Below are 121,896 nucleotides of genomic sequence, written 5' to 3'. Positions count from 1 at the left end.
CTCTGATCGTCGCACGGTGAGCTGTAACTCCCCCCCTCCCCCCCTCCACAGAGCAATTCGGAAGGTGGAGAGGGTGAGGTGGGAGTTTCCTGGGTAACCGAGCGCTCACCCGCGCCCACACGGACAGGAAAAGCTTCGCTGTCTACCCAGGTGTGTCCTGAGCACCTGCGCACCTGTTGCGTGGTTCCCCACAGGTCGGCCTTGTCTCGTGCACTGGCCTGGAGACACCTGGGAGTAGGTGATTCCCCTGAGATCCGCGCCTGTCGCTGTGAGGCGAGAGCGGGTGACCAGGCGGGGCTGCGGCGGCCGCAGCGGGAGGGCGGGGTGGTTCCGAGCTCGGAGCCCTTTCCCGACTCCCGCTCGGCTCAGCCGTCCACGCGTCCGGGACGGGGCAGCGCAGTCGTACGGCTGGAGACCCTGTGGGACGCGCCGCAGAAGCCCCCAGGGACCCAGCCCGCTCGCTTAGGGGACCGGAGACCCCGCGCGGCCCCTCCGCGCCTTCCCGCCGGGCGCCTGCACCTGCTCCCCGGGTCTCCGGCCCCGGGCTGGAGCGAGGCGAGAGGCGGGCGGCCCGTATGCAAATATCCGGCGGGGCCGGGGCCGCCCCCGCGCCTGGGATAAAAAGCGGGGCGGGGCGCGGGGCAGCGAAGCCGCTGCCTCCCGGGAGCCGGCAGTGCGCTGCGGCCTCGCACCTGCCGCCGGTCGCCTGCAGCCCCTACCGCGCGGTCCGCGCCCCTCCTGCTCCCGGTAAGGACGCACCGCAGAGCTGGGACCCGAGGCGGGGGCGGTGTGGGGACACAGGCACGGGGTCCGGCTGCGCCACGGCCTGCGCTTTCCCATTGGGAACGTGGGCAGCGGGCACCTCCCCGCGCTCCCCCGCGGCCGGGTAGGTGGCATCTCCGCAGATGCTGCGGGGGGCCAGTTCGTCCCCAGGCCATGGGCAGTCAAGGCGGAAAGGAGCTGGGTTGGGTCTGCGCGGGGTTAGGAGAGGACAAAACGCCCTCGGATTGGAGCGGGACCGGGAGTCCGAAAGGAAGAGGTTCCACCAGGTGTCTCTGGCTCCTCGGAGCTTATCCTGCTTTCCCCCAGCCGTCCGGAGACGCGGCGGAGAGGCAGCGGAAAGGGGGAACCCGGCTGAGGGGGAAAGGTGCGGGTGTGGACACCTGTGAAGGAGCAGCACGAATCGAATCAACCGTAGAGGCCGCAGACGCGGCCGCAAAACCACCCGCCAGGCCGGACAAGGGATCCAGCTCTGCTGAGCGGGCACCTCGCCTAGTGGAAAAAAGACTTTAGTAGTTCCCCTCACCCACTACTATTTTTTTTTCTTATATATATGTATATATTTTTAAAAAAATCCTTCTGAAGTCTATTTTTAAAGCTAATAGCAATCACAAGGTTGGCCAGTTTGACCTGCGGTTTGACCTCGTAGCCTGTTGTGAAAATCCCTCCCTCATCCCACGCCTTCCTCCACCCCATCCTGCATCCCAGAAGATGCGGTATGGAAGGAAGACAAATATTCCCCCAGAAGGTGTCCGCCTCCAGCTTACTGTCCTCCCGTTTTATGATGCCTGATAGGGGTTGTTCACCCAGGTGGAGAGAAAGAAAGGAACCTCTCCCTCCTCCTCTGCTCCTGAAAACCAGCCAGAACCACTGCAGGGACCAAGGAGCTCTGGAGTTTCTTGAACACCTGAGGGCTGCCTAGGTGGAGATAAGCGCTTTGCTTTTGCAAATGGATATTCTTGGAGCTCACAGATCCTAGAAAGGATGAATTGGAGGGTAGGGAGTGGTGAGGCAGGGATATCTGACACATCTCTCCTCCTGTTTCTGTTTGTGTATGTTTGTGCTGGTTCTAGGCAGTCACTGGGTAAGAGAAGACTGGAAGCATGTCGGAGTTTTGGTTAATTTCCGCCCCTGGAGATAAGGAAAATGTGCAAGCTCTGGAGAGGATGAATACTGTAACCTCCAAGTCCAACCTGTCTTATAATACCAAATTCACTATTCCTGACTTCAAGGTAAAATTCCTGGGGAGGAGTGAAAAGAGGATGGATTGGTCAGGGGGAGAGGGGAGAGGGAGACAGAGGTTGCTACTTCAGGAACCCAAGGAGAAAGTATCAAGGCAAATGCGGGGGCTGAGGACAAGCTGAGGTTTGAGGATGGACAGGGAAGTGATGGGCTAGGTGGGATATCGTGCCATAGTCCCAAATTAATTGTGTTACCTATGTAGGTGCAGCCACAGGAAGGAATGAACAGGGGGACAAGGTTGTGGGTAGCAGTGTCTAATGCTTCAAAAAGTGGGAAGTGTGTTAAATGCACACTCAAGTCCTCTCGGGTGTTCCTCTGGCTCCTCCTGGTTTGTCTGCAACATCTCAGAAGACAACCATATAGTTTAGATGAGCAGGCTTGGGGGGGCTTCAGCCTTGATTGTACTTGACCTGGGGGCAGGGGAGGAAATCTAGGATCCCTTTGGTCCTGCAGGAGGGGAAGAGAGGGGATTTGGTGGCAGAAGGGAGTTTGGGTCGTGCCCAGGCATCTAACGGCTCTTGGAGTGGAGGGCAAGGTTCAAAACTAACATTAAAGAAGAATGAGACATGTGCAATTTTTTTTTTTTTTGGAGATAGAGTTCACTCTTATCACCCAGGGTGGAGTGCAGTGGCATGATCTCGGCTCACTGCAACCTCCGCCTCCCGAGTTCAAGTGATTCTCCTGCCTCAGCCTCCTGAGTAGCTAGGATTATAGGTGCATGCCACCATGCCCAGCTAATTTTTGTATTATTAGTAGCGATGAGGTTTTGCCGTGTTGGGCAGGCTAGTCTTGAACTCCTGACCTCGGGTGAGGCCACCCGCCTTGGCCTCCCAAAGTGCTGGGATTATAGGTGTGAGCCACTGTGCCCAGCCGAAATGCACAATTCTTTTTTTTTTCTTTCTTTTTTTCTTTTCTTTTTTTTTTTATTTGAGACAGAGTTTTGCTCTTATTGCATAGGCTGGAGTGCAATGGCACAATCTTGGCTCACTGCAACCTCTGCCTTCCAGGTTCAAGCAATTCTCCTGCCTCAGCCTCCCAAGTAGCTGGGATTACAGACACCTGCCACCATGCCCAGCTAATTTTTGTGTTTTTAGTAGAGATGGTGGTTTCACCATGTTGGTCAGGCCGGTCTTGAACTCCTGACCTCGTGATCTGCCTGCCCCAGCCTCCCAAAGTGCTGTAGGTTTCCACAGGGAAGACACTACAACTTTCTCCCAGACCACATGGCACATGTGCTGATGAGATGGCGCTGATGACACAGGTGCTGGTGAGATGGCACTGACTGCCCAGCATCTGCTTTTGTAGAAAACTGCCACATAGTCCCCTTTCAAACCTCACTTTGCCCCTCTGCCAAAACAGCTGCACCATCAGCTCCCAGGGTTGTGATGCCACCCCATTTGTTAACATTTGCTGAGCAAGGTGCTGATGGCTAGGTACTTTAAATGCATCACCGGGAAGCTTTTCCTCCTCCCTCTTTACAAGTCAGCTTGTCCCCGCTGACTCTCGGGACAGGCTGGGAGAGGCTAAGTGATTACGAGGATTGTCAGGATGGTAAGTGGCAGCAGTGGGTTCTGAACCCACGTCTTGCTACCTTTTCAAGCCTTCCCCTGCTTGTCCAGCAACGGACACTGTACGGGTTAGTAAATTCTGCATCCACTCATCGATACTGTGTGTGAGGCACTGTGCTGGACTCTGGAAGGTAAAAAGATTAAAAAAAAAAAAAAAGAAGAAGACACAGCCCCTGCAGAAGTTGCTTAAAATTAAGTTGCTTGAAAAGAAGCGACTTGACTTGGTAGAGATACTCAGGTTTCATCATTTCCTAATTACCTTTTTTTTGAATGGAGTCTCGCTCTGTCACCCAGGCTGGAATGCAGTGGTGCAATCTAGGCTCACTGCAACCTCCGCCTCCTGGGTTCAAGTGATTCTCCTGCCTCAGCCTCCCCAGTAGCTGTGATTATAGGCACATGACCATGCCTGGCTAGTTTTTGTATTTTTAGTAGAGACAGTGTGTCACCAGGTTGACCAGTCTGGTCTCAAACTCTCAGCCTCCCAAAGTGTTGAGATTACAGGTGTGAGCCACTGTGCCCGGCCTCCTAATTACTTTTCTTATTTTTTTTTCTTGAAATTCTGCCAAGTCTCAGAACCTAATTACTTTTTAACATCTAGTTGGTGGTACTACATGATAGCAACCCTTTTCTTTCTAATTCTGTGAAAAGACCTTTAAATACAATTTTGGACATTGTAGTAATTTCTACACTAAGAAATAGATCATGGTCAGGCACTATGGCTTACTCCTTGGCCAAAATCCCAGCATTTTGGGAGGTCGAGGCAGGAGGATCACTTGAGGTCAGGAGTTCGAGACCAGCCTGGACAACATGACCAAACCCCATCCCTACTAAAAATACAAAAAACATTAGCCACGCATGGGGCACATGCCTGTAATACCAGCTATCCGGGAGGCTGAGGCAGAAGAATCACTTGAACCTGGGAGGCAGAGATTGCAGTGAGCCGAGATCTCAAAAAACAACAACAACAACAACAACAACAAAAACCAGATCATAAGTACTCTGAAAAGAAAAGGACCTAGGTGAATGATGAAGTGGGAGGAAAAGCTGCCTCCTTCCCCAGCAAGATTTTTTTTTTTTTTTTTTTTTTTTTTTTTTTTGAGATGCAGTCTCACTCTGTTGCCCAGGCTGGAGTGCAGTGGTGCAATCTCAGCTGACTGCAACCTCCACCTCCCGGGTTCAAGTGATTTTCCTGCCTCAGACTCTCAAGTAGCTGGGATTACGGGTGCATGCCACCATGCCCGGCTAATTTTTGTATTTTTAGTAGAGGCAGGGTTTTGCCATATTGGCCAGGCTGGTCTCAAACTCCTGACCTCAGGTGATCTGCCCACCTCGGCCTCAAGATCATGGTTAATAACAGCAAAGAACAGAGAAAAAGACTGGTGGGGCTGGACACAGTGGCCCGTGCCTGCAATTCCAGCACTTTGGGAGGCCAAGGCAGGTGGATCACCTGAAGTCGGGAGTTCAAGACCAGCCTGACCAACATGGAGAAACCCCATCTCTACTAAATATAAAAAATTAGCCGGGCATGGTGGTGCATGCCTGTAATCCCAGCTACCCAGGAAGGCTGAGGCAGGAGAATTGCTTGAATCCAGGAGGCAGAGGTTGAGGTGAGCTGAGATCGCGCCATTTCACTACAGCCTGGGCAACAGGAGCGAAACTCTGTCTCAAAAAATAAATGAATGAATGAATGAATGAATGAATGAATGAATAAATAAATAAATAAATACTGGTGGGACTGTCTTGGAGCAGAAAAGCTTTTAAGAATGGGAACTTCTTTAACTTGCTTTCTGGTGTATCTCTTCCTTAGCTATGGGGATTAACAACATGACTGACTAGCAAGCTGCCATTCTAAGAGGAAAATGAGTTAAGATCAGATGGTAACATCATAGTCACTCCTTCCTATGGCAGGCACATGACAGTTTATCCTGTTGGTCAAAAATAAGTAAATGAAGACACCCCCAAATCCACTGGTTTCTATTAAGAGTTCTTTCTACTTTCTACTTTGGCCATTGACCAAAGGTGACAAATTCAAGATGAAGTGACAGAGTCCCGGCCCTGTTGTTGAGATGGCATCATGCTTGGCCAGAAACCTGTGAGCCTCTGACGTTTTTATGATCTGTCTAGGTGGGGACCTTGGATTCCCTGGTTGGCCTCTCTGATGAGTTGGGGAAACTCGACACCTTTGCTGAAAGGTAAAATATTCCTTATTTACTACATACAAGTGAGAATTTGACATTGTTATCAGAGGACACAGTGTTCTTGCTCTGGCTGAACCGGAGTATGGATTTGTCTAGACCTGGTTCCAGAAGCCAGCAGAGAAAACCGATCAGTTCCCCTGCAGGTGCTGGGTCTGCAGGAGCCTGCCTGGCCCCTCCCGGTGTTGTGTCTGCTGGAGGCAGCACTTGTTAAGGGATTGCCTCCGACCTGAAGATCATGCATAGCTGCCGAGACACTTAGAAAACTCACTGGTGTAGTTTCCCACCAAACCTTTTTAAGTTTGTTTATTTTTTAGTAATAAATGCTCATAGTACAAAATTTCAAGTACAAAAAAAGTCCTGGTGCAGTGGCTCATGCCTGTAATCCTAGCTACTCCAGAGGTTAAGTCAGGAGACTCACTTGAGCCCAGGAGTTCAACACCAGCCTGGACAATATAGAGAGCCTGCCTGCCTGCCTGCCTGCCTGCCTGCCTGCCTGCCTGCCTTCCTTCCTTCCTTCCTTCCTTCCTTCCTTCCTTCCTTCCTTCCTTCCTTCCTTCCTTCCTCCCTTCCTCCCTTCCTCCCTTCCTCCCTTCCTCTTCCTTCCTCCCTTCCTTCCTCCCTTCCTTCTTCCCTCCCTCCTTCCCTCTCCTCCTCCCCCTTCTCCTTCCTTCCTTCCTTCCTTCCTTCCTTCCTTCCTTCCTTCCTTCCTTCCTTCCTTCCTTCCTTCCTTCCTTCCTTCCCTCCCTCCCTCCCTCCCTCCCTCCTCCCTCCCTCCCTCCCTCCCTCCCTCCTCTCTCTCTCTCTCTCTCTCTCTCTCTCTCTCTCTCTCTCTCTCTCTTTCTTTTGACAGTCTCACTCTGTCACCCAGGCTGGAATACAATGGTCCAATCATGGCTCACCGCAACCTCCACCTCCCAGGTTCAAGTGATTCTCCTGCCTCAGCATCCTGAGTAGCTGGGACTACAGGCACCTGCCACCACGCCCAGCTAATTTTTGTATTTTTAGTAGAGACAGGGTGTCACCATGTGGTCCAGGCTAGTCTTGAACTCCTGACCTCAGGTAATCCACCCGCCTCGACCTCCCAAAGTGTTGGGATTACCGACATGAGCCACTGTGCCCGGCTGAGAGACCTCTTTCTTTTCTTTTTCTTTCTTTTCTTTCTTTTCTTTCTTTTCTTTCTTTTCTTTCTTTTCTTTTTTTTCTTTCTTTTCTTTCTTTTCTTTCTTTTCTTTCTTTTCTTTCTTTCTTTCTTTCTTTCTTTCTTTCTTTCTTTCTTTCTTTCTTTCTTTCTTTCTTCTCTCTCTCTCTCTTTCTTTCTGAGATGGAATCTCGCTCTGTCACCCAGGCTGGAGTGCAGTGGCGCCATCTCAGCTCACTGCAAGCTCTGCCTCCCAGGTACACGCCATTCTCTCACCTCAGCCTCCCGAGTAGCTGGGACTACAGTGTCCCATGCCTGGCTAATTTTTTGTATTTTTAGTAGAGACGAGGTTTCACCATATTGGCCAGGCTGGTCTTGAACTCCTGAGCTCGTGATCCACCCGCCTCAGCCTCCCAAAGTGCTGGGATTACAGACGTGAGCCACCGCACCTGACCGAGAGACACTGTTTCCAAGAAAGAAAAACAAAAAGCTAGATGTGGTGATGGTGCCTGTAGTCCTAGCTACTGGGGAGGCTGTGGTGAGAAGAATGCTTGAACCCAGGAGCTTGAGGCTGCAGTGAGCTGTGGTTGTGCTACTGCACTCCAGTCTGGACAACAGAGTGAGACCCCATCTCAAGCAAACAAATAAACAAAAACCCAAAGTACTAAAAGGATATATATAGTGAAAGTTAAGGTTTCTGGCCAAGAGTGGTGGCTCACGCCTATAATCCCAGCATTTTGGGAGGCTGGGGTGGGTGGATCACCTTATGTCAGGAGTTCGAGACCAGCCTGGCCAACATGACGAAACCCCGTCTCTACTAAAAATACAAAAATCAGCTGGGTGTGATGGCGGGTGCCCATAATCCTAGCTACTTGGGAGGCTGAGGTGGGAGAATCGCTTGGGTGGGGGAGGCAGGGTGGAGGTTGCAGTGAGCCAAGATCGTGCCACTTCACTCCACCCTGGGTGACAGAGCGAGACTTCTGTCTCAAAAAGAAAAAGAAAATTAAGTTTTCCTCTCATCTGTTTTTCTCTTTCCTTTCCCCTAGTCCTCCATTGCCCCTCTTTCAAGGCAATTTTACTATAACTTTCTAGGTGAGCCTTCCAGAGATAGCCAATACATGCACAAATAAATATGTCTTAAAATTAATATTATTCATTCATGTATTTGTTTGCTTATTTGTGTTTTTTGCAGACAGGGTCTGGCTCTGTTGCCTAGGCTGGAGTGCAGTGGAAAAAATCATAGCTCAGTGCAGCCTTGAACTCCTGGGCTCAAGCGATCTTCCTACTTTAGCCTCCCAATTATCTGAGACTATAGTCACATGCCACCATGCCCAGCTAATTTTTGTATTTTTTGGTAAAGACAGGGTCTCACTATGTTGCCCAGGCTGGTCTTGAACTCCTGGCCTCAAGTGATCCTCTTGCCTCGGCCTCCCAAAGTGTTGGGATTACAGATGTGAGTCACCACATTCAGTCTTAAAATTAATTTTGTACAAATGATAGCATATATTCTGCATCTTGCAGTTTAGTTAAATAACATGTCTCAGAGATAGTTTCATATCGGTCCATAACTGCATGTTCGTTCTTTTAATGGCTGTGTTACTGTGAATAGATGTACCCTCATTTATTTGAATAGACTGGTGGATTGCTTGACTCCAGGAGTTCAAGACCAGCCTAGACAACATAGCAAAACCCCATCTCTATTGAAAATACAAAACATTAGCCGGGCATGGTGGTATGTGCCTGTAGTGCCAACTATGCAGGAGGCTGAGATGGAAGAATCACCTGAGCCTGGGAGTTTGAGGTTACAGTGAGCCGAGATCATGCCACGGCACTCCAGCCTGGGCAAAAGAGTGACACTCTGTCTAAAAAAAAAAAAAAAAAAAAAAAAAATTATATGAGGATGTTGTGGAGTCTTAAAATTATATATCTTTGTTTAAATTATTACAAATCTGGGCCAGGTGTGGTAGCTCACACCTGTAATCTCAGTACTTTGGGAGGCCGAGGTGGGCGGATCACGTGGTCAAGAGAGCGAGACCATCCTGGCCAACATGAAAATACAAAAAAAAAAAAAAAAAAAAGTTGGGCGTGGTGGCCGGTGCCTGTAATCCCAGCTACTCGGGAGGGTGAGGCACAAGAATTGCTTGAACTCGGCAGGCAGAGGTTGTAGTGAGCCGAGATCGCGCCACTGCACTCCAGCCTGGGACAGAGGAAGATTTTGTCTTAAAAAAAAAAAAAAATTATTACAAATCTGGTATATAATCATTGGAAAACTTTTTTTTTTTTTTTTTTTTTTTTTTTTTTTTTTTTTTTTTTTGAGATAGATTCTCACTCTGTCACCCAGGCTGGAGTGCAGTAGCACGATCTGGGCTCACTACAGCCTCTGCCTCCCAAGTTCAAGCAATCTCCTGCCTCAACCTCGCAAGTAGCTGGGATTACAGGTACATGCCAACAAGCCCAGCTAATTTTTGTGTTTTTAGTAGAGATGGTGTTTCACCATGTTGGCCAGGCTGGTCTCGAACTCTTGACCTCAAGTGATTCATTGGAAAGCATTTATAGACCATAGAATAGCATGAAAAAGAAAATATAAATCACCCATAATTATGCCATCCAAATATAACTATTATTATATTGTGCTTACAGTGTGTAGATCTAATTTTCTCAACACATAAATATAATTTCTGGATAATGTAGTAATAGCAGTAAGATCAGGCCAAGCGCAGTGGCTCACGCTTGTAATCCCAGCACTTTGGGAGGCCAAGGCAGGAGGAACACTTGAGCCCAAGAGTTTGAGAAGAACCTGGGCAACCTAGTGAGACCCTGTCTCTACAAAAAGTAAAAAATACTAGCTGGGTGTGGTGGTGCACCTGTAGTCCCAGCTACTTGGGAGGCTGAGGTGGGAGGATTGCTTGAGCCCAGGAGGTTGAGGCTGAACTGAGCTGTGATCGTGTCACTGCCCTCCAGCCTGGGTGACAGATTGAGACCCTGGCTGTCGGATAGATGAAGGCAGCATTCCCCAAGGGCTGGGTGGTGGCCTTCTGGGCTGCAGTGCTGGGACACAGCGCTCTGACTGCTTCCTTAAAGGGTTTCAGGGATTCCTTTTCTTTTTCTTCTAACCCTTAACATTTGTGAAACTTGCAGGTTTTTAGGGCCCATGGACTTGATCTTTTCTTCTTAGCGGAATGGTGAGATGGCTGCTACTGCCTTGTTTGATGAACTGTATGGAATTAGGAATTCTAGTGAACATACTTTGAGGATTTCTTTTCTTTTTTTTTTTTTTTTGAGACGGAGTCTTGCTCAGTCGCCCAGGCTGGAGTGCGGTGGCACGATCTCGGCTCACTGCAAGCTCCGCCTCCCGGGTTCTTGCCATTCTCCTGCCTCACCCTCCCAAGTAGCTGGGACTACAGGCACCCGCAACTACGCCCGGCTAGTTTTTTGCATTTTTAGTAGAGACGTGGTTTCACCGTGTTAGACAGGATGGTCTCGACCTCCTGACCTTGTGATCCGCCCGTCTCGGCCTCCCAAAGTGCTGGGATTACAGGCTTGAGCCACCGCGCCCGGCTGAGGATTTCTTTTTTCTTAAGATAGAGTCTCGCTCTGTCGCCCCAGCTGGAGTATAGTGGCACAATCTTAGCTCACTGCAACCTCTGATTCCTGGGCTCAAGCGATTCTCCTGCCTCAGCCTTCCAAGTAGCTGAGATTACAGGCGCGTGCCACCAGGCCTGGCTAATTTTTATATTTTTAGTAGAGGTGGAGTTTCACCATGCTGGGCAGGCTGGTCTCTTAACTCCTGACTTCAAGTGATCCTCCAGCCTCAGCCTCCCAAAGTTTTGGGATTACAGGCGTGAACCACTGTGCCCAGCCACTTTGAGGATTTCTAGTCTGCAGATTAGTGCCATGGGCCAAAAATTGGTTTCTCTGTGTTCTATTGCTCTTTGCCTTCTAATTGCCTAAGAATAATAGGATGCCTTTGTTAGTGACATTTTGCTTTGTATGGGATGTTGGACTAACTTACACACGGGTCACCAAGCAGTTTGCTGTTCACAGTGTTTTTTGTTCTTTTTTTTTTTGAAACAAGATAATACATAGGTGTAAACCTTCTTTTTTTCTTTTTTTGAGACGGAGTTTCGCTCATGTTGCCCAGGCTGGAGTGCAATGGCACGATCTCGGCTCACTGCAATCTCCGCCTCTTGAGTTAAAGCGATTCTCCTGCCTCAGCCTCCCGAGTAGCTGGGATTACAGGCATGCACCACCATGCCCGGCTAATTTTGTATTTTTTAGTAGAGACGGGATCTCTCCACATTGGTCAGGCTGGTCTCGAACTCCCGACCTCAGGTGGTCCGCCCACCTTGGCCTCCCAAAGTGCTAGGATTACAGGCGTGAGCCATTGCGCCCTGCCAACAATTTTTTTTTCATGAGACAGGATGTTGCTCTGTCACCCAGCCTGGAGTGCAATAGCACCATCAAGGTTCACTGCAGCCTCCACCTCTCGGGCTCAAGTGATCCTCCTGCCTCAGCCTCTCAAATAGCTGTGACCACAGGTGCACAACACCATGCCCAGCTAATTTTTAAATTTTTTGTAGAGACAAGGTCTCACTATATCTCCCAGGCTAGTCTCGAACTCCTGGGCTCCAGCAATCCTCCCACCTTGGCCTCCCAAAGTGCTGGAATTACAAGCATGAGTCACCACACCTAGCCACCATTCACAGTCTTTGAGAAAGAAAACCAACCTTTGGCTGTCTCATTCATAGAATCTGTCTGCTCTCAGACGAATGAAGGGAAGTAAAATCATGCTAAATCAAGTATTATCAAATCCCAGGGCCTGTCCGATAAAAGTTAATATTCCAGAAAAAGTGACTTGATCTGGAAATGTTGACTGCCTTGTTAGGCTTCTCTGTACCACAGGGAGGTATGACCGGTCTTGTACAACTTATGGCCTAGCTGAGAAGACACATATTAATAAAATAATCACATCACATAATCAAATAATGCTAAACCTAAGAAAGGCCTGTAACAGATGCCATCGAGAGCAGCCCGCTGCCCTAGGCTGGTGAATGTCTTAGGTTTTCTTGGGCAGCAGGGACAAACTACAGCAGGAGACTGGTCACATGCAGGAAGGTTGGCTTAAGAAGTGTGAATTGGGCCAGCCGCGGTAGCTCATGCCCATAATCCCAGCACTTTGGGAGGCTGAGATGGGTGGATCACTTGAGCCCAGGCGTTCAAGACCAGCCTGGGCAACATGGTGAAACTCCATCTCTACAAAAAATACAGAATTTAGCCAGGCGTGGTGATGCGTGCCTATAGCCCCTGCACTTGGGACGTTGAGGTGGGAGAATCGCTTGAGCCCAGGAGGTCGAGGCTGCAGTAAGCAGGGACCACACCACTGCACTCCAGCCTGGGCAACAGAGTGAGAACCTGTCTCCAGAAGAAAAGAAAAAAAAAAGTGTAACTAGTTCCCTGCCTGCTGCAGCAGTTCTAGAGCTGTCTTTGCTACCAATTTTCTGCCCTAGTGCGAGTCTTTTAACCTCTTATTCACTAAAACCCCTTTAGCTCTGAAATTCTGTGAGCCTGGATTGTGATTGTTTCCCTTTTAGTTTCTTGCTTTTTTGCTTTTTTTGCTTTCTTTCGCTTTCCCTCCCTCCCTCCTTCTCTCCCTCCTTTCCCCCTCCTTCTCTCCCTCTGTCCCTCTCTCCCTCTCTCTCTTTGTCTCTTTCTCTCTCTCTCTTTCTTTTTGACAGAGTCTCGCTCTATTGCCCAGGCTGGAGTGCAGTGGCGTGATCTTGGCTCACTGCAACCTCCGCCTCCTGGGTTCAAATGATTCTCCTGCCTCAGCCTCCCAAATAGCTGGGATTATAGGCACCCGCTACCAAGCCCAGATAATTTTTGTATTTTGTTAGTAGAGACAGGGTTTCGCCATGTTGGCCAGGCTGGTCTCTAACTTCTGACCTCAGGTGATCCGCCCGCCTTGGCCTCCCAAAGGGCTGGGATTACAGCCATGAGCCACCATGCCCAGCCCCACTTTAGTTTCTTTTTTGTCTGTTTGCTCTGTTTTCCCAGTAAGTATATTAGTGTTTTGTTCTGTACATACTTGTTGCACAAATTGCTTTTAATGGTAGTGTAGCATATGTTTAAGAAAAAGAAACGAAGGCTGGGCATGGTGGCTCACGCCTGTAATCCCAGCACTTTGGGAGGCCGAGGCTGGCGGATCACCTGAGGTCAAGAGTTCAAGACCATCCTGGTCAACATGGTGAAACCCCATCTCTACTAAAAATACAAAAATTAGCTGGGCCTGGTGGTGGGCGCCTGTAGTCCCAGCTACTTGGGAGGCTGAGGCAGGAGAATCGCTTGAACCCAGGAGGTGGAGGTTGCAGTGAGCCGAGATCGAGCCACTTCATTCCAGCCTGGGCGACAGAGCAAGACTGTCTCCAAAAAAAAAAAAAAAAAGAAAAGAAAAGACAAAAAGAAATGAAAATACGTAAACGGGCAAGACTGTGGCTATAATCGTGAAACAGATAGAACCTGTGCAAATTTAAGTGTTTTCCGAACAATAAGGACTAAGTGTGGCAAGAATGAAAAATCACTGTGCATTGTTTTAGTTTTCCTTGTGGGTATTCTTAAGAGCCTTCCTCTCAGGGGGAAGGAAAATTGTGTGGTCTGAGCACGTCAAAATTCGAATCTTAGCTTTTTTCTAGTCCGGGGGTCAGGGTGTCCTGTGTTGGGAGTTGGTACTAGAGCTTGGGGTAAAAAAAAAAAAAGGGATATATATACTAATAAATCTAGAGAAATGGCATCAGTTCTTTGAAATGTCCTCTCTGGTTCTTTGAAAAGTGTTATTGGGTAAATACACTTGTGCTAGCTGGGTCTGTAACCTCGGTAGCACAAACCTGTCAGCACTGCTTCTGCCCAGGAGAACAGAGAAGGCACGAGCGTTTTCAGGGTGTATTGTTTCCATATCCTTTTATTATTTATTTACTTAGGGCACTGGAGTGTTTTTCCATGTAGCTGGAAGGCAGCTTTTGCTTACGAGAGCTTTCTCTTTTTTTTTTTTTAAATTTATTCCCTCATACTGCCTTTGTTAATGTATTCTCTATCTGCCCTATCATTCATGAATATTTGAAAAACCAAATGCTATTATCTTTAAAAAAAACAAAAAACAAACCTGTCTTCCTGTTTTAAAAAAATGTTTGAGTGCTTCACAGTATCTGAGCCTGTTTTGCGGTGTTGATTGACAGAGTGCATTTCCCAGGCGCTGCGGTGGTCAGCGGGACCTCCTGGGTGCTGTGGTGCTTGGTGACCATCGCTTGCCCCCGAGTGCTTCCCCTGTCTATGGAATAGCTGCTGGCTTTTTCTTTACTCACGTGGTTCCATGGAGCTGACCGAGGGTTGGCTGATCAAAGATTGCATAGCTGAGTGTGGATGTCTGCTTAGTGATACGTGTGAGTCAGTTCTTGTAAGGGCATTCTAAAGAGAAGTAAACTAGAATTGTAAAAAGCATCTAGTCTTTTCTTCTCTGCTGGTGGAAGAATGTCAGATTGAAATGACCTACGTGGCATTTCGCGGGATTCAGTGAATAGACCATGGTTGCATGTCTCTGTATGCTGCGTGCATGGTGAGTTGCTCTAAGCTGCTGGGCAGCCCTACTGTGTGTGTCTGCTGGACTCCCACTTTCCATGGCGGCTGTTCCAAGCCTTTTCCACCCCCCCTCCTCCCATCTGCCCCTGCTGAGCCCTCTTCCTCCTCCCCAACTCCCAGAGACTCTCTTCCCCACCTCTTCCCACACCCTCTGTCATCATGCCCACAGAATTACCCTGTCCTAACACACCTGGTGCTCCCCTCCTTCATGGCACTTGCCACAGTGGATTTTGACGTCCTCTTGTGGGATTATTTGGTCATATTTTTCTTCCCTGTCTTTTGCTTATGATTAGATCCCTAGCACTTGTAACACGGAGGCCCTGGGGACTGACGGTGTGAATAGAGGGAAGCATCCTGGGTTGTAAGAGCTGGGCAGCCCATTAGAGATCTTATCTAACCTGTAGAGTTCCAAATGAGAAAACAGGCCCAGAGAGAAGCTCCTAGAAATACAAAGGTGGGCGGGGGTGGCAGAGGAGGGAATACACTCCAGATCCATCAACTTGCCATTATTGGTCTGCCTGTCTGGGCCTGTCTGCCCTGGGGGACTCTGTGCCCTGAGCTTTCCACAGTGCTTCCAGATGCTTCCAACTCGAGTCATTGGCAGAACTAACCAGAAAATGGCCTTTTTCTCTTCCATTCCACCCTCCTCCCAGATTGTAATATTAATCATTGTTACTTACGAAAACACTTAATAGTATTTATAAATCTAGACATTTAAAGATGGCTTACTGAGCCTGGGTAAAATAGCAAGACTTTGTCTCTACAAATAATAAAAAAAATTAGCCAGGTGTGGTGGGGTGCGACTGTACTCCCCGCTACTTAGGAGGCTGTGGTGGGAGGATACCCTGAGCCCAAGTGGTTGAGGCTGCAGTGAGCTGTGATCGAGCCATTGTACTCCAGCCTGGGCAACAGAGTGAGACCCTGTTTAAAAAAAAGAAAAAATATGTATTTTGACTTAAATAAAATCTCTTATTAAAGTTAATTTAACCTGTTTTTACTTTTGTAAATGTGGTGAGTAGACCTTTTTTTTTCTTTTTTTGAGACGGAGTCTCGGTCTGTCACTCAGGCTGGAGTGCAGTGGCTTGATCTCGGCTGACTGCTACCTTCACCTCCTGGGTTCAAACGAATCTCCTGCCTCAGCCTCCCAAGTAGCTGGGATGACAGGTGTGCGCCACCAGGCCCAGCTAATTTTTGTATTTTTAGTAGAGATGAGGTTTCACCATGTTGGCCAGGCTGGTCTTGAACCCCTGTCCTCATGTGATCTGCCCCCTTCGGCCTCCCCAAGTGCTGGGATTACAGGTGTGAACTGCTGCGCCCAGCCCTAGACATTTTTTAATTACCCATGTGGCTTGAATTATATTCCTATTGCACAGCTTTGGGCTAGAGCTCTAGAGAAGGATCATCAAATTTGGACAGATCTCCTGGTCTTTTTTGGTTTGGTTTTGGGTTTTTTTCTCTTTTTTTTTTGAGAAAGGATCTTGCTCTGTCACCCATGCTGGAGTCAGTGGCATGATCACAGCTCACTGCAGCCTTGAACTCCTGGGCTCAAGCCATCCTCCTGCCTCAGCCTCCCAAGTAGCTGAGACTACAGGAGTGTGCCACTATGCCTGTTTCTGGAAGGTTTAAAATATGTCGTTATCACATGTTTGGACCAGGTACGTTTTTAGGAGTAGTTCTTTAATAATATTCACAAAATTTTTCAGTACTATTGCTCTGTTGGTTTTCTCTTTGGAGGAGGAGTAAATTGGCAAATTGCATTTTGCTAGAAAATCATTAGTTTCATGAACTCTTTCAAGTTATTTGAATAGAGTCTACCTATATATATTGTATTTATGCATCCCCCATTTTTTAGTGTTTGCATTTTCTTTGATTAGGCTACCCAGTAGTTTACCTATTTTGCTTTTAAGAGAAACAACTTTTTAATACATTGATCAATTTTATAATTTTTCCGATTTCTGATAGTTTAACTTCTATATCTTATTTTCCCTCCTCTTACTTTATTTGGGTTTATTTTCTTGCCCTTTTCTGTAAAACATGCTTAGTTACTTGCTTAGTTCATTTATTTTTTTTTTGTTTAGTTCTGTAATGCTAACAGCAATGACGTTTTCTCTGAGTGTTTTATAATTTAAATTTTGATATGTCATGTTTTCATTATTTTTTTCCTAGATTTTGTGCTTTTTTAATTTTTATTTTTTATTATCATTTTTTCTTTTGACAAGCTCGAACTCCTGGGCTCAAGCCATCCTCCTGCCTCAACCTCCTGAGTAGCTGGGATTACAGGTGAACACTACCATGTACAACTAATATTTTATATTTTTTGTAGAGATGAGGGTTTCAGTATGTTGCCCAGACTAGTCTTGAACTACTGGGCTCAAGGAATCCTCCCACCTTGGCCTCCCAAAGTGCTGGGTTTACAGGCATGAACCACCATCCTCAGTCAATTCTGCAATTTTTAAATTCTTTTATTTGCTTTTGTTTTTCATTTCTAATTCTGTTGCCTTGTTAGAAAATGAATTAGGTTGGCCAGCCATGGTGGCTCATGCCTGTAATCCCAGCACTTTGGGAGGCCGAGGTGGGAGGATCACTTGAGGCCAGGAGTTCAAGACCAGCCTGGCCAACAGGGCAAAACCCCGTCTCTACTAAAATTACCAACAAAACAAAACAAAACAAAAAAATTAGCCAGGCGTGGTGGTGGGTGCCTGTAATCCCAGCTACTAGGGAGGCTGAGGCTGGAGCATCACTTGAACCTGGGAGGTGTAGTGAGCAGAGATTGTGCCACTGTACTCCAGCCTGGACAAGTGAGACTCTGTCTCAAAAAAAAAAAAAAAAAAAGAAAAAGAAAAAGAAAAGAAAGAAAATGAATTAGGTGCTATTTTGACCTTTGGGAATTTGCAATTTTCTTTGTGACCTAATCTATTGCCTATTTTTCTAAGTGTTTCATGGGTATCTGAAATGGGTGTGTTCTCTTGTTTTCATTGCACAGCATTGATAAATGTCTACTGGAGCAACACTATCAGTGAATGTCATATTTGCTATTTCATGTTTTTATACTTTAGGCGCTTTGCCGCCCTTACGGGATGCAGAAAGATCTACGACAGTTTCTTTGTTTGTTTTTGGAGACACAGTCTCACTCTGTCGCCCAGGCTGGAGTGAAGTGGCGCAATCTGTCTCGGCTCACTGCAACCTTTGCCTTCCGGGTTCAAGTGATTCTCCTGCCTCAGCCTCCTGAGTAGCTGGGACTACAGGCACCCGCCACCAGGCCCAGCTATTTTTTGTATTTTTAGTAGAGGTAGGGTTTTGCCACATTGGCCAGGCTGGTCTCGAACTCCTGACCTCAAGTGATCCTGCCTTGGCCTCCCAAAATGCCAAGATTACAGGCGTGGGCCCCCACGCCTTGCCATCTATGACAGTTACAACTCCTCGAAGGCTGCCCCTTTGTTCCTCTCTAGCGCATCTGTGTGCAGTATATTGTCTTGAATTCCATGCTGCCTGATGGTTTGTCACGTCTCTATTTTGGTAACTGCCATTGATTGATAAATGAGAATATTGTTGTTTGAAGAGTTAAGTCATTTGTGTTAGATCATGTAGCTGCCTAGTGTTGGGCCTTCGCCTGGTCATCCTGACTCCCTAGTCTGCCCTTGCTCTGTCATAGGCCCCTCACAGGTGGCAGGAGCTCTCCTTTGCCTCCCCCGCCTTGATTTTCAGTTTAGGCCCAGCTGGGATAGTCTCCAGTATCTGCCAGGCTTCCCCCAGCTCCCAGCAGCTCTTATCAAACCAGAAGTCCAGCCAGCAGGGGAGGAAGGAATGTTGGCTGGCCACTTTAGGTACAACATGTGGGAGTAAGGGTCAGCTCGAGGCAATGTTGTGAAATTCCGAAATCGTTCTTTGGAGGTTAAATTTAATGTAAGGCATTTCCATCTTGGACCCTGCCCCAGTCCTTCAGGGACCCATGGCTCCATTGTTCCCCAGATCTCAGCAAGGCTTTTTTCACTTAACACCGTGTTGGTGCTCATCACAGCCCCGGTAAATGGCAGCCATTTGGACGTTCCTTATTTTCATGAGCTTCAGGGGCAACCTTCCATGGTCCTTTTTGGATGTTCTTTTTCCATTAGCTTCATGTCCAAAGTTGGTAAAATTCTCAACAGACAGCTTCCATTTGTGCAGCCTTCTGCCTAGGGTTCGTTCCCATCTCAGTCAAAGGCTCCAGAAACTTAAGCTCCTGGTGCTCAAGCAGGCAGTCTGGGCACCACCTCCCTGTCCAACCCTCCACAGGAGACGCCAATAAGGACCGAGTCCTGTGGGCTCCACCTCCAAAATCTGTCCGGTATCCACCCACTTCTCAGCATGTCCATCGAAGCCACCTTCATTGCGTTCCTCTGCTTTTGCAACAGACTCAGTTGTCTCCTGGTTTCCCTTTCATTCATTCACCCCACAGCAACCAGAGTGATCTTTTTAAAAGTACCGTATCACAGATCACCTGAGGTTGGAAGTTGGAGACCAGCCTGACCAACATGGAGAAACCCCGTCTCTACTAAAAATAGAAAAAATTAGCCGGGTGTGATGGCACTTGCCTGTAATCCCAGCTACTCAGGAGGCTGAGGCAGGAGAATCGCTTGAACCTGGGAGACAGAGTTGCAGTGAGCTGAGATCGCGCCATGGCACTCTAGCCTGGGCAATAAGAGCAAAGCTCCGTCTCAAAAATAAATAAATAAATAAAGGCACTGTATCACATGGCTCTCCTGCATGAAACCCTCCGTGACTTTTCTGTGCCCTCAATGTAAAATTCTTACTTGCGACCCTTGCTTCCAGACCCCTAGCAGGTCAGGACTCCTCTCCAGCCACTCTGGCTCCATCCTGCCTTGGTCCTATGCCTGAAAGACCCCCCACCCACCACCCCAGCTTAGCAGGGCAGGCTTCTTCTTATTGACCCGATCCCAGAAGACTGCTCACCCAGAAGACTTCTCCAGACTGCCAGCCAGCCCAGTCCCTCTAGGTGACCCCGTTTTAATTCTCTGCATTCCACAGCCCACTATTAAAGCCCACTGTATAAGTTATCTTTGCCTTTTTGGGGTATTAATTTTGTAATTAATATCCTTGCATAACTCTTTGTGTAAATTTTTGATTATTTTAAAGTTGCATGAAGATGTTTAAATAAAACCTTACCAATGGCCGGGCACAGTGGCTCATACCTGTAATCCCAGCAGTTTAGGAGGCCGAGGCGGGCGGATCACTTGAGGTTAGGAGTTCAAGACCATCCTGGCCAACAGGGTGAAACCTCATCTGTGCTAAAAATACAAAAAATTAGCCAGGCGTGGTGGTAGGCACCTGTAATCGAAGCTACTTGGGAGGCTGAGGCAGGAGAATCACTTAAATCCAGGAGGCAGAGGCTGCAGTGAGCCGAGATCACACCTCTGCACTCTAGCCTGAGCGACAGAGCGAGACTCCATCTCAAAAAAAAAAAAAAAAAAAGTTGCATGCCCAAAAGTGGAATTACTGGTATAATGGACATAGGCATATTGAAAGCTGTTTGTACATACTACTAACTTGTTTTCCAATAAAGTTACAAGAAGTGCCCTTTTATCATACCCCATTTATTAAGTGCCCGGCAGGATGATGTGTGATTGTTTTAATGTGCATTTCTTGGATTTCCAGTGAGAGTAAACATATTTTCAAGAGCTCTAGCCATTGTACTCCTATTTGTGTGACTGGGCTGTTCCTGGCCTTGGCTCCTGCATCCTCTGGGCTGGGCTGCAGCTTGCACAACTCCAGGGGAAGCCCTTCACATTGTGTGTGCTGGAACTACGCTCCACCAGCACGGGACCTGCAATTGTTCTCAGTGACTGAGCAGCTTGGTGGATTGACTTTTTGGCATAGTCTCCAGAACTTCAATGTGTGATGTTTCTTTCTATCCCACATGCTTGGGGGATTGCCCAGTGATTCCTAAAAGACTGTAGGCCCCAGGGGATTTCAGCGACACTTCTCTGGGAGCTGAGTTTGGGTCCTCCTTGCCTGTTCCTTCCAATGGGAAAACTTTCTTTTTCATTTTTTGAGACCAAATCTCACTCTGTCGCCCAGGCTGGAGTGCAGTGGCGCTATGTCGGCTCACTGCAAACTCTGCCTCCCGGGTTCAAGTGATTCTACTGCCTCAGCCTCCCAAGTAGCTGGGATTATAGTATTGCGCCACCAGGCCCGGCTAATTTTTGTATTTTTAGTAGAGATGGGGTTTCACCATGTTGGCCAGGATGGTCTCGAACTCCCAACCTCAGGTGATCCGCCCGCCTCAGCCTCCCAAAGTGCTGGGATTACAGGCGTGAGCCGCCGCACCCAGCTGAAATTGGCTTTTTGAAGAGGGTAGAGCATTACTATCTGGGCCGCATGTGGGTGAATCACTCTATGATGCCAGCTTGGCCAACGAGAATTCTGTTCTTAGTGACAAAAGTAACGTTGCTGGGTGGCTCTACAAACTGTACGCGGAGGGGAGTCCTTCTAAAGAGCTAAAGATGGGCTCCTGATTTAAACCTCCAGTTTCTGTGAAGCCAGGTTGGAATTTAAAGCATGGTGTGTCTGTGGCCAGAGTCCCCAGGGGGAGCCTCCTAGTGAGCCTCACTGGACCTTTGTTTTTGTGAAAAGAAAATCACTTAATTGCTGTGGAGTCACATTTTCCTGGTGACTTTGCTGCAGGGCATGTCGATTTCATTGTCCCTTGGTGGAGGAGGAAGTAGAGAGACAAAGGATGGGGTGAGGTGCCCAGGGGCTCCTGAGTCACCAGGGTAGGCAGGGAACAGGCTCCCCCTGGAAGCTTCTGGGCCTCCCCTCTCAGGTGTGTGGGGCACCCCCTGTGTGGCTGCAGGGGAGAGGCCAGGGCAGGTGGCCCGTCTCATCAAGGTACCCTGACAGTGGCTGGGCACTGGCAGGCCTGGGGTTTTGGGTTATCCGGAGCGGGCATGCTAGTACCTGCTTTCACGGATGGAGACTGGCTTTAGGGGAAGGCTGGGGGTCAGGACCAGCTGACATTGTGGCCACCAGTGAAGTGATCTGGGGCAAGCTTCTGGGTCTCTGTGCACTCCATTTCCTCAGCTCTAGGGGCCTTGGCTTTGTGTGTGGAGCATTCAGATATAAATCCTTAGTGCTTTTCTGAGGGCAAAGAGAAGCTCCCAGATGCCCTCCCTCCGACCCTGCCCTGTAACCTGGTTGCACTCTTCCCGGGCATCTGTGTTCCTCCCTCCCTCCTTCCCTCCTTCCTTCCCTCTCTCCTTCCTTCCTTCTTTCCGTGGAGTCTCGCCCTGTGGCTTAGGCTGGAGTGAAGTGGCGCGTTCTCGGCTCACTGCAACCTCCGCCTCCCGGGCTCAAGTGGTTCTCCTGCCTCAGCCTCCCGAGTAGCTGGGATTACAGGCACACACCACCACACCCAGCTAATTTTTGTATTTTTAATAGAGACAGGGTTTGGCCATGTTGGCCAGTCTAGTCTCCAACTCCTGACCTCAGGTGATCAGCCCACCTCGGCCTCCCAAAGTGCTGGGATTACAGGCGTGAGCCACCACGCCAGCCTTTCTGGGTAATTTCTGACAACCAAACAACTCTATCCTGCGTTTGCCAGAATTATTCCAGAAAATCCAGGGAGGCAGAAAGCTTTCTCTTTGGTGTTGCATAGACTTGCCCTCAGGATCCTCAGAACCTGTATCCACTGCTCCTCAGCGGGAGAGCTGGAGGTGGGAGACCCAACCCTTCTTTCTACAAAGAAGGGAGCGGCCTGTGCAGTTTGCAGGGCAGAACCCCTGGAGACACTGTGTCTTAAGGCCACTTAAGAATCTCCTCTGCTGGGCCCTGTGATCTGTGGCCTCAAGTATTCACCCTGATTCCAGCCCTCCTGCTGGGGTGCAAGGCTTCTGGGCACCCGCCGGCTGCCCCTCTCCCCATACCCCCGGACTGGAAGAGTCCCGGGGGCCCTGCATGACAGGAATGTCCTGGCTGTGGGTGCAGAAGAAGAGGAGACAGATCTCAGGAGCCCCGCTCACCGTTGGGATCAAAGCCCTTCAGCCATCCTCTACCCCAGGACCATTCTACTGCCCCTGAACGCCTTGGGGCCCAGGGTTTAGAAATCAGCAGGGCTAAGAGGTGCCCCTGTAGTCTTTGTGGAAAGGAAGGAAAGGGCATGTTCAGTACAGACCTGCCACAGGCAGATTTGTGAAACTCCTGGGCGGCATCTTCTCACCTGATCCCCCACCACGGCTTGCCTGTGTCTGGAGACTGCCTGCCCAGCACCCAAAGGCCTACAGTCCCTACCTGCCCTGCCTCACACCTGGGCAATGCCCCCCACTCCTCCCACCCCCAGCTTACTCAATTTCTTCCCTTGGGGATTCCCCAGATGACTATCAAGGTAAGGGGCTGGGCCTGAGTAGCATGCCCTTGTCTTCCTTCTTTATTTACTCATTGCTTTTCTATTTGAATTACCATGATTGACTTTTTGTTTTTTGAAACAGGGTCTTGCTCTGTTGCCCAGACTGGAGTGCATTGATTCAATCACTCCTCACTGCAACCTGCCTCACCCTCCTGAGTTGCTGGGACTACAGGCACACCCCACTACCCATGGCTAATATTTATTTATTTATTTATTGTAGATACAGGGTCTCACTATGTTGCTTAAGCTGATCTCGAACTCCTGGGCTCAAGTGATCCTCCTGTCTTGGCCTCCCAAAGTGCTGAGATTACAGGTGTGAGCCACCACACCTGATTGCATTCTTTTTTAGAGACTTCTTGGTGGTTCATTATATCAGATGGGTCCCTTATTGATAAATATTGAAATGGCTTCCTGTCTTTTGTAATTACAAACCATTCTGCCACAAAATATGGTGTTTGTAGCACATGAGCCAGTATGGCAGAAGAATAAATTTCTAGAAGTTCAATGGCTCACACCTGTAATCCCAGCACTAGGGAGGCTGAGGCAGAAGGATGGCTTGAGCCCAGTAGTTGGAAACTAGCTTAGGCACCATAGGGATGCCCTGTCTGTACAAATAATAATAAATTAGGCCGGGCATGGTGGCTCATGCCTGTAATCCCAGCAGTTTGGGAGGCCGCGGCGGGTGGATCACTTGAGGTCGGGAGTTCAAGACCAGCCTGGCTAACATGGTGAAACCCCATCTCTACTAAAAATACAAAAATTAGCCAGGCATGATGGCAGGCACCTATCTCGGGAGGCTGAGGCCGGAGAATACCTGGAACCCAGGAGGTGGAGGTTGCAGTGAGCCAAGATTGCACCACTGCACCCTAGCCTGGGCAACAGAGCAAGATTCTGTCTCTAAATAAATAAATAAATAAATAAATAAAATTTAGCCAGGCATGGTGGTGTGTGCCTGTAGTCCCAGCTACCTGGGAGGCTAAGGTAGGAGGATCCCTCGAGCACAGGAATTTGAGGCTGCAGTGGGCCGTGTAACACCATTGCACTGCAGCCTGGGTGACAGTGCGACCCTGTCTTGAAGAAAAGAATACGGCTTTTTTAGAATTTGTCTAGGAGGTTTTCTGGTTTTCACCAGAACCAACCCTTGCCTCTAATGTTTGACAGATACTCTAAAATTACTCTCTAGTAGGGCGGTACCAATCAATACCTCATCTCAACAGTGCATTGATGCTCGTTTCCCCAAGGACTGCCAATGCTGTATTAGGAGTTTTCTTAATACACTGAACTAATTGGTGTAAATGATATTCCTGTGCAGTGAGGTTGAGCTTTCTTCCTCACGCTTGTGGGCTATTTGTTGATGCTCTTCTATGAACCTATAGGCAAGCATTTGGCCAGGCCTCCTCACCTTTAATGCTGCAGATGTTTAACTTGGGGAAATTCTAGTATCTGACACTTGAACTACATAAACGGGTCTCCCTGTTACAATAATTGTCACCATCCTTGATGGTTTTTTTTTTAGATGGAGTCTCTGTCTGTCGCCAGGCTGGAGCGCAGTGGCATGATCTCATCTCACTGCAACCTCCGCCTCCTGGGTTCAAGCGATTCTCCTGCCTCAGCCTCCAGAGTAGCTGGGACTACAGGTGTGCGCCACCATGCCCAGCTAATTTTTTTGTATTTTTAGTAGAGAGAGGGTTTCACCATGTTGGCCAGGATGGTCTCGATCTCTTGACCTCGTGATCTGCCCGCCTCAGCCTCCCAAAGTGCTGGGATTACAAGCATGAGCCATCGCACCTGGCCAATTTTTAAGAATATGGGTTTATTACTTTAAAATGTATTTTTATCATTTATTACCATTTGTTTATTTCTTTCTATTTTTTTTTTTCTGAGACAGAATTTCATTCTTGTTGCCCAGGCTAGAGTGCAATGGCACAATCTCAGTTCATTGCAACCTTGCCTCCCGGGTTCAAGCGATTCTCCTGCCTCAGCCTCCTGAGTATCTGGGTGCCTGCCACCACACCCAGCTAATTTTTTTTGTATTTTTAGGAGAGATGGGGTTTCACCATATTGGCCTGGCTGGTCTTGAACTCCTGACCTCAGGTGATCCACCCACCTCAACTTCCCAAAGTGCAGGGATTATAGGCATGAGCCACTGTGCCCAGCCTATTTGTTAGCTTTTTAATCTTTTTTTTTTCAGAGTCTCACTCTCACCCAGGCTGGAGTGCAGTGACACAATCTCAGCTCACTGCAACCTCCACCTCCCTGATTCAAGCAATTCTCCTGCCTCAGCCCCCCAAGTAGCTGGGGCTACAGGCTTGCACCACAACACCCTGGTAATTTTTGTATTTTAAGTAGAGATGGAGTTTCACCATGTTGGCCAGGCTGGTCTCGAACTCCTGACCTCAAGTGATCCACCTACCTCTGCCTCCCAAAGTGCTGGGATTACAGGCATGAGCCACCACACCCGGCCAACCATTTTTAAGTGTACAGTTCAGTGGCGTTAAGTACGTTCACACTGCTGTTACATCCGTCACCACCCTCCACTCGCAGGACTTTTTCCATCTTGAAAAACTGAAACTGTATTCATTAAACAGTGACTCCTCATTTCCTCCTCCACCAGGCCCTGGCATACTTTCCCTCTGTATGAATTAGACTATTTTAGGTACTGCCTATGAATGAAATCATATAATGTTTGCCTTTTTCTGGCTGGCTTATTTTACTCAGCATAATGTCTTCAATGTCTTACAACATGTGTCAGAATTCCCTTCCTTTTAAGGCTGGCCAGTGCCGCATTGTGTGGACACACCACATTCTCTGTATCCACTCAGCCATTGATGGATGCTTAGGTCGCTCCCACCTTTTAGCTATTATTTTTTTGTTTGTTTTTGAGATGGAGTTTGCGACCTCCCCGAGTAGCTGGAACGACAGGTGTGCGCCACCACACCTGGCTAATTTTTGTATTTTTAGTAGAGATGAGGTTTCACCATGTGGACCAGGCTGGTCTCAAACTCCTGACCTCAAGTGATCTGCTCACCTTGGCCTCCCAAAGTGCTGGGATTACAGGTGTGAGCCACTGAGCCCGGCCTTGACTATTGTTAATAATGCTGCTATGTTTATTTTTATTATTTATTGTTTATTTTGTTATCATTTACTATTTTATTTTCAGCTTCTCTTATTTCCTTTTTTTTTAAATTTGTTTTTGAGACAGTATCCCTCTGTCACCCATCCTGGAGTGCAGTGGTCCAATCTTAGTCCACTGTAACTTCCGCCTCCCGGGTTCAAGTGATTTTCGTGCCTCAGCCTCCCAAATACCTGGGATTACAGGTGCCCACTGGCACGCCAGGCTAGTTTTTGTATCTTTAGTGGAGATGGGGTTTCACCATGTTGGCCAGGCTGGATTGGAACTCCTGGACCTCAAGCGATCGCCCACCGTGGCTTTCCAAAGTGCTGGGGTTACAGATATGAGTGACTGCACCCAACCGTAGTTTCTTTTATTTTCTATTTGCAAAAGTAATATGTTTTTAACAAATTAAAACATAGCATTACATAAATTCATGGAAATTGCAGGTCTCCATTCTTGTATCCATGAAGATAATAGGCAGTGTTAACAGTTCGGTTTCTTTTCTTTTAGGATTCTTATTTAGGTATATGCTGACATAATTTTTTTTTTTTTTTTTTTTTTTGAGACGGAGTCTTGCTGTGTCGCCCAGGCTGGGGTGCAGTGGCGCGATCTCGGCTCACTGCAAGCTCCACCTCCTGGGTTCAGGCCATTCTCCTGCCTCAGCCTCCCGAGTAGCTGGGACTACAGGCACCCGCCACCACGCCCGGCTAGTTTTTTGTATTTTTAGTAGAGACGGGGTTTCACCATGTTAGCCAGGGATGGTCTCGATCTCCTGACCTCGTGATCCACCTGCCTCGGCCTCCCAAAGTGCTGGGATTACAGGCTTGAGCCACTGCACCCGGCCCTGACATAATTTTTTAAGTGGGGTTATATGCTTTACATGCTTAAATGCTTTATTTTGACCCAATTTCAAATTTCCAGAAAGTATGAAAGACAATAAAAAGAATTGTCAGCCAGGTGCGGTGGCTCACGCCTGTAATCCCAGCGCTTTGGGAGGCCAGGGCAGGCGGATCACCTGAGGTTGTGAGTTCCAGACCAGCCTGACCAACATGGAGAAACCCCATCTCTACTAAAAATACAAAATTAGCCGGGCATGGTGGTGCATGCCTGTAGTCGCAGCTACTCAGGAGACTGAGGCAGGAGAATTGCTTGAACCCAGGAGGTGGAGGTTGCGATGAGCCAAGATCACGCCATTGCACTCCAGCCTGGGCAACAAAAGTGAAATTCAGTCTCAAAAAAAAGAGAGAAAAGAAAAGAATTTTCGTATACTTTTACCACATCTGCTTTCTCTCTGTTTCTGTCTCTGCTTCTGTCTTTTCTCTCTCTCTTTCTGAACTCTGAACTCTTCAACAGTAAGTTGCAGACATGATGTTCATTTACCTCTAAAAACTTCAGGGTGTATTTCCTAAAAACAAGGACATCCTCTTATGTACCTTAGTATGATGATCAATATCAGGAATGCAGTACTGGTACTCGGTCTACAGATTTCACTTGGATATCACCGTTTGTCTTAACAGTGTGCTTTCGAAGCTGGGGACAGTGGCACATTTCTGTAGTCTCAGCTACTCAGAAGGAAGGTGGGAGGATCACTTGAGGCCAGGAGTTTGAGACCAGTCTGGACCACACAGCAAGACACCATCTGTTTAAAAAAGAAAAAAGCACACTTTCTACCAAAATAAAATGGCATATTTTCTCAGATAATAGTAAAAACTGAGATGACTTCCTGTCTTCTGTAATAAATTGTCATGTCTCTTTGGCCTTATTTAAACGGGAACACTTACACAGACTTTTTGACTTCCTTCCTTCCTTCCTTCCTTCCTTCCTTCCTTCCTTCCTTCCTTCCTTCCTTCCTTCCTTTCTTTCTTTCTTTTTTTTTTTTTTTTTTTGAGACAGGGTCTCGCTGTGTTACCCAGGCTGGAGTGCAGCGGCACAATCTCGGCTCACTGCAACCTCTGCCTCCCAGGCTCAAGCAATTGTCCTGCCTCAGCCTCAAACCTTTCCAGCCTAAACCTGGAAGGGTTTAGGGTTACAGTAGCTGGGATTACAGGCATGCACCACCACACCCGGCTAATTTTTGTGTCTTTAGTAGAGACGGGGTTTAGCCATGTTGGCCTGGGTGGTCTCGAACTCCTGACCTCGTGATCCACCTGCCTTGGCCTCCTGAAGTACTGGGATTACAGGCGTGAGCCACTGCGCCTGGCCTTTTTGACTTTGATGGCTCTGAGTTTAAGTGTTTAGGTCAGATATTTTGTAAAATGCTCCTTAATTTGAACTCGTGCTGCTTCCTCATGGCTAGACTGAGGTTATGCAGTTTTGGCAAAATGCTGCAGAGGTGATGTTTTCCTCAGTGCATCGCAGGAGGCACAGAGCATTGGTCTTTTCCATGTGTATGATGTTAACTTTGGTCACTTGACCAAGGCAGTATCTGCTTAAATTTTGTCTTTTTTTTTAATGAAGTAAAAGGTACGTACAGTGAAATGTACACATCTTAAGTGAACGGGCTGGAGAGTTTTGACAAATAAGTCCTATCCATCAGTGTAACCGACATCCCAATCGAGGTCTTTATCTATTGTTTACAGTGGCTTTTTTAATTAAAAATATGGTTTGTCCATCTTTTATGGGTTAATATAAATTTTTTTTCCTGGCATTTCACATAAAGCTGCCAGAGTTTACTTTAGACTAACATGGAAGAGCTAATTTCCATGGGCCTTGGAATAGTGTAGATTTATGATCAATTTGTGCTTCGACACTAGCTTACCGTGTAGGGTGACCTTTAGCTCTCTCAGTCTTAATTCTTTTTCATCTCTAAAATGGGGATGTCACTTAGCTCAAAACCTTATCTCAAGAATGGAATCTTCTGGCCGGATATGGTGGCTCACGCCTGTAATCCCAGTACTTTTGGAGGCCTAGGTGGGTGGATCGCCTGAGGTCAGGAGTTCGACACCATCCTGGCCAACATGGTGAAACCCCATCTCTACTAAAAATACAAAAAATTAGCTGAGCGTGTTGGCAGGCACCTGTAATCCCAGCTACCAGGGAGGCTGAGGCAGGAGAATCGCTTGAACCTGGGAGACGGAGGTTGCAGTGAGCCAAGATCGCGCCATTGTACTCCAGCCTGGACAATAAGAGTGAAACTCCGTCTCAAAAAAAAAAAAAAAAAAAAAAAAAAAAAAAAAAAAAAATGGAGTCTTCAAAACACCTAAAAAATCATATATATCAATAAATAAAAAAAATTTTTTTAAAGAGGCTGGGTATGGTGGCTCAGTGCCTGTAATCTCAGCACTTTGGGAAGCTGAGGTGGGAGAATCACTTGAGGCCAGGAGTTCAAGACCAGCCTGGGCAACATAGCAAGACCCTGGCCCTACCAAAACAAAACTTTTTTTAAATGAACAAGCCAGGAAAAAACCAGCAAAATATATGAATATGCTATTCACAGAAGAAGAAAATAGGCTTTTATAGACCCAAACATGAGAAAAGATGTTCCAGCCTCACTGATGATCAAAGAAATGCAAATAAAAGCAACAATGAGATATAATTTTTCAGATATCAGATTGGCAGAGATTACAAAGATTCATAATACCTATGTTGGCAAGGGTTTAGGGAAGCAGGCAGTCTCATACACTGGGGTGTGAGTGTACACTAGCTTTGTACATGTGTAGGGTAGTTCAGTCTTGCTTGTTAAAACTCTAAATGTTCATACTTTTAATTCCAGAAGTTCCTTTCTTAGCAACTTATTTTTTTCTTTTTAAATGCATTTTTTAAATGCATTTTTCTTTTTAAAAATACATTTATTTATTTTTTAACAAAGTTCAGCTTTCTGATCCGGACAACTTATTTTTTATATATACCTGCACAAGTGAGCAAAATGTATGTATTATTGTGATACCATATCAAAGTGGCTAACTCAAATGTCCAATCGTAGCGAATTTGTTATGATACAGCTGTGAAGTGAAATACAGTACAGTAAATGAAAGGAATGAGGAATCAGTCTTCTCCTGTGAAAAAGTGTTCACAACGAACTGTAGACTGAAAAAAAGTACATTTAACACAGAGTCTAGACTCTTAGTTCCCTTTCAATGAGAAAAATTTTCTGATTCAGTAATACTGCAATTCACTGATGACCATCGTTAATGATCACAGCTAAGTCAGGACTGTTTGTGGTATGTGGAACAAGGGTTTTTTCTAGCAGTAGAGCTTCATCAGACCATGTTATTCGGAGACGTTTCTGGTGTCATGTATATGGCTACGGGCCACACTTCTATGTAGTTAAAGACTTCACAGAAGGGCAGGTGTGGTAGCTCATGCCTGTAATCTCAGCACTTTGGGAGGCCGAGGCAGGTGGATTGCTTGAACTCAGGGGTTTGAGACCAGGCTGAGCAACATGGTGAAATCCCATCTCTACCAAAAATACAAAAATTAGCGGGGCTTGGTGACAGATGCCTGTAGTCCAGCTACTCAGGAGGCTGAGGCAGAAGGATCGCTTGAACCTGGAAGGTGGAGGTTGCAGGGAGCCGAGATAGCACCACTGCACTCCAGCCTGGGCGACAGGGTAAGACCCTGTCTCAAAAATGAAAAGCAAACAAAACAAAAGAAACAAAAACTTCATAGAGGCGAGGACAAGGAGCACTAAAGAGTCATTAGCAAAATGATGAGTGAGTTCTCAGGTCTGTTAGGACAGAAGAAAGTAGGGGTGCCAGAATTCATTGATTCATTCATCAAACGTTGCTGAGCAGCTGCTGTGAATCAGGCACTGTGGTAGGTGCTGGATGTATGTAAACGAATAACTACTCAAAATATTATAAGGGATGTGGTGATAGGAGACAGCAACTCCCACAGGCCGCCGTAAGGATAAAGGAGGAACCATTGGCAGCACTAAAATAGGAGCTCCAAAAGAGCAGGGACTTTGTTTTGTCCATGACATTTTAGAACAGTGCTTGGCACATAGTAGTTGTTTGATGTATGAAATTTGCTAAACAAATGAACGAATGAATTTATGGAGTCAGGGTCCCAACAGATAACAGAAGATCCACTTGCAAATTATGCCCGGGATAATTTGAGGAGGAGCTCCTTATAGGGAGACAGAGTTATGTGTGGGCTACAGGAGAATCACAGGAACCATGCAGGAACCCAGGCTGGTGGAGAGACATTGTCACAACCTCTAGGCTGGCAGGGACAAGAGGATTGAGGTCACTGGAACTGGGAGGGAACCAGACTCTCCCTCCCTCTGATCTCCTGCCAAATCTACCCAGGAATCATGGGGCAGAGAACCCAAAACAGTCCACCCAGGTTGCCTAGAGCATATCTTAGGGTGTCTCTCACAGACTCTGATACCTTACAATGGTATCGGGCACCAAACTCCATGAAGAATCCCATGAGATAAGGAGTGTCATCCCCATTTTACAGCTGAAAACTGTAAAAATGTGAAAACATTTTGCAGACGAAACTGAGATTAGTTAGGTAATCTACCCGAGGTTATAATCAGTAAGACGCTATTAGCTACTGTTCTAAGAAATGCCATCATACTGGTGGAGATTTAATCCCAGGATGGGACACAGTGACGGTAAAGATAGCAGTGTGGCCTGATGGCTGAGAGCCTCATTTTTGGAGTCCACATAATGACTGGATGGTTGGAAGGGATGGGGCAAACTACTTCTCTGGGTCTCAGTTTCTCCATCCGTAAAATGAGATGATACCCAACTTTTGGGAATTTTTGTGAGGATTAAATGAGGCAATGATTATAGAATGTCTGATACTTGGTCGACTCTACTAAATAATAGGTGATATCAGAAGATGACCTTAACTCTGTCTGGCTGGGCTCAGTGATTCATGCCTGTAATCTCAGCAATTTGGGAGGCTGAGGCCTGAGGATCACTTTAGTCCAGGAGTTTGAGACCAGCTTGGGCAATATAGTAAGACCTCGTCTATACAAAAAAATTTAAAAATTAGGTGGAGGATCACTTGAGTTTGGGAGGTCAAGGCTGCAATGAGTCGTGATCACACCACTGTATTCCCATCCTACCTGGGTGACAGAGCGACATCCTGCCTAAAAAAAAAAAAAAAGAAGCCGGGCGCAGTGGCTCACACCTGTAATCCTAGCCCTTTGGGAGCCCGAGGCGGGTGGATCACGAGGTCAGGAGATCGAGACCATCCTGGCTAACACGGTGAAACCCTGTCTCTACTAAAAATACAAAAAAATTGGCCAGGCGTGGTGGCGGGCGCCTGTAGTCCCAGCTACTCGGGAGGCTGAGGCAGGAGAATGGCATGAACCTGGGAGGCGGAGCTTGCAGTGAGCTGAGATCCGGCCACTGCACTCCAGCCTGGGTGACAGAGCGAGACTCGGTCTCAAAAAAAAAAAAAAGAAAAAAAAGACCTTAACTCACATAAACCATGCAAGTGTTAAGCCTTTGGAAATATGCCGGAATGTGAAATATGTTCCCTCTTGGGTGGGGGAGTATGGTTGTTCAATTTTTGTTAACTACTTTATACTTGTATTTTTCCATTTTTGACCATGAACACGTGACTTTGAGAGTCAGGAAAGCAAGGTGCTACCTCTCCTTCTTCCTTTCCTTTTATCAGGGCCTCCCATGTCCCTGCCTCTGTTTTCTGTGTTGGGCCCTAGGCCTCTGGGCTCCGGTCCGAGTGGCCAGGGTGGCCAGCGTCTGCAGCAGTGGAAGATCTTGTACTCCATGTAGGATTCAGTGACTTGAGTCCGCTCTTCCTGCAAACACCACCTCCCCCCTGAGGGCGGGGAGAATGTGGAGAGAGCCTGAGGCAACAATTTGGATCCTCATAACTTTCAGACTTTGCTCCTAGTTTGACTTGTTTTCCAACTGGAGTTCTAATGGCTCAGGCTCCTGGAGCAGACTCTCCTTGCTATGAGATGATTGGTTATGTCAATATTCATGATGATCCTGTAAAATGAGTATCATCCACATTTTATAGGTAAGAGAACCGAGGCTCAAAGTAATTACATCAGTTTGGCAGGGCGCGATGACTCACACCTGTAATCCCAGCACTTCGGGAGGCTGAGGCAGGTGGATCACTTGAGGTCAGGAGTTCGAGACCAACCTGGCCAACCTAGCAAAACCCCGTCTCTGCTAAAAACACAAAAATTAGCTGGGTGTGGTGGTGAGCCCCTGTAATCCCAGCTACATGGGAGGCTGAGGAAGGAGAATCACTTGAACCCGGGAGGCAGAGCTTGCAGTGTGTCGAGATTGTGCCAGCCTGGGCGACAGAGCAAGACTCTGTCTCCAAAAAAAAAAAAAAAAATTGGCTAAAATCCTACATTTGGTAATTGACAGAACTGTGGCCAATTTGAGTCCTTTTGCCTTCAAATGCTGTACTTTCTGAAGCCTTCAGTATGTTTTTCAGAGACAAAAAGTTTTAATGTTCTAATTATAAAAGCAATACCTGATTATAATTGGACAATATGTAAAGTAGGAAAATCACTTTCATGTCATCGTAGCCAGTGTCCCTACTGCCTGCAGGAGTTTGTATCTTGGTATTTTTCCAACATTATAATGCAAGCTTTGTTCCACAGTATCAGGAATTCTTTGAAGCTTTATATTCAATGGCTCCCTAATAATCCCTCAGCTAGATGTGCCATCATTTACTTAAACAATTCCCTATTGTAGGACCTTCCAGTTGTCTCCAATTCTTTACTGTCAGCAGCGTGCTGCAAAGAACATCGTTTTATTCAGAAAGCTTTTTCTGTTTGTCCCGTTTCCTTAAGATAGCTTCCCAGAAGTGGAATTACTGGTTCAAAGGTTATTAGCTTTTTTTTTTTTTTTTTTTTTTTTTTTGAGATGAAGTCTAGCTCTGTCACCTAGGCTGGAGTGCAATGGTGCGATCTCTGCTCACTGCAAGCTCCACCTCCCGGGTTCAAGCAATTCTCCTGCCTCAGCCTCCCGAGTAGCTGGGACTACAGGTGCCCGCCACCTTGCCCGGCTAGTTTTTGTATTTTTAGTAGAGACGGGGTTTCACCATGTTGGCCAAGATGGTCTCTATCTCTTGACCTAGTGATCTGCCTGCCTCGGCCTCCCAAAGTGCTGGGATTACAGGTGTGAGCCATGGTGCCTGGCCGCTATTGGCATTTTAACCCTCTTCATACATCTTGCCAAATTATTCCCCCAAAGGGTGTCACCGGCTACTTTTCCTGCCAGCAGCATGTGACAGTATTTTGAGGACAGCTTCCTACTCTGACCAGCTCTTTTTCTTCTCTCTCCAAAGCCTCATAAGAAGAATGGCTCAGAGCGTGGTGGAAGTCATGGAGGACTCAAAGGGGAAGGCCCAGGAGCACCTCCTGGCAAACGGAGGTAGGTGGGGCAGCCCTCTGACGTGGAGTGCAATCTCCCAGCTCCATCTAGACCAGAGTCGCCCTCGCTGTGGCCACACAGCAATCACCAAGACGGCCCAGGCCTCAGTGGACGCTCTGGATTGACAGGCTGGGCAGAGGCTCTGCACTCACTTTTATTTATTTATATCATTATTATTTTGAGACAGTCTCCCTCTGTTGCCCAGGCTAGAGTGTGGTGCAATCTTGGCTCACTGCAACCTCCGCCCCCCGGGTTCGAGCGATTCTCCTGTCAGCCTCTTGAGTAGCTGGGACTACAGGCACCCGCTGCCACGCCTGGCTAATTTTTGTATTTGTAGTAGAGACAGAGTTTCACCATGTTGGCCAGGCTGGTCTCAAATTCCCAACCTCAAGTGATCTGCCCACGTTGGCCTCCCAAAGTACTGTGATTACAGGCATGAACTACCATGCCCGGCCAATTTTTATTATGATTATTTTCTGAGACTTGGTCTTGCCCAGGCTGGAGTGCAGTGGTGTGATCATAGCTCAATGCAGCCTCAACCTCTCAGGCTCAAGGGGTCCTCCCACCTCAGCCTCTTGCTCACCACCACGCCTGGCTAATATATATATATATATATATATATATATATATATATATATTTTTTTTTTTTTTGAGATGGAGTTTCACTCTTGTTGCCCAGGCTGGAGTGCAATGGCATGATCTTGGCTCACAGCAGCCTCCGCCTCCCAGGTTCAAGCGATTCTCCCACGTTCAAGCAATTCTCCCACCTCAGCCTCCCGAGTAGCTGGGATTACAGGCATACGCCACCATGTCTGGCTAGTTTTGTATTTTTAGTAGAGACAGGTTTTCTCCATGTTGGTCAGGCTGGTCTCGAACTCCCGACCTGAGGTGATCTGCCTGCTCCAGTCTCCCAAAGTGCTGGGATGACAGGAGTGAGCCACCGTGCCCAGCCACGCCTGGCTAATATTTTTTATTTTTTGTAGAGATGGGGTCTCGCAATGTTGCCCACGCCAGTCTTAAACTCCTGGGCTCAAGCGATCCTCCTGCCTTGAGCCCAAAGTGCTGGGATTCCAGGTATGAGCCACTGTTCCTGGCTGGTGCACTGCTTTTAGCTCATCAGCACTGCTAGGTTTGGAAGTTATGCCCCTTCCTAAGTTCATGGCTCTGCAGTTCCGCCTCTACTCTCACCGGCTGGTTAACTCCTCAGAGTGTTGCAAATGAACACAGGGTCAGGGGGCTCAGCCCGGCTCCTACTGTTTGCCCCTCCACCCTCTCCAGAGCCACCAGTCTCCCCACCTGGGCAATTCAGCCCCCTTACCTCACCCTCACCGATTTATCCCTTTGCCCAAACCAGGTATGAAAAATGCCTTCCTGTGCTGAGGAAGGCCTCCAGCCAGTCTTCAATTGCCATCCAGTAAATAAGAACAGAGGCTGCGCCCTGAAGGCTCCCTGCAGTGTAGTCACGTTGGGAATGTCTGCCTCCCCTGTGCTGATAGGAGGAACCTTTAGATTCCAATGATATTTTGGTTCATTAACTATGTGCATGCTATTTCAGTGCATTTAAAGTGTGCAAGGCAAAACCTTTGAGACTTTGGAAACTTTAGAATTAAATATTTAAATATCTGTAGAAATGATTAAACTTACGTGATTCTATGCATGTATATTGAAGATGAGAGTAGAGAGAATACTGGGCCAGTGTGGTGGCTCACGCCTGTAATCCCAGCATTTCGGGAGACCGAGGCGGGTGGATCACCTGAGGTCAGGAGTTCAAAACCAGCCCAGCCAACATGGTGAAACCCCCATCTCTACTAAAATACAGAAAAAATTAGCTGGGCGTAGTGGTGCACACCTGTAATCCCAGCTACTTGAGAGGCTGGGAGAGGATAACTGCTTGAAGCAGGGAGGCAGAGATTGCTGTGAGCCAAGATCGCACCATTGCATTCCAGCCTGGGTAACAGAGTGAGACTCTGTCTCAAAACAAACAAACAAAAAATAACAGCAATAGATAATACTGTATGTTTACTGTACCCTTTCCATGTTTAGAAATATTTAGGTATACAAATGCCATGTGTTACAGTTGCCTGCAGTGTTCAGTACAGTCACATGCTCTACAGGTGTGTAGCCCAGGCGCAGTAGGTTCTGCGAGATAGCCTACGTGTGTCGCAGGCGATACCACCTCGGTTTTTGTAAGTGTCCTCTGTGATGTTCACACAATGACAAAAATCTCCTAATGACACATTTCTCAGAATGTATCCCTGTCATGAAGCAATGCATGACTGTATATACTATATGTTTATAATAAAATTTATATCCTTTGTTATAAATATAACATATATTCATACTTTTCCCTTCTGAAAACATGAGGAGACTTTTTTTTGAGACAGAGTCTCACACTATCACCCAGGCTGGAGTGCAGTGGTACGATCTCGGCTCACTGCAACCTCTGCCTCCTGGGTTCAAGCGATTCTCCTGCCTCAGCCTCCCGAGTAGCTGGGACTACAGGCGCCAGCCACCACGCATGGCTAATTTTTGTATTTTTAGTACAGACCAGGTTTCTCCATGTTGGCCAGGCTGGTCTTGAACTCTTGACCTCAGGTGATCTGCCAGTCTCGGCCTCCCAAATCCCAAAGGATTATGGGCGTGAGCCACCGCGCCTGGCCAGAGGAGACTTTATTTGGCTGTTTAAGTTGACAAATTGAAATGTTCCTACCCCACCTGTGATCTTGGCTTTGTGTGTCTATGTGGCTTAATAACTCCACCTTATTATATTGCAGGCTTGAAAGAAAAAATGAAATGTTTAAAGAGTAGGTTATGCATTGTTTGCTATGTCTGTGCTCGGCGTGATGCCCGCATGTCCCGGGAAGGTGGAATCTCGGTCTGGTTGTAGGGGTGCAGTGATCAAGTTACCACGATTTCTCAAGTAACAACCTTGTAACTTGGCCACAATATCCATATGACACAGATAACCACCGTCTCGTCCCCTCCTCTTTGTCCTATCACCCCTGCCTCTCCTGAGCAGCACTGCATGCCACTGGAAGCTGGGAACGCTTTGACCTTGTGGAGTTCAAGGTGAACTGTCTCTTTCTGCATGTGGTCTGCTGCTTGCTTTGATGCCGCGTGGTGTCCCAACTGCCTGCTCTTTGAGCCTGTCTGTTTTATGGCCACTGGAAGCTTCAACTCCAGGCTTCACTTTGGGTGGCCTTGATGGGGTTCAGACATACAAGGAGCCTCTGGGCAGTCCCGGTGCCCAAACAGGTCTTTCCTTGTGTGAATGTTAGAGGGAGTCATTTGCTTTGGATTTTCTCCAACCCGCTCAAACTGGTAGAATCAAAAATAGCAAATCATTTTAGGTTGAATACAAATCTTTAGAGATTGGCAGTTATCAAATGCCTTCCCAAATGCAGTCTGTTTGTTACACTGAAATTTTTTGCTGATGCTAAGAAAAAAATCACCTTGTCACGTTAACCAAACGGGTCTGATTTCCCAGAAGGTCACTCCTCGGGTCCAGGACTGCAAGGCTGACTTCAGGTAGAGAGCTACTTTTCTACATAAACAACGGAGGAACTTTAGCTTATATTAAAATAGCGATCAAAATGCTTATATTTTATGCAAAATTAATATAACCTTAAGTTAGATGTTACTATTATGCAGTATCCATCCCCAGTCCTGATGGTACCAGCAGTGGCCTCTCTTCTCAGGAGGAGAAAATTCAGCTTCGTTTGTTGAAAGGGCTTTATGACCTCTGTGCCTCCTGTGAGTCGGGTCTCAACTTCCCAAGACTAGAATTAGTGAAGCACATTCTGAAGCCTGGAGGCTGTAGGGAGGCTGAGGTGGGAGGATTGCCTGGGGCCGGGAATTCAAAGCTGTAGTGCACTGTGATTGTGCCTGTGAATAGCCACCACACTCCAGCCTGGACAACATAGCAAGACCTTGTCTCTTAAAAACAAACAAACCAACAAGCAAACAAACAAACAAAAAATACAGCATGTGCCATAAACCAGCCTAGAGAGACCTTTCTTTTCTTTTTCTTTTTGAGATAGAGTCTCGCTCTGTCGCCAAGCTGGAGTGCAGAGGTGTAATCTCTCACTGCAACCTCCGCCTCCTGGGTTCAAGCGATTCTCCTGCCTCAGCCTCCTGAGTAGCTGGGACGACAGGCGTGCACCACCATGCCCGGCTAATTTTTGTATTTTTAGTAGAGACAGGGTTTCACCATGTTGGCCAGGATGGTCTTGATTTCTTGACCTTGTGATTCACCTGCCTCAGCCTCCCAAAGTGCTGGGATTATAGGCGTGAGCCATCGCGCGAACCGAGGGGCCTTTTTAAACTTAGTTTGACTTGGGCTGTCCCAGTGTTACCTGAATGAGGAAATCTTTCTCTTCTGCAGGGCACCCATGAACTAGTGATTGACAGGATGAACCAGAGGCATGCATTGTTGCATTTTAATCCTATCTCCCCCGGGAACAATTAGGGCACCACAGCTCGCAGCCGGTCAGACCTGGTCCAAAAGTCACTTCTGGATTTTCCTTTTCTCACCTGTAAATGGACTGAATGGCTTCACAGGCTCTTGGCTTCACCAGGACCTGTTGTTTCTGCTTGTTCCTTGCCTCTAGTTGAGCCGGGAGCAGGGAAGGACACAGACAGCTTTGACTGCAGCCAGGGCTGGCAAACATACCTTGCCTGGCCTGGGCCCCGGAATGTCCACAGAAGACAGAAACCCTCGAGGCTTGTCTGGCTTGCTGGGCGATGGGCCACAGCCTGGTTGGTCACCATCCCTCATGCTGCTGCCTGCCGGGCAGGCCTTGGTTTGGTTCTCGGACAAGACCGTCATGGCTCAAGAGTTGCCAGCCTGTGCAGAGTGTGTTTTGATGAGGGGTGAGCCTGCCTCGGTCATGGTCTGACCTCATGGGCCCTCAGCCCAGGTCCGCGTTACCCCCTCTGAGGCCCAGGCTTTAGTGACTACAGCCCAGGCAGGGGAGGCAAGCCCTGTGTTCCAAGCTGCCGCGGGCAAGCTGTGGTACTGTGAGTAGAGAAGGCCAGAGGGGCTGGGCACAGTGGCTCACACCTGTAATCCCAGCACTAAATGGGTGTCTCAGCCTCATTCTGACGAGAAGTCTAAATCTGTCAACTAGAGACATTTAATCAAAGGAGACTCCTCTATTATCTCACAATAATTCTGGGTCACTTTGCTCAGAGAGGTCAAGGAGCTTATATCAGGTCACACAGCCAGTAAAAGTCAGAACTGGCATTTAAATGTTGGCCTTACTGGTTCGAAAGCCCTAGTTCCTACCACTGTTTTACTGGCTCCCAAATACCTCTCAGCAATTTTTCATTGGCTTGTGGTGAAATCAGAAAAATAAAGACAGGCATTATTTTTTCTTTTTGAAAAAAATACATAAATCTTATTTTAAAAAGCAAGATCTGGCTGGTCACGGCGGCTCATGCCTATAATCCAGCACTTTGGGAGGCCGAGGCAGGCAGTTCACCTGAGGTCAGGAGTTTGAAACCAGCCTGGCCAACGTGGTGAAACCCTGCCTCTACTAAAAATACAAAAATTGGCCGGGTGTGATGGTGTGTGCCTGTAATCCCAGCTACTTGGGAGGCCAAGGCAGGGGAATTGCTTGAACCCTGGAGGCAGAGGTTGCAGTGAGTCGAGATGGTGCCACTGCATTCCAGCCTGGGCGACAGAACGAGATCCATTTCAAAAAAAATACATAAAGACCAGAGGGATGGCAAAGGGCCATCCTCAGACAACATTCTTTCCAAAGGCAAGGTGCATGGACAGGGAAGGGCTTGGATGCCTGACCTGGGGCAAGGCTCAGTGTACACGGCTGGAGCTGGTGTTCAAGACATGTGAGAGATGAGGAGGAAGTCACAGTCACACACCCAGAAGCTTCTGGAGGCCCCTGCAGGGAGACATCATCTCAGACTTCCCTGGCATCTGTCAGTACCAAGCACATGCTGGGCACGCGGTGGCGATGCACGGCCTTCACCTTCTGGAAGCCACAGCCTTGCTGGGGACAGACTTTTAGTGCCACATGCGCCGTGATGGAAACAAAGACCAAGCTGCAAGAAGCGGGTTCAGTCTTGGAGGAGTTATAGGGCAGGGATGCTTCAGATGGAAAGGGAGACCTCAGCCCTTTGGTCTGAATGCCATGAAGGCCTTGGACTTGGTGCAAATGGCCAGAGACACAAGCTTGATCTGAAATGTATCTCTTCCAAGCCACGTAGACAGTGCAAGCTGATACCACAGTCATGGTTGCCAGGAGGAGTCTGTTAGTATTTTGAGCATGTTTATGGAGCACTTGCTCTGTGCAGGGCACTGTGACAGGCTCTGGGAACACACAGACCAGTGAGTCACAGTCACTGTCCTTGAGGAACCTGAGACAGCACAAGGAGTGGAGTTCAGGCCAGCAGGAGCAGGGACAGTTGGGCCACCCCTGGAAGGAGCTGGTCTTTCCCTGTCCTACATGTTGAAGGACAGAGGCAGCCATGAGAGGAGAGTGGGGAGTTGTGGGGACTTGCCTGGGGTGTCAGAGGGGATGAGGTAGGAGGTGGAGGGAAGAGATGGATGGGATGGCACACACTGCCTTGCCATCTCCCATCCTGGGCTGCCGCTTGGTGCCTTGAGACTGGTTCCTGGCTTGTGGGATGGCTCTGGGCCCATGGTGGGAGGTGAACTTGTCTGTGCTTGTGCAGTGGGGTCCTGGAGGTGAGTTTCGCTGCTGTTCCTGCCGCAGGAGTCCTCCTCCCAATCCTCCTGGTTACCCTCTGACCGCTCCCTGCTCTCACTTCCTCCCCAGCCTGCACCCTTGCTACAAGGTCATTCCCACTGTGTGTGGCAATACCAAAACCTGTATTAATACCCAAACTAATACCAATGTCTGAGTCAGCCTGGACTGCTGTCACAAAATACCACTGACTTGGCAGCTTAAACCACAGACTAAGATCAGACAGCCTGGTTTCTCCTGAGGGCTCTCTGCCTGGCTTGTAGATGGCCACCTTCTTGCTGTGTCGTCCCATGGCCTTTCCTTGGTGCCTGCATGAGGAGAGAGAGAGCACGGATCCAACTCTCTGCTGTCCCTTCTTATATGGCCTCGAATTCCATTGGATCAGGGCCCCACCCTTACTGCCTCAGAGGTACTCTTGTCAGCAGGCCAGGACTCGCCATGTTAACTCCAACACCAGCATCCTAAGTCTGTAAAACAAATTCTCCCAAGGACCTCCTTCGAGTCCCGGTGGTCTAGAAGCTGTCTGAGTGTGGTTCCTGGGCAGGTTCCACCTGCTGCATGGCTGTGTCCACTTAGTGGATGTGTCAGGGAAGGGAGCCGTGGCCCTGCCATGGGCCAAGCAGGGCATTAGGTGCTTCACGCATCGTCTCCCTTTATCCTGGAGTTTCCATAGCTTGCTCTGTGCTAGTTTCCTCATCTGTAAAATCGAGATCATTATAGGGTTTTAATAGGGTTGAAGAATAAATTAAATGGAATAATTCATGTGTCTTGGCCCAAGGTCAGCAGCAGTAAGTGCCAGCTGCTTTAATGGTCATTGTCACCATCGTCGTCCTGTTATCTTCAGACCTTTCCTATATCTCACATGCTGGCATTTCTTCCCCAGCCCAGTTTCCTCCTCCGTGTCCCATTTCATTCCCATCTGCTTCTTGGGGACCTATCCACCCACATGTCAAACTCAAGCTTGTCCCAGGCGGAACTTGCCTCCTCTCCTCCGTCCCCATCCCTCCCACCTCCATGGCTGCCCAGCTTAGTGTACTTCTTTCCCTCCACCCAGCCACCCAATGGGAAAGCTGGTGTCACCAGGCCTGTGTCATTGCCTTGCACCCTGTCCAGTCGGTCCTCCCCTGTCCTCCTCTCCCCTCCCAGGGCCCCTCCCACTCCTCTTGGCACCACCCTCTCCCTCCCACGTTCCTGCTGGCTTCTCGCCTGGAGCCTCCTCCACGCCAGCCTCAGAGGACTCCCCCAGAGTGTGTGAGTGTCCCCAGCCTGCTCCCCTTGGTCGGCTGGAGTCTTATTTGGTGACCCCACTGGCCGCCACTGTCGGGGTTGGAGGAATCTCAGTCCAATTCCTGTGCTAGGGGCTGAGTGGGTGGGATCTAGTGTTGTTTTTGGCACTTGGTGAAGTGCAGACATGACCCTTGGTGACCGATCCTACCCCTTTCTGTTCAGTGCCCGTCCACACTCCCTTTTCTCTGACTCACAGTGCCCTGAGCACATAACGCTGCCAGCCCTCCTTGCCTGACACCCAACGCCCTCCATCACCGGCCACATGGCCGCCTCCTCTTCCCCTTAGCCTCCGCGTGAATACCATGTCTGTGTCCCAGTGGAGGGTCTCCATCCTCCCTAGCGGGAGCCGGCGCCAGCTCTTCGTCCTCCCTTAGCACTCCAGGAGGTCATCGCCGGGCCCCCAGCTCTCTGTGGAGTGTCTGCCTAGGGGTGTCCCTGTGGACCTTGGGCAGGGCGTGGTGTCTAGTGTGTGTCCCCAGCAGGGTGATGGGTGTGGAGTGAGCATGACAGTCCCCTTTCATGCACCAGGATAGACTGGGAAGTGCCGGTGCACAGGGAGCCTGGTCTGGGACATCGGCCATAGGAAGGGCCCTCTGCCAGGGGCGCAGGAATTCCAGGGGCCACTGTGGCACTGCAGCTTCCGGGGAATTTCCCGCTTTCCCATAGACCGGCATATTAAAAGAGGTCAGGTCCTGGGGCGGCTGGCCCAGGTAGCTCTCTTTAAGCATGTGGCGAACTAATCTGAAGAGAGCAGGCAAGGTGCCACTCCGCTGTGTCTCAGGTAGGGAAATGGATTCTCTCCTAGCCTAAGGGTTGAGTCAGCTGACTTCAATTCCGGGGCTCGCTCCACCCCACACCTGGTTAGAATGAGCCAGAGACATTCTGAAGGCAGTGGGTTTGGTGGAATGAAAAGAAAAAAAGGAAATATGTGAAAACACTGGTGTGGTCTGTTCACCAGAGACTTTTCTCTAAATAGCATATACTGAAAAATGCACCTCCCTGCCGTTTAATATAAACCACAGTCACAAAGTCCAGTATTTTGCTAATGTGGAAAATGCCTTCTTTGAAATGGACAGTGAAGGTTGAAACTGTCTAGTGCTTGGGCTGACAGCTCCCACGGGCTGACAGCTCCCACGGGCTCACAGCTCCCACGGGCTCACAGCTCCCTGCTCCCACAGGGAACGTTTGCTTTGCCAGAGCCCTGTGCCTGCCCACCAGCGTTGCCCGTGATGGCTGCCTTCATGTCCACGGTGATGCTTGACTTGGGATTCCGAAGTCTCGCTCGTGGACGCAGAGCGCAGGCTCATGTGTTGAAATGTGTTTGTATTCTTCCAGTTGACTTAACATCCTTTGTGACCCACTTTGAATGGGACATGGCCAAATACCCTGCCAAGCAGCCGCTCGTGAGCGTGGTGGACACAATAGCCAAGGTGAGAAAAGGGACTGCTCTGGGGGACAGCTGACTGGTGGGTCAGGCGGGCAAGAGCCTGGGGTCTGAGCCTGGGTAGGGCCCCCCTGTCAACAGCCTCAGCCTGCCCTGACTGGGCCTCTGGGTTTCTGAGGTGTGGCCTCCTTCCATGCACTGGGCAGGTTTGGGGTTTTAGGGCAGCCCTGGACAGAGAAAGAGTCAGTCCCCTGGCCTCCCCTCGAGGGCCCAGCACCCATTCACTTGCTGCTCCACTTCTTTTTTCAAAAGTTACTGATGGTGGCCAGGCACGGTGGCTCATGCCTGTAATCCCAGCACTTTGGGAAGCCAAGGTGGGTGGATCACAAGGTCAGGAGTTCGAGACCAGTCTGTCCAATATGGTGAAACCCTGTCTATACTAAAAAATACAAAACTTAGCTGGGCGTGGTGGCACACACCTGTAGTCCCAGCTAGTCGGGAGGCTGAGGCAGGAGAATCGCTTGAATCCGGGAGGTGGAGGTTACACTGCTCTCCAGCTTGGGCAACAGAATGAGATTCCATCCCCCCACCAAAAAAAAAAAGTTACTAATGGTGAAGGCAGCTCCCCCATCATCTACTCCTACGAACCTGACACCTCTAGCCCCCAGGGGATTGTTCACCTGCAAAACTATTTGCTTTAAGTGGAGAGTTTGGCTTGGGAGCCCTAACCTCTTGAGATACTGCACCAGCTCTTCGCTCTCCACTTGTGACAATGGAGAGGCAGTAAGTGTCCCAACAGTCCTCTGTCCTGTTCAGCAATAGCCTCCACTCCACTTGATAAAATGAACACCCTGTGACTCGAGTCCCAGGGGATGCTGTGGGCACCTGGAGCCGGGTGACTTCTCTGTATCATCACTGAGGGCGAGAGTGACGAGGACTGTGAGACTGAGGCTGATGGTTTCTGAGGCCTGGCCCTCCCTTCTGCCACAAAACACTGAGCCCCTAATGTGTCCCGTCTCCTGCTGGCCCCCATGGCTGTGGGAGAGTCTCAGCCTGGGCCAGGAACAAAGGCGCCCGATTCTCTACTGTGACTGTGGCCAAGGGTCAGGGTGGAGCTGGGCCTCTGACCTGTCCTCTGGCAACTCCTGCAGGTCTCCTGGAAAGTAGGGTGGGGCCAGAAAGCTCGGGAATCTGGGTGGGGCACCTCGGGGGCTGCTAACATCAAAGGGGCCCAGGCCCCTGCTGGAACGATCAGGCAGTGATTCTGGAAGGCCCTTCAAGGAGGGGCTGCCCAGAGCACCTGTGCCAGGTGTTCCCTTCAGAGGGCGCCGTGCATGTCCACCAAGGAACTGGAAGCACACGGTGGCTGGTGGGGCTGGCCCTTCTCTGCCTCACCATGGGCCAGTTTGGGATTCTCTGAGTCCCAGGGATGCCAGACTCAGTGTGGAGGGCCCCTGGAGCACATGGAGGGGGCAGAGGGGCTGTAGGGAGACCTGGCTTCTCCCATCCAGAGCACCCTAAGAATGCCTTTGGCAGGAAGGAAGGAGGGCACTGGTTTGGTGGCATTCCAGATGTGCCTGAGACTGTGCTGGGCTCTCTTACTATCCACCTCATGCCATGGGGTGGACATCGCTTTCCTCTGAGTGCAGAAGAGGAAGCTGAGGTGTTGAGTGCGCGATCCAGGGCCTGCCACAGTTGGAGTATTATGCCGGGATGGGGATGCAGGTCTTGGGGACCAGAGCCTGCAGGTTGACTGTGTGCATGGTACCACTTCCCAAGGAAGCCCTGGACTGGCCCCAGCGCAGGGAAGCAGCTCCTGGCGGGAGCAGGGGCAGAGGCTCCGGGGTGTTGGCTCCCTCGGTCCTTCCTACACCAGGAACACAGGATGCCTCAGTCCTTCCTACACCAGGAACACAGTGTGACACCCCCCGCCTCAGCCTCGTTCTGCCAACGAGAGGTCTCAATCTGTCAACTAGAGACATTTAGTCAAAGGAGATTCCTCTATTATCTCACAGTAATTCTGGGTCACTTTGCTCAGAGAGGTCAAGGAGCTTATATCAGGTCACACAGCCAGTAAAAGTCAGAACTGGCATTTAAATGTGGGCCTCACTGGTTCCAAAACTCTAGTTCCCACCATTGTTTTACTGGCTCCCAAATACCTCTCAGCAATTTTTCATTGGCTTGTGATGAAATCAGAAAAATAAAGACAAGCAGTATTTTTTTTTTTTTGCTTTTTTTCCCCAAAAAATATACAAATCTAATTTTAAAAAGCAAGATCTGTGGGTTGTACCCATGTCAGTTTCCTGGTTATGATACAGAACTATGATGGTATGGTGCAGAATAGTATAGTATAGTATAGTTGTATAGGACAGTACAGTATAGTAATAGAGCTGTATAGTGCAGAATAGTAATCATATAGTTATATAGTTGCATAATGCTGTATACTATACAGTTGCACAGTATACTTCTATAGTGCAGAAGAGTTTAATATAGTTGTATAGTCGTACAATATAGTTGCACAGTACAGTATAGTATGCAGTTGTATAGTGCCGAATAGTATAGTTGTATGGTGAGGTGTGGGAAATCACTGTGGAAACTGCATGGAGAGTACTTAGGATCTCTATGTACTATTTTTGCAACATCCTGTGAATCTATAATCGTTTCAAACTTGAAAGTTTTAAAAAATTATTATAAAAAGATGAATTTTATAAAAAAACAAACATGGCAAAATGTAAAGAGAAAAACATTTAGTTTTTATCTTTAAAATCATCACTTTAAATCTTTTTCTTTAATTATCATTTTTATCATTTTATTATTATTATTTTTTTGAGACAGAGTCTCACTGTGTTGCCCAGGCTGGAGTGCAGTGGTGAGATCTCGGCTCACTGCAGCCTCCACCTCCCAGGTTCAAGCAATTCTCCTGCCTCAGCCTCCTGAGTAGGTAGGATTATAGGCACACGTCGCCATGCCCAGCTAACTTTTTGGTATTTTGAGTAGAGACAGGGTTTCACCATGTTGCCCAGGCTGGTCTCAAACTCCTGAGCTCAGGCAATCTGCCCACCTCGGCCTCCCAAAGTGCTAGGATTTCAGGCATGAGCCACCGTGCCTGGCCCATTTTATTATATATATTTTTTGAGACAAAGTCTCACTCTGTCACCCAACCTGGAGTACAGTGGTGTGATCTCAGCTCACTGCAACTTCCGCCTCCCGGGTTCAAGCAATTCTCCTGCCTGAGCCTCCTGAGTAGCTGGGATTACAGGCATCCACCACCATGCCCAGCCAATTTTTGTATTTTTAGTAGAGACAGGGTTTTACCATGTTGGCCAGGCTGGTCTCAAACTCCTTACCTCAGGTGATCCTCTCACCTTGGCCTCTCAAATTGCTGGGATTATAGGCATGAGCTACCTTGCCCAGCCTACCATTTGAATATAATCATTTAATTTAATCATTTTTATCATTTTAATTATATTTAATTATTTTATCTTTAAAATTATTTTATGATTTTATCTTTAAAATAATAAAATCATTCGAGCTGTGATCATCACCCCCATTCCCTTTATTCTCCCAAAAGGTAACCAATGTTTAAAAGTTTACAATGGATTCATCCATGTATAAAAATGTATATATTTAGACTAAAGCTGTTGGCATTCTGTGGAGCACCCATTTTCTTCATCTATTGACTCTTGAGATTCTCCCGTCAGCAGCCGTGTGCTGGCCTGTAGCATTTGTTGATGGCCGTGGTGTAAATGCTCCTGCCATGGCCGGTTGCCTAAGCTGGTGGGGTGTTACTGCATGAGGCTGCGAGGAGGGAATGGGAAGGAGCCTGGCACAGTCGGCTCTCAGCACTGGCATTATCCGCCCTCTGGAACAAATGGGGAACCTGAGCCAGTCGGCCAGAAAGCAGGAGGGCGTGGCTTGAGCCTGGGCCTGTCTTGTTTCTGTCCACTGCACTTCCTTGCCCCTGCCAACACATGCGAGGGATATTGGCACAGCCAAGCCAGGAGACGGGGCATTTGTGAGGGCCAGGCAATGTCGGGTCCTCCTGGAAGCAACAATTGGGGGTCAGCCTGAGCTGCCCTCCAGCAGAGCCCGAGAGGGTAGGTGTGGGTGTGGGATGTCCCAACTGTTCAGGATGGGCTTGAAATCAGGAAAGGTTGGGCTCATTGAGTCATCCTAGAAAAGCCATCATGGCTTGGCGCCTGGGTGCCACACAGGGGCTCCTTGGAAGGGCCAAATGCTGGTAAACGGAAGCCATCCTGGCAAATGGCCAGGGCAGTTCTTTTTCTTGAACGCACCATGAGCTTTTGTGGCCATTTCAAAGTGTTCAGCCAACTCCTTCAGTGCCCAAGGTCACCAGGAGCTTTTGCTTTCCCAAACAGCAACTGGCGCAGATCGAGATGGACCTGAAGTCCCGAACAGCCGCTTACAACACTCTGAAGACAAACCTGGAGAACCTGGAAAAGAAATCCATGTGTGTATTCACCAGCCTCCACATCTGGCGAGGGCGAGTCCTGGCGGGGGCGTAGCGTTTGCCTGTCCTGCCACTGGGCCACCTGGGAGTCTGTGCCCGTGCATGACAGACAGACAGACAGACAGGTGGAGGCACTCTCACCTCTCCAAGAGCCGCGTGCTGGGAGAGGAGGAAAGGGCCAGGCGAGGGTGATCACGCCCCGTGCATATGCCCAGGGAAGAGGATGCGGCCGTGCTGCTCCTCACCACTCGCTTCCGTCTCCCAGCTTCTCCAGGGCGCCTGGGTGCTGCACCCAGTCCTCCCCTGTGGAGGCTGCACAGAGGGCTCCCAGGGCTGACAGGAGGCCAGGATATCAGAGCACGGCCCGTTGCAAAGCGCAGCAGGGTAGTGGGCTCTGTGGACAAGAGCAGAGCAGCCTCAGGGACTCAGGTGCCTTCTCCATCCACCTGAAGAACCACTGTGTGGGAGAGGGAGCAGGCTCCGCTGGCAGAACAGTCACCACGATGGTAGAGATGCCAGAGAAAAGTGTTAACTCAGCAACGCAGTGGCAGGGACTGTCTTGTGAGGTAGTGAGTGTCCTGTTGTTGGAGGTGTGTAAGAGAAGCCATGTAGCCAGACATGGTGGCTCACACCTGTAATCCCAACACTTTAGGAGGCTGAGGCGGGTGGATCACGTGAGGCTAAGAGTTTGACCTGGCCAACATGGTGAAACCCCGTCTCTACTAAAAATACAAAAATTAGCTGGGCATGGTGGTGTGCACCTGTAATTCCAGCTACTTGGGAGGCTGAGGCACGAGGATCACTTGAACCTGGGAGACAGAGGTTGCAGTGAGCTGAGATCACCACTGCACTCCAGCCTGGGCATAGAGTGAGACTCTGTCTCAAAAAAAAAAAAAAAAAAAAAAAAAAAAAAAAGAGAGAGAGAAGCCAGGTGAGCTCCTGCTGGGGAGGCTGCTCCTGAACAGGGTGAGGTGGGGTTGGCTGGCATGGAGGAGCAGCCCAGTCCCCCCAGACTCTGGATCTGATGCTGTTGGTTGTTCTCCGAGAACCCTGGTCAGTTGTAGAGTTTTCAATATGATACCTACACTTGGCCCCTAACTCCAGAGAAGGGAAGTGACGCAGGGAGCCCTGAACCAACTGCCCTCCCCCTGATTGGCCCACTACTGTAAGCAGACAGAATGTTACCTGGGAGGTACCCCCACTTCTGCAGTCCACTTCTGAGGGTCACTGGGCCAGCTGTCTTCTTGTGAAAAAAGCAAATGGTACATTAGTGGAAAGAAAATTAAAAACCATAGATGGTTTTTAGGCCAGGCACAGTGGCTCATGCCTGTAGTCCCAGCACTTTGGGAGGCTGAGGCAGGTAGATCACCTGAGGCCAGGAGTTTGAGACCAGCCTGACCAACATGGAGGAACCTCGTCTCTACTAAAAATACAAAATTAGCTGGGCGTAGTGGTGCGCACCTGTAATCCCAGCTACTCAGGAGGCTGAGGCAGGAGAATTGCTTGAACCTGGGAGGAGGAGGTTGCAGTGAGCCGAGATCACGCCACTGCACTCCAGCCTGGGCAACAAGAGTGAAACTCTGTCTAAGAAAAAAAAAAAAAAAGCCCACTTCAACTGGAGACCCTTGCTGTTGGATGCCTGGCTTTGTGTCAAAAGTAAGTGGGCATGAGCTCTGGAGTATGGGACAGAGGCCAGGCGCCAGCACAGAGAGCCCTAAGTGGGGATGGGTCATCCGTCCATTCTAGCTTGGAGCCCGCATACCATGGGGCCATCCACTCACACAGCATCACCCTGTGATGGATTTCCTCAGGACTGGTTGGGACTTGAGCAAACACCTGGTCCAGCCTCTTCACTCAACTGGTGAGGTTCCATCATTCATTGATCATTCATTGATTTGCAGTGACTTTAATTGATTTACTGAGCACATACAGCAAGTATAAGAGGGCGGTGTACGAAGAGGGATGAACGTTTCTAACTCCCTCCTCTGCGCTCTCTTTTCTTCTTTTGTTGTACATGTACCAAGTATGCACTGTGCCCTCAGGCCTGACGCTAAACCCTAAGATATAAAGCAGAATACAATACAATTTTTGCACTTGCAGAGCTCGTAGTTATTCATTCGACAAACATGTGTGGAAAGCTGGCTTCGTGTTGGGGGTTCAGAGGTGAGCCAGGGAGAGAGGTGGGACAGTGTAAGGGTAATATGTTCAGTTCTAGGACAGGGAGGCTCATGCATGTGGTGCCCAGGGAGAAGGAACCTAAGGGCTTTATCCATGGCCATGCAGCTGGTCAGTGATGTTCAGGCAGGAGATGGCAAAGAAGCCACACAGGCTCCCTGAGAAGGGTGTTTCCCATTGCCTTTAAAGCTTTGGCCATGGCTGAGTGCTGGAGAGCGATTTCCCAGGAAGCACTGTGTGCCGACGTCACCGCCCCTGTGCTGGTCCCGCATACAGCCTGGGTAGTTTGATCTTGGCCCATTTGCTGATCTGACAGCCTTGATCCATGTGCCAATAATACCATACCCTCCACTCAGACCAGGTCCACTGGGCATGTAGAAAGCTATTTCAGGTGAGTGTCCCCTGGCTGCTGGGCTGGGAGGCCTGTAAAGTGACACGGAACTCTATCGAGGATGGCTCATGCAGCTCCAAGAGCTGGCCGTGGTGTTGACACTTGAGTAACGTCAGCTGCCTGCCACCCGAGGCCCCCCTCCTGTAGCAGCTGTGGCTGGCACCGCGCACCGGGGCAGTGCAGGTCACTGAGGTGTTGGATTCAGCAGCCCCTTGGGTGATGGGTGATAGTACCTGAGGCCCTGCCAGCCTCCCTGTCCCTAGAGGAGAGGAGGCAGCAGCTGTGACCCCAGCACAGAGCCTGGCCCTGCGGTTGGCGGGGAGCAATCATTGCTGAGAATTGCTGTGTTCTTCTAGGCTCCAGCATCCCTGGTGCCCACCCTGCCTTGAGAACTGCCCCTCAGCCCCAGTGCCTGGGCATGGGTTTGTGGGGTCACTGTGTCCCTTTCTGCTCACACCGTTCACACCCTTTGTTCCACCTGCCTTTTAGGGGGAACCTCTTCACCCGGACACTGAGTGATATTGTGAGCAAGGAGGACTTCGTGCTGGATTCTGAGTATCTCATCACACTTCTGGTCATCGTCCCCAAGTAAGTGCCGGGCAAGTGGGTGTCTCGGCCTGTGCTGGGCGATCACGAAGGCAACTGGCCCTGCCCAGCAGAGAGGAAGGTGGGCCCGTTGGTGACTTGGGCGGAGTGGATGAAGATGCTCCCTGCCCAGCCCCAGTTCCCGGGAAACAGTCATTCCTTCACGGGGCCCTGCCCGCGGCTGTGCCAGCAGGGACAGTTGTTAGGTGATGGAGGTTGTGGCCATGACAGAAGCAGCCATTTATTGAGCGCTTGCTATATACCCAACGCGTGGTCGACATTATTTTACTTCATCCTCACCAAAGGCCTGGGAAGTCTGGTGATTCCCATTGTCCTGAGGCTGGAGAGGCTGGTTAGCTTGCCCAAGGCCACAAGGGGCCCAGATTAGATGGTTGTTAGTGAGCCCCAAGTGCATCCATAGCTCTTCACAAAGGGACTTCTGTGGGTACCCTGGGGAGGCTGGGCAGGGGATTCCCTATGGGCACAGCCGGGCCTCAGGGGAGGTTAGGGCTCCCTCTGACCCCATCCCTGCTCACCTTCAGGCCCTCAGGAAAAGGGGTGTGCAGCTTCCTAAGCACTCAGGACACCCAAGAGCCTTTTCTGCAAAAAATTACAGAATGATTCTGTATTCTTGCAGATCAAACTATTCACAATGGCAAAAAACCTACGAATCTCTCTCAGATATGGTGGTCCCTCGATCAACCAAGTAAGTGAGACCCCAGCTTGCTCCCAGGGCCCCTGGGGTGCATGTGTGGGTACTTCAGGGCACCCAACCACCACACATGCCCTGAGGGTGTAAGGCCCCCCCGGCCCTCCACACCTGGGCCCTCTCCTGTCCCTTGGCCTGGAATTCTGTCAGCGTCGCACACCTTGTCACATGCCAGAGTGCCTTCCTCTTTCAAAACTTCACTTCCCTGCCCCTGCCCTGGGAAGGCTGCCCTGGTCCCACCTGGCCGAGCAGCCTCTCCATGCCATTGCCTCTGCTGCATTCTGGCTCTGCATTCTCGGCTCAGCATCAATTCTTCCCTGCCAGAGGGGGAAGCCAGCCCTGGCCTGAGCAGCTGCCCAGTGAACGGCCACAGCGGGAGCCGGGAGGGAAAGCAGCCTTGGCATGTGGCCTGCGGGGGCCAGAGCAGGAGTGGCCAGTGGACCCTGGCAGAGTGACAGGCGGAGGGCAGGTTACAAACTGTGTCCATCATGGGACACTGCGTGGCGGGGGAACCAAGGATGCCGGCCCCGTGTGTCAGGAGGGAAGAAGGGGAAAGGCTGCTGCAGAGGAGCAGAGGGTGTGAAATGGGTGTGAAATGGATGTGAAATGGATGTGAAATCGATGTGAAATGGATGTGAAATGGGTCTGAAATGGGTGTGAAATGGGTCTGAAATGGGTGTGAAATCGATGTGAAATGGATGTGAAATGGGTCTGAAATGGATGTGAAATGGGTCTGAAATGGATGTGAAATGGGTCTGAAATGGGTGTGAAATGGATGTGAAATGGGTGTGAAATGGATGTGAAATGGATGTGAAATCGGTGTGAAATCGATGTGAAATGGGTCTGAAATGGGTGTGAAATGGATGTGAAATGGGTGTGAAATGGATGTGAAATGGATGTGAAATGGGTCTGAAATGGGTGTGAAATGGATGTGAAATGGGTCTGAAATGGGTGTGAAATGGATGTGAAATGGGTCTGAAATGGGTGTGAAATGGATGTGAAATGGGTGTGAAATGGATGTGAAATGGGTGTGAAATGGATGTGAAATGGGTCTGAAATGGGTGTGAAATGGGTCTGAAATGGGTGTGAAATGGATGTGAAATGGGTGTGAAATGGATGTGAAATGGGTCTGAAATGGGTGTGAAATGGATGTGAAATGGGTGTGAAATGGATGTGAAATGGATGTGAAATGGATGTGAAATGGGTGTGAAATCGATGTGAAATGGATGTGAAATGGGTCTGAAATGGGTGTGAAATGGATGTGAAATGGGTGTGAAATGGATGTGAAATGGGTGTGAAATGGATGTGAAATGGATGTGAAATGGGTCTGAAATGGGTGTGAAATGGGTCTGAAATGGGTCTGAAATGGGTGTGAAATGGGTCTGAAATGGGTGTGAAATGGATGTGAAATGGGTGTGAAATGGATGTGAAATGGGTGTGAAATGGATGTGAAATGGGTCTGAAATGGGTGTGAAATGGATGTGAAATGGGTGTGAAATGGATGTGAAATGGGTGTGAAATCGATGTGAAATGGATGTGAAATGGGTCTGAAATGGGTGTGAAATGGATGTGAAATGGGTGTGAAATGGATGTGAAATGGGTGTGAAATGGGTGTGAAATGGATGTGAAATGGGTGTGACTCGGGCACACACAGGTGCACAGGGAATTGTGGGGATGGGTCACGGGGAGGAAGGCCACACTCAGGATGGTGGTGGCCCAGGATGGAGTGAGTGGCACATATGGGGTAGGAGCACGTGGGCTTTCACCGGCTGGAGCTTTGGTTTTGGGTGGCTGATCCAAAGCTGCGCGTTTTCCTTTTTTTTTTGAGACGGAGGCTCACTCTGTTGCCCAGGCTGGAGTGTAGTGGCACGAGCTCAGCTCACTGCAACCTCCGGCCTCCCGGGTTTAAGCAACTCTCCTACCTCAGCCTCTCAAGTAACTGGGATTATAGACGTGCACCAATACAGCCAGCTAATTTTTATATTTTTGGTAGAGGTGGGCTTTCACCATGTTGGTCAGGCTGGTCTCGAACTCCTGACCTCAGGTGATCCGCCTGCCTCAGCCTCCCAAAGTGCTGGGATTACAGGTGTGAGCCACCATGCCCAGCATGGTACTCATTTTCCTCTATGCCTTTTTGTATGGCTGAGATGGTTTGTAATTTGAAGAGGTTTTAGAATGCTCGTCAGGCAGCCAGCCTGTTCATCTGACTCCTCACATACAGAGCTCCTGGTGCGAGGCCTTTGCCCTGGGGCCCCTGCTGGGGGAAGGGGCTCTCCCAGGGCCAGGAGATGGCAATCATCGGGATCTAAATTGAAAGGTGCAAGGAACAGGACAATCACAGCCCGAGGTTACAGGGGAGGCAGGGAAGAGGAGTAAGGCTCTGGAGCAGAGGAGCTGGCCCTGGAAGCTGGTGTGCTGGCAGGAGCATTCACTGCTCTTAAATACCAAGCACCGGGGATCCGTGCCAGGATCGGCTGCCTTGGTAGGTGGCCTGGCCTCCCAGACCAGAGCCTCAGGCCCTTCATTGTCACCAGCCACCTGAAAGCCTGCACAGATGACTCTAGAAATACCTGGAGCCTGGGGGCAGCCCCTATGGGCAGGGGCTGTGAGAAACAGAAAGGGTGACCCTGCTAGCATGCTGTAAGATCGTGTCTGGCCCTGAGGGCTCCCACTTCCCGTCTTCTGGCCAATAGGACTCAGAGATGCTTAGACCGCTGGCCCCAAGAATTCCTGAGTTGCTGGAGACAGTGGCCCCAGTGGTCCTGGGTTGAGACGTGCTTGGGAGGCTGTGTTCCGTTAGGACTTTGTGACATTGCAAGTGAAATGGACCTTGTGAGATAGTTTCCACCACTCCGCTTCACTATCAGGCGGCACATCAGAGCCAGGGACACCCCGTGCCAGCTGAGGTGACGGCAGCCCAGGGGGGCTTGGTCTCTCAGGCATTTGATAAGCGGGCGCTGAAGCCCAGGCCCCTGCACTGCCTGCACCCCGAGCCCCGCTGAGGCCTTAGCCTGGAGGAGTGTGGAAGGGGCAGGAGGGAAGGGCAGGCAGCCAGGGGTTAGGAAATCTCAGGGAGTGTCCTTGGTTCCCCAGCCCTCGACTGCTGCCAAGGACCCCAAGTGCAGGCCACTAGGCCCCGGGGGCCTCTGAGCCCCAGTCCCACACAGGGCCTGGCAGTGAGTCCAGCCAACAGATGCTTCTCTCCAACAGACTCATTACTGAGGACAAGGAGGGGGGCCTTTTCACTGTGACTCTGTTTCGAAAAGTGATCGAAGACTTCAAAACCAAGGCCAAAGAAAACAAGTAAGTGTCCTCCGGGTTTCGTTCATCTCCTGCTGCGGGGCGTCTCTGCCCCTCTGGAAAGCTGCTGAGTGAAAGCCCATGGTTTGCTTGTTTTAAGGTTCACTGTTCGTGAATTTTACTATGATGAGAAAGAAATTAAAAGGGAAAGGGAGGAGATGGCCAGATTACTGTCCGATAAGAAGCAACAGTATGTGAGTATGTGATTGAGCAGCTCCTCCTGCCCCTACCCAGTGGCCTGGGGATAGAAGAGTCCTCCCAAGTCTCCAGCTCTCCCTCTCATTGTCCCCACCAGGCTCCTGGGCTCATACCATGGGGACCGTCTGTTCTCAGGGGATGTCTGAGCAGGGTCTGGGAGGGGGGACGGTGAGCACAAAGGAGCCCAGGCAGGGGAGCTGGGGGCGGGGGAGCTGGGGGCGGGAGCCAGGGGCGGGAGCCGGGGGTCCCCCCAGCCAGCGCTTTCCACACACATTCTCACAGTCCCCAGCACCGCCCTGCCAGGAAGGGGTTGCTAACTCCACAGTACGGATGAGAAACTGAGGCTCTGAGAGGCAAGCTGGCCGGATGACCCGCCAGGCCTTCCTGGAACTGAGCGAGGCACGTGGGCTCCAGGCGGGAGCATCTGTGTGCAGGGTGGGCAGTGCTGGGCCTTGGAGATCGCAGCCGTGAGGTTTCCAGGGCACCACTAGCCCCTGTATTGACCTCCCCTGTGTCCTTAGCACGGAGGGGTGCTTATCTGGAGACCTCCGACCACAGCCACTCAGAAACCCTTCATGTAGGAGGACAGCTTAGCTCCCCAGGGAGCAAAACTAGATGCTCGCATTTGAACTGTGGGCAGGAGAGCTGTGGCACTTCACCCCGCCGCTCCGTGAAGTGGGCATCTTCCATACTCAGTCCTCCCGCCGCGGTGCTGGGCTAGGCCGGGCCACTTGGAAGGAGCCTGTCTGGGTGAAGTGTTTTTGGGCCCCTTCTTCCCCGTGCCCACCACGGAGGGTTCTGTGGAGCACCTTCCAGTCCAGCCGCTAGTGACGGGGCGGGAGGAATGAGTAGAATATTCTTGAGGCCTTTGCGGGGAAGTCGCTGTGTGAACACAGCGCTGTGAGGACCTCCGTGGGGAGGAGTGCCATGGCCGCGGGCAGGCAGGGAGTGCTCCCGGTGTCCGTCCCTTCAAGTGTGTACTCCGGGCTCCTGGGGGCTTGGCCTCTCTGTCAGCGACCTAGCGACCTTTTCGCAGGGACTGGAGATGAGCAGCCCCCCCTCACGAGCAAACCGAGTCACGGAGCCCCCATAGTGGGGTTCTCGGAGCCCTTCTGGTCTGGTCTGTTTCCCTTTAGAAAGGAAACAAGAGCTGATAATATAAACGTTTGTATAGGGATTTTTCATCCTCTTTCCCCAAAACAGAAGCACAGGGCGCTCACACGTGTGTGTGTGCGTGTGTGTGTGTGGACATGTGTGTGCACAGCAAGTGAGACACGCCTCAGAGCCAGAGGCTGCTGGGCTCCAGCTGAACCTGTGGGGTGGGTGTCCCCTCCTGAGGACAAGGACCCAAGTTGGAGCTGGGGACCCCTGGCCCTTTGGGTGCTCCAGTCCTCAGAGCAGGGCCCACAGACCCAGATACCAGGCAGGAGAGATTGCCCCCAGTGAAAGCTGAGCTCCAAAGCATTTCCTTCCTTAGCCTCGGCTCACCTGAAACCCTCGTTACCTGGGCACACCCCGGCTGTTCTCTTTAGCCAGGCTTTTTCCCAGCTCGATTCAGTCCTGGTCCCGACCCCCTGCACAGTATCTCTGGATGGGGCTAGACCATGGCAGCCTCCACGTTGGGAGGCCCTGCTGGGGACAGGTGGCGAAGCAGGGCCTTTGGCACCCACCTGGGCACTGACCCGGGCCTGCCAGAGCCGCAGGGAACAGGGTGACACACAGGAGCCTGCCACCTGCCACATGTGGCTCAGGTTCCCAGCTGGCGTAGTTTACGCGGCATAGCCTTTGCCCACACTGCCCTGGGGGCCCTGCCAGGGTCTCTGTGGGCGGGAGGTGGAGGCACTCTCAGCTTAGGTCAGCCCCACTGGCCTCCTGAGAATCTGGTCCCTCTGGCCTATCTAGAAGTGCATGACCAAACGTCTTGCATCCTTTTTGTCACTCGTCAACCAGAGGGACAGGCCAGGCCCTGGGTTTGAGTGTACTTTGAGAGCAAAGTGGGATTTCCCTGTGTTTCCCACCTGTTTGCAGAGACAGAATGGGAAAGGGTGAGTGTCCTAAATGCATGCCCAACTCATCTCCTGCACTGTGCACGCTGAGGTGCCCCCTGAATGCCAGGAAGGCATCTGTGGCTGGGCGTGGTAGAGCCACCTTGACAGAGCGCAGACAGCCGTTTCCACTTATGCCTCCCGGTGCTGTCCTGGTCGGCCTGCGATGGGGGTCCTGGCCAAGCCCAAGCAAGGGGAGGGGGCTCAGGACTGACCCCTCTGCCAGAGATTGGCTCTGTGCTTGGAATATGGAACCCAAAGGCTTAACGCTGTCCCCCCTCTGCCTTCACCACTCCGGGAGCCCGGTGAGCGCCTACCACATCTCTAGTCTAGCCAGCACGCGAGTCTCGAGGGTGGGCCTGAATTCCTGAGCTTGCTCTCACGTGCCTTTCAGGCGATGAGAATGATTTATTTGTTTGTGATGCATGTTTGCTGAAAGATTAATAAATCATTTCTGTGCCTTTAGCAAACTTCCTGTGTTGCTCTTAAAAAGGGATCATCCACCTTCCCGGACCACAAGGTTAAGGTAACCCCGCTAGGTAACCCTGATAGGCCCGCTGCGGGGCAGACCGACAGAGAGAGAGAGAGTGAGGGCGAGGGTGAGGTAAGCAACGCCCCGGGAACCCCGGGGTCCCGGGCTCGCATCTCCTCGCCAGCTCAGGCGCCTTCTGGGAAAATGAATCCTTGCATTTTTCTGTTCTCTAACATGGCTTTTGAGGTCTTAAATTTGAGGAGCCAGAATCATGCCTTCCTCCTAATCTGCAGGGCCTCTTTGGAGCTGCCCCCGCCAGGAGTGAAGGGTGCTTATCGGCCAGGGCGCCTCTCCCCGGGCCCCTGGCTGGAGGTGGCTGGAGCTGGGACGGGCAGGGCCCTGGCTGGGGTGGTGGCCGGCAGCTCAGCTCTCCTCCCTTGGCTGCCCTTGCTGAACCCACCCCTGACCTTTGTGGGCAGTTGCAGTGTCGGGCGGGAGCTCGGAGCTCTTGCTCCCAGACTCTGAGCTCCCAGGAGGACCTGCCACACCAGTATCAGTGGCTGCTGCTGTGGCCACGTGAGGTGGGGCTGTGAGGGGAGGCGCTGCTGTGGTTGATGCCAGGACCCTGGGGGCAGAGCCTCTGAGAAGGTGGACTCCCTGGCTGTGCAGTGTCAGGCAGAAGCCCCTGGCTGCCCGCTGAAAGCCCTGAGGTCAGGGGCTGCCCAGCTCCCCGTGCTGCGGTCTGCGGTGGCCCCGTGCATGCACCGGGTGGCTGGCCCGCTGAGCTTCCCCGGCACCAGGCGCCCTGGACTTCGAGGTCCTGAGCCTGACCCAGGGCTGGTCCGACCAACTCTCTGCTTCTGGCTCCTGGGCACTTCTTCTCAGCTCAGGGCGTGCTCTGTCAAAACCCAAGTCCTTTCTTGGCTCTGTGTTGGGCGGGGTGGCCAGGAGGGGTCACCGGGCTCTTCTGTCCTTTCAGGGACCCCTGCTGCGCTGGCTCAAGGTGAACTTCAGCGAAGCCTTCATTGCCTGGATCCACGTGAAGGCCCTCAGAGTGTTTGTGGAGTCCGTGCTGAGGTGCGTGGCAGTGATGCCCCGGCTGAGGCTGTCTTGAGGATGGACAGGGTCTGCGGGAGCTATGGGGGCACCCCAGCTCCTGCCTTCTCTCCACCCTCCACCCGTCTCCTTTCTGTGACTGTGGCAGTTGGCAACATGCTCAGTTCCGAGTCAAATAATACACCCTCCCTCAGCCCTGCGTCCCCTGCTGTCTGCTCCCGCCACTCCTGCCACGCTTGGGGCAAGTGTCATCTGGGTTCTCCCCAGTGCCCTACCCGCATGCCCCTTGTGGACCTCTGGCTGGCTCCTGTTCCCACCCTCATGAAGCCTGCAGGGCCCCAGTGGCTCCCGAAAAGCGTTCTTGGGCTGCCTCCATCCTCGGCCTGGAAGCCCCACCCCTCAAGGCAGTCCAGAGAGAAAACCAAAACCACACCACCACCAACAGAGCTTATTTTGCCTTTTTTTTTTTTGAGATGGAGTTTCACTCTTGTTGCCCAGGCTAGAGTGCAATGGCACATTCCTGGCTCACTGCAACCTCCGCCTCTCGGGTTCAAGAGATTCTCCTGTCTCAGCCTCCCTAGTAGCTGGGATTACAGGAGCCCACCATCATGCCCAGCTACTTTTTTGTATTTTTAGTAGAGGCAGGGTTTTGCCATGTTGGCCAGGTTAGTCTCGAGCTCCTCCTAACCTCAGGTGATCTGCCCGCCCCAGCCTTCCAAAGTGCTGGGATTACAGGCGTGAGCCACCATGCCTGGCCTTTGCCTAATTTAAAAAAAAAAAAAAAGATAGGCCGTTGTCATGGACCGTGAGACCAGCCTGGCCAACATGGCGAAACCCCACCTCTACTAAAAATAAAAAATTAGCTGGGAGTGGTGGCGTGGGCCTGTAGTACTGGCTACTTGGGAGGCTGAGGTGGGAGGATCACTTGAGCCCGGGAGGCGGAGATGACAGTGAGCCCAGACCGCACCGCTGCACTCCAGCCTGGGCAACAAGAGAAACTCCAGCAAAAAAAAAACAAAAATTGCTTCACTGTGAGAAATCTGGCAACTCTAGGTAAGCAGAGTGAATAAAAATCTCCTGTAATTTTAACACCAGGAGAGAACACTGCCAGCATCCCCGTGGGTGCCCCTTTAGGCGTAGGGTTTGTTGGTTTTTTATGAATAGATACATGATTCTTACAGATTTTTATGAAAGTGGAATCAGAGAGGAAGCGCCTTTGAAGGCCACCTTCCTGCCCCGTGTGGCTGCGTCCCGCGTCACGGAGCGCTGTGCCCTGCCTGCTGCTCTGACTCGCAGCCTCCTGGACTCCTCCAGCCCCGGGACCCTCTGTGTGACTTGCGGACCCCTTCCCCGCCTGCATTGAAGAGCTCCTCATCCTTCCCTGCCGTCCCTCTGGCCGATGTCTCCTGCTTTCCCTCGTTTTCCTGCCCATGTTCCCTGGTCTCTAGGTCTTGCCATCCGCCTGCCGTAGGCTTTATCTGGGTATCTGTCTCATCTCCCCTCCCACACCCCTTCCTCTGCTTCCCTGTTTCTGCCAGTGGCCTCCTCATCCTTCCCCTCATCAGACCCCAAACTTCAGGGTCAGTTTGGACACCTGTGATAGGCCCGGTCCACTCTGCCTTTGTACTCTCGCTTCCACCGGTCTGGCCCCACTGGCCTGGCTGTTGCCATAAGCGTCCTCTTTGTTCTTGGCCTCCAATTCACCTTCCATGAGGCTGTCAGTGTGTGGTCTGCCCAGGTACAGATCTGACCCTGGTTCCTCGTTCTTCTGCCCTGCACATGCACCACACCCACACCTGCACCCATGCACACCTGTGCACGCCCATCTCAAAAGCCTATACCGACACAGATGGCAGCATTGGCTTGGAGGGTGTACCCAGCTCCTGGGAGTATTCTAGCCATCTCTACCATACACAGCCTCACATCAACCCTGCCCAGCTCAGAAGTCAGTTGCTCTCAGTCCTAACACAGTGAAGCCTGTCCATGCCTTTCAGGATGCACATTTGCCCAAGAGAGAGGTCGAGACCGACCTCCTTAATATAGTACTTAGGCTCAATAAAGCGAAGTATTATCCCTAAAAACAGATGCAAAACTAATTCTCAAGAAGTCAAGTTCAGAAGCAGGTACTGTGAGAAGTTCCTGAGTCTCACTGTCCAGAGATAATTGCGGCAAATGGCTTTGGGACACTTGCGACTCCCACAAAAGGGGATTCAATGTTCTGCACCTTGCTTATTCCATTTGCTTTGTGGGATCCTCGCAGATCAATATGAGTAGAGCTACTTGATCCTTTTTAATGGCTTCATCATATTCCATTGTATGGGGGTACCATAATCTAAGAAAACAGATATTGAGCTAACCAGTTCTTCAGAGTAAGCGCAGAGGCAAGAGGGAGGAGGCAAAGCGCACACGCCCCTGCTGCTTGGGCTGCTTTGGGCTCCTGTCGGTCTGCGCCCCGTTTGGCGCTTGCTGCTATCTTCCTGTCTCAGGAGCCGCTTTCCTTCTGTCCCTGTGCTGGGCACTGAGTCTGGCTTCTCTCTGTACCTCTGCCACCCAGCACAGAGTTGGACAAAGAGTAGACATGAAATGTTTGTTGACTGAATAAAACCAGTGTGACGCAGGCACAGTCCTTGGTTGAGGAGGTGGGGTTCATCCTCATGGATGACGAATCCCAGCTGCTTAAGTGACCCAAGACGAAAACAGGTGGGGGGTGGGGCAGCGGCGAGGCTGCTGAGCCCCGCCAGGTGGCTGGATCCTTGGGTCTGGTCGGGGGAGATGATAGGCAATCACCAGTAGCAGGTAAGTGGACGGATCATCCAGGGAGCGTGGCAGCGGGAAACAGTACCACAGGGACACCCAGCATTTAAGGAGCAAGAGGAGGTGCGAGAAGGAAAAGTGAAGGCTGTAGCTGTCCCTGGGATTTGGCTGGTAGGAGGGCATCGGTGTGAGACGCTGGCGGGCAGTGGTTAAAGGAGTGAGTGACAGGCATCAGACTTTCAGATCTGGCTCTCGGGAAGCCCGGCGGCATGAGAGCTGCGTGCAGTGGGCGTTCTTATGTTAGCCGGGTGGGGCGCTGATCAAGGGAAGCAACAGTAGAAGGGCCGAGCCCTACAGCGGAGGGTCGAGGGTGTCTTACCTACAGTCACTAAACATGAACGGCTCCCCACCAAGTGACTGCAGGGAACAGCAGGGGCAGGGCCTTGACCAGAGGAGGGCACAGCATGGGGCGGGGCCTTGGGGAGAATGAGGGGGATGGGCCAGTCGCTCCTGGGGTCCTTTTTTTTTGAAATGGACTCTTGCTGTCGCCCAGGCTGGAGTGCAGTGGCACAGTCTTGTCTCACTGCAACCTCCGCCTCCTGGGTCCAAGCAATTCTCCTGCCTCAGCCTTCCAAGTAGCTGGGATTATAGGCATGTAATTTTTGTAATTTTAGTAGCGATGGGGTTTCACCATGTTGGCCAGGCTGGTCTTGAACTCCTGATCTCAGGTGATCCAGCCTGCCTTGGTTCCCCAAAGTGCTGGGATTACAGGTGCGCGCCACTGCGCCTGGCATGGGGTCTTGTTCTGGGCAGAATGGAGAAGGCATTATTCGCAGGATGGGTGCCACAGAGACAGGACAGGGCCGGGAAGGGTCGGAAGAGCGCAGAGGCTGAGGAAAGGTTAAGGGCTGGAGTGCATGTCCATTAAGGATCTAGGGTGCCTACCACCTACCACAGCAAGCACAACAGACAGGCTTCTCCCTCAAGCCACGCTGCTGGGGGAGGAGTGCTTTCAGCTTTAAGGATGGGTCCTAGATGGATAAACAACCTCCAGGACAACTTGGTAATGACTATGGTGGAATTAGCCTGGTGTGGTGGTGGCGGGTGCCTGTAATCCCAGCTACTTGGGAGGCTGAGGCAGGAGAACAGGTTGAACCCGGGAAGCGGAGGTTGCAGTGAACCAAGATCGTGCCATTGCACTCCAGCCCGGGTGACAGAGCGAGACCCCGTCTCAAAAAAAAAAAAAAAAAAAGTAAAACCTTAGTAATATTAATAGGTCCTGCTCCCAGGACTGATGTATATGGCAGACCCCCCTCTAGATAAATCAGAGCAATAGGTGGGTGAAAGGGCCTGTAAAGATGGAGTTCACATCAAGGCCTAGGGATCCCGAGGGAACACAGGTGCTAACTACTGAACATCCAGTCCTTTGCTCCCTGAGAGTATAAAAATACTTCAACAATCACAAACTGTTTGCCATTTACAGCACTTGCTGTATTTTGTGTGGGCTAAAACCACAGGAACAGCTCACCCCAACAACTGGTTTTCATGGGCTCAGGTATCCAACTAGGTACATTAAAAATGTTTTCTATCTACCCAAGAACTCAGCGAAAATAATAACCACCTTGATAAACCAGATTTTTGCCTCTCCTTTAGTGGAGAAAAATGGCCAAGGTGGGTTTTAGACAAACGCCTTGAGTCCGAATGTTCAGTCCAACTACCCACATTCAGCTTGAGCACGCGCCATGAACTGTCACTCATGGCCAGAGGGATGCCTTCTTTGGCTCTACAGTTGAAAACTAGGTATCAGAAGGGGGTTAGCAAATTCTAGAGCTTTTTCTATCCAGAGATCACCGCTACCCTAAGCATTTTGCTCGAGTTTGACTTTACGAAGCTGTGTTGGTTGAAGCTTTTCATCTTTGGAATGTACTCGTGTCTTGTCAGATTCCTTCTATCCGTCTTTGCATTTCTAGTAGTAACATATTTTGTCTATCTGAAAAGGTATGGACTACCAGTGAACTTCCAGGCAGTGCTCCTGCAGCCGCTTAAGAAGTCATCCACCAAGCGTTTAAGAGAGGTTCTAAACTCTGTCTTCCGACATCTGGATGAAGTAGCCGCTACAAGTATACTGGATGTAGGTATCCAGAAACAGCAGTATTTCCACAGTAAGGTCAGCATCTTACCGTAGAATGGGAGATACTTTCAAAAAACTGGTATCTACCCGTAATCCCAACACTTTGGGAGGCAGGCGGATCACCTGAGGTCAAGGGTTATGGTAAGACCCTGTCTCTAGTAAAAAAAAAAAAAATTGGGCCGGGCACTGTAATCCCAGCACTTTGGGAGGTCGAGGCAGGTGGATCATGAAGTCAAGAGATCGAGACCAACCTGGCCAACATTGTGAAACCCCGTTTCTACTAAAAATACAAAAATTAGCTGGGTGTGGTGGTGTGTGCCTATAGTCCCAGCTACTTGGGAGGTTGAGGCAGGAGAATCGCTTGAACCTGGGAGGCGGAGGTTGAGTGAGCTGAGATCACGCCACTGTACTCCAGCTTAGCAACAGAGAAAGACTCTGTCTCAAAAAAAACAGCAGCAACAAAAAATTAGCCAGGAGTGGTGGTGCATGCCTGTAATCCCAGCTACTTGGGAGTCTGAGGCAGGAAAATTGCTTGAACCCAGGAGGCAGAGGTTGTAGTGAGCTGAGATCATGCCACTGCGCTACAGCCTGGGTGACAGAGACTGTCTCAAAAACAAAACAATTTGTTAGCCTGTTATGAAAATCTACATGTCATACACATTAAAGCACAGCAAGGAGAGGGCTGGAGTAGGTGGGCCACAGCTACGCAGAGCAGAATGTACGCTGGGTGCCTGGAGAGCTTCCTCAAAAATGAAAGTGTAAGACAGGAAACTAGTTTATGCACTTAGAGCATGACCATGTCTTCTTTTGTAGGCATCTGTGGAGATCCCGGGACTGCAACTCAATAACCAAGACTATTTTCCCTATGTCTACTTCCATATTGACCTTAGTCTTCTCGACTAGAAAGGCCAGCTGGCACCTGTCTCATGTTCGTGCAGACTATTTAGCCAGAGAATGGTTAAAATGTCTTACAGAACTAAGATATTTTTCAGAGAAATTGCTCACAAAAGTTAGTGACAGTTGTATTTATTTTTTTTAAGTTACAATAAAATGCTCTCAAGTCCTTTGAAGGTTCTAACAAATTCAAAACTTCATTTTTCTGAATGTTTTACATAAATGCGAACTATGTGTTCGCATTGGTAACCTGCTGCTGTATTTCATGTCTTAATGGCTATTCTGAGGTTCATAACAACATAGAAAGCCTTGCACTGTATAACCAGCTAGATTCCTTAATAATTAGTCACTAGAGACAGCCCAAAGACAAATATTGGGCGGGAAATCAGTGCTCACTGAGTCCGGTTTCCATGTAAAATCTCTGTTGTGGGGAGGCATTGATGGCACCATCTGAAGCAAAGAGATCTTGTTTTTTGTTTAAAAAAGTTTGTGGGGGAGGAAAGATATCTGTGTATCACTTCAAAATATTAATTTACTGCTAAACATCACTCTGAATTTATGATGTAGATACTAATTTCATACATTTATCGGCATTATCCAAAATATTTTATTCTTTAATGGAAAAAGCCATTAATATTCAAATGAAGGAATCACATTAAAAAACCCATACATAAGAAACAGCCTCCAAGAACATCCAAGCAGCAGTCAGAGAGAGGGAAAAACGTTTCGACAGCCGAGTTTTCTTCAAAATATTAATGTGACAGAATACGATACAATTCACCGGCTACAACAATTCATAGAATTTTTCAATGTTTTCTTGAGATGCAAAAGTTCACTGTTGCAGTGTTGTCAAATGACCAATCAAGTACTACTTCTTGGTTAAAAGGCCACTGGGAGAGTCATCTGATCGTAGACAATGTCCCTTCACTGCTGGAAAAATCCGCTGGCTCCCAAGAAAAGAAAATGGTCTGAAGCCTCTGTTGTGGCTCTCACAACTCATCTTTCCCCAAGTCATCAAGTTCCACATCACTGAGGTCAATGTCATCCTCCACGGGAAGCTGGGGGACAGAAAGCCACTGTGAGATCTGCAGAGGGGACGCCCTGGAAGGCCAACATCTCATTTCACAGAAGCGCAACTCTCCAGAGCTACCCCTGCTGACAACCCAGGTTCTCCTCAGTCTGACCCCTACCCGGACCTTCGCACCTACGATTATACGGAAGGAAAAGCTAAGAACTCTGGTGAAACATTTCGACATCACATCACTCACCACTTTAACAATGGAAGCCACCGAACATGTCCTTTTGAGGAGGGTGGGACACAACAGTGCAGAAGTAAGTGCTAATTTCAAAGCTATCATTTTCTGTTTTTCTAAGATAAAGTACATGAATTCCAGGTTAAATGTTCACTTTAAGGTAATAATCAGGAAAGCAACCTGACTACTGGAAAGTGTCTTGGCTGTCAAGAATATCAAATGGGCCGGGCGCGGTGGCTCAAGCCTGTAATCCCAGTACTTTGGGAGGCCGAGGCGGGTGGATCACGAAGTCAGGAGATCGAGACCATCCTGGCTAACATGGTGAAACCCCGTCTCTACTAAAAATACAAAAAAAAACTAGCCGGGCGTGGTGGCGGGCGCCTGTAGTCCCAGCTACTTGGAGGCTGAGGCAGGAGAATGGCGTAAACCCGGGAGGCGGAGCTTGCAGTGAGCCGAGATCGGGCCACTGCACTCCAGCCTGGGTGACACAGCAAGACTCCGTCTCAAAAAAAAAAAAAAAAAAAAAAAAATATCAACTGACATGCAGCACTTAAACTTGTGATAAGGAAGATGAAGGGTCTTCAGAGAAGAACCTCTTAAAAGGCCCACGGGTGCACCAGGGCTGAGGTCTGATGGAGAGGACCTGACTCCAGGTGCAGAGATGCACAGCCTCAAGACAGTAAACCAGGACTGCTGCCCGCACAGCCTCCCTCCCGGACACTCACCTCGCCATCCCTGCCGTCCCAAGGCTCTCTCTCAACGATGGTAGGGAAAGCCCCGCCTCCTACAGGTGCCGTGGAGCCACGCCCAAAAGAGAGCTCCCTTGGGGAAAAATGACCAAAACACACACACACATTTATTATGGACTGCTGGTGCAGAAGAATAAACAACTTTAAAAATAACAGTCTGCCTACTTTGTTTATGCCGAGACATTTCTTCTTTCTTGCTGCAGTACATTCCTGAGAAACACCTCGAGACCATTATCTTTTTAATCACGGACAACATTACAACCAGATTCAACATTCCCAACTAAGGCCCCTGCATCAGATACAGTCAGTTGCTATCAGTAAGTTTTTAAAAATAGCAGAGCATTTGCTGAAATACAAATTAAGTACATAAATAATTATCAAAGTTGATCCAGAACATGGGCTGCCTGTGAGTTTTGTAAGACTGCTGTGAACCTGTACAGAGGAAGCATGTCAGCAGTGACGCGACTGGTTCCAGTGGGATGGCAGAGAGCGGGGTGCATATGTGTAGAAACATCAGTACTTGAAACATACCAGACCTGGTGTAATCGGGCTGTTGGGAAAGCAGAGCTAGAAATACTGTGGGCACAAATATTTAGAGTTCAGCAAACAACTCCTAGAATAATGGAGCTAGACTAACAATCTATGGCACCAATGGGCTAGAATAAACCTATTATTAGAAAAAAAAATTACATGATATATTTATATTCACATTCTGACTTCATGATTTAATAAATACTACTCTATGACAATCACAAACTTACGCAGTCCACAAACTTCTTTTTCTTTGAGACCAAGTTACGCTCTGTGGCCCGTGCTGGAGAGCAGTGGCGCGATCTCAGCTCACTGCAACCTCCACCTCCTGGGTTCAAGTGATTCTTGTGCCTCAGCCTCCCGAGTAGCTGGGATTGCAGGCCCATGCCACCACACTCAGCTTATTTTTTGTAGTTTTAGTAGGGACGAGGTTTCACCATGGTGGCCAGGCTGGTTTCGAACTCCTGGCCTCAAGTGATCTGCTTGCCTCAGACTCCCAAAGTGCTGGAATTACAGGCGTGAGCCACCACGCCCGGCCCCATAAACTTCTTAATGAAAACGCCCCCTTGGCCAGGCGTGGTGGCTCACACCTGTAATCCCAGCACTTTGGGAGGCTGACGGGTGGATCACCTGAGGTCAGGAGTTCGAGACCCGCCTGGCCAACCTGGTGAAACCCCATCTCTACTTTACAAAAATTAGGTAGGTGTGGTGGCAGGCGCCTGTAATCCCAGCTACTCGGGAGTCTGAGGCAGCAGAATCACTTGAACCTGGGAGGTGGAGGGTGCAGTGAGCCAAGACTGTGCCACTGCTCTCCAGCCCGGGCAACAGAGCGAGACTGTCTCAGGAAAAAAAAAAATAATAATAAAATAAAATAAAATAAAATACCCATTAAGCATACTAACCAACTACGAGTGAGAGCTGGGAGGGAAGGAGCCACGGTCTACCCCTAGGCAGAGGCTGAAGCAGCTGATCTCACAGGGTTCCTCCATGCCTCCCACTTCACTACTCAAGGCAGAGCTGGGACTGAGGTGCCTGACTTTGGAGCTCCTACTCTCCACACAGCACACACACACACTTCTGTGTCAAGTAGGAAGACTGGCAGCAAGAGCACTGCAGGCTTTCACACGCTATTCTTCCTAGTCATTATTCATCACAAGCCTCTCAACTGCCTTTTGTGTGCTGAACATCTCTCACACAGCAGCTAAGAAATGAACACGGAAGAAAGCAAGAATGGAAAGCAAAACCTCTTTAGGTCAATGCCTTGTATTGCCTAAAAGATGATTAGGTGAGTTGAATAGCAGAGCAGGGTAGAGAGCTCTGTATATTTGTTTTAGAGTTTTGAGAACCTATCATGTTGTTTGCACATTGTTGGAGTCACTTAAGAACACCCATTTTCAAATAAATAACTACATTCCAAAGCCAAGTGCCCAGAAATGGAAACCACATTTACCAAGGTCAAGATTACAATGAGTATGAGGGTGAGGATGGACAGAGAGGGCTGCCTCTAGCCCATGAGGCTTTTTTTTGAGACGGAGTTTCACTCTTGTTGCCCAGGCTGGAGTGCAACGGTGTGATCTCAGCTCACTGCAACCTCCGCCTCCCGGGTTCAAGTGATTCACCTGCCTCAGCCTCCCAAGTAGCTGGGATTACAGGCATGTGCCACCATGCCCGGCTAATTTTGTGTTTTTAGTAGAGACAGGGTTTCTCCACGTTGGTCAGGCTGGTCTCGAACTCCTGTCCTCAGGTGATCCGCCTGCCTCAGCTTCCCAAAGTGCTGGGATTACAGGCGTGAGCCACCGTACCCGGCCCCATGAGGCTTTTATGAGAATTAGGAAGAGCCCAGGGCCAGATGCACAGAATGGCACACAGGGCGGCCTGAGGGCAGCAATGCAGTCTCCTCATCCAGCAAGCAGAGTATTCCAAGGAAAAAGGAACGAATAGGGAGACAATTTAAAAACTCTAAATTCTCTGGAATTAGTTTGCATTTTGAAATCCCATTTATTACCTGGCTTATATATACACCTAGTTTCAAATAAAAAACTACGACAGAACCAAACAAAGAGAAAAAACAATAAACAACCTAAGAAAACAAATTACCTGAGAAATTCGTTAATGCCTTGCTCACTGAAGGAGCCTTTCAGCAGAGCAAATTTCATCTTGCGTGCATTGATGGCGGCCATGGCGGGGTACCCAAACCCGCCAATCCCCAACGCGGTCTCAAGTTCAGACTGGGCTCCGGCTTCTGTCCACAGCCACCTAGAAAACCAGACTGGTTTATAGGGCAAATATGCCTTTTAAATTACTTACGCTCTAACTAGAAGATCTTAGAGAACAAAAGATCACGCTTCAGATATTTTGTGGAATGAGTGAGAAATAAATAAAAAACAAAAGATGAGTTTCTATATGGATTTTCCCTTTTACCTGAAATCCCACCAATATCATTTGGGTTATTAAGCTTGTTCTTGCATTCTGTAGGCATCTAATAAACATTTGCTGGACTAATGGAGAAGGAGCAAGGTCATCGAGAGAGGGACAGCAGGGGGCGCTAGGTACCCAGGGAAAGCTATGGATACTGAGGACGAAAAGCAAAAAGATATATAGGAAGGAGGCAGGGCACGGTGGCTCACCTGAGGTCAGGAGTTCGAGACCAGCTTGACCAATATGGTGAAACCCTGTCTCTACTACAATTACAAAAATTAGCTGGGCATGATGGTGTGCGCCTGTATTCCCAGCTACTCAGGAGGCTGAGGCAGGAGGATCGCTTGAACCCGGGAGACGGAGGTTGCAGTGAGCTGAGATTGCACCACTGCACTCCACCCTGGGAGAGAGAGTGAGACTCCATCTCAAAAATAGAAAAAAAGAGAAAATAGGAAGGAGATACACTGTTTTGAAAATGTGCCTAGATAAGAGGATAAGGAAACATAATTCTAGTTCCCCTTTCTCATCCATCCTTCAAGTTCATACTAGAATTCAGGTGCACTACTCATTCTGTGTCTGCTTGCTAACCCGGCACCCCAATCACCATTTAAAACATGATTCCTATGAGAAAAATGCATGCTGTGCTGACAGCCCTTCATTCCTTCTTTTCCTCCCAGTGATAAAATGTTCACATCCTGAATAAAAACATATAGCAGAGCAGGCCGGGTGTGGTGGCTCACACCTGTAATCCCAGGAGTCTGGGAGGCAGAGGCGGGTGGATCACTTGAGGTCAGGAGTTTGAGACCAGCCTAGCCAACATGGTGAAACCCCGACTCTACTAAAAATACAAAAATTAGCTGGGTGTGGTGGCACGCGCCTATAATCCCCGCTACTTGGGAGGCTAGGCAGGAGAGGAAAAAAAAAATTTTAGCAGAGCAAACACAGGAACACAGCTTACAAAAACACGGGGGACCCACTCTCAAGAAACCCTATAATCTCCTGTTCAGATGACACTGAGACAATAAGCTCAGTAACTTACCCCCACATTTTCTTTTTGTATTTGTCTGCCATCTTCAGAAGAACTTCCAGATAAGAATTTCGGCCTGCAGCTCCTGATTTAAACAGACAAACGTTTTTTAAAGGTAAAGGTAAAGGAGTCCGTAAAATTAATCCATTTAGGAAGTACTCTCAGAGCATCTAGCATAGAACAGCCAAGGGAAATTATTTGTCTGTCTTACCAGTATCAAGGATATGCGGTAGCACAGCCACAACACAGAGCTGGTGCTCCTCACACGTCCTCTTGGCAATGTCCTCGTTGATAATCTGTGGGACTCAGAAGACAAGGGATGATCAGGAGGCTGCATGATACAACACCCAAAGGTAAGCTGGCAAACAAGAACTTCCATTGAAAAGATTTCTCCCAGGACTACTTCCTTGTATGGAAACACCCAGAGGCATGTTCTCTAAGAGGAGATTTTTCTGCTACTGATTCTTAAGCCTGTGGAAGCTGTGGTGGTTGGGGGGGATTAGCACACATATACACGTCTCTGAAATCACAACGCCTGGACACAGCCTGGCTCTGCCACTTACTTGTTTAAATAGACTATACTTACACGTATTGTATGTTTATACAAACTTGAGGTTCTGTGCCTCAATTTCCTCATATATAAAATGGAGATAAAAACAGTTATCTACCTCAGTGTTCATGTGAGAATTAAATGAAACAAACAAACAAAAAAACTACATAAAGACACCAGAACAGTGCCTGTTACATGATTAGCTACTCAATAAATGTGCTATTACTTTGAAAATGATAAGCAAGAGTGATTAAATACACTCTATCCTTAAGAAGCTCGTATTTCTGTTCACAATGTAATTATTCTAATGCTAAAAGTTATGAAAAGCAACTTATCAGACATTCTTTTCCATTTCAAAGTATAAAAACCACTTTAAAGAGAGTATTTTTAACAAGAAGGGCATAACATGAACAGTGTGTCACGACTGCTTTAACGTTCCTCGCTGTCAGCTAAAAAAGCTTTCTGGACTATGAGCAATTTAAGTGGTCTACCTCAAGCAGCTCAGGAGGTGGGGCGTTATCAGAAAACAAATCAAGGGCCCGGGACACTATGTCGGATCTTGTCCGCCCACCGTCGTAATCCACAGGAGACTCGCCTTTCTGAAATATCTTGATTGTAGGAAATCCTCTAATCTATTAAAAAAGAGATCAGAGAATAAAATCCAATTCACACTTAACACAAAACACAATCTTTACGGTTTCTAAAACCACCTTATAGGTAATTTTTGTTTCTTTTTTAATTGAAGCAGTCTCACTGTTGCCCAGGCTGGAGAGCATAGGTGCAATCTCAGCTTACTGCAACCTCTGCTCCTGGGTTCAAGCGATTCTCCTACCTCAGCCGCCCGAGTAGCTGGGACTACAGGTGCACACCACCACACCCGGCTAATATTTGTATTTTTAGTAGAGATGGGGTTTCACCATGTTGGTCAGGCTGGCTTTGAATTCCCGGCCTCAAGCGATCTGCCCGCCTAGGCCTCCCAAAGTGCTGGGATTACAGGCGTGACCCACCACTCTGGCCTTATAAGTAATTTAATGTAACAAAACTATTCCCCAGACTGCCTGGATTTCAAAGGAATGACTCAAAGAGGTCAATGATCAATCAGGGAGTTTTAACAGTCTGTGAAGTTTAGCCCAATCATATTCAAGCCCTGGTATGTAATTAACACAAAGTATCTGCTCTAGAACAAAAGGACCAACTTACAATAGCCACATGAGCAACGTGAGTAAGTCTGGGCAAGCTGACACCTCACATTAAGTATACCACAGAAGCAGTGTGACATTAGGAGAAAAAAGGTGACAGTCCTGAGTGTCAGACTTGTTACTTATGACAGTAAAGTGACTTTATCTCTTCACTTACAAAATGGTTTAAACATCTCCTTTACTACCTCATAGGGAGGCCTGGAGTATTGGAAGAAGTAACGAAACACCATGTATTTCACAATGAAATGAGCCTTATGAGGATACTCACCCCGTAGCGGGAGGCTAGAACCTGATTGACGGTAGCATCCACAGCTGCCAGTTTCACTTTTCCTTTCGTCTGCTCTTTTACTTCTGAAGCTGCGGCAGCCCACTCTGGCTCTAGGCTATAGAAAAATATTCGTTTTGTGTTGTTTCTTTGAGACACGGTCTCTCTCTGTTACCCAGGCTGGAGCGCAGTGGTGCGATCATGGCTCCCTGCAGCCTCAACCTCCTGGGCTCAGGCGATCTTCTCATCTCAGCCTCCAACACAGCTGGGACTACAGGTGCGCGCCACCACCCACCGTTCATTTCTGTATTTTTAGTAGAGATGGGGTTTCCCCATGCTGCCCAGGCTGGTCTCGAACTCCTGGCCTCAAGTGATCCACCTCACCAGGCCAAATATTTGGATTTTAACTTGCAGCCCAAACATTTTTTTTTTTTTTAAAGACAGAGTCTCCTCCTGTCATACAGGATGGAGTACAGTGGTATGATCTTAGCTCAGTGCAGCCTCTGCCTCCCACAATCAACAGATTCTTGCGCCTCAACCTCCCAAGTAGCTGGGAGTACAGGCGCATGCCACCACATCCAGCCAATTTTTTTGTATTTTTAGTAGAAATGGGGCTTTGCTGTGTTGCCCAGACTGGTCTCAAACTCCTGGCCTCAAGTGATCTGCCTGCCTCGGCTTCCCAAAGTGCTAGGATTACAGGTGTGAGCCACCACACCCGGCCTATACTTTTCAACTGATCTGTGCATTTCTGCCCAATCCCCAGTTATGTCACACCTAGAAAACATTTTGTGTGTGGCTTTACTAAAGATACCATGCTACCCTTCACATGAGTTTCCCGTTCTACCACTGCCCCTAAATCCGGACATGAGCCAGTCCCTTGTTAATCTTCGGCAATATGAGAGAGGAAGCTCTTGGCACTAATGTCAATGTTTTTTTTGTTTTTTTTTGTGATGGAGTCTCGCTCTGTCGCCCAGGCTGGAGTGCAGTGGCCGGATCTCAGCTTACTGCAAGCTCCGCCTCCCGGGTTTACGCCATTCTCCTGCCTCAGCCTCCCGAGTAGCTGGGACTACAGGCGCCCGCTACCTCGCCCAGCTAGTTTTTTGTATTTTTTAGTAGAGACGGGGTTTCACCGTGTTAGCCAGGATGGTCTCGATCTCCTGACCTCATGATCCGCCCGTCTCAGCCTCCCAAAGTGCTGGGATTACAGGCTTGAGCCACTGCGCCCGGCCCTGTCAATGTTTAATATTCACTTAGAGTCAGAGTTTTTCTGGAAGAGATCTTAGTGGTGATCTACTATCTAGTTCAGCCCTTTCAAAATAAGCTAATCAATAAATTAAAAAATAATAATAATAATAATAAGCTAATCAATGTACTGAAAACACTGTGGCTGAACAGACTACTTAGTAGAAGGCACTTACTTTTTGCAGTGTCCACACCAAGGAGCATAGAACTCAACCATCCAAACATCTTCACTGTCCAGAACATTCTCATCAAAGCTGTCATCTGTCAGCTCAATCACATCCTTCTTACTTGAACTATCACTTCTGCCCTGTCATTTATGATATTAAACATCAAACAATTTGGCCAAGAAGAATACTTTTCCTATTTTAAATAACACTGCTTCTACACCTTAACAAAGTTTTAGGGTTTTTCTTTAGTGAATAAAATAGTGAAAATGGTTGTATTCAAATTGGGTACATTCTTCAGCATTATCATTTTTGCTTGGTAAATAGTCTTTTACTTTCAAATAATTATCAATACATTGAGTACAACATATAACCTGTACCTGAATTCCGTCACCAGCTCTTTTTAGTGAGAACCCTCAACATGGCTCAAAGAACCACCTTAAAAACACTGTTCTAATTCAGACTCAAGTACAGCTACTGCTTCATCCCAGGATGTTCCGCTACATCTTTCATAGACAAAGCCCCTACCAGTCAACAAAGCTAAAAATAACACTTAATCCTTTTCTTTTTTCAAAGAATGTTCTTCAGTACTAAATCTAAGAAGCAGTCAGCATTGCTTTCTGTTGCCAGGCAGGGTGCAGGGGGCCAGGCAACTATGCTCATTAAATGTCTAAGTTTAAAATAACAGGCAAGAACATGGAATCTTTGGGTAAGCTCTGAGCCTGTATAAAGAAGCGAGTTTAACTGGTCTCCTAAAAGTAAAGGCCCATTTAATATTTATATATCTTCAAGTTTGTCTTTTCACAAGAACATCAGTGTTAAGCTTCACATTTCATACAAGGGCATCTAAAACACCAATCTGCTCCTCTCTTTCTCTCTTCTCCCCTATCCATTTGTGTAGAATTTTCCATGGATTTGGGGCTGAATGCCACAGATACAGGCCAAGAGGTAATCCAGTCTCATCACAGTTTGCCAAAGCCTACCCAGAGGAGAACCCGTCCATCCCATCCCCACTCTTGACCTACAAGTGCCATGGGATGCCAGCACCTGGCTCCTGGGCCTGGAGCTGAAGTTCACATTCTTCTGTTTTAGCCCAGGGCCCAGGAAGCCTATCTAGGGGCCTGGTACTTGGACTGCAGGTGTGGAAAGAGGCCCTGGGACTGACTGGCCATGGCAACAGCAATCCTGAGGAGCCCAAATGAGCAGGCTGGGTGGCTGGTTCCCTCTGGGTTCAGTGGATCCAATCCTCCATTATTCTTTAATTGAAAGTTTACCACTTTCACATACTTTTAAAAAAACAACTATCTTTTACAAGGAATCCACACTCTGGCTTCAAAATCACGACACATTAAAAACTGACATTTTATGGTCTTACTTGTTTTCCAGAACTGTATCCTCCGCTCCGTCCCCCGAGGCGATCCTTCACAAGCTGGCGCAGAGCACTGAGCGCAGCATCTACGATGGCTTCACCAGTTCTGCCACCTACAGGAGACGGAAGGTAGGCGGTCCTCAGCCCGGCCTTCAGCAAGTGCCTCATCTGGCCCAGCCCAAGACTGTCTTTACCTCACTGTCAGCTTCACCGGGTGACACAGTTCTGACAACATGTGTATCTCTGACAGAACAAACTTTCTCCCCAGTATGCATTTTGCACTAGACCTAACACTTGGAAAACCAATTTCTCTTCCTTTCTCATTATTATTTTTTTTCTGAGATGGAGTCTCACCCTGTTGCCCAGGCTAGAGTACAGTGGCACAATCTCGGGTCACTGCAACCTCCGCCTCCCAGGTTCAAGTGATTTCCAGCTAATTTTTGTATTTTTAGTAGAGACGGGGTTTCACCATGTCGGCCAGGCTGGTCACAAACTCCTGACCTCAAGTGATCTGCCCACCTCAGCCTCCCAAAGTGCTGGGATCACAAGTGCAAGCCACCGTGTCCAGACTGACTCCTCTTAAGTTTTATGTAGTTAGTGTGAACGAAAACTCCCTGCTCAAATACCATCTCCTAATGAGAATAACTCACAAATGTTTACCGAACATGGACATGGGTGAATAAGAAGCTTAAAATCTAGCTGGGAAAGCAGGGGAATTTCCCAAATACAAAAGGAACTATTTCTGTGAAATACCGGATAGAAAAGATGGAAAAACTAGGTATGAGGTGTTTTGAAGCCAAATAACTGAAAACCATTCCAGGCTTCTTTTTTTCTATCTTGCTTGAAACATTGTTAAGCTGAACTTAACAAATCTGCATTAAAACTCACAGAGGCAAGATGACAATAGTCTTTGGAAGTTCACCAAATAAGTTTATTTGCTCAAGAGAGTCAGGGGCTATTAACTAACACAGAAGTACTGGAATAACCTATGCCATCTGCTGTCTTCAGTTTAAAGGCAAAACTAGTTCTAATAGAATCTCTTTAGAAAGTTCCTTTTCTGGAGGGCCGTAGTGGCTCATGCCTGGGATCCCAGCACTTTGGGAGGCGTAGGCATGTGGAACACCTGAAGGCAGGAGTTCGAGACCATCCTGGCCAACATGGTGAAACCCTGTCTCTACTAAAAAGACAAAAATTAGCTGGGTGTGGTGATGGGCACCTATAATCCCAGTTACTCAGGAGGCTGAGGCAGGAGAATCACCTGAACCCAGGAGACAGAGGCTGCAGTGAGCTCAGATCATGCCACTGCACTCCAGCCTGGGTGACAGAATGGGACTCTACGTCAGGAAAAAAAAAAATTTTTTTTTTTTTAGAGTTTTCTCAAACTCCTGTACTCAAGTGATCCTCCCAAAGTGGATCGGCCTCCCAAAGTGCTGGGATTAGAGATCTAAGGTGTGGCGGCCGGCCTTTTGGGAGGCCGAGGCAGGCAGATCATGAGGTCAAGAGTTCAAGAGCAGCCTGATCAACATGGTGAAACCCCATCTCTACTAAAAATACAAAAATTAGCCAGGCGTGGTGGCGCACGCCTATAATCCCAGCTACTCAGGAGGCTGAGGCAGGAGAATTGCTTGAACCCGGGAGGCGGAGGTTGCACTGAGCCAAGATAGAGCCACTGTACTCCAGCCTGGGCAACAGAGCGAGACTCCATCTCAAACAACAAAACAAAACAAAAATACCCACAAAATATACTACAGCAGCTCTCAGCAACTATGCAGATAATCGTGCACTGTATCGCTGGCTGAGCCTACCAAGTATGTCACTTGATAACACAGAAGGGCAAGGCCTCAACATGAAACAGCCTCTGCTCCTTATCTATGTCAGGCATCTCCATCATCTGAACCAGTGCCCCTTCCCCAAGTCTTTATCTGGACATATGCCAAATCGTGAAGTATACTAGGAAAAAAACTTTTCAGCATTTTAGGCCACACTGTCTATTGCAACTACTCAATTCTGCTGATCCAGTGCAAAAGCAGCCAGAGACACTATGTTGACACACAGGTAGGGCTGTGTTCCAATAAACTAAATTTATAAAAACAGCAGCAGACTGACTGCACTAAAAACATGCACATTTTCGTAAGTGAGGAAAACTAAAACAAACTATTATTCAAAGGCAGAAAAGCAAGTGTTTACTCAGGGGAAAAAAAAGGTCTTTCCCTAGAACTTTGGAGCTGGGGAGGCAAGTAGAGACGTGTCCAAGGCCACATCTTTGTCTTCAGACGAGACCTCCAGCCTCGAGATCTGCCCACGACATGTATTTACCAAGTATTTGTCTCATATGCTTTATGTGTACTATTTCAATTAAGCTTCTGGTACCTTAAAATGGGGTTTGCACATCCCCATTTTACAGAGAAGCAAGACACTAAGTTTAGTTACGACGTTGGAGTGTGGAGAAGCCAGCAGCCAGGCAGACAGGATGGGCTGCCTTCCCAGCTCACACACAACAGATTCTGTATCGCTCACCCCCGCCTTCCCTGCCTTCTATTAGCTGGACCCAGGCAAGTCACCAATGACAGACAACTCTTTGTTTTACTATGATGTTGATGCTGCCACCCAACCTGTGAGCTGGTACTGCTCACATAAAGCAAAACCTAAGATGACAAAGTTCTGTCACTCATATGTTCCATGTAACATCTTCAACAAAAACCTTTACCAAATTAGCCATAATTTCAGCTTCAAACAAATTATGCCCAATACTTTTACTAGCACCATGGATCTGGCCCAACGCAGCAACTCTGATTATCTCAAATATAATAATCTGTTTGTGATATCTTTTTTTTTCTTTCTTTTTTTTTGAGATGGAGTCTTGCTCTGTTGCCCAGGCTGGAGTGCAGTGGCGCGATCTTGGCTCACTGCAAGCTCCGCATTCTGGGTTCAGGCCATTCTCCTGCCTCAGCCTCCTGAGTAGCTGGGATACAGGTGCCCACCACTGTGCCCGGCTAATTTTTTTGTAATTTTAGTAGAGACGGGGTTTCACCATGGTCTCAATCTCCTGACCTCATGATCCGCCCACCTCAGCCTCCCAAAGTGCTGGGATTACAGGTGTGAGCTACCATGCCCGGCCCATTTGTGATATCTTAATTAAATAACAGGACAAGGCTGGGCGCGGTGGCTCAAGCCTGTAATCCCAGCACTTTGGGAGGCCGAGATGGGCGAATCATGAGGTCAGGAGATCGAGACCATCCTGGCTAACATGGTGAAACCCTGTCTCTACTAAAAAATACAAAAAACTGCAGGCGCCTGTAGTCCCAGCTACTTGGGAGGCTGAGGCAGGAGAATGGCGTAAACCTGGGAGGCGGAGCTTGCAGTAAGCTGAGATCCGGCCACTGCACTCCAGCCTGGGCGACAGAGCAAGACTCCGTCTCAAAAAAAAAAATAAAAATAAATAAAAATAAATAAATAAATAACAGGACAATTCTCTAAGACTGTAGTGCCTATAATGCCAGCTACTTGGCAGGCTGAAGTAGGAGGATTGCCTGAGCCTAGGAATTTGAGTCCAGGCTGGGTAACATAGCAAGACTCTGTCTCTTAAAAAAAAAAAAAAAAAAAAAAAGAAAGAAAAGAAGAATAGTGTTGCTGAAATAGCATTTAGTCCTGGGGGGGGAACCTGAATTCTATCTTTAGTTGCCTCAGGGGCTCACAGCAGACACTCACAATTTACTTATCTACAAAACAGAATTTGTGTATCCATTTATTATTGACAGTTCAGGAGACTAAGACTCTCAAATTACAGACTCTCCTCTTCTATAGTAGTATGTTAGACCCCTCTCCTACAGTAAAGGGAAGAGAGATTAGAGCAAGAAAATACATGTAGATCTTTATTAAATACAAGTGACTGTAATGAGAAAGACAAGAGAGTAGCACAGAATACTATTTTCTATCATTGCTAATGTGACGTAGACCTAAGCAAGCGTGAAGTGATAACACAAACCTGTGTGACACACATTTCATCTTCAGATTGACTCGGAGGGTGTAGGAATCACTGTGTATCATTTATAGATAATTCAGGTACAATGAGGTTGAGAACCTTGCAGTAGAGCAGGTTCTCAAGCTCGTTAAAGAACAGTAGGTTCTTGTCTACCAGGGGAATGAAGTAGCTAGGAAAAGTCCTTACCTTGGTAATCTTCTGGTCTGTTTTTGTTGGATCCAAAAATCTTAATGGTAGGAAATCCCTGAACACCATACTGACCTCCTAGGGACTGATGCTTATCTGCATCAACTGCACCAACTTTGACAACATCCTGTGGGAATGTAAAAGAAATAACAATTTTTCCTTGCGCTACAGCAGATTCCACAAGAACTCATTATCTGCTTCATATACACTCAGAAAAAGGTAATAAAGCACTGGGTGCAGTTTGCAAAATGAGTCAATAAGGGCCTTAGCCCTGAACACCAGAAGAGAATCTAAATGCAATGACGCGGGAAATCAAAGTCAGCCCATGGAGGGAACTCTGCAGCTCACAGAAATGGCAGGGCTGAGAGTAACTGTCATTTATCCGGGAAACAGAATAAACAAAAACAGGCAATGTAAGCATTTAAATGTGTATTATCCCCTTGTTCTCAGTATGATTTTGACAACGAACCAGTATTTTCAACTCTGATATGCCAACTAGCTTCCCATTGAACATTAAACCCTCTGCATACTTATTATTTAAACATACACAGGTGAATATGGACATCTTAGAAACTTACTATAAAAAAAACTTTTGTAAGCCTTTTGCATTCCTAAGAAACTTACTTTTAATGCAGTTGCTGCTTTCTTCCATTCTGGTGTTAATCTTTGACAGTGACCACACCTTTTGGGGGTAAGACAACACAAAGCAACAGTTAAAGCCTTTGATTCTCAATTCAAAAAATTCAAAACTTCAGTTAAAAAACTCCATCAATGGTCTACTGAGTGAGATGCCTGCAAAGAGGACAAGCACAAATAAAACAGGATCAAGGCCAGGCACAGCTGCTCATGCCTGTAATCTCCAGTAGTTTGAGAGGCCAAGGAGGGAGGATCACTTGAGGTCAGGAGTTTGAGACCAGCCTGGCTAACATGGTGAAACCCCATCTCTAATAAAAATAAAAAAATTAGCCAGGCATGGTGGCGCACGCTTGTAATCCTAGCTACTGGGGAGGCTGAGGCACGAGAATCATGTGAACCTGGGAGGCAGAGGTTGCATAAGCTGAGATCATGCTGCTACACTCCAGCCTGGGCAACAGAGTAAGACTCTGTCTCAAAAACATAAAATAAAAATAAAATAAATAAGTAAAATAGGATCAGCAACCTGGATGAGCTCACCACTTTATTACTTACAACAATCACTTTTCATATCATCCTAATAAAAAAGCTTCCAGCCGGGTGCAGTGGCTCACGCCTGTAATCCCAGCCCTTTGGGAGGCCGAGGCAGGCGGATCACTTGAATTCAGGAGTTAAGACCAGCCTGGCCAACATGGCATGGTAGCACACGCCTGTAATCTTAGCTACTGGGGAGGCTGAGGGAACTGCTTGAACTTGAGAAACGGAGGTTGCAGGGAGCTGAGATCGTGCCACTGCACTCTAGCCTGAGCAACACAGCAAGACTCTGTCCCAAAAAAAAAAAAAAGCTTTCAAATTACTGCTCAATTAAATCATATTCAAACTCTATAATTTATAACTCTACAGCTGAACAAGCCCTTTAGAATCTATCGGGTTCAATGTGCTTTCCTGTGTGGAGCTGAAAGTCTAGGCAAAACGCAGATTCTTGGCGTCCACAAACCCAAACTTCCTGGTGGAGGAATTGCATTTTATTAAGTTCTACTAGTGGTTCTTAAACCTACTGAAGTTTGACAGTTTCTAATCGAGTCCAACTTTTTAATTTCATAGATGAGGTATCTGGCCTAGATCAACTATGCCTGTATCTCAATATTCTCTGGGTTCCACAAATTGCTTCTGAACTTAGAAACACATACATAAACCCACGTTTGTGAACCTAACAAGCCAAAATGCATGACATGACACCACAAGATGGTGATGTGAGTGAGTGACTGAGGTGGGGGAGGCAGGGAAAGCGGAGGAGAGTGGGGAGAGGAGAGAAGAGAACACAAGGAAAAACGACCTTAACCTTGTAGATACTATTACTGTGAAATACAACACAGAAAAGTGCTTCTAAGAAATTACATCCTCGTGAACCTGTTAGCCCTTACCACTCACTGAGGTTGTAGGTAGCTAACTGTTCGTTTTTACTGCTGTGTAACATTCACTGTATGCAGATACCATAGTTTATTTCTCCAGTGGTGATCTGACGCATTTTTAAAAACAAAGTAAATTCTCTTCTAATTAGGTCTCTAAGGACCAAATGCACAAATGCTAGGTGCCAGCACCATGATGAAAACACTTTATAGATGATTTCATTTAATCTGCCTGAAGCTGAAGGCAGGTCCTTTTGTTATTTCATTTTACAGATGATGGAACTGATGTTGAGAAGAAATTTACCCAATATCACAGCCACCCGGTGTCAGAGCTGCCTGACAAGTTTTTGATTCCAAATAATACAATCATCCAGGTAAAAGTTTTAATCACTATGTAATTGAGTACTGGGGCCTAAACTCAATCCCAATATCTGAAGCTAGGATCTTTCAGGGGAATGTCCTGAAATGCTACTTCTATGTATTTATATACAGTATGTTTTGTTGTTTAGGTGAGATACCCAAAAATTCAGAAGTCAGATTTTTACAGGGTTTTGTGCCTCTTTAATTTCAGTTTATCTAAGAAAGGAGGACCAAATTCAGAGACTGTCAGAGTTCATCCTCTCTTCTATTTGATCTGCACATACATCACAATGCCACACACATATAAATATGGCATACAGTCTACCCAGGGGTTCCGCACCTGGGGTCCAGACTCCCAAAGGGCTGGTGGATAAAAATTTAGGGAATCCCTTTTAGGAAAAGAAAAAAAAGAAAAAAAAAAAGAATAAATCTGAAGCCAAGGTGGCTTTTTAGGAAAAATTTAGGGGAGGGAGTCTATGAATTTGGATGAAAAAAAGTTTTTATCTTCACTAATCTGTAATCGAAATTTAGAATTTCCTTACAAATGTAAACAACACTCCATAGTCAATTATTGTGACTTTATCACGAATAAATATCACAGCTATTTTCATTACCACCACTATAGTTGTCACAGGTATCTTCAAACATCATGCCCGTCCCTATTCAGAATTATTGCAGCAGTCAAGTCTGCTGGTGGACCTTGGAACCGGTTTAGCATCCCTATTCTAAAAACCTACAACCTGAAATGTTCCAAAATCCAAAACTTTCTGAGCGCCAACATGACACTCACAGGAAACAGTCACTGGAGCAGTTCAGATTTTGTATTCTCAGATTAGGGATGCTCTACAGCTAAGTATTATGCAAATCTTCCAAAATCTGAAAAAATCCAAAATCAGAAACACTTCTGGTCCCAAGCATTTTGGATAAGAGATGTTCAACCTGTACTTACTGTCCTTGTAAAGTACTACATTAGTATTGAAATTTTAATATTTCAATAATCGTATTTCCATAGGTTTTCTTTGTGATCTTATAAGCTTTATTTAAACATGTAAAGGTTTGATTTTTTTTTTCTTTTTTGAGACAGGCTCTCACTGTTGCCTAGGCTGGAGTGCAGTGGCACAATCACAGCTCACTGCAGCCTCTACCTCCCAGGCTCAGGTGATCCTCCCACCTCAGCCTCCTGAGTAGCTGGGACCACAAGTGCACAGCACCAGGCCTGGGTAATTTCTTTGTTTCTTTTCTTTTTCTTTTTGTAGCGGTGGGGTCTTTGCCACATTGCCCAGTCTGGTCTGGAGCTCTGGTGCTCAAGCAATCCACCCACCTTGTTCTCCCAAAGTGCTGAAATTATAAGCGTGAGCCATCATGCCTGACCATAAAGGTTTTATTATAAGAATCCAAGGCCTTCACCAAGGTGCCACAGGAATCCAAGCACAAAAGGAAGTTAAAAAGCACCTGCCTGACCCGGTGCAGTGGCTCACAGATGTAATCCCAGCACTTTGGGAGGCTGAGACAGGCAAATTGCTTGAGCCCTGGAGTTAGAGACCATCTTGGATAACATGGTGAAATTCCATCTCTATTAAAAAAATATGATCCATCTCAAAAAAATAAATAAATAAATAAATAAATAAAGATTGTTAATTGGCCGGGCGCGGTGGCTCAAGCCTGTAATCCCAGCACTTTGGGAGGCCGAGACGGGTGGATCACGAGGTCAGGAGATCGAGACCATCCTGGCTAACACCGTGAAACCCCGTCTCTACTAAAAATAGAAAAAACTAGCCGGGCGAGGTGGCGGGCGCCTGTAGTCCCAGCTACTCCGGAGGCTGAGGCAGGAGAATGGCCTAAACCCGGGAGGCGGAGCTTGCAGTGAGCTGAGATCCGGCCACTGCACTCCAGCCCAGGCTACAGAGCAAGACTCCGTCTCAAAAAAAAAAAAAAAAAAATATATATATATATATAAAAAAAGTAGCCGGGTGTGGTGGTACATGCCTGTAGTACCAGTGCTGGGGAGGCTAAGGTGGGAGGATTACCTGAGCCTGAGAAATCAAGGCTGTAGTGAGCCGTGATCATGCCGCTGCACTCCAGCCTGGGAGAACTGAGACCCTGTCTCTCAAAAAAAGCGCTTGCTCTAATCAGACATTCTTTCACCCAGACACCACAAAGTAAAACTCTGCCAGTATAATAATTATTAACTAGTGGATCCAGATCCTGCCTTCTCAATTATGCTGTCTTGTAGAGTCTTACAATGAGGTATTTTCTCTTGCATGGTCGCTCTCAGAAACAAGGTAAATTACCTATGCCATATATGATAAGCTTGTAAAAACCACATACGGAGACATTTGACAACACAACAGTTTGTACAATTACTATTTATATATTTGCTAGTATAATTGAGCTAATCCATACAGAATTAGCATTTGCATTGAACACATAAATACCAGAGCCTTTAAAAATAGTAAAGGCATTAGGTGGACAGGACACACAATGTGGCAGCATCCACTTTGAAAATAGAGCGTTTTTACCTCCATTTGCTACACTGAGCATGAAGTAAAATGGTCCATGAGGAATGGTGGTTAGTTTCTAAAACTCAGTTTCAAAGAAAAAAGTTAAAGTGAGAAAGGAAAAACTTTCATCAGGCATACCCTAAAATGCAACCATCAGGTTTCAGTATCGCTCACTCAAGCTTACAAAGCCTTGTTCACATGTCAAAGAACTCCTTGGGATTTCAGATCACCACACAGTTCTTCACAGATACACAGTGGGCTAGGGTTTGGTTCTCCTCTCAGGATACTCGTGGCCTGCTGGTTTACAGCGGAGACAGCCTCATATACATCTGGCACAGTTTCCACTCTTCTATTTGTTTTTTTTTTCCCATTAAATGCTTTAATCACACAAACCATTAGCACAATGTTGTACTTTTAACTGTATATAATTTTGTGCCTTAGTTTCAATGGTGATTACATTTTTACCCCACAGGGGTTTTTCCAGTATTGAATGTAAGGCAAGAATTTTTAAATTAAACCAGATTTTCTAACTACATTATTTCAGGAAATAATTCTCTTCAAGAAACAGAATGAAGTTAATCATTAGCCCCTCTATTTTCTTTGCTCAAGATTCCTTCCTCATAAAATTAGTTTTCCTTCCACACACATCACCTCATCAGTAGATCTTCCTTAATAGACGAGATACTTTGCATTTCCCATTTCCCTCTTCTCTACTTCTTTTAAACAAACAGTAAGCTAAACTAGATGACTTAATAAAATCAGATTTTTATACAGCATTTTCTCCAATTTCAGAAAGTTCTATAAATAATCTACAACTATTTTATAATACTTACCATGGAGCATAGAATTCTACAAGCCACAAACTATCACTCTGAATAACTTCTCGGTTGAAATTTGATGGAGTTAATTCGATCACATCGTCACTAGAGGAATACAGACCATTCACTGCCAGAAAGAAGGCACAGCTCACCAGACCTGAAGTAACAACAAAAGTACACCATTAACAGCACTGTTCATGCTTTGACTGGAAACCCTGGGGAACCAGAGTCCTCTTCAACTGACCAGGGCCCTTCACACAGGAGGGCGGCCTAGCTCTGGCCCCTATGCCCTCCCTGCTGCAGTCGGAGCCCCTGGAATTTCACTCCCATTGCTGCAACACTGAGCCAAAAAGGAATGGACAGTTCCCACTCCCATTCCTTGGGCTGCACTGGAAAAAGGCTGAAGCATTATTCTTAGTGGCTTTCATGTATCAATGTCTTTGTTCCTTACAACCACTCCATGAGGCAGCACTATCGTTTTATGGGCATGGACACTGAAATATTAGGAGGTCACTTCTGCCTGTGTAACCTTGGGCAATCACATGGTAATCATTCCTCACGTTATTCCATTGCAATTACTAGCACATTATCTTTATTCAAGTATCTTTTTGAAGGGAAAAATAATTATTGTCTCTTCCACTAGACTGTGACTCTTTCAAGAGCAATGGTAATTTGTTTGTTTTTTTGAGACAGAGTTTTGCTCTTGTTGCCCAGGCTGGGGTGCAATGGCACGATCTCAGCTCACGGCAACCTCTGCCTCCCAGGTTAAAGTGATTCTCCTGCCTCAGCCTCCCAAGTAGTTGGGATTACAGGCATGTGCCACCATGCCTGGCTAATTTTGTATTTTCAGTAGAGACAAGGTTTCTCCATGTTGGTCAGGCTGGTCTCGAACTCCCGACCTCAGATGATCCGTCTGCCTCGGCCTCCCAAAGTGCTGGGATTACAGGCGTGAGCCACAGCGCCCGGCCAATGTTTATTTTATGGAGTTTTATTTCTCTTAATACTATCCATAACACATTATCAGAAAAATTTTTCATGAGAACAACCTTATAAAGAAAGGATACAATGTCGACTGTATTGCTGACCACACAGTTCTGCCACACTGGATCGAGAGCATTTTCATTAGCAACTCTGGAAACTTAAATGCAATTTACAACAATAATAGAGGAAAACAAATTCTGAACTGACTTACTAGTATCTTAAGAACCCAAAAGTTCTCTGAAATGGCATTACTATCAAAATTTCACCTTTCAAATTTACATATACAGTCACATCCACAGGGTCAAGGAGAGGACACACAAATGAGGGTGGTCTGTGGATTACAATGGAGCTGAAAAAATCCTATCACCTGGAGCTGAAAAAAAGCCTGGGCAACATAGGGAGACCTTGTCTCTATAAAAAATTTAAAAGTTAGCCAGGGATGCACCTGTAGTCCCAGCTACCGGGGGGCTGGGGGTGCTGAGGTGGGAGGATCACTTGAGTCCATGTGGTCAGGGCTGCTGCAGGGAGCTGTGTTTGCACCATTGCACTCCAGTCTGGGTGACAGAGTCTCGATAACTCTGGCCCTGTGTAGACCTAGGTTAATGTGTGTGTTTGTGTCCTCGTTTTTGACAAAAAAGCTTAAAAAAGCAAAACAAACAAATTTTAAAAACAGAAAAAAACCTTACAGAATACAATATAAAATAAAATACTGGCCAGGCGCTATGTGTCATGCTTGTAATCCCGGCACTTTAGGAGGCCAAGGCGGGCAGATTGCTTAAGCTCAGGAATTCAAGACCAGCCTGGGCAACATAGTGAGACCCCCTCTCTAAAAAAAGTACAAAAATTAGCCAGGCATGGTGGTGCATGCCCGTAGTCCCAGCTACTCGACAGGCTGAGGTGGGAGGATCACTGAGCCCAGGGAGGTCAAGGCTACGGGTGCAGTGGGCTGTGATGCGCCACTGCACTCCAGCCTGATAGAGCGAGATCCTGTCTCAAAAAAAAAAAAAAAAAAAAAGGAGAGAGAAAACATTTTTGTACTACTGTACAATGTGTTTTAAGGTAAGTGTTTTTACAAGAGCCAAAAAGTTAAAAAAAAAAAAAAATTAAGTTTAGAAAGTAAAATGTTGCCCAGACACCATGGCTCATACCTATAATCTCAACACTTCGGGAGGCCAAGGTGGGAGAACTGCTTGAAGCCGGCAGTTCAAAACCAGGCTGGCCAACATAGAATAGTAAAACCACATCTCCCAAAAAAAAATAAAAGAAAAATGTTACAGTAAATTAAGGTTATTCTATCGTTCAAGAAATAAAATGTTAAGAGCAACCCCCAGTCATGCGAGCTGTATTCATGGTAAATGTCCTATACAGCTGTACCATTTTTTATCTTTTATATCATATTTTTACTGCACCTTTTCTATGTTTAGATAGACAAATGCTTACCACTGTGTTACAACTGCATACAACATTCAGTACAGTAACATGCCGAATGGATTTTTAACCTAAGAGAAATAAGCTATACCACAGAGCCTAGGTTTTTAGTAAGTTATGCCATCTAGGTTTGTATTAAGTACACACTGATGTTTTCCACAATGAAGAAATCGTCTGATATGACAACAGAAATTAAAGAAATTTCTATTCCTGTCTTTTTAGCATCTCTGAAGTTGATCACAGATCATATCTCTAAAGTTAAGCAACACATGACCATATACAAAAATGTGCTAATTACCTCTAGAACAAGGTAAATAATGGAATATCCTCAGACTGTTCTTGACTTCAACAGGAATGTTTTCCTATTTGCATCATGCTGGCTTTTGGGTTGAAATAAATACACTGTTTTATTTTTTTTGAGAGAGGGTCTTGCTCTGTCACCCAGACTGGAGTGCAATGGTGCAAACACAGCTCCCTGCAGCAGCCCTGACCACCTGGACTCAAGTGATCCTCCCACCTCAGCACCCCCAGCCCCCCGGTAGCTGGGACTACAGGTGCATCCCTGGCTAACTTTTAAATTTTTTATAGAGACAAAGTCTCCCTATGTTGCCCAGGCTGGTCTCAAGAGATCCTTCTGCCTCTGTCTCCCAAAGTGCTGGGATTACAGGTATGAGCGATCACGCCAGGCCAAAATATACTTACAATGTTAAAGAAATTTCTGTCTATTCCTGTCTTTGCAGCATCTCTGAAGCTGATCATATCATTTCTTCCTTTTAATTTGTTGATATAGCAAATTGTAAGTGAGACTGGCCTGTGTTCTCAAGTAGTGTGTGCCATCTTAGTTACATTTTCATATGCTTACTTCAGAATTAGAATTTGGAAGATTTCAAATGGACCTTTTTGGAATAACTAAATGGTACATTTCTTCTGGAAGGCGTATACACCATTGTTCATTGTTTTACTGCTAAATCTTCCATCATACAACACGTTCAGTTTTTCAAATCACTTTCAAATATGTCAGATCACTTAATTTTTGACAGCATTACTAACTAGAAAGTAGGAATTATCCCCATTTTGTAAATAAAGGTCTAGACCAGTGGCCCATCTATTGTCATACATGTAAGAGGTAGGCGAGCTCTCCATTTCCAAGCTTTTCCTATTACACCATGCTGTCTTTTTAGTGCTCAAGATAAAGTGGTTCTGTACGCTACAGGCACAGATGAACAACTGTGGTATTCAAGATTTACACTGCATTTGAATCATAGACATGGCCAATATTGTAAGGACTTATAAAACTGTGAACTTTACTAATAGTGAAGCCACTAAAGGGTTATCATGCAGAGGAAAGAATAGATTTGTGCTTTCTAGAAGGAGTATTCCAGTTGCCATGTGGAAGGTGGACTGGAAGAATTATTGAGAGTGGTGTCACATAAACCAAGATACATGTGGGAGGGGCCACACTAACAAATACTACTGGAAGAGAAAGGAACAAAGACAGAAAACCAACTATTGATTGGATTTAGTGACAATTCACCGGGAGCCCTGGCAGTTGTGGTGGAGTGAAAATAAGAGGCATGTAGTCTACAGAAGGTTGGAGAGAATACAGGTAACCATTTAAGCAGGTTTCATTACAGAGACCAGAGGCAGGCAAACGTAGAAAACAAGGAAGGTTTCTCTGTAAAGATGGGCGTGATCTGGGAGAGGAAGACATGCAGTGGGAGAGGCCAAAGATAAAATACAGGGAATATCTGAATAAAATGCCCGGAGTCAGAGGAGGGACAGGAACCCAGTCGGTGATGGGAGTAGCCTTTGACAGGATGATCTCCTTTTCCATTTCAAGAGGTGGGAAAGGATGCCTGTGAACGGAGGCCAGGCTAACCAAAGTGGGGCTGCTCCCTCAGCAACAGTGTTGTCCAGCATGACAGCCACTGGCTACCCCAAACTAAGATGTGCTGGTAAAAAGCACACTGAATTTTGAAGACCTAATGGAGGGAAAAACGTAATTTCATTATTATTTTTCTTTTTTTGAGATGGCATCTTGCTCAACTGCCCAGGCTGGTGTGCAGTGGTGCGATCTCCACTCACTGCAACCACTGTCTCCTGGGTCCAAGCGATTCTCCTGTCTCAGGATTACAGGCACCAGCCACCACGCCCAGCTAATTTTTGTATTTTAGCAGAGATGGGGTTTCACCACATTGGCCAGGCTGCTCTTGAACTCCTGACCTCAGGTGATCCGCCCACCTCGGCCTCCCGAAGTATGAGGATTACAGGCATGAGCCACTGTGCCTGGCCTCATTATTATTTTTCATTTTGGAAACACATGTTGAAATGATCTTAGATATACTGAGTAAATACATTAATTTCACCTGTTTCTTTTGGCTATTTTAAATGTAGCTACTAGAAAATTTAAAATTACATACATGTCTGCATTATATTTCTATTGGATGGCGCTGCTCATTAATCTTTTCATTGCTGCAGAAAAGGTGAAGTAGAGTTTGACACATTTAACAAAGCAAGTAAATCAAGAACATAAACACTGACAGTCCTAACTCCCAATAAGCTTGAAAGTAAGACTAAGGCTGGGTGTGGTGGCTCAGGCCTGTAATCCCAGCACTTTGGGAGCATGAGGCAGGTGGATAACCTGAGTCCAGGAGTTTGAGACCAGCCTGGGCAACATGGCAAAACTCCAACTCTTGTAGAGAAAAAATATAAAATACAAAAATGCAAAAATTAGCTGGGTGTGGTAGGGTGCATCTGTAGTCGCAGCTACTCCAGAGGCTGATGTGGGAGGATTGCTCCAGCCTGGGAGGCACAGCGAGATCCTGTCTCAAACAAACAAACAAAAACAAAAAACAGGATAATCCTCTACAGAGATGCACTACTTTTAAAGAATTTTATATTTTTTGTAAAATCTATATGAATTTGGTACTTGCTCAATACACCGAGCCTATTGTGAAATTTTCAAAAACCGAAAAGCAAAAGAGTAAGTTACAGATATTTTCTACTTCAGAATTTTTAAATTACTCCAATGTAACCATTTAGTCAATCCACTACTGACTGAATTTTGATTGTTGTTTCCAATTCTGCACTAACAGCCCAGCCCTGAAAATTCTTGTATTTTCCTCCTCCCATCAAATTAGTATGACTGTTTCCTCCAGATAAATTCTTACAAGAGAGATCTGGGAGTATGGCTAACATTCTGAGATACCTGTCACACTATGCTTCAGAAACTGCGGTCTTTATTTCTGGCAAGACAAAACAGTAACACTTGCGTGACTCTGTACCAGGCATTGTTCTAAACATTTTGCATATATTAAGTCATTTAAGAACCCTATGCGGTATGTGTCATGATGCCCTTATTTCATAGACCAGGAAACTTAAACACAGAAAGGATAACTTACCTAAGATCATATATTTAGATAGACCCAAATTTCTAACCGAAGGGCCGGAGAATGCAGTGGTATAATCCACAGAACATCATTAGGTAGACTGTGGCAGAATTAGGTACTTTCACTTCTCTTTGCCAGTCAAGGACAGCAATAGAGTCAGTCCTCTCCTCTTCATGCTGTTACAAGCAGGCTGCAGTCACCACAAGAGACCAGGGTTTTTCACCTTAGAAATGTGCTTCCCTTTCCATACAAAGACGCTCTTTACTGACAGTATTAACACATTCTTTTTTCTAGTAATGGTGACGGACCTTTGCTTGCTTTAAATTTTGCCTAGTTCTCACAAGAGCCTCCTCTGCTTGTACATGGCTACCCAATGAAAATGCTGTGTTGATTAAGGTTTGAGACTAAAATTCCTAAAAAGGCAATGTGACCTAGCAGGGCTACAAGGAAACCGAACATACTACTGAGAAAGAACAGACAAAAGATGTGGACATTCTGAATGCATAAAAGTAGCCAACAACTATCCCCAAGCCCCAAGAACACAAAAAACCCTGGGCTTACTTAAGATGACAAAGTAGGTCAATGCTGACCAATGATATTCTGTTTCTAAAATTCACATCACCATTCCACTCAGTGATAATGAACACCAATGGGAAATCGGACCATCCGAGTGAGTGTCTAGAATCTCTGTGAGCAGATGGCTCTGCCATCTGTGGTTTTCCATTCCTCCACGGCAGTTAAGGATGTTATAAATTCACAGCAGTAACATCTCTGTCCCACATCTGCTAGGAGTCATCTACGGTCCCAGAGCAGTCATCTAGAAACCAAGAGGTTTCCCAAAAAGGCTGCCATTTATTAAAATGAGTTAATTAATAGACTCACAGACTCGTTCAGGGTCTAGTCTGAACTTCACTCACAGGAAACTAAACAGACTAAAATCTTTTCCCCTCATCTACTCTCTCCACAGTAATATGGCAAATATTTACATCTCTTTAAACATGTACTAACTGGGCGAGGTGACTGACACTGGTAATCCTAGGATTTTGGGAGGCTGAGGAGTGAGGATCACTTGAGGCCAGGAGTTTGAGACCAGCCTGGGCAATACAAAGAGACCCTGACTCTACCAAAAATTTAAAAATTAGCCAGGTGTGGTGGCATGTGTCTGGATCCCTTGAGACCAGGAGTTCCAGGCTGCAGTGAACTATGATCAAAACCCTGCACTCCAGCCTAAGAGACAGAGCAAGACCCTGTCTCGAAAAACAAAAAGACATGTACTAACTCATTAATCCTGAGGACAACCCTAAGGGAGTACTATTATCAGCCCCTAAAATGGTGAGCACTGCTGAAAAGGCACTGGCACGGAGTGGTTAAGTAACTTGCTCCGAGTCACAGAGCCAGTAAATAGGGGACAGGTGGTCTGAGGCCAGAGACAAGGTTAAGGACTCTCAGAGCCAAGGCTGTGACCAAGGCGAGCCCGGCGAGGACAGGACCCTTGGCCTCGCCTACTGTAGCCTCCGAAGCAGACATTTACAGAATTCCTAAGACGCTGGGTTCCATTTCGTTTTTAAGGAGTCCGATGACATGTGAAGCACCCCTGCGTCCTAAGCCCACGTTTTGGAAGGCACTGTCCCTTTCTAAGGCAACTATGGGTATTTATTTCAGGACTGAGATTTAACATTTCAGTTTTTTGTTTTTGAGACGAAGTTTCACTCTTGTTGCCGGGGCTGGAGTGCAGTGGCGAGGTATCCGCTCACTGCAACCTCCGCCTCCCGGGTTCAGGAGATTCTCCAGCCTCAGCCTCCTGAGTAGCTGGGATCACAGGCGCGCGCCACCACGCCCGGCTAATCTTGTATTTTTAGTTGAGACGGGGTTTCGCCATGTTGGTCAGGCTGGTCTGGAACTCCTGACTTCAGATGATCCACCCGCTTCGGCCTTCCAAAGTGCTAGGATTACAGGTGTGAGCCACCGCGCCCGGCCTAACATTTCAGTTTTTAAAAGTAGGAGCTGCATAAAACAGGTGGCAGAAACAAGCTGCAGTGCAGGGCGCCCGCCATCCTCCGTTCCCACGCACGAGTTCGAGAAGGCGCCCAGAGCAAGCTCCCCCGCGATTCGCCGGGAATACTGACCCCCTCGCCAGGATCCGGCCGGGGCTGGGCTCCGCGGTTCTCCAGCCCGGCCCCGGACCCCGCGCCCAGCTCCAGCACACTAGGCTCCCGCCCCCCGCGCACCGCCCTGCGAGGCTGCAAAAGTCCCTCCCCACCGGCGCCCTAGTCTCCGGCGCACCCGCACCTCCGCCGGGCAATCTCGCAGCTCCTCCGGCCGCCGAGGCCCGCGCCTCCCGCCCGCCAGGCCCGCTTCCGGCCGCCTACAGGCCGCGGCCAGCCGGGGAACGGCCTAGAGATTGGAAACCTTTCAGGCCGACCCCAGCTCGCCCCCCTCCCGCCGCAGGCCCGCACCTACCAAGCCCCAGGAGAGCCATGCCGAGCACTGGGCTACGTGCAGTCCCCACCGCCGCCGCCGCTTCAGCCCTGCCGCGTGCCGCACGCCGCGCCCCCGCGCCCACGTCCCGCCCCAGGCCGGTCCAGTGGTCCGCCGGGCGGCCGCGCGGGGGCGGGCCGGAAGGCGCTCGCCGCGCCGTGGCTGCGGCTCATTGGCCCTGGTGGACATCGCTCACTCACATAGCCAATGGGAAGCGGCCGGGTAGAGGTTGCCGGTTTGGTTTTTTTCACGGGGGCGGTGGCGAGCAGCGGAAGGCGGGGCCTGCTGGGGGCGGGGCTGGCAGCCTGGGCTCGCAGCCCGTCTGCTACCCCGGCCCTCTCGGGGTGCTGCTCCGAGGGGAGTCCAGTGCTGGGCGTTTTTACCTCAGTTCCTTATTCTGCACCCCCCCACCCGCCTCCTTCTTGCCTCTGTGCGCCCCCCACCCTTTTTATCCCGGGGGAGCGTGATGCGGCCTCAGGGCACCCACGGTCCGGGTAGCTGACAGGGAATTCCCCTTGTGCCCGACGAATATTCCGTGGACACACATTTGCTCCGCCCGCGCTGTCTGCAATGTAATTCGACGAGTTTCAATTTTGTTGAATTACTTTGAAAGTTCTTCTGTCTAGGGCGCATGGCTCTGCAGAGCCATCTCCTCCTTCTGTGGAGAACCCCAGGGACTTAAGCGGCAGTCTCCTCGCTGACAGGGTCTCCACTTTGTCCTGGGGAGCGAGGGGGCTGGCAATGCGCTCACGTGGGTGTGTGCTTTGTAAAATATGCAAAAGTAAAAAAAAAAGATGTTTGTTGGGCAGGTTGGCGAGCAGTGGCATGATATAGCTCACTGCAGCCTTGAACTCCTGGGCTGCAGTGAGCCTCCCGCCTAGGCCTCCCAAAGTGCTGGGATCACATGCATGGGCCACCACGCCCGGCTAAAGTAAAATTTTTTTGTTTTTTTGAGATGGAGTTTTGCCCTTGTTGCCCACGCTGGAGTGCAAAGGCGGTGTCTTGGCTCACTGCAGCCTCTGCCTCCCGGGTTCAAGTGATTCTCCTGCCTCAGCCTCAGCCTACCGAGTAGCTGGGATGACAGGTGCATGTCACCACGCCCAGCTAATTTTTGCATTTTTAGTAGAAACAGGGTTTCTCCATATTGGCCAGGCTGGTCTCGAACTCCTGACCTCAGGTGATCCGCCTGCTTCGGCCTCCCAAAATGCTGGGATTACAGTTGTGAGCCACCGCGCCCAACCCAAAAGTAAAATCTTTCAAGCACAAGTTAAGACCACTGTATCTTTCCGCCCTGATTCTCCCTCCTATGTTTGGAGTGGACGTGGACATTTTGTCTTTGTATTATTAATTTCTCCACATTGTACTGTTTAAGGCATAAGTATTCTTAGACTGGGGTCCAGGAGTGGTGAGGGCCGGCTGGTGGGCTTCCTGGAGGAAGTGGCACTAGAGCTGCGTTTGGAAGATTTTTCAGGCAAACTGGACTCAGAGGCACAGCAGCCCTCTGAAGTCACGGGGGCCTCTCTTGGAAGCCACATGCCAGCACTGATTTTCCCCAGGGAGGCTGCTTGTCCCGGGACAGAAATCCTCAGCTCGGTACCCCGGGCAGCTCCTCCTGAATGTGAAGGCCCCTGGGAATCCCAACTAGTGATCGCAGGGCCGTTTGGGATTCATAGCAGAGGGCAGTGGACTGCGAGCCTGTTCCTCCAGGCCTGTCTGCTCTCCCTGAAGGGCGCCTGAGGGGCATTGAACGCTGAGTTTATTTTTCTGACCCCTTCCCCGCACTTGGCACATTTTCCCCCCTTAAATTTGCTGCTGTTGCTGACTGGATTACAGCGAAGTCCTTTTCCTCTCAGCCCGGAAAGTCATTCTTTTCTTCCCTGGAGGAATTTAATTCTCTTACCCGAAGAGGGCCCCTTCATTTATCTTCAGGTTAAGACAGTGACTTAACTTTGTCCCCATGGGCCACAGACGTCACAGCTTCCACAATGCACTCACGATCGAGTGTTTTCTCAGGGTTGCGAGCTGATCGCAGCCTCTCCAGGCCTGCTGTGTTCAGGCAGCAATCCCGCTTGGTGGCCCACACTGCCAGTGCCCTCGTGTGCTGTGTGGTCTCTGTCCCAGTTGGCCTCAGGGCTGATCCTCGTGGAGAAAACAGAGGCCAGATCATAACTCCCCGCTAAATATCCCAGGTCACTGGCTGCTCTGGAACATGGGCTGAATACGCAGCTGCACGAGGCACACGCCCCTGTGAAGCCCACTGTACATGCACAGGCTTCCGGAAATGCACAGGCTTCCGGAAATGCACAGGCTTCTGGAAATGCACAGGCTTCCGGAAATGCGCCAGGGGGTGTTGCTCATTTCTTTTTTCATTAAAACCAAATGCACATTAACAACCTAATTATATGATAAACTGTGTCAGGCACAATCACTGGCCCCAGGGAGCACATGGCCAACAGAGAGGCACATTACGCAAGGAGAAGCCCCTGGTACAGTGGAGTGGAGCCCAGAGGAATAACTTCCTTTTCTTTCTTTTTTTTATTTTTGAGACTGAGTCTCACTCTGTCACCCAAGCTGGAGTGCAGTGGCGCCATCTCAGCTCACTGCAACCTCCGCCTCCTGGGTTCAAGCGATTCTCCTGTCTTGCCCTCCCGAGTAGCTGGGACTACAGGTGCGTGCCACCACACCCAGCCGATTTTTTTTATTTTTAGTAGAGACAGGGTTTCACCATGTTAGCCAGGATGGTCTCTGTCTACTGACCTCGTGATCTGCCCGCCTCGGCCTCCCAAAGTGCTGGGATTACAGGCATGAGCCACCGCGCCCGGCTGAATAACTTCTTTTTTCGTTTCTTCACTGTGGTAAAATATACATGCAATTTGCCATTTCACCTATTTTGTGGGGTGAGGGGGCTTCCAGTAAAAGCTGGAAAATCTGCTAGACAAATTCTAAACAAGCTGTAACACCCTTTTTTTGTTTGTTTGTTTTTGAGACAGTCTTGCTCTGTTGCCCAGGCTGGAGTGCAGTGGTGCAATCTCGGCTTACTGCAACCTCCACCTCCTGGGCTCAAGCAATTCTCCTGCCTCAGCCTCCCAAGTAGCTGGGAGTACCTGTGCACATCACCAATGCCCAGCTAATTTTGTATTTTTAGTAGAGACGGGGTTTCACCATATTGGCCAGGCTGGTTTTGAACTCCTGACCTCATGTGATCTGCCTGCCTTGGCCTCTCAAGGTGCTGAGATTACAGGCATGAGCTACTGCACCTGGTCAGCATCCATTTTTAAATGTACAATTGAGTGGCATTAAATACATTCACAATGTTGTAGAACCATCACCACTAATCATCTCTAGACCTTTTTTGTCATGTTAAATGGAAACTCTGTACCCATTAAGCAGTAACTCCCCCTTCCCTGCTGTCCCCTGCCCTTGGTCACCTCTATTCAACTTTCTTTATGAATTTGGCTAATTTAAGTACTTCATATAAGAGAAATTGTATTTGTCTTTTTTCGTTGTTGTTTTTTTGAGACGGAGTTTCACTCTTGTTGCCCAGGCTGGAGTGCAGTGATGCAATCTGGGTTCACTGCAAGCTTTGCCTCCCGGGTTCCAGCAATTCTGCTGTCTCGACCTCTCAAGTAGCTGGGATTACAGGCACCCACCACCGTGCCTGGCTAATTTAAAAAATTATTTTAGTAGAGAGTGGTTTCATCATGTTGGGCAGGCTGGTCTCGAACTCCCAGCCTCAGGTGATCCACCTGCCTCGACCTCCCAAAGTGCTGGGATTACAGGCGTGAGCCATGTGCCTGGCCTGTGTCCTTTTTTTTTTTTTTTTTTTCCCCAAAACACCATTTTCCTCTCTTTTTCACAGGCTCCAGCCTAGAGTCAGGTGTTGGGTTAAATTATCTTGTCTCTTCAACCTCTGTTCATTTGGAACATTTTCATGCCCTTTTTGTGCTTTTTTTTGTTTGTTTTTTGGCATCGACACTTTAGAAGCACACAATCCCACCTCCCCACTTTTAAAAATACAACATTTTTCCTTTGGGTTTATCTGAAATTCTCTTGTGATTGGACTGAAGTCATGCCCTTTTGCCAGAGACCACATATGTGACTGGGATTTTTTTCTTGGTACAGCCTTCCTTTCTTCCACAGTTATTTTGCTTCCCAAGATCAGAGGGTGAGCTTCTACTTCATAGAATCAGGTTGTAGCAGAGCTGAAGAAAGTCTCAGAGGACATGAATTCAACCTTCTGTTTTGTTGGGGGCAGAGGGTGGAGGCGACAGGCAAGGGAGAGATGTCATGTGACCTGTCCAAGACCCACACTGGGCATGTGCTTGGCACAGTATAGGCTTTCAAGGAATGTCCTCATTCAACTTAGTTAATGACATGTCAAAAGCCAGAACCCAAGTTCGTTGATGCCTACATTCAAGCTCTCTCCCCTAAAACCTGCTGCCTCCTGTGAGACTTCTTTGACTATTGCAATCCTTCACCCTTGCCATTCTTTGCCGACGCACACACACGCACACACACGCACCGTTGGCTGCTCCAGCCCGCTAGGATCACTCTCCCTTTTTCTTCCGCTCAGGAAGCTTGTGTGGTTTTTCATGAGTGAAAGTGATGTTATTAAAAGGCTAACTTTGATTACTCTCTAATTTAGCTAAAAGAGTAAGTGGTTTGCAGATGTGAGAACTTTATGTTATCAGCAGCAAGTCACTTGCCCCACCTCGGCAGCTGATGGCGACACTGTTAGGACACGGCCAGTAGAACTATGCCTGGAACCCCCTCTGTCTAACTCTAAGGGACTCCCAGGTGCCTATTCTGAGTTCTAGTCATTCAGGTCATCTTTCTGGGTTGGAACAAAGAACTGTCCCCAAGCACCAGAGTTGAAAGTGACTCTTGTTTTAGGGCTTGTGGAAGAGACTGCAAGCAATCAAAATCAAAGTTGCAATTCTGGGAATTCCTCCACGGTTACAGAACTGCAGCCAGGTATACACTGCCTGCTACACTTCACCGCACGGCTCCCCTGGTGGGCGCCCAAGGGCCTTGCCAATGGAATGGAAGTTGAGGTAATAATCCCAACTACTTAGCCAGGTCCTGTTTCCTCTTCCACCAGGCAGAATTGCTAGACTTGAGGCATCCCAGCTTCTACCATGCAGACCCCCATAGTGCCCTTGGGGACACTGGAGCAGTGACAGGGAAGGAACCCACATCTAGAATGACTGGGAAGATCAGTGCCACCCTCCAACCTGGATGGCTTACCACGCAGCTGTTACTTTAGAGAGAAGATTCTATAGTTTTAAGCCATTGTATTTTGGAATAACTTGTCACAGCAGTTTAGCTTGACTTTGACTAATACAGGCCCTAATGTTCTGAGGGTGAAGAATCTGGACTAACGTACCCACAGAAGGAACTGGGCAGACCTGACAGGGGACATGTACCTCTTCCTAGAGGTGCTCAGGAGACACACCGTGCTCCTCTTTGGACTTTCTCGTTCATTCTGAGGTTTGGATCACAGGTAGAGTAGTCTTATTTTCAGTGGGGATAGGCAGATGAAGCCTTTAAAAAATACTGATAAAATACACATAACATAAAATAAAATTTACCACTTTAACTTATTTTATTTTATTTTATTTTTTTTGAGACAGGTCTCACTCTGTCACCCAGGCTGGAGTGCAGTGGTGTGATCATGGTTCACTGCAGCCTCAACCGCCTGGTGTCAAGCAATCTTCCCACTTCAGCCTCTCAAGCAGCTGGACTACAGATGCAAGCCACAACACGCCTCACTAGTTTTTGTATTTTTTTTGTAGAGATGGGGTTTCGCTATGTTGCCCAGGCTGGTCTCAAACTCCTGGCCTCAAGTGATCCGCCCACCTCAGCCTCTCAAAGTGTTGGGATTACAGGAGTGAGCCACTGTGCCCGGCTCCTTTAACCATTTATTTTATTTTATTTTATTTTATTTTATTTTATTTTATTTTATTTATTTATTTATTGAGACGGAGTTTTGCTCTTGTCACCCAGGCTGGAGTGCAATTGCACTATCGTGACTCACTGCGACCTCTGCCTCCTGGGTTCAAGCGATTCTCCTTCCTCAGCCTCTCGAGTAGCTGGGATTACAGTCTTATGCCACCATGCCTAGCTAATTTTGTATTTTTTTTAGTAGAGACGGGGGTTTGCCATGTTGGTCAGGCTGGTCTCGAACTCCTGACTTCAAGTGATCCACCTGCCTCAGCCTCCCAAAGTGCTGGGATTACAGGCGTGAGCCACCATAGCCGGCCTTTAACCGTTTTGAAGTGTACAGTTCAGTGGCATTAAATGCACTCACATCATTGTGCAATCTTCATTCCAGAGCTTTTTATCACCCCAAACTGAAACTCTATCCCCATTAAATGCCAACTCCTCATTCCCCCTTCCCCTGCCCCCTGGCAACTGTCATCCTACTTTCTGTCTATATAAATTTGACTACTCTAGACGTCTCATGTAATTAGAATCCTACAGTACTGTCCTTTTGTGAGTGATTGATTTTACTTAGTGTAACGTCTTCAAGGTCCATTCACGCTGTGGCATGTGTCAATTTCCTTCCTTCTTAAAGCTGAGTCACATTCCATCGTATGGATAGACCTCATTTTGTTTATCCTTCCATCTGTTAGTGGACACTTGGATTGTTTCCACCTTTTGGCTATTGTGAACAGAGGGAGGCTTCTACTGTGGGAGTTTCCTCTGCTTACTGGGTGCGTTAACCATGGTGGTTGATGGATACCTTATGGGACTTTTCTTTGATAGGGAGTGGGCAGGAGAAGACTCTGGGGCTGAAAGTGAGAGAGAAGAGGAGATGAGTGAGATGGGGATGGGGGAAACTATTACCAAATGTTCACCATATGCCAGGCTCCACATATTTACATCTGTGAACCTGTTAAAACTGCTTTTGTTAATCAACAAAAAGTTATAGTGCTGAAAAGTCTTATTCCTGAAAAAGCACAGACTGTTATAAACTGTGCTATTTGCGATAAATAGAGTGAGAATGGCACATCCTTCCTTTGTCTGAAGGACCTGAGTCATCTTAACACTGAGAAGCTGCCTTGATTTCCAAGCCAGGGCTTTCTGGACACAACATTGCACATTTGTCTTAACTTCATCATTTCCAGGGAAAGAGGAACCTCCATCCACTTCGTAGCCCAGGTCTGACCGTAATTCCTTTATACACAGTTGTGTTTTGCTTTGAGCCTATTAAAACACTGCTTTATTTAAATCTTACCTACATCCTTCCCTTCTCCAGCCCCCTGTGGTAATCCTGTTGGCTGGCTTGGTTAGAGTTGCCCCATGGGTCCTCTGAGGTGCCCTCTCTTGTTGCAGTGATCTGAGAAGCCCGCCTTTGCTGGTCTGCCTCTATTAGATGGGGCCACCACGTATTGTGTTTCGTTTAATCCTCATAGCAGCCCTGCAGTTAGACATGACTAGTCTCACTTTACCTAGGGAGACACTGAAGTCCAGAGGCGTTCTTGGCATGATGAAGTGGCCTCGTTGTCTGGGGTAATACCCATGGTTCGTTGTCTCGTGGTCATGGAGATTAAAGACATGGACCCACAAAGAATGAGGTTAAGAGCGGAAGTTTAATAGGTGAAAGAGAGAGAATAGCTGTCTGTTATAGAGAAGGGTCCCGGAAAAATGGGCTGTTGAACTGTGGTTAAATGTGGGGTGTTTTATAGATGAGTTGGGGGGGAGGCGGTGTCTGATCTACAAAGGGCATGAAAAATTGATTAGGACCAGGTGTGCCATTTGTATAGGGTGTACATTTCTGGCAACTCCCACCCCAGTATTTTATTATGTAGGTGGGTTTTCAGTCTGAGTTGTGTCATGTTGCCCATTTATTTTTTACTGTACACGTGTTAACAAAGAAGGGGAAGATGGAACTTCCATGGTGGACACGTCCGGCCCCCAGGTAGTCTCTTTTCTATCGATGTCGTTGGCATTTCCCTGTGTAAGTTTCTAGTTTTTCTAGTTTTCTTTGTTTATCTATGTCTGTGGTTTGATTTTTCAGGCTATTCTTGGTTAGGAAAAAAATAATTTCTTGAGCTGTTTTTTGTTAGAAGGGAAGTTCTGTCGAGGACTCTTTTGCCCTCACTATCTGTCTAAATAATTTCTTTCTACCTCCTGTATCAGTGGCACCAGCTGGGGTAGCGCGAAGCCAGGGAGCTGGGCCGGCTCACTCACATGGCTGGAAGTCAGAGCTGATGTTGGCTGGGACCTCCACTGGGGCTGGTGGTCGGCACACCCGCACAAGCTTCTCCTGGAAGTCTCTTCTCTTGGATACTGGGGGTGTCTTCTCTCCTCTGTAAGCTGTGCTCTGAGAGTGAGCATCCTAAGAGTCAGGAAGAGGAAGCTGCCACTTCAAGACCTGGGTTTGGAAACTGACCCTGGTTAAGCAGGTCGCTGGGCCCAGGATGAAGGGGAGGGGGAGTGGATTCTACCTCCCAGTGAGAAGATAGCGACAGAATTTTCAGGTCGTGTTTTAAAACAGCCTTCAGAGCTTTGGAATGCCCTCGTCTCACTTTTCTGTTGTTGAAATATTGCCCATCCTTTATGACCCAGCTGAAATCTACATCCCTCCTTCCTCCTCTCTTACCTCTCAGTTGAAATTAATCATGGCCTCATCAGCTCTTCCACAGCTCACCCTCCTCTGTTGCTTTCAGTCTCTACTGTTGCGCGGTAAGCCGGTGGAGGGCAAGATTCAGTTAATCAGTTTTACCTGTTTGTAGGGACTGACCGCGTGCCCCTGACACAGGCAACAGGCACCCAGCATATGAGTGTTAAAAAATGAATAATCACTGTGAAGCCAACGGGTAGAGGCAGGAGAAAGAGGGGTTAGGGGACAGCAGTCCCCCATTTCCCCAGGAGGCCTCTGGCTGTGTGGTTGGGTGTTACCTTCTATTCAGCAGTATCTGAATTGATGCTGAGCAAACATCTAGAAAGAGGAAGCATTGTTGGAGAACTTGCAATTCAGCACTTCTCCCTCTACAGGGTTCTAAGTGTTTCTGTGAATTTAAAGATTCTATCCAAGGGCAATAATAAATAATTTTTTTTTTTTTTTTGAGATAGGGTCTCATTCTGTCAGCCAGACTGGAGTGCAGTGACACAGTTATGGCTTGCTGCAGCTGTGACCTCCTAGGCTCATGTGATCCCCCTGCCTCAGTCTTGCAAGAAACTGTGACCACAGGCACATGCCTCTATGGCCGGGTAATGTTTTATTTTTTTATAGAGACAGGACCTCACTATGTTTCCCAGGCTGGTCTTGAACTCCTGGGCTCGAGCGATCCTCCCACCTCAGCCTCTCAAAGTTCTGGGATTACAGGCTTAAGCCACCACACCCAGCCTTAAATCAATGATTTAAAAAAATTTTTTATTTACATTTTTTTGAGACAGAGTTTGTTGCCCAGGCTGGAGTGCAGTGGCATGATCACAGCTTACTATAGCCTCAACCTCCTGGACTCAAGTGATCCTCACACCTCAGCCTCCCAAGTAGCTGGGACTACAAGCATGTACCTCCATGCCCGACTAATTTTTGTATTTTTTGTAGAGATGGGGTTTCACCATGTTGCCCAGGCTTGTCTTGAACTCTTGGTCTCAAGTGATCAGCCTACCTCGGCCTCCTAGAGTGTTGAGATTACAGGCGCGAGCCACTGTACCCGGCCATAAATGATTTTTAATGTAGCACAGCAAATGGGGATAAGTGGGCACATGCTCCTTTCTGGGACTCATTGATATGGAGGCACTTAGTAGAGTGATAATATCTCCACCCTCTGTGCCATCTAACAAGTCAAATAGGTAGCTTGGGATCGATGCAGTAGCATTTGGATATATGCTCTGGCCTGGCTTTACTAAACAATTTGCAAGGCTTCTAGGCAAAGCTAAAACCAAAACATATGGTGGCCACTCCAAACGTGAGGTCTGAGCCTTTGTTATGGATGTGGCCTCTCTAGCAAGTCTGGGGGGACAGGCTGTGAGCATAGCTTCCTGCGGACAAGACAAGGCCTCCCCTTTGTGAACCTCCCACGATGCCTGGTCTCTAGCTGCATCTTTGATATAGGCCGTGGACAGTTTTTCTGTGCTGTATCCCCATGGCTTGTCTGGGGCCAATCTTAGAGCACCCCAGGGTCTTGGGGTGGTTTGTATTAATCCACTCTGGGACTAGATAGTGGTGGATCATTTGCTATGACTCCTTTCTTCAGATGTAGAGGTGGCCTGCACAAATCACCTTGCTCATTTTTTCTTGTGTTTCAGAGGTTAGAGCTTGGCTGCCAAAGAATCCAAGGGACAAATCCCAAGGGTGCAGTCTCATTGTCAGCAGCCAAGTTCTCCTGCCACAGAATGATTCTCTGTCTTCCCCATCCACACTGACATTTGCTGCTTGGGATACAGCAGCTGCTTCCCAATTCTTTGTTAGGCCTCTAGCCTCTCACTGCTGCTAATTCATGGACTTCCAGGAGGTTACTTCTAAAATTTCTTCCAATCCTTGCTTTGGCTCATACGAACTTCAGAATAAAGTGGGAGAGGGTTAGGAAGAAGGAAATAAATCTGTTCAGTGCCTAGGTGCCCAAGAAAAATGAAAACACATGTCCACACAAAACACATACAGGAATGTTTTAGCAACATTATTCATCATAATCAAAAGGCTGAAATAACTCAAATGTTCATCACCTGACAAATGGATAAACGAAATGATGTGTCATGTCTATACAACGGAAATATTATTCAGCCATTAAAAGGAAGGAAGCACAGTGGCATGCCATGATATGGATTGACCTTGATGACATTATGCTAAGTGGAAGAAGCCGGACACAAAATAACCACGATTACTTTCATATTCAAGTTCGGAACTAGGAAGTCTATAGAGACAGAAAGTAGGTTTGTGGCTGTCTAGGGCTGGGAGTTGGGAGGGGACAGTTGCATATATCTATGAATTTACTAAAAACCATTGAATAATTTTTTTTTTTTGATGGAGTCTTGCTCTTGTTGCCTAGGCTGGAATACAGTGGCGCAGTCTTGACTCACTGTAACCTCCGCCTCCTGGGTTCGAGTGATTCTCCTGCCTCAGCCTCCCGAGTAGCTGGAATTACAGGCATGCACCACCACGCCCAGCTAATTTTTGTATTTTTGGTAGAGACAGCGTTTGCCATGTTGGCCAGGATGGTCTCAAACCTCTGACCTCAGGTGATCTGCTTGCCTCAGCCTCCCAAAGTGCTGGGATTACAGGCATGAGCCACCGTGCCAGGTCGAATTATATGCTTTAATTGGGTGAATCATGTGGTGCGTGGATTATATCTCAATAAAACTGTTAAACAAACAAACAGAAACCTTCCCAGTGGCTTCTTATAAGACATAGAAGAAAAATCTGCCCTCCTGAGCAGACCTTTAAGATCCTGCCTCTGACGTCACCTCAAACCCCTCTTCCTCCCCCTTTCCCTCCGTTCATGGCAGTATTCTTTCAGTTCCTCAGACACAACAGGTTGGTTTGTTCCCATCTTGGGGCATTGGCACGACCTGCTGCCCTGGTCACTGCAGCCTCAGCTTATGTACCACCTCTTCAGGCTCCTCTCACACCAGGTGATCTGAAGCGAGAGTGCCCCCCAGTGAGCAGTTCGTCAAACTCGATGTTTAGTTTCTCCACAGAACTGACCAGAATTCGAAAGTGTCTGATTGATTGATTGATTTATTGAGATGAAGTCTCGGTCTGTTGCCCAGGCTGGAGTGCAATGGCACAATCTCAGCTCACTGCAACCTCCGTCTCCCGGGTTTAAGCGATTTCCTGCCTGAGCCTCCCGAGTAGCTGGGACTACAGTTATGCGTCACCACGCTTGGCTAATTTTTGTATTTTCAGTAGAGAAGGGGTTTCACTATGTTGGCCAGGCTGGTCTCAAACTCCTGACCTCAGATGATCCGCCCTCCTTGGCCTCCCAAAGTGCTGGGATTACAGGCGTTGAGCCACCGCGCCCGGCCTTATTTACATGTTTATTTGTTTATCATCTGTCTTCACTAGGATGAAGACTCCATGAGGGAACAGAGGAGAACCTTCCTAGGTGCTGGCGACATCTGTCTACAACAGGGTCTGCCACATACTAATAAAGTTTAGTGATTGAAAATTTAATGAAAGTGTAACCTACCTGTGTGCTGGTAAAATCTGTCTACAACAGTGTCTGGCACATACTAATAAAGTTTAGTGATTGAACATTTAATGAAAGTGTAGGTTTTCAGAAGAAATATAAGAGCCAGGCACGGTGGCTCACGCCTGTAATCCCAGCACTTTGGGAGGCTGAGGTGAGCAGATCACTTGAGGCCAGGAGTTCAAGACCAGCCTGGCCAACGTGGTGAAACCTCGTCTCTACTAAAAATGCAAAACTTAGCAGGGTATGGAGGCATACGCTTTTAATCCCAGCCTCTCAGGTGGCTGAGGCAGGAGAATTGCTTGAATCTGGGAGGTGCCAGGTTGTAGTGAGCCAAGATCGCGCCACTGCACTGCCTGGGTGACAGAGTAAGGCTCCGTCTCAAAAAAAAAAAAAATATTTTTTTCTTGCAATTCTTTAGAACTAAACAATGTTTGTAAAAGTTTAATCTTTTTATTTTTATTTTTAATTTTTAATGCAATGTAATAAAATTAATAGACTTCATTGTTTAGAGCAGTTTTAGGTTTATAGCAAAGTTGAGGGGGACAGTGAGTTCCCCATAAAACACCTTCCCCTGCCATACACACAGCCTTCCCCACTGTCAACATCCCACACCACAGCAGCCAGCATGTTTGTTACAATGAACCTACATTGACACCTCATCATCCCCCAGAGCCCACAGTTTACATTAGGGTTCACACTTGGTGTTGTGCGTTCTATGGGTCTGGAAAGATGGACGATGACACACATCTACCCTTATAGTATCAGGCACAGTAGTTTCACTGTCCTAAAAATCCTCTGTGCTCCAACTATTCATTCCAGCCTACTCCCAATTTGCTTTATTGGTATATCAATTTTTCAGTTAAAATGTATCAGAAATTCACTGGGCAGAAAGAAGTTTCAGAGGGTGAGGAAGAGAAAGAACAGGCTGCACTTTGTCATTTCCCCTTTAAGAAGTGCAGAGTGTTGAGGCCACGGGCACAGCCTGGAGCACCCAGTTCCAGCAGGGTGGGTGCCCCCTCCACCCAGGCCCACGACCCTGAGACCAGAGGAGTGCGAGGGTCTGTCTCCTGCCCTCCTTGCACCACCAGGGCCCAGGGCGCTCTTCCACCCATGCCGATGGCCACTGGGAAGAAGGGGCAGCACGATGCCAGTCTCCTGCTAGCCTGTGCCAGGCAGGCAACACTGGGCATGGTGCAGCCTTGTGGTCTCAGTGTCCCCTACCAGTCCCCCCTTTGGATCATGTCTGATTCTTTTGAGGACAGGGGCTGGGAATAAAACACCTCTGAGAATTTGGGGCACAAATGTGCCACACTAGGAAACCCCTGCTTTGGAGGGGCAGAGAGCAAAATGACCCCTGGCTCTGGCCCCTGGGCCACAAGTGCATGGATGTGTGCAGAAATTCCTAGGGGCACTCCGGGAGCCTGGGATGCATGTTCAGCAAGGCAGGGCTTCCCCCTTGCCTACTAAGGTGCCTGCTTCATTCACTCCCGGACGCTGGTGTGGTCTGGGGACAGCTGATGGTCATCACGTTAACAGTGTCGTTCCCCAGCCCCGTCTGTAGTGACCCAGGTCACACTCTCTCCTGGGGTGCTCTTCAGGCACTTTCCAGGATTGCACTGGCTTCAGCAGGTCTTTGTGCTTTTCTCATTCCCCAAGACAGAATCTGCTTACCTAGTGTTGTGAAAACGGGGATATCTGGCCTGAGGTTTTGGAGAGGCTCTGGGCTGGGAGAAGGGATTGTGTCGTGCCAACCCCCTCAGCTGCTTGTTCCCCTGATGTCCTCTCTCCCGGGGTGTCTTTTGGGCCACTCATACCCAGAACCCTGGCTCATGGAGATCTCCCGCCCCCAGGCAGCTCCCAGCAGCACTGGCTCCTTCAGCCTCTGGAGCACCCGTGCCTCACAGCCCTGTCCCCTCTCTTAGTTGAGCAGGTGGGCTCTGCCCTGCTTCTCCAGGCTCTCATTTTCCTCCTTCCATTGCCTGCTATTTCCTGTAATTTGGCCAAAAGCCTTCATAACCAAGGATGTTGACATTTTGCTCTCCCATCAGAAGATCGTGTCCTTATCAGGAACTGCCCCTGTTAGAAGGCACAGTGTTGGGGGTGTGGAGATGAGAAACGATTTTTCTGCCTTTCACTGACTCAATCACCAAATCCTGCCAAATTTGAAACCTAAGTGGCATTTTCTCCTCTCCATCCACACAAATCCCAGTTCAGGTCCCAGAATCTCTCCTGGGCTATTGCAACAGCTTCTTTATTTTTTTAAATTATTTTTAATTTTTTGTGGGTACACAGTAGATGTATATATTGACATGGTACATGATTAAATTTCAAACCTCATTTGGAGGTGAGCTCTGAAGTCCATCCCTGGAGTCCTCTGAGGATGAGAAGTCGGGTCAAACAGTCCCTCCGACCAGCTAAAAACGGCACAAATCAGACCTCAGCGGCTCCATGGTAGCACTGTGAAGTCCACACGCCCTCGAGAGGTGGCAGGGCTGGTCCTCTGTGCTCCCGCCATGCCCAGGTGCTTCAAGCATCTTGCACGGAAGCCTTTGCTCTCTGGCTGCCTTTGCCTAGGATGCTTCTCCGCCCACCTTATCTTGGCTGACACTCATCCCTTAAGCCATGGCAGCCCTTTTAGGAAGCTTCCTCACCCCAGGCCTGGGGAGGTGGAGGGGCTGCTCCTGCTCCACACTGCCTCCTTCCCCCCGCGTGTAGAAGGGGTGTCTGTGTCTGCCCCTCCAGTGTGGGTGCGCAGCTTGAAGACAGGGGCCAGGACTGGGTTGTGTCCCAGCTGCTAGCACGGCCTGGGAAAAGGAATGAATGAATGTTGGAACGAATGAATGCATCCGTGAACACAATGCTGCGGACCTCGGTGCCTACCAGTTCTCCATTTGTTTTGGCTGGATACTTGAGTTTGAACTGGTGGAACTCGGTGAGTTTGCAAGCCCGTCCGGTTCTGGCCAGAGGGTCAAGGTTCTCTCGGGCACCTTTTCCTGTGGGCGTGGCTGTGGGGCAGGAGTGCGTCCGCAGGGACACGGTGCATCCAGAGCCTTTGTGGGAAGTGGCAGGGCCTTTCCTCCCTGGTGGCCCAGGGAGCGCTGCCAAGGTACCAAAGAGGATTCAAAGTTGTTTTCTGGAGCTCACTCTCTAAAAATATAAAATCTAAAACCAGTCCATGGGGCAAAGCAATTTTGTAGGAGATACCTAAGTCTTCAGTTCAAGTGAGAAATTAGTTCAAGGAAAGAGCCAGAATGTGGCCTCAGACTTAGAGCTGAACTGAGTTGCCCCTCCAGTCCCTTGGGTCACCCCCTGTATGGGCGTGGCTGTGCCCCTGGACACATGGGGACTCCACCCGCGCAGAGTGGGCTGGAGCTGCGGTCTGCCCGGTGCCACCCCCACTGGCTGGTGGCTCAGGAGGCACACGGGGCACTTCTGTGGTTTCCTCGGGCGCTTGGCCACGTCAATTCTTCAGAACATTCAGTTCCTCCCCACTTAGCCTCTCGGCCTCCCTCCTACAGAGAAATGAGCTCCTTCCTGCACCGGCCCAGCCCCTCACTGTCCCTGAGCCACAGGGGCTGGTGGGGAGGTCCCTTGTGGGAGTGCAGCGAACCCTGCTCTGCCTCCAGCTGCTGGTGAGACCCCCTTTCTCTCTTTCCGGGATTCCCTGACTGCAGTGGGTTTGAGTTGGCCTCACCCTTGGCACTTGGAGTGCAGATGAGTCTACTGTGATAGGGCGGGCGTTGATGAGCGCTGTGGCCACTCGCCCCCACCTACTTCACCTTCCCCTTGACCCAGTGGCCAGGGCTGTGGCGCTGCCCTCCTCCCGGGTCCGTGCACATTACAATGTCTACAGCACTCTCTTGACTTGGGGAAACGCGGGCTGGCTTGTTTCTGAGGGTGGCCCCACCTGGCAAAACGGCTCGGCTCCCTAAGAATCGGCAGCACTGGTCGTATCCCTTCTCCGCCTCCTTCTCCCTGTGAGCCTCTTCCAGCATGGTGGCTGGAACCCTCCCTTGCAGCTGCAAAGACTGCATTTCGCCTGGCACTCCCACATCCTGGGGCAGGGGCAGGTCATCGGTCAGACCTCTGGGTGGCCTGAATGGGAGGAGGCGTCGGCTGCTGATTCGAGTGCAATAAGCAGCTTTCGGATCCAGCTACAATGTGCCTCTCGCCTCCACACCCTGCCTGGCAGACATAGGTAATCTGCTCACTGTCCAGGGTTGGCCTTCACTGAACACGAGTTAATTGATACCAACATCTCCTTCATCGCATGATTGTGTGTCTGACAGATGCTAGGGCCTGACAGGATGCATTTTCCAAGCGGAACCCAGCTCCTGGCCATAGTCCTCCTCCTTCTCCCAGTCACCTTCCTGGGCCCCTGCTGTCCTGCCCTGGGTAGCCAGTCATGGGGTGTGAATGTCCTCTCCTTCCTCTCCCCTCAAACCTCACTCTCCTCATGTGCCAGGCTCTCTGCTGGGCGCTGGGGTCAGAGGGGGACAAGCCAGGGTCCCCTGGAGCTATGATGGTGCCACTGCACTCCAGCCTGGGTAACACAGCAAGACCCTGTCTCAAAAAAAAAAAAAACAAAAACAAAAAACAAACAAAAAACCCCAAAACAAACAAACAAACAAATGAAAAACAGAGAGAGAGATTGAGAGAATTCATTTCAACAGATATTTACTGAGCCCCTACGATATTCCAAGCACAATTCGAGGTGGTGGGGATATGGCGGGGAGTGAAATAGACAACAATCCTGCCATCAGTGTTGAAATGGAACACACCCACCCAGCATCCCAACCCCAGGCACATACTCAGCCCACAGGCGTGTGAATTCACCAAAAGGCAGGCATAAGAATGCTCATAGCAGCAGCAGGACTGGCCAGACCCCAAACTGCAAACCGCCCAAATGTCCATCAGCAGTGGAAGGATAAATTGTGTTCTGCTCACACAGTAGAATGCAGTGCAGCCATGAGAATGAGCAAACTGCAGCTGCAGATATCCTCACCATCTACCCCTCACAAACACCACCTGGTGGGAATCTATTAATTCCCGGATGAAGCACCAGGCTGGGAGACCTAACCTTGCAGCGGGCACCCTCGGTTGAGTAGTGACAGGCTGTGACCGCAAGGGGGCGCTCTGCCCTTGCTCTGCGCAGGCTGCTCGGGTGATACGTGTGGGATTTGAGCTGTGCGCTCAGGACTCGTGCGCTTTTCTCTATATGTGCTGTACTTACATACAATATCTACACTAAAAAATCGGAGCTGTGGTGGACCGAGGGGGCCCAGGCTCAGGTCCCGGGCTGGCTGAATCCTGCAGTCAGCCTCTCCCGCCTAGGCCTTCCTTCCAGGAAGTCGGGTCCAGGGTAGAAGAGGGCGACCCCAGAAGAACGGGGCGGGGGGGAGGGGAGGGGGGAAGCTGGCTTGGAGGCCAGGCTGTGGCTTGTCACGGGAACAGGGAAAGGAGGCAGTGAGGATCACCTGGGCTCCCAGGGACATTGGGCGGACGCAGGAAAGGCAAAGTTGAGTCCAGCACTGTTCTCACCCCCTCGCCCCCCAGCCACTGAGACCCACAGAAGCTCTGGAGGCTCCCAGAACTCCAGCCCCCTGGGGTCACTCTCCTTAAAAGAAAAAGTGAGGGGTAGGAGGGAGCTTGCAGATGATACTGGGGCATGGAGAAAGGCCAGGAGTCCTTATTCCCCAGAAGTAGAGCAGTCAGAAAGCATCCCCTCACCGGCCTGGACAGCTCCATGCAGGGCCCAGGCTGTGTGGCAGGGACAGCGAGGCTGCAGCCCCTGCCCCGCCCCCTTGACAGGCCAGCTTTGCAGAGGGGCCCGTGTCTGTATGGCCTCTAGGCTCACTTTGGTCAGGCTGGCTCCTGCCCTCGGGCAGGCCCAGGATCTAGGGTCTTTTTCCCTGTCCTGTTCCTCTCCTCTCCCCTCTTCCCGCTCCCGCAGTTGTTAATCACCTTTCCTGTTTGGAATTTCCTGATCAGCAGTCCTGGGAGGCAGCTTTCTCAGGCCCCCACTTTGCTGCTGTGTCTCTGAGCTTGGTGTGCCCCCATCCCCACTGGGGGTTTTCAGTCCATCACCACAGTGGGGTAATAAGCCTCACAGCCAAGGGGAGAGGCCCCCAGAACCTTAAAAACCCACAGTGGGCTCATTCCCTGACTTCTGCCAGGTAGAGGGGGCTGGGCCCTCTTCTCAGAACATGTTTGAGCCCCTTCTCAGAAGTTTCCAGAATGCCAGCATGGCTGGCGCCAGCCTTGTAAGCCCCTATGAATAGAGACACGTGCCTCTTACACCCGTACACAGATGGGAACTCCCGGAGGCAGGGCCTGGATTCCGGGGCATGCCCTTGGTGTACAGTGGGCTCTGCAGGGAGATTTACGAAGTGAAGTGGATGTGGACATCAAGGCCAGAAAGGTTAAATGACATCCCCAGGGCTGGAAGCCACCAAATGTCTGGAAGTGGAACTCGGAGCTCGGGGTGCCAGGATCCTGAAGTGGCAGCCAGTATCTGGTTCTTGGAAGCCCCAGGCGTTGGTTTAGAGAAATCTTTGCCTCCTCCCAGGTCCCACCAGTGCTCTCTGTGTTTCTCTTGTCTTTGGATGTTGCCACAGGGAAGCGGAATTCTAAAATAATTTCCTCTCCCTTCCCCTACTCCCAAACTTCTAAAGAAGATTTAAACTGGGCATTAGGTGTTTTCTCAATATTGTTGCAAACAGCTTCTACAGTGAGAGCAACGCAGATCTGGGGAAAGATCCTAGTGAATTTTTATCTTTCTTTGGGGCCTCAGCAGCAGCTGTGTGATTTCAAAAGGAGGCAGTGCCTCACTCTCCTTTCAGGCTGCGCTTCTGAGCAGAGACAAAAAAGGGAACATCTCAGGCTGGATCAAAGGCGAGCCTCTTTCTATGTGGGCCACGGATGCTGCCTGCAGCAGCGTGCTTTGGAGAGAAAGACCCTCTCTGTGGAGAGGGAACATTCTGGACATGTGTGCCCTTCTCCTGTGAGGCTTCCCTCCCTCCCTGGGGCTGGCCACCCTCCCTCCCTCCTTCCGCTGAGGCCTGGCTTCTCTGTGGCACTGCCCCTCACCCCTCTGGGCTGCAGTGACTCCCAGAGGTGGGATCTCATTAGTCCCTGAGCTCCTGGCGGGACCGACGGGGTGCTTAGTAAACACTTGTGTCCTGGGTGCAGGCCGAGGCTCCTGTGGCCTGGAAGGGTCCAGGTCCTTCTTTGTTATGAAAACTAAGAGGCAGGTCTCCTCCTTTCCCTGCCTCAGACACACAGGGGACACTCGATGTGTTTGTGGAGTGAACTAATTTCCCCTTCCTTCCTTCCTTCCTTCCTTCCTTCCTTCCTTCCTTCCTTCTTTCCTCCCTCCCTTCCTTCCTTTTCTTTCTTTCTTTTGACAGAGTCTGCTCTGTTGCCCAGGATGGAGTGCAGTGGTGTGATCTTAGCTCACTGCAACCTCCGCCTCCCGAGTTCAAGAGATTCTCTTGCTTCAGCCTCCTGAGTAGCTGGGGTTATAGGCACGCACCACCACGCCCGTCTAATTTTTTGTATTTTTAATAGAGACAGGGCTTCACCATGTTGGCCAGGCTGGTCTCAAATTCCTGACCTCAAGCGATCCACCTGCCTCGGCCTCCCAAAGTGCTGGGATTACAGGCATAAGCCACTGTGCCTGGCCTAGAGTGAACTAATTTCATAGTGGGTTGATAAGCATGAACACATGGGGCGGGTCCACAGCGAGGAGCAGCACCAGCACCTGTGCGCATACTGTGGCACTGGCGGTGCACTTTACCTGAACCGTCCTTCCAGGCCTCCCAAGCCATCTGCAGGAAGTGCTGTTTCCATCCCAGGCCTGAGATGGTAGAAAGGCTGGGGACTCCAGGGACACAGGGCTGGCAGGTGGGTGAGGTGGGCGGATAACCCCCGCAGTCGGGCTCCGGAGCCGGCGTTCTTGACCAGGCCGCTGGCAGTGAGCCAGCCGGGTTCCGTTTCCATCAACCGGCCTTATCGGGGCGTATTCCTTCCAGGTGCGGCCTCCCGGGAAGGGAGTCCCCAGCCTGGAGGTGACGAGGCCGGCGCGCCCACCAGGGGTCGCTGCAGGCAAGAGCTGGAGGCCTGAAGGCAGGTGGGTACCAGGCAGTCGGCCCGGCGCACTCAGACACACAGCTTTAGGTGTGCGAGATCGGGACGATGTTTTCATAAAAGTAAAGCAGACATCTCCGACCCACGAGGAAACTAGTGTGGGTCCAGCCTGGGTTTAGGCTCCACCTCTGAGCTCCACCTTCACTCAGCTGCCAAATAGGGTCAGTGACTGTGGCCCTGTCTCCCTCATGGGGCTGCCAGGGGATCCTATGAAGTGACAATGCTTAGAGAACGGGCCCGGCGCGGTGGCTCACGCCTGTAATCCCAGCACTTTAGGAGACCGAGGCGGGCGGATCATTTGAGGTCGGGAGTTCAAGACCTGCCTGGGCAACATGGTGAAATCCTGTCTCTACTAACAATGCAATAATTAGCTGGGCGCAGTGGCGAGTGCCTGTAATCCCAGCTACTGGGGAGGCTGAGGCTAGAGAATCACTTGAACCCGGGAAGCAGAGTTTGTAGTGAGCCAAGATGAAGACACACTGCACTCCAGCCCGGGCAACAGGGCAAGACTCTGTCTCAGGAAAAAAAAAAAAAAAAAGGTTTCAGACCATGGAGTACGTTGGTGCCTGAGATGATCCCATTGGCCAGACTACGTGCCCGTGGGGGTGCCACCATCAGTGATGAAGGGGCAGGGGGATCAACCCCTACTTTTCCGAGGGGCTTTCCCATGTAGGAAATACAAGCTGAATCTTCCTGAAATTCAGCCACAGATCCCACACTCCCTTAAGGTACACTCAGGTCCTACGACGGCCCACTGCAGACACTGGCAATGTCAGGCCTGGAGCATCCTCATCTAGGATGGGTCTGGGGTCGGGCTCTGTGGTGTTATTTTATTATTTATTTATGTATGTATCTATTTTTAGAGTCGGGGTCTCACAATGTTGCCCAGGCTGGTCTTGAATTCCTGAGCTCAAGCAGTCAGCCCACTATGGCCTCCCAAAGTGCTGGGATTAAAGGCATGAGCCACTGCGCCTGGCCTTCTGTGGTTGTAAATGAAACTTTTATAGGCTTTTTTTTTTTTTTAATTAAGAGATCATTCACATGCCGTAAACTTCACTCTTTTAAATTGTCCAATTGGTTGTTTTTAGTACATTCACAAATTTGTGTAACCCCACCAGCAATTCCAGAACCCTTCATCAATTACCTCAAAAATAAACCTGTACCAATTTTTCCCTTCCCTTAGCCCCTGGCGACCAGTGATCTACTTAACGTTTTCTTTATATTTTTCTTTTCTTTATATTGTGTCTTTTCATTGCCACTTGTGTTCTATGGGGATTAAAAAAAAATAGATGGCTTACTTCATGTGAGCAGGAAGGGACCTGTGTCTCAGTGTAGCAGACAGGGTTATAGGGACTCCTTGGGGTTAGAACGTGGGGTCCCATGCCTCAACCCTCTCTGATGAGCTGTGTGAGCACAGAGGAATGAGAACATCTTTCTGGCTTTTTGTCTTCTCATTCTGTTTCATTCTCATTCATGATGGTTAATAGTGATGATACTTGTCCCACTTACAGCAAGGAAATCCCACCTCTCTCAGACAACAGAACCCCAAATCTGCCTGTGCTTGATGCTGGGAGGAGAAGCTTCCAGGGGCAGCAGGATCAAGAAGCTGGCTCTGTCCTGCCTCTGTTCTCACTGTCACCCCTCTCTGTTTCCCATGAGTGTGGCCCCCAGCAAGCTGGGCCTGTGTGCTGCTCCCATGGTGGGCATAGCCCCTTACCCAGGACACCCCCAGCCCAGCGGGGAGAGGCTGACATCCTCACAAAGACTTACTGCATATTCCAGGAGGTGACGGGGAAAAGAGAGCACGAAACACAGCATTTAGTTCCCTGAAGTATTAGAAGCAGTTTGCAGAGATGCACTCAATATGACAAGATTAAAAAACATACATGAGGAAATCAGAGAGGAATAAAAATGAGGGGGAGAAAAAAAATAAGATGAAGCCAGGGAGAGATTGGTATGGAAACTCCAGATGGTGATTTAAGGAGCACTTATGCAGCACACTTACCACGATCCGAGCGCCGTACGAGTATCATGAACTCATTTGATCCTCGGGACACTTTGGAGGCAGGGGCTGTGATTATCCTCATTTTGCAGTCAGGAAAGCCCAGGCGCAGAATTGCTGCTTGTTCAGGGGCTCCCGGCTTCTGGGTGGCAGAGCTGGGTCTCAAGCCTGGGCAGCCTGGTGTGCAAGTTCATGCCACCCCTGCTGCTTTTTCATGATATCACATAAATGCACTGGGGGTGGGCAGGGGAGCCCGGGCATGAGCAGAATAAGCAGGGAATATCTTTGACATCTCGGATCTTGTCTCAGAAATCATAGGTATTTTGCATTTTTCCCCATGATGTTTCTATATTTGTGCAAGTGTGTTGAAAATTAGATGTGTGTGTGTGTGTGTGTGTGTGTGTGTGTACGTGCGCACGCGCACTCTGTCTGAGCTTCAGCTGAGGCCCCAAGGGGTTCTGAAGAAAGCACAAGGTGTCAGATAGCCCATCTCTGCAGGGGTGGCTGCGAGCTGCTCTGCCAGCATGGGCCCTCACCCACTCCAGGGAGAATAAGGCGGGGTGAGAGTTTGGGGAACTTGAGGAGGCTGGTGCAGGGAGTGCTCCGGAGAGGCTGCCTGTGTACTAGTCTCTCCCAAGTCTGGGGGAGGCATTTGAGGGAACCGTCTGGATAGCTGAGTGTGTCTTTGGAATTGGAGGGACCCAGGGACTGGTGTCTGAGCCCCTAGAAAATTCTCGTGATGAGAGAATGTTGGCTAAAAGGCTGGTGTTGGGCGCATCCTTCATTCATTCATATGACCCTCAACAAACATTTACTGAATGTTTGAATGTGTGTTCTAGGTGCCAGGCACGCGCCTGTGGACAACACAAATCACCCTGTGACCTACATTCTAGTAATGAGGGTAACAGCTTCAGAGGGACCCTGCCCACGAGCTGGGGGCAAGGGGCCTGCAGGCTAGGGCTGGGCTGCAGAGGGCTCTGATTGGGCAGCTGGAAGAGGCCCCTGGTCTGTGGCCAGATCCCTGCACTCAGCATGCCCCAAGATGGTGGACATTTGACACCATTTATTGGTTACCTACTGTGTACATATAGTATCGTAATCTGCATTGTCCCTGACGGTAGTGATTATAGCTCCACTTTGCAGAGGAAAGCAGTGGCTCAGAAAGTGCCGGGGGTGGGCGCTGAGTTCCACACAGGGGTTCTTTTCCTCAGAGCTGGCCACTGTCTTGCCACTCTGATGAGCTTCTCTTGGTTTTCAGAAATGGAGCAGGCAGGAATGGAACCCCTCTGAGCTCCATCTTTGCTGCGATCTGACACATGTCATGAGTTATGTCAGTTTTCCAGAGGCTCCAGGCAAGAACAGTTTCTCATGGGGACTTCTTGGGCTTATCAAGGAGTCAGATCTGGGTGGCAGCAAGGGAGCAGCTCTAAGCATGTTCTGGAATCATTCACAGGCTTTTATGTTCTGAGCTGTTCCCAAGAGTGTAACCAAATGCTAACACCATTAAGATTGTTTTCTTAATGATTACTTTGGCTTGTATTAGGAAACAGCTTAATTAGCATTAATTAGAGTGGTCTCTCTACAGGACACATCTTCCTCAAAGCAAGGTCTCCTTACTTTACTCATTTGCAGGGGGAGACCTGTCACTGACTGAGGTTAAGGGTGTGGCCCAAGGACACAGGAGGTGACAAATTGGGGAACAAAGCTGTCAGTCTGTTGAGGCTGCTGTAAAAAAATACCATAGATCGGGTGGCTTAAAAACAGCAAAATTTTTTCCTCATCGTCTGGAGGCTGGGAAATCCAAAGATGAGAGTGCCTGCAGATCTGGTGTCTGGTGAGGACCCATTTCTCGGTTCGCTGATGGTCTTCTCAATGCATTCTCACACAGTGGAAGCCGCAAGGCAGCTCTCCAGGACCTCTCGTGTAAGGGCATGGATCCCGTCAACCACTTCTCAAAGGCCCCGCCTCCTAATACCATCACACTGGGCATCAGGATCTAATGCATGGACTTTGGGGAGACACAAACACTCAGTCTATGGCAAAAGCTGTAATCACAACCCCTAGTCCTGTCTTTTCTACATTTGACTGTGCTGCAGAGAGCAGGACTTACTATCAGAGAAACTTCCTGTTTCTTGCTCTGCCGCCGGAGCGGCCTGTGTTGACGGTCCCCTTGCCCAGGCCAGCCTTGCCCATTGGAGGAGTCGCACAGGGCCACCCCAGGGTTCAGTAGGAAGTGACTTCATTCAGTGGCAGCCCTGACCATACAGCATTTTCCAGAGCATTAATGAGAAAGGACAAAGGAGCTGAAGTTTAAGAAGAAAAACCCACAAAATCCAGGGTTTCTTTCAGGTGGTTGTTGTTTCTAAAAATCTGAATTTTTATAATGCTGGGTATGTAATTACAGTATTCTATAGATTTGTACTTGAATAAAGGCTGCAATGTCAACAGTCAGTCAACAAATATTCCCTGAGCCCCTCCTGTGTGCCGGGCACTGTCCTTGGTGCTGGAGATGCTAGGCAATGCCCGGTCCTGGTCTCAGGGTTTAACGCCGCCGAGGGTGGAGTGGCGAGCAGACACAGAACGGACAGCCATGACAATTCTAGGTACAGGTGCATTCGGGGAGGATCACAAAAGGAGGCCATGTGACAGCGGGTGACCAGGAGGGGACCTTAGCCAATAGTTGGTCAGGAAACACCTCCCCTACGGGAGAGGCAGAGCAGCGGCTCACATGACGAGGTGGTGGCAGCAGATGCCCTGGGGGATTCAAGCCATGTCCAAAGAGTGGCCCAACAAAGGCCCTGGGCAGGGATGCTATTGGGCTCCGAGCCTAGTGAACAAGGGGAGACACAGGTCCAAGGTGAGTGTGGGAAGGGGCGGGGCAGAGCACCATGGGGCAGAGCGTGGATTTCGCCCTGGCTGAGAAGTCTCTGACGGGTTTTAAGCAGGGTGCTGTGGGAGGAGACTGTAGATGGATGGGTGTGGAGGCAGTGAGATGGCTTAGGGGTTGCTGTGTTGCAGAAAAATCAGGAGGGCAAGAGACACCTTGGGGTAAAGCAGGAGAATCACAGGCAGCTTTTTTTACCCCCCTTTTAATTTCTGTTTCTCTTTTCTTTCTTTAATATCCCACCTCAGCTTGACTGGGACAGATGAGTGTTATGGTGAATTAAATTAGGGCCATGTGTGTTAATCAGGGACTAGGCAGGAGATAGAAACCACACTGATACTTTGAACAGGGAAAATGTAGTAAAAAGACTCATCAACAAGCGCAAAGCGTCTGGCGTTATGGGTTGAACTGTGTCGCTGAGAAAGATGTGTTGAAGTCCTAACCCCTGGTGCCTGTGAATGTGACCCTATTTGAAAACAGGATCTTTGCAGATGTAATCCAAGGCAGGCCTTGTCCAACATGACCAGTGTCCTTGTAGGAAGAGGGATATTTGGATGCAGACACACAGGGAGAAGATGGCCATGGAACAGCAGACGGAGAGAGTGGAGTGAAGCCACTGCAAGCCACCAGCGGAAGAGGCCAGGAGGGTCCCCGGAGTCTTAGAGGGAGCAGGGCACTGCTAACACCTTGACTTCGAACTTCTGTCCTCCAGAACTGTGACGAACACGTTCCTGCTATTTTTAAACCACTGTTTTTCAGCACTTTTGTTACAGCGGCCCCAGGACACTACTAATGGGTGAAATCTGATGACTGAGTACTACAAAGGGTAGAAGAGGACTCCAGGGGTCCCAGGAACAGCAGCTGAAGGAAGCTGCTGCTACCCTTAGGGTTGAGAGGGAGTCAACAATGAAGGAACTAAGACTTCCACCCGCTTGAGCTGAGCCCCAGACCTGTAGGAGAGGACGCAGCTGCTGCAGGAACAGCAAAACCTGCTGCTGGTGGGGAGATTTGCCAGCGTAGGAGCCAGAGCAGTCTAGACGACCAGCCCAGATGGGGGCCTGAAAACGAGAGAGACAGAGAGAGAGAGAGAGAGCAGGCCAGAGCCACTCCACAAAAGTGGCTCGTAGGGTGTAGGGTGTAGGGTGTGAAGTTTGCTGGAGAACGAGTGCCATCGCTGCTCCTGCACACCTATCCCACTGGCAGCTGTGCCACAGGAGGAAATGCCATGTTCTGGCAGCAGGAAGAGAAGCCCCTTCCTCTGCTGTCCTTGTGGCATTCCTCCAGAGCCCCCTATGACAAAGCCTAACATTGCCCCAGCTGACAAAGGGGAGATGTTTACAGGGCCCAGCTCCGGTATTTCAAAGCAGAGCAAAGAAGGATGACTTTAGAACCGGGACATAATAACCTGATGACTGGCACAGGTGGTAGCAAGAAAGGGGTGGGGGAACTCGTGTGAGCAAACAAAGGCTTAGGCCTCCCCTGCAGTTGTTCTGTGACATTACAAAACTTCATTTAAAAAATTGTGATGGGGAAGACTCCTTGCCCTGATTAATCACATAAACTGGGTTTCCCTATTGTCACCTGTCTTCTTAATCCACATAGTGATCATCTTCCCGGCTGCACAGGTGAGTCAATAAAAGCATGGAGATGTTGAATAATAAGCTTAAAGTCATGCCATTAATCAGTGGTGTCCATCTGCCTCCCAGGCCTGTGTCTTTTCTATTCATCTTGCTGTCTCTCTCATGGGGAACTGGAATGCCTGGAGGATTCTGCTCCTGGGAGCTCAGTGCTGGCTCTCACTTTGTCCTTCTTTGATGACTTGGCCCCTGTGCTGGCTGTGTGGGTCCTGGCCACAGGAGACACTGACCTCTACACCCCCAGGCCCAGGGTATACACTGGCTTGAGCACAGGCCCCCGGACCATGAATGCCCTGCCCAGCTCAGGTATAGGAACAGCACACTGGAGCCCGGGCACACAAGGCAGGCAAAAGCTCAAAAGCAGATCTCACCTCTGGGAGGGTGCAGTCAGGTTTTCAATGGATTCTGTTGATTACCACTTACAAGGATTTCTACCCCTTAAACATGGAAGGATTTCTCCTTTGATGGGAAGTGAGCTGGAGGCATTCCTGAGCACCCCTTCCTGCAGAACCCCTCCTCCTTTGGCTTCCTGATAGCAGGCTAAGGAAGTATCTGGCAGATGCATAGTCAAGCTTGCCCAATGTGGACAGGATTCAGCCAAGTGCCAGCTTGGATCAAGTGTCCCGTGCCCTGGGCAGGAATAAATAGGATCTTCTTAGAGGAACCAGAACTCTCTGGCAAAAGCCCTTGAGTGTTGTAGGTCAGCTCCAGTATTTGAGGTTACAATCATGCATCCTCTGGGGAACTTACTTCTCTTGTCAGCACTAGGGCGAAAGGGGGTTGGGTTTCTCTGGGGGAGCTTTAAGGATCCTTTCAGATTCTGTATTCATCAGTTCCTGTGTTTATCAATATCTACTGAACCTAATGAATGCTGGGTATTGTAGTAAGGTCTTTCATGAGTTATTTTATTTATTTATTTATTTATTTTTCAAGACAACGTCTCACTTTGCTGCCCAGGCTGGAGTGCAGTGGTGTGGTCTTGGCTCACTGCAACCTCCACCTTGTGGGTTCAAGTATTCTCCTGCCTCAACCTCCTGAGTAGCTGGGATTACAGGTGCCCACCACCACGTCTGGCTAATTGTTGTATTTTTAGTAGTGACAGGGTTTCATTATGTTGGCCAGGCTGGTCTCAAACTCCTGATCTCAGGTGATCTGCCCGCCTCGGCCTCCCAAAGTGCTGCGAT

At 48.7% G+C, this 121,896-nt stretch overlaps 2 protein-coding genes and 2 non-coding genes across 6 annotated transcripts; 2 read left to right on the top strand and 2 right to left on the bottom strand.

Moving 5' to 3' along the window:
- The first annotated feature begins 572 nt into the window (after positions 1–572).
- ATP6V1C2 (ATPase H+ transporting V1 subunit C2) lies at positions 573–65,144 on the top strand. Of its 3 annotated transcripts, XM_050753937.1 has the most exons (15): positions 573–747; positions 1,854–2,012; positions 5,715–5,782; positions 34,298–34,383; positions 37,158–37,187; positions 43,734–43,828; positions 48,162–48,253; positions 51,309–51,407; positions 52,042–52,110; positions 55,324–55,416; positions 55,514–55,607; positions 58,123–58,260; positions 59,108–59,205; positions 63,937–64,069; positions 64,883–65,144. In XM_050753937.1, the coding sequence occupies exons 2-15, from the start codon at positions 1,884–1,886 to the stop codon at positions 64,970–64,972; spliced, it is 1,314 nt and encodes a 437-aa protein (XP_050609894.1). In that variant the 5' UTR covers positions 573–747; positions 1,854–1,883; the 3' UTR covers positions 64,973–65,144. The 3 variants fall into 3 exon arrangements, with proteins under 3 accessions (XP_050609894.1, XP_050609892.1, XP_050609893.1); XM_050753935.1 differs by lacking the exon at positions 37,158–37,187; XM_050753936.1 differs by lacking the exons at positions 37,158–37,187; positions 58,123–58,260.
- LOC126934528 (U7 small nuclear RNA) lies at positions 24,032–24,096 on the top strand. Its single transcript, XR_007718993.1, has one exon. It is a non-coding gene; the product is annotated as a U7 small nuclear RNA (small nuclear RNA).
- Positions 65,145–65,552: 408 nt separating the features above from the next.
- PDIA6 (protein disulfide isomerase family A member 6) lies at positions 65,553–94,033 on the bottom strand. The gene is made up of 13 exons (XM_050753928.1): positions 93,878–94,033; positions 85,635–85,776; positions 80,523–80,580; positions 79,899–80,025; positions 75,737–75,843; positions 74,374–74,504; positions 72,959–73,073; positions 71,983–72,123; positions 71,153–71,237; positions 70,954–71,026; positions 69,594–69,752; positions 66,942–67,038; positions 65,553–66,021 (listed from the first exon to the last, which is right to left on the bottom strand). The coding sequence occupies exons 1-13, from the start codon at positions 93,894–93,896 to the stop codon at positions 65,953–65,955; spliced, it is 1,323 nt and encodes a 440-aa protein (XP_050609885.1). The 5' UTR covers positions 93,897–94,033; the 3' UTR covers positions 65,553–65,952.
- A 2,763-nt stretch (positions 94,034–96,796) lies between these two features.
- Positions 96,797–96,857, bottom strand: LOC126934530 (U7 small nuclear RNA). Its single transcript, XR_007718995.1, has one exon. It is a non-coding gene; the product is annotated as a U7 small nuclear RNA (small nuclear RNA).
- Positions 96,858–121,896: the final 25,039 nt, after the last annotated feature.

This window comes from Macaca thibetana, chromosome 13 (assembly GCF_024542745.1).
Source record: "Macaca thibetana thibetana isolate TM-01 chromosome 13, ASM2454274v1, whole genome shotgun sequence".
Classification (NCBI taxonomy): Eukaryota; Metazoa; Chordata; class Mammalia; order Primates; family Cercopithecidae; genus Macaca; species Macaca thibetana.
Note: the sequence above shows the minus strand (reverse complement) of the source record. Positions and strands in the feature narration are given on the sequence as shown.

Coding starts and splice junctions, on each gene's coding strand:
- ATP6V1C2 (XM_050753937.1), top strand. CDS start 1,884: ATGTCGGAGTTTTGGTTAATTTCCGCCCCTGGAGATAAGGAAAATGTG. Junction 48,254..51,308: donor AACCTGGAAAAGAAATCCAT/GTGTGTATTCAC, acceptor CCTGCCTTTTAG/GGGGAACCTCTTCACCCGGA. Junction 64,070..64,882: donor CCGCTACAAGTATACTGGAT/GTAGGTATCCAG, acceptor CTTCTTTTGTAG/GCATCTGTGGAGATCCCGGG.
- PDIA6 (XM_050753928.1), bottom strand. Junction 80,026..80,522: donor AAGCAGCAACTGCATTAAAA/GTAAGTTTCTTA, acceptor ACATTCCCACAG/GATGTTGTCAAAGTTGGTGC. Junction 71,027..71,152: donor ACCGCATATCCTTGATACTG/GTAAGACAGACA, acceptor TGTTTAAATCAG/GAGCTGCAGGCCGAAATTCT.